This window comes from Trichomycterus rosablanca, chromosome 7 (genome assembly GCF_030014385.1).
Source record: "Trichomycterus rosablanca isolate fTriRos1 chromosome 7, fTriRos1.hap1, whole genome shotgun sequence".
Classification (NCBI taxonomy): Eukaryota; Metazoa; Chordata; class Actinopteri; order Siluriformes; family Trichomycteridae; genus Trichomycterus; species Trichomycterus rosablanca.
Window position 1 is genome coordinate 14,091,719 of NC_085994.1, and position 140,732 is coordinate 14,232,450.

General features: G+C 40.0%; 4 protein-coding genes and 1 long non-coding RNA gene across 7 annotated transcripts; 2 read left to right on the forward strand and 3 right to left on the reverse strand.

Moving 5' to 3' along the window:
- Positions 1 to 7,249: 7,249 nt before the first annotated feature.
- On the forward strand, positions 7,250 to 14,333 carry prdm2a (PR domain containing 2, with ZNF domain a). The gene is made up of 3 exons (XM_062998744.1): positions 7,250 to 7,322; positions 8,186 to 8,281; positions 9,631 to 14,333. Exons 1-3 carry the CDS (start codon positions 7,250 to 7,252, stop codon positions 14,208 to 14,210), a joined length of 4,749 nt encoding a protein of 1,582 aa, XP_062854814.1. The 3' UTR covers positions 14,211 to 14,333.
- Positions 14,334 to 23,862: 9,529 nt separating this feature from the next.
- Positions 23,863 to 30,865, reverse strand: LOC134318215 (uncharacterized). The gene is made up of 3 exons (XR_010013350.1): positions 30,727 to 30,865; positions 29,762 to 29,901; positions 23,863 to 23,979 (listed from the first exon to the last, which is right to left on the reverse strand). It is a non-coding gene; the product is annotated as an uncharacterized LOC134318215 (long non-coding RNA).
- rimkla (ribosomal modification protein rimK-like family member A) lies at positions 29,263 to 66,227 on the forward strand. Its single transcript, XM_062999037.1, has 6 exons — positions 29,263 to 29,947; positions 51,797 to 52,027; positions 57,991 to 58,077; positions 61,550 to 61,753; positions 62,585 to 63,089; positions 65,833 to 66,227. Exons 1-6 carry the CDS (start codon positions 29,785 to 29,787, stop codon positions 66,119 to 66,121), a joined length of 1,479 nt encoding a protein of 492 aa, XP_062855107.1. The 5' UTR covers positions 29,263 to 29,784; the 3' UTR covers positions 66,122 to 66,227.
- A 7,424-nt stretch (positions 66,228 to 73,651) lies between these two features.
- On the reverse strand, positions 73,652 to 85,010 carry zmynd12 (zinc finger, MYND-type containing 12). Of its 2 annotated transcripts, none has more exons than XM_062998426.1 (9): positions 84,910 to 85,010; positions 84,683 to 84,795; positions 81,749 to 81,890; positions 81,402 to 81,573; positions 80,407 to 80,576; positions 79,581 to 79,703; positions 79,394 to 79,475; positions 77,606 to 77,751; positions 73,652 to 73,989 (listed from the first exon to the last, which is right to left on the reverse strand). In XM_062998426.1, the coding sequence occupies exons 2-9, from the start codon at positions 84,793 to 84,795 to the stop codon at positions 73,849 to 73,851; spliced, it is 1,089 nt and encodes a 362-aa protein (XP_062854496.1). In that variant the 5' UTR covers positions 84,910 to 85,010; the 3' UTR covers positions 73,652 to 73,848. The 2 variants fall into 2 exon arrangements, with proteins under 2 accessions (XP_062854496.1, XP_062854495.1); XM_062998425.1 differs by having other exon boundaries at positions 79,394 to 79,505.
- A 3,541-nt stretch (positions 85,011 to 88,551) lies between these two features.
- slc16a1b (solute carrier family 16 member 1b) lies at positions 88,552 to 129,595 on the reverse strand. Of its 2 annotated transcripts, none has more exons than XM_062999038.1 (5): positions 129,463 to 129,595; positions 102,683 to 102,967; positions 95,124 to 95,267; positions 93,885 to 94,667; positions 88,552 to 91,287 (listed from the first exon to the last, which is right to left on the reverse strand). In XM_062999038.1, exons 2-5 carry the CDS (start codon positions 102,897 to 102,899, stop codon positions 91,007 to 91,009), a joined length of 1,425 nt encoding a protein of 474 aa, XP_062855108.1. In that variant the 5' UTR covers positions 102,900 to 102,967; positions 129,463 to 129,595; the 3' UTR covers positions 88,552 to 91,006. The 2 variants fall into 2 exon arrangements, with proteins under 2 accessions (XP_062855108.1, XP_062855109.1); XM_062999039.1 differs by lacking the exon at positions 129,463 to 129,595 and adding an exon at positions 121,492 to 121,549.
- Between the last annotated feature and the right edge of the window lie 11,137 nt (positions 129,596 to 140,732).

A 140,732-nucleotide genomic window follows, 5' to 3' on the forward strand; every position in this document is an offset into this window, starting at 1 on the left:
ATGAGGTACCTGCAGGTATCAACCTTACGACAGTCAGAGACTGAAATAATGAGAGATTTATTAGATAGCTAACAATTCAGATTTGTTCCAGATATCTGTTTTATTAGGTTTGTTTGTTCTTTGCTTCACACTCATGCTGAGTCTCATTAAAATGCTCTGTCTGCACTTGACAGCAGTGTCAAATCTGCCTTCAGTTAAGATTTATGTTTTTTTATTTTCATTTTTGCAATTGAGGTTTGGTTTGTAGGTGGGTTTCAGACCCTCCATGTCCCTAGTCAAAAATAGTTAATGAAGATGAATTAATAATGTTAGCAATTATTTTTTTACCCATGTGGATGCTTTTAGTGTGGAATGCCCTGCAATAAATTAGCACCTTGCCCAGGGTGAATTCCAGTCTACCCTGTAGTGATTCCGGGTAGGATTCAGACCTAACATGACACAGTGTCATTGATGCAAACCACCTGTGTGACTAATTCTGATATAAGCAAAAATAACTTCAGAGCCAATTGTTCCCCCTTTGTGGGGAAATGTGAAACCTACTAAAAATAAGTGAGAAAGTGAGGTGCTAGCATCTAAAAATGGTCAGCTTTATGTTAGACCAGGCTAGACTGGTTCAGTTTTTATCGGGTGGTTTAGACATTAAAAATGTAAGTATCTATGTGAGTGATTTTCAAACCAAGTCAATCAAGTACTTTTAGTATAAAGCCAATAGCCTAATAAATTTAATGCCTCAAATAAAGAAGCTAATGCCACCGTGTAAGGTTGACCAGATAGCCAAATGTGTTTCTTTATAGAGATTTTTTTGAAGTATTACCTTTAAAGACTGAATGCCTAGGCTGGTTATTTAAGCAAAATCCATTAATGGGTTGACAAAACCTTAGTCCCAACACTAAATTTATACATTTTACTAGTGAGCTAACAACACAAGTGCTTACTAACATCCCGTGTGACCAGTATTTTTTAATTCCTTGTTTTTACAGGAATACAGAAAGTTTGTTTTTAAACGTCTGAAAAACAGTGTTTAAAATAACTGTTTTTTCTGCTGTTTTTCAAATGGACCAATCAGATAAACCGTCGACTCAGGGGTGGAACAAATTTGGCTCTTTTTTCAGGGGCGGTAAACACCTTAGCATGCAGAGCAGTCTCTTAGTCTGTGTTTTTGTATGACTCCTTGCGTGGGTCTGTCTCTAGTTCTACCTATAATACACCAATAAACATATAACTTGGCCTTAAAGTGTCCAATAGCCAAGGGATTGTCAAACTTTTCCATGTCAAGGCTCACTTATTTGTTGATACTTTAAATAAAGGCCCACAAGCTAATTCTTGCTTGAATTTCTAAGTGAGATACATGGCCAGGAGCAATATAATAATGAACCGTGCATATAAAACACTTTATCAAAACAAATTAACTTTATTTTGCTATAAGTTAATATTATATGTTTAAACGTAAAATATGGTCACTGTCTTAGTAACCACCTGCTACACCCAATGTGAGTTTGGGGATTTCTCAGGGGTACTTGACTGCCTACTTGTGGTCTATGCCTCATGTCCCTGCACTCAATATTTACAAAGGGCTGGTCACTTAATTTTAGGCATGTAGTGTACTGTATTTTAGTCTTTATAAGAAAACTGTGTCCTATTTTTGATAATACAGACCCACAGACACAACTGTTCACACACATAAGCAAGGATACACAATTATCTCTCTTCCACAATTGAGTTTAAATCACATGAGCCAGCACATGCCAATGCTGAATGCTTGTCAACAATGATATTTAAGCACAATGACTTGTACCAGACTTTATCAGCCAGCATGGGTTCCAGATGGACATGGGCTTTATTTGTCAAGTCTAATTTATTTTTATAGAGCTTTTTACAAAAGACATATTTCATAATGCTGACCACACACAATACCTGGATTTACTTTAGTGCACAGTAGTAAATGAAATAAAAACTGGATAGATCTCTTGTACCTCTGTATTTAACCTGTCACTCGTAAACTCATCAGTGAGTGGTTATTAACGGTTTGCGTAACGGCACGGTGGCTCGGTGGGTAGCACTGTCGCAAGAAGGTCCTGGGTTCGATCCCAGGGTGGGGCAGTCCGGGTCCTTTCTGTATGGATTTTTCATGTTCTCCCCGTGTCTGCGTGGGTTTCCTCCGGGAGCTCCGGTTTCCTCCCACAGTCCAAAGACATGCGAGTGAGGTGAACTGGAGATACTAAATTGTCCATGACTTTGCTCGATATAACCTTGTGTGACCTGATGAATCTTGTGTAATGAGTAACTACCGTTCCTGTCATGAATGTAACCAAAAGTGTAAAACATGACGTTAAAACCCTAATAAACAAACAATTAAAGCTCTGTAATATTTCCTATTAAAGTTTATAATTTGTTTTGTAACCCTGTACAGGGACCACCTGGAATATCCTTTTTGCTTGGTGCTTTTGTATATGCATGATAACCTTAATAAACAAGTAGACCACTTAGTGAACAAGAAAGTTTTAATCAGTGGACAACAAAGCAGATAAAAAATGTAGGTATATAAATGAATGTACAAAATAAAAATGTGGACACTTAATCAAATGTAAATGTAAATGTAATCATGAGCTTGTTGGACATCTTATTCCAAAACCACAGCTGTTAATATGGAGCTGCTATAACTTCACTTTTTCTCTGAAAAAGAAACCTGCGAGATAAACAGCATGCTAAACTCCATACAGATTGCAGAAAACAAATGTCTTTATATTCAAAAGGTAGCACAGCAAAAACGATCCACATTGCCACGTTACAGATTCTTTAAACTACTAACCGACTGTGACATCAAGTGGTCATATGGAGAGTTGCAGGTAAGGTTTTAATTCCACATCAACATAGTAAACGTGAATAGAAGAATATACTGTACATAGAATGCCTTTATTTGTCATATTTACACATACAGATGTACAGTACAATGAAGCTTGTTTGAAAGCTGGGGTCAGCGCGCAGGGTCAGCCATTGCATGGGGCCCCTGGAGCAGAGAGGGTTAAAGGCCTTGTTCAAGGGCCCAACTCAAACCCTACCAATTAGGCTACCACTGGTTTATTTAAAATGTGATGTATGTGGGTAAACAAAATTTTAAAAAATCACATAAATAAAGAGTTGACATTGAAGTGATTAAACAACAAACAAAATTACACAAATAAGTTACATTGGCTGAAAAACCATATTCGGCCCCTTTTACAGTCCACCTTGTTGCTTTAACCTGGACAGAGTTGTGGCGGGTCTACCATGGGTCATACCATGGACAGGGCGCCCGTCCTTTTCAGAGCTTTAACCTCCATTGAGAAAAGGTGTTTTTTCTGTTCCAACCGTGCGGCACGGTGGCTAAGTGGGTAGCACTGTCGCCTTACAGCAAGAAGGTCCTGGGTTCGATCCCATGAACATGACTGTTGAACATGACTGTTGAACATGACTGTTCAATATAACCTTGTGTGAACTGAAGAACCTTGTGTAATGAGTAACTATCGTTCCTGTCATGAATGTAACCGAAGTGTAAAACATGACGTTAAAATTCTAATAAACAAACAAACAAACAAACTGTTCCAACCAGACTGATCCCCTTTAAACAAAGCGAGGTTAATGAGATATGACTTGTCGATGGTTACTGAATCCTGGAGGTTGCAGATGTGAAATTCTGGTTTCCCACTTTAAAAACATACCAAAGGTTTGAATAAATGAATTACCCCATACGCTTAACATTTACATTTTCAGCATTTAGCAGATGCTTTTATCAAAGCGACCTACAGTACTGTGACAGTATATTGTCTGAGCAATTAAGGGGTAAAGGGTCTTGCAACCTAGCAGGGGTGGTGCTTGAACCAGTGACCTTTTGATTACTAGTCCATACCTTAACCACTAGACTACAACTGCTTAATGTTTCCTGAGTGAGCTCTAGATACACAATGACCCTTTTGAGAATTAGGAAGTTGCTGAAGGGCCACTCATGTAGCGCAGCGGTAAAGTACGCTAGGCCACCAGACTTGGAGTTTTGAATACATTGTGTTAAATCTCAGCGCTGCCTTCCGACTGGATTAGGTGGCTGCATGAACAACGATTGGCTGTTGTTCAGGGTTAGGGGTAAAAAGTCAGATCATAGGTCCTCATAACTGGTGCAACTGCGACCCCTGCTGGCTGACTGATGGCGCCTGCACAGGGCTGAGGAATAATGCTGATGGGGGTGTGGCCCTCCGTACACAGTGCCCGTCGGTGTATGAACTCGACTCGTGCAGGTGAAAAATGCAGTCTGTACTGACTGTACGTGCCGGAGGGGGTGTATGTCAGTTGAGAGGCGTCCTCAGTCAGCGGTGAAGGGTCGAATCAGTATAGAGGACGCAATCAGGGTAATTGGACACGACTAGATTAGGGGAGAAAATTGAAGGGGAAAAAGATGGAAAAATGATTTTTATAAAAAATAATAAAGTTGCTGAAGATGAATAAATAAAAGAAAATGCCATTTTATTTAATAGTTGTAATTAGCACATTTCTTTATTTAGAATTACCCTTTATGAAAAATATATACTTAAAAAGGATTTGAATGCTTTGACAGTTCTTGGTATTTTAATGATTTTTCTGACTTGTTCTGTCTCCAAATCAATGAAGTCACCAAATATTGTGTTTTACTAGAGAAAAGGTTATGATGTGGCATATGGGGCATTGCTATAGAGTTTTGATGGAATATTTAACCTATTCAGTAAAAGTGCATTTGGGGTTCATGCACTGATTTTGTATTGTTTGATGTTGATGATGATAACGGTGGTGGATCGCAATCGATGCTCTAATTCATCCCAGATTTGATTTTATATGTTTAAGCTTTGCATTAAAAATAAGCGACTGCATTAAAAATAATAACATAATACAGTAATATCGTTGTATGAATCACTGAATGCAAGCTGGGTGCTCTGTGGTTTGAGCGCCCGCGCATGCGCCCTTTGCGCTGTGCGCTCTGCTGCAGTGTCTTTATGATAAGCGTTTAGCTTTTAGCCACCGGGCCGCGTCCTGCAGCACCGCTCTGCCCAAATCCTGCCCAAATCCTGCCCACATATGACTGACCTGCTTCCTGCCAACAAAGCCGCTAAATTGCACAGGTATGTACTTTTAAGTTTGGTGCAGTGCTGCTAGAATAATAAATAGGTCTAATAGGTGCAGAGCAATAGGCTGGTGGTGTAATGTTTATATAGCACTGAGAGCAAGAAAGCGCAGCAGTCACATAACGGCTTTCAAATCAGCCTGCGTTATTAATAGGATTTGATTTATAACGACAGCTGTAAATGTTTATGGTGAATGTTTGATGGTTGTGTAGTGCATAAAAAGAGTAAATCATTCTGTCTATGACTGACTGTGACCTTCCAGACTGCGGTTCTAGAGCCGCATTATTTAAGAAGGACTGACTGTAACTGCAACATGTGGGCTACACCTGCAGCTAGCTAATAAACACCAGCTGTTATTGTTAGTCGTCGATTTATACTTCTCAACGCAGTAAATTTTTTTTTTCTAATTATTATTATTAATTATAATAATCTGTTTAATAGCCGCAGCGACGCACTGTGTTGTTGTACTAGTCTATCACAAAATGCCAGCAATTTTTTACAAATTAATTCATTTAGTCATTTATTCATTTTACTAATTGCTTTATCCTGGGTAAGCATATCAGTTGGTCCAGTGCCACCTGTAAACAACGTCCTGGACATGGCACACTCCTCAGGTACAGTACTGAGGGTCGATCTGTGCTGCTTTGTGGCACTCACAACGTCATCTGTGCCATCATACCACTTTGTTGCCACTGTCCATTTTAAGAATTCCCAAGATCTTGCCACAAAAATCCCAACATTGTACTAAAAATACCAAGTGACTAATCAGAATCAGAATACTTTATTGATCCCAGAGGGAAATTGCAGTTCTTACAGTAGCACCCATTTATGTAGAAAGAATAAACACTCTACTAGCTTAAAACAAAGAAAAAAAGAAGAAAAATGTGCAAATAGAAGGTAAAAAGTTATTTTACACATAATTAAATAATTAAAATACTTACATTATTATTATTGCACATATGAATACTGAATATTGCACAGATGAACCATAGTGTCACACATTAAGGGAGGAATTATAGAGTTTGATGGCCACAGGTAGAAAAGACTTACTGTGGCGCTCTGTGGTGCATTTTGGTAGAATGAGTCTTAATAAAAATAATGACAAAATTGTGAAGATTTGAACATTGTGAACATATTTTCACAATTATTCACAAAAACAAAAATCCTGAGTTAAAAAAAAAAGCAGAATATTTATCAGTATCAATATTTTATTTTATTATTATTTTTTCTCCCAATTTAGCGCATCCAATTGTTCAATTTGCATCGTGCTTCCTCTCTGTCTATGCCGAACCCTGCCCTGACCGAGGAGATCGAAGCTAACCCATATCCCCTCCGGATGCATTTTTGCAACCCACACATTGATAAGTTGGCACCACCTAGCGTTGCATGTGGAGAGACACACCCTAAGGGCACTCTTCCTTATCTCTTGTGCAGGCGCCTCTAATCAGCCGGCAGAGGTCGTAATCGCATTCTGACAGAGAGAGACCCACATCTGGTTCTTTGTCCCACCCCCCAACTGAGCAACCGGCCAATCGTTGCCCATACCGAACCGGTGAAGCAGAGCTGGATTCGATACTACGTACTCAGAATCCAGCCCTGGTTGCAGTGTGTGTTTTTACCGCTGCGCCACCTGAGCGGCTATCAGTATCAATATTTACAAATTGCAATATTAAAAAATTATTAATGTCTTTCAAACCCAGAGAGTGTCCTGTCTAATCCAATTCGCTATCACTATCAGACTCTGAAAGTCCGGTAACAATATTAATTGTTTCTGACAATTTTATTCCTGCAATCTATCACAACAATTACCAAAAAACGGAAGTAAAATGCACGGATGACAACAGACGTGACGTCATGTTCTCACGTCCAAAAAAAATTTAAGTAAAGAAGTAAATGTACAGTAGCCATAGAAATGGCAAGTAAAACCAAAGATTTTTATTTAGTAGTAGTACGCGTTGTCATTCCTTATTTATGACTGTAGACCATAAAATTGCATGCAGATTTTAATTGCTTGAGTTCAAATAAAAAAATTCCCAAGGGAAGGCAACACTGACACTTATAATAATATGATAATAGCATAAATATGATTGGTTCAGTTTTCATTGGACGTGTCTGGGGGGTGAATGGTCAAATGGGTTCCTTACTGCTGCTGCTCCATATGTGATGCAGCCCTCTGTAATACCCTGTCTCTCACTGGTGAGAAGAAGCAGTTGGCGACTTTGCGCATGTCAGAAGGGGTGTGTGATAGTTTGCACCTCTGTTAGGGTGGGGGCTGCAGTGGTGGAGGAAGTTACAGTTGGGGGAACTGGTTTCGGCCAGGCTGGGAGGAAAATGTAAAAACGAGTTAGAATGATAAAAAAGAAATATTATTTATTTATTGAATTATTTATTTTTACTTATTGCTTGGGAGTTAGGAGGAAACCAGGGACAACATGAGAAACTCCTCATAGACAGTAATCACGGGTGAGGGTCAAACCCAGTTTCTTAGGATCTTTTAGCTTTCTGGCACCATTATATCAACTGTGCCAATTTACCACACTGATTAAAGCAGAAATGTATTTATTTAGTAATTATTTTCACCAGCTGCTTCATTTTGGGTACACAGGTGGCACATATATAAATTACGCTAGACTACTACTGGATCCAGAGTCTGGTCAGGTATCTACATGCAGACATGATTGTCTGTGTCTGGAAAGTGAGGGAGGTTTAGGTAAGGCCCTTTGATGGATTGGTGTCCTGTCCAGGGTGTGTTACTGCTTTGTGCCCGGTGATTCTGGTGAAGCTGGACATGACATGAATGAATTAATTGTCACTGCTTAAGGTTTGATGTGCTGTACATTCTGAGATGTTTTTCTGCTTATTACAGTTGTATGGAGTCATTATATAAGTTACCATAGCTCAAACCAGTCTTGTCATTCTCCGCTCACCTGTATTATCAAGAAAGGTTTTTGGTCTGTAAAACATTTTTTTGGAAATATTCCCAAGCTCATTATCTGTGTGGTAAACACTTTTTATTATATTTAAATTGAGACAATAATGCTAATTATTCTGTCTTTCAGGCAATAAGAAGTCTCAAATAGAGCAAGAGAGGTGGTGTGGTCCGGCCCAACAAGTGGTTAAGAGAAGCCAATGTGACACGTGTGATTCTGAAAATGGTAACTTCATTAACAAATCACTGTTAATAGTATACTACATAAAAACAAATATACTTAACCCTGTGTTTACACTACCAGGCGACAAGTCACAGATATTACTCATTGATTGTCTCTGTGTTCATAAAAGGAGCTGAAGGACAATGGCTTGAAAATGTATACAGTCAGTTGAATACTATTTAAACCTCTTTAAAAATCCCATTCTTAATCCATAGGGTTTAATAGGATGTTGGCCCAACCTTTGCAGCTGTAACAGCTTCAACTCTTCTAGGAAGGCTCTCCACAAGGTTTAGGAGTGTGTTTATGGGAATTTTTGACCATTCTTCCAGAAGCTTATTTGTGAGGTCAGACACTGATGTTGGATGAGAAGGCCTGGCTCATAGTCTCCGCTCTAATTCATCCCAAAGGTGTTCTATCGGGTTGAGGTCAGGACTCTGTGCAGGCCAGTCAAGTTCTTCCACACCAAACTCATCCATGTTTTTATGGACCTTGCTTTGTGCACTGGTGCACAGTCATGTTGGAACAGGAAGGGGCCATCCCCAAACTGTTCCCACAAAGTGTGGAGCATGAAATTGTCCAAAATCTCTTGGTATGGTAAAGCATTAAGACTGCCCAACTCCTGAAAAACAACCCCACACCATAACTTTACACTTGGCACAATGCAGTCAGACAAGTACCGCTCTCCTGGCAACCGCCAAACCCAGACTCGTCCATCGGATTGCCAGGCAGAGAAGCGCGATTCGTCACTCCAGAAAACACATCTCCACTGCTCTAGAGTCCAGTGGCGGCGTTCTTTACACCACTGCATCCGAAGCTTTGCATTGCGCTTGGTGATGATTCAATGATTTGGATGGGTGAGTGAATACTTTTGGCAATATAGTGTATGAGACAGTGCTTATTACTTTTCTTTGCTTTATGTGTGCTAAACATTGTCAAACTGGAGCTAGATTCAAAGGCAAACTGAAGCTATGAGGGAAAGACATCTGACTTGGGAACGAATCATAATGTGCTAAATCCAATGCTTTAGCACATCATACCTAATCTACATAAAATTTAGAACATCTTCATTAAAATGTCAAGCATCACTTGCTTTTGGTTGCTTTGCCATTGGTGCTTGCCTGTGCTTCCGTAATTGCGGTTCCATGCTGTTTTTCTACGTAGGTAACAGAACTATCACTATGTCGCTTGCTAGTGTAAAAGCAGAATAGATTCTGTATTTCTCAGCATGACCTTGGACTAATCGTTAATTTTCCCTGAATGTAAAAGTGTCTTATTTAATTTCATTGTTTAAAGTTATTGATTACTACATATTTTGAATAAGGTATAATTTGCAGTGTTGTCTGTTTAAATAGTGAAAACAGATGAGCTGCCTGTTTCTCCAAAGGAGAAGCAACAATCCGTAACACTGTGTCCTACTGAGAATCGTCAGCTGTGTCATACTGGGAAACACCTCCTTTACGTGTGTGAAGAAGTAGAAGTGGGTGAGAACGTGGGAGAGCCAGATAAAACAATGGAACACTGTGTGGAGGATCTGAACATCTCGCATGCAGAGACAACCAGACAGCCACCTATGGAAGACGTACCTTTACTAACCATGGATGTAATAAATCAACACCCATCCTGTCAAACAAATGAGACAGAGGACTTGGAAATTACCAAACCGGAACATGGCTCAGACTTCTCGTCTGAGACAGGTGCTAACCAGGCCCCAGATTGTGACCCGGAGAGTAACCCTGACACTGACCTCCAGGGATTATGCTCATTTTTCTGTCAGCACTGTCAAAGACGGTTTAGTACTCGGCAAGGCTTGGAATGCCACATACATACCCCAGCATCCTGCCACACACAGACATTTAAATGCCGCCACTGTCGAATGTGCTTTAGGACGCAGTTTGGCAGACGGCGACATGAAAGAAGGCACGATAGCGCAAATAGGACAGGTGTTCTCAAAATTCCCTCTGTGAAGAGAGTTGGAGAGAATACAGGGGTTGTCACTTCAGAAGAAAAAGACCAGAGTGCCCTGTCTTCACAACCAGTCGTACACCTTTCTGGGCCTAATTCAGTAAGAACTGGTGGCTCAGATGGAAGTGGGGACGCTAAGGGTGCTTTTGTCTGCAAGTACTGCAAAAAGGCTTATGGCACTCACACTAACCTGAGAAGGCATGAGCGCAGAATACATGAACGTCGACTCCTACCAAGAAGTGTCAATTCAAATGCTAAAAGTCCTCAGGAGCTTCAAAGTCAGCAGCCTGATGGTTTGGCAGAAGCTTCTTTAATTGCTAGTACTCACCCCAATGAGGAGACCAAACAAGAAGAGTACATGGTCGATATTTCCAGCAACATCTCTGAAAACCTCAGCTTTTACATTGACGGGAAAATCATCTCAACCAGTGCTGTTACAAACTGTGAAGTGATGGAGGTAAATTCTGCTTCTACTGTGCTTGACCTGGATGCCTTGATAATCAACCCATGCCACATGACCCTTGACCCCTCTGGCCAACCGTCTGTCAGAAGAAGGACATCTACCCCACCTTTATTGCCACAAATAAAAATTGAATTAGAGTCTGAATCTATCTTGACAACATCTTCCTCAAACACGGAAGGTACTTTAATTGGCACCGTTTTGCCCAGGCCGTTAGAGACTATTGTTTTCCAAAAAGACAAAATGATTTATCTGTCCCCGAAGCTGAAGCAGCTTTTACAGAACCAAGGCAACAATAAGTCAACATTTTCTTTGTTTACTGAAGGTCAAAAATTCTGTCCGTCATTAACTGTTTTACCTGCAACGACTAGCAGGTTTAGGAGAAGAACATCATCTCCTCCTTTGCCTTCACAGCAAAGCACTACGTCTGAGTTAAATACCACTATGGCTCAGGAGGAGCTTTCTCCAGTACTTAAGGTGCCAGAGATGGACATCCACTACACTTCTTCTGCTGTAATAAACCTTACTAAAAAAGATGAAATACAAGCAGAGATTCCACCAATAAATGACAATGCTGCCAGTCAGCATGTTCTGCCATTGGACTGCTCTGCATCTGGGACTGGTGGGAGGTCATGCAATCAGCAGCCACTAGACCTCTCCAACACTGTGGCAAAAAACGACCCCGAGGTCTTTGAAGAGTGTGCTCTGGATCTGAGCATGAACAGAAAGAGTTCTGAGTCTGACTCACCAGAATGCTCAGCCTTCCAGTTACAAGTCAGAAGAACGAAACCTAACTCAAGCATGTTGGAGAAGGTCCTACTAGACCAGTATGCTGTCGTAGATGTCCCTGCGATTGCGGATGCATTGATTACCAGTGATCATGTAGTAACAAATCCTGCAGTAATGACTGACCCAGTTAATACTAATCCCGAAAGAGTTATGTTTGAGCTGTCTCCGGCCTCGTCTGATGCACTGCACCTAACCCCTTCAGCACTTACTCCTGCTGTATTGCACACTGTACCTTTAACCCAGACATTTTCAGAACTAAACACATTTACTCAAGTACCCAATGAGGTTTTTGTTCCAGTTTCCACACCCATAACCAGCGAGCTGGTTCGCCCAAGTTCTGATGCTCAGTGTTCCATTCCTGTAGTTCCCCCAGCTCCTGTAGAAATGACTGTTGGAAATCCCTTAACAGCTTTTAATGTGTCTATTCCTGATTGGCTTAATTGCGCGTCTGGTGGTATGACTCATGCACTTTTGCCCACAGCCCTGCCTCTAGGTTTGCAAGGTCCTCAGATTTCTACAGATCCATCTGGGTGTGAACTAGCACAAAGAACTTTAGTGATGACATGTAATGATTCTGTCTTGTCACCTGAAGCACAGCTATTTTCTCCGTCTTTGTTGATCAACCAGGCAAACATCACCTCCTTAAGTATTCCTCCAAATGTATTTGTCATTGAGTATACAGTCGCACTGGAGTCCACTAATTCCAATCCTGTCTTGCAAACTAATGCCATCAACTGTCTCTTTGACAAAACTCCACCAGAACCCAATGACCCACCAGAGCTCCAATCTTCATCACAACCACTGACTGACAACACTGAGCCCTCGGTTCCAGAACTGACAGAGGCTTGCACTGATGAGCCTCAAGATTTGCAACTGGACTCACCCACTAATGTAGCCTCATTAGATAATCCAGAAGCTGAAGACCTATCATCGTTTGATTCTAATCCCCGAGAAACAATGGAGACTGAACCAGCACTTACAGATGGTTCAACATGCTCTTTTAGTCCTGAAGAGGCTTCAGAAATTTCTGTACAGCACCACTCTTTGAGTGAGGAACAAATAACCCTGCCTCGTCTGTGCAAGCGCTTCTTGTGCAATGCTTGTGATGAGTCTTTTCAGTCCATGAAGGGTCTGAGTCAGCACATCAGCGAACACTCAGACACTTGGCCATATAAGTGTGAGTTTTGTGTGCAGTTATTTGAAAGTGAAACTGGTTTACTGGAGCACCGATCCAGTTATCATGGCATTGGTAAAATATACGTTTGCAGAGTATGTTCTAAAGAGTTTGCCTTTCTTTGCAACCTCGAGCAGCATCATCGAGACCTCCATCCTGGTCAGGAGTGCTCCCACACTGAGGTAGAAAATGGTAAACTGAGACCTGAAAATCATAATAGTCCCTTAAAAGTGGATTCTGCAACCTCAGTGAGCCCTAAAAATGACAAAAATCAGTTCAAATCCTCTCCAAAAGCAGAGGAGGACACTAACAGTGAGAACACTACTGAAGAGATATACACCACTATCAAAATCATGGCGACTGAAGGCGTCAAACCCAAGGGTACAGATGTGCGCCTGGGTATTAACCAGCATTACCCGAGTTTTAAGCCACCTCCATTTCCTTACCACAACCGCAGTCCAGTCGGAATGACAAATACAACTGCGACTAACTTCAGCACTCATAACATCCCACAGACCTTTAGCACCACCATTCGCTGCACTAAGTGTGGCCAAGGCTTTGACAACATGCCTGAACTGCACACGCACATATTAGCCTGTGCTAATGCCAGTGACAAAAAGCGCTACACTCCAAAAAAGAACCCCATACCTCTTAAACAAATCGCAAAAGTGCAAAATGGAGTTCTGCTCCCTGCAAGAGGAGTCAATTTGCGACAAAATGCCTCTCAGAAACTTGGCCAGCTGAAAAAGTTTACCAGCAATGAATCAGACGCTAAGATGAAGCTGAACTCTCATAATAAGAAGAAATCTCTGTGGGTGCACCGAGGCAAGCCTGTGGGGAGGAAAGCTTCACAAGAAGGGCTGGAGGTTTTCAATTGCCCTCACTGTAGCAGGGAGTTCACCTACCCTGCCAGCCTGAAGAAACATATGGCTATCAGCTGCCCCTTAAGACCTGTCTGCAGGAAACTCAAAAAAAGAAAAGCAAGCATGGCACTAGCCCAGGAAAACAACGGGCGCTTTCGTCCACGTGTAGCGGAAGTCATCATGAAATCGCAAAGATTGAACCAAGGTCAGAAAACCATTGCAAAAATACAAACCAAAGAGTCTGGTTCAGCCAAATTCACCAGTCTACCAGTTAAAACTCACATTGGCAAGGGAAAAATTACAGTGCATAATTTTAGGCCTAAAAGATCTGACGTTCTGTCCGGCTCAGCAGTTCACTTGGGTAAGAAAAGTAAACTCATTCTAATGGAAGCCATTCAGTCACCACTGGCATCAAATAAGTATCCAACAACGATAAGAAAACTACAGCAACTGAGCAACAGGGTACAAGGAGTTGGGAGGGAAATAAAGCAGGATGAGGTGGAGATGAGAGAAAGAACTGCAGGTCCCGTTACTCGAAGTCTGCAGCAGGCTAATGGCACATTAAACAATACACCCAACAACACTAATAAAAGGACTAACCATGGAGGCATGACGGACAGGCAGAATGGCACTGCGAATCAACCAGGTGTGGACTTGAAGAAGTCAAAAGACAAATTGAATTAGCAGAATGATATTTATTACAAATTATGTTATTATTCTTGTGTTCTAACTTTTTTGTACATCTCCTGAAAGTAATACAATTGGTTTTGTATAAGACTGGAAGAAGATAATTGTGAATATGTGTTAAAAAAGGGGGAAAAAAGTCCTGAAAACAAGGACCCTTGTTTACATATCAAATTATGTAAGAGTTATAAGTCTTGTCTTATAACTGTACCTTTACTCACTAAAATGATAAGATATAATAAACATAGGCATCCATGGCATACACACACATTACTGGTAGTTATAATGTTAATAGTTGTTTATTTTTCATTTTTATCAATTATTTATCATAGTCAGGGTCACAGCAGGTCTGGTTTCACCAAGGAACCCAGGGTGCAAGGTAGGAATACCCTGGACAGAGAGCTCATGTCTGCTTCTTTCATGTGAAATTAGCCACCCTGTCAGTTTTACAGCATTATTGAATAGATTGACATGCTTGTAGGAAAAAAGAGGGTCTGGGTTTCAACCCCAGAAGCTAAACTGGTGCACCTGGAAGGAACCCATGCGGACACAGGGAAAACATGCAAGCTTCACACAGAAAGGACCCTGGCTGCCCAGCCAGGGAATTAAACCCAGGCCCTTCTTGCTGTAAGGTGCCACGTTCCGCCATACAAGAGGCTTATAAAACTAATAAAAGCAATGGATACAGTATGTTTTGTACATCCGTGGAATTAAGGGGTTTATTTTTTAACCCTTGTTGCATTAAAGATGACTTTGAAGAATTAAGCAATCGAGCTAGGAACCCAGATGCACTGTTCTTGTGTGAACACAATACTCCTATAATGATGTCCTCTCTTAAATGGGCCTATGTTCTATATTCTGGTGAAAAACCTGTGACAAAGTATTTGGGTCAGATGTAGAAATATCAGCCTTCCTGCCATGGATGCGTATGTCTACAAAACGTGCAATTTTCTAATGAAAGTCCTGTTTTGTTGCACCACTTGGGAGCCTATATATATATAAACATGATGAATACAAACACTGGATAGATATTTCATTCATTCACTGTCTGCTTTACCACTGTTTTATCCTGGTCAGGGTCGCGGTGGGTCTGATTTATTGGGCAAAGGCCTGGTCACTAGTCCATTACAGGGTAGGTAGATATTTGATAAGCTGAATCTCAGTAACTGCGAGAACAATAGCAGTTGATCAGTTCACCAGTCACAAGTTGCTACAGGGTTACAGGGAATCCTTTTCATTCAGACATTTTCTGGAAAATATACTTCTCATGCACTTTATAAATAACAGTTACATGTCGCACTACAATATTTTAGGCTGTTTAAGAAGGTATTGGTGATGTATTGCAGTTAATTATTGATTTTTTTGTTGTTGTTTAATTGCAATTTAAAGTAATTTCCTCATTTGCTCATGTTGTGTTTCAGCTGATTATCGTTTTGTTAGAACTAATCTTCGTGTTTATACATGTGGATGTGGTTTGCTGTATATGTGCAGTCTTGACATTCTTAACAGTCTCTGGTTAATGCATGACGCGGGTTTCTCAGAATTGAAGGTGTACGTAATACTGTATCAGCATGCCACTTCTACCTTCAAAATGTCTGTTTATTATTGCAACATCCCTTAAAATGTTTTTGTTGGTTCAAATAACGATTATATAACGATTTTATAATTATCTATCAAATTAATTTATAGAAATTCTGTTCTCATCAACTATATACAATGAAAATGACGGTTTTAATCGAGGTTTTTAACTGTTTTTGGATGTTAAATCAAAATGGATCTTACTGTAGTTTGCACAAAGCCATGTTTTTAGGCATACAAATAGACCTGATTTTCATAAACACGACTGTCAATATAATTTAAATATTTGTAGAAAATGCCTTAATGGTTTCTCTGTGAGAATATTTAGATGCTTTGCTGAGGTATTCTGCTTTTTTACTAAAAGACTAGTGTTGGGTTGCTGTGTAAAAACAGCATTGTTTCATACAAAAAAATGAACCTTTTCGGGAAAAAAAGATTAAATTATACACATTATACTCAGTATTTGTGTTTATTAATGGAATTTTATGGATACACTCTTAAAGAATAAAAGTAAACATTGTGTGGATTTTCCTTATTTAAAACCAATCATTTTACTGTGTAGTATAGTTTCCAAAAGCTACTGTAGAATAAAGGAACAGTATTAAGGGTTAACTGAAATTTACATAAAAATGTGAAAATCCGAGTACATCATTAGCTCACACACACACACACACACACACACACAACTAATTGTTAAACTGTGACTCATTATTTCATGTTTGTCCTCTAAAACTTGATTGACTTTAACCTGTATTGTTTTTGACATGTCTGGATTTTTATCATTCTACCATCCTGAAATTATGACCCTCTATTACTGTGAACAAAGATCCTAATTGATGTTTACTGTGTCATTGTAAAAACACATCTCTGTTCGAGACGTAACTTTTCAAACACTGTGTATGTTCAAATAAAGTCTTAATGATCACCTTTGCAGTACTGCTCGAATTCTTTAAATTAGAGATATATTCAAAAAATTGCATCACATTCCAAAACCATGGAAGCTGCCTCGCCTCACCCCTTTTTCCATTATATCATCCCTCACTTTTCTGGAATGGCTTATTTGTGGAAATGTTTGCCTATCCACAAAGTTGAATCAGTTCATCTAGACACAAGTTTGTTGTAGCGATACGTTTCGCTACAACAAACTTGTGTCCAGATGAACTGATTCAACTTTGTGGATTTGTGTACCTGGATTATTGAGCATGCAGCAAGAATAATGTTTGCCTGTTTAGTCAACTGAGCTGTGAGGTTAGGGACTAATGCTGGACGGGAAGGTCTGGCTCACAGTCCAATTCATGACAGCATGTTTAATGAGGGTGAGGCTATTTATTTATTTATTTATTATGATTTTAACGTCAATATATAACGTTTTACACACTTTGGTTACATTCATGACAGGGCAAGTAGTTACTGGTTCATTCATCAGTTCAAGTCTTTAATGTCAAACACAGTCATGGACAATTTTGTATATCCAATTCACCTCACTTGCATGTCTTTGGACTGTGGGAGGAAACCGGAGCCCCGGAGGAAACCCACGCAGACACGGGGAGAACATGCAAACACCACACAGAAAGGACCCCGACCGCTGCACCTGGGAACGGGCATAAGGTAAAGTTGTCTGTGCAGAGCACTGGAGTTTCCGAGTCGCGTCTCTCTGCAATGTCATTTTTGGCCGGCAGAGGGCGCGCAGGGACGCAGCGTTGTTCTGCTTCAGGTGGGAGTCTTGATATGATATACTGTATATGCAGTTTATTTAGTATGCGATTTTTCGTTGTTTTTTTTTATGCAAACGTTTTAATTTTATGTATACTATCCTGGTCGGGGGCGCGGTAGGTCCGTTTCCCCTGAAAAACCGGGCGCATGGATGGAATACACCCTGGACTGGGGCTTCGGCTATTTCTGTCCCTCACCTTAATTCACAACTAATCATCTATGTGTAGACGCTTGGTTAGCCAATAGCACGATTTATTTATTGTCTGTTTTACCACCTATTTATGCTGGTCAGGGTCGCGTTGGATTTAATTCATTGTGCGAAAGGCAGGATACACCCCGGACAGGTCACCAGTCCACCACAGGACAGACACACTCACGTTTAAGGCAATTTTAGGTAGCTCCAACTGGCCTGACTGTATTTCTATGACTGTGACGGCTACGTAGTGTAACCCGCCTTTATTTCCAGCAGGTGGCGGTATGCAGCTGTTATACACACACTTGTTATCTGATGAAAATAAGAAGCGGATTGGTGGCGCCACTGGAAGAGTAGGCTCTGTCCTCTGGTCGTTGTCTTGTTATGCATGCAGGTATGATTGTTGCTTAGCAACAGACTGGCGCTCTGTTCATGTTGTGTTCCTGCCTCGAGTCTAGTTTTTCTGGGTGGTTTCAAACTCACCGTGACCCTGCCCACAGGTTTACTAGTTTTACCAGTTTACTAATTAAAACAAGTTAACTCATTAAAAGTTAACTAATAAAAGTTACTAAGTTAATAAAAGTCAGTATACTGACACTGTACTGCTAAATGCTGAAAATGTAAATGTACCAAGTTAACTCATTAAAGCTAGGCTACCTAATTTTAACGACAATTAACCTGATATAGTTAAAAAGCCTGAGCTCTGAAAGGGAGAATTATGTTAGCTATGCACATCCTGTTCATAACTTCACTTAAAACATATACAGAACTAATGTAAATAAACTTTTCCATAGACAACATGGTCAAAAGTATGTGGACACTAGACAATTCCGAAACTGTGGTCATTAAAAGCGGCACGATTGCTCAGTGGGTAGCACTGTCACCTCACAGCAAGAAGAGGTTCGATCCCCAGGTGGGGCGGTCTGGGTCCTTTCTGTGTGGAGTTCTCCCCGTGTCTGCGTGGGTTTCCTCCGGGAGTTCTGGTTTCCTTCCACAGTCCAAAAACATGCAGTCAGGTTAATTGGAGACACTGAATTGCCCTATAGGTGAATGGGTGTGTGTGTGTGTGTGTGTGTGTGTTTGTGTCTGCCCTGCGATGGACTGGCCCTGTCCAGGGTGTTACTGTGTGCCTTGCACCCATTGAAAAGCTGGGATAGGCTCCAGCACCCCCCTCCTGTGATCCTGGTTGGATAAGCGGTTAAGAAAGTAAGTGAGTGTGTTTGACGTTAAACTTGTGAACTGATGAATCTTGTGTAATGAGTAACTACCGTTTCTGTCATGAATGTAACCAAAGTGTAAAACATGACGTTAAAATCCTAATAAACTGTGGTCATTAAAATAAAGTTTCTATCCCTTTAATTGCTACAACAGCTTCCACTCTTCCTGGAAGGCTTTACAGAGGATTTAATGGTGTGTGTAGAAAACAAAATTGTCAAACCATGTCTTTGTGGGCTTCACTTTGTGTGCATGGCACACTTATGCTTGAACAGGTCAGGGCTTTCCTCAAATTGTTGCCATTAAGTTGAAAGCAAATGTATTTAATATAATTAATTTTATACAAGGTGGTACGGTGATGCAGTGGGTAGCACTTTCACCTCGCAGCAAGAAGGGCCTGGGTTCAATCCCTGACCAGCCAGGGTCATTTCTGTGTGGAGTTTGCATCTTCACTCTGTGTCTGGGACTCTGGGTGTCATGTTGCTCTGCTCAGCAAGCCTTAAGGCTTTCTTATTGACTTGTCACTGCTGTGATTTTAGTGAGGAACAGCAAGATTGTAAAGGGGCACATGCCCCAGTAAATTGGATCCAATTATGCCCCAGGCCAAACATGACTCTGCCCCTCTGAGCCAAGCGAGGTCCATAAAAACATGGTTAAACAAGTTTGGTGTGGAGGAACATTACTCATGTCCTTAATCCGGGTAAACACCTTTTGGAATTATTTGAAATGTTAATTGTGAGTTAGGCCTTCCTGATCAACATCAGTGCCTGATCTGACATTAATTTATTTCAAAATGGAGAAAACTCGGAACATCTGTGGACCCATTCAGAATCTGCAAGCCTGTAAAAATTTGCCTTAAAGACAGTTCATCCAGAGAGTCACCAACGGAATTAAAAGGGAACTTCACAAGACTCAGCTAAGGTCACTGTTTGTGACTACAGAATAAGAAACAAACCAGGCAAATTTGAATTTATGAAAGGGCAGCGAGGAGAAAAACTTGGGATAATGTTTGCATATGTATGTTTGCATTTCAATGGCTGAAAAGAAACACTTAAGTGGTCTGGTCAAAGTTCTCACTTTAACCCAGAGATCCTGAGGCAAGACTGGAAATTAGCAGTTTATGCATGAAAACCAGGCAGCGAGTTTTATTTAAAGCAGTTTTGCAAAAAAAACTGTGGTCCCTCTACACCAAAGTCTAAGACTTTAATCAAATGATAGAAAGCATTTTGTTGCAGTCATTGCAGTTATTGTTAAATGTGGTGCAACCAGTACTTCCTTTCATTCAGAAATATGGGTGTTGAGTAACTTGTGAGCAACTAAAAATTGTGTTTTAGACAATGTATTTTATTTTCACTAAAGAAATATTTGGGTAATTTTATATTTGTCCAGGGCGCTTTGGTGGATTGGCACCTGTCCAGTGTATTCTTGCCTTATGCATCTAGGGTTTCCCAGCGGAACTAGACCAACTACGACCCGGATCAGGATAAAACAGTTGATGAAAATGAATGCATGAATTGTACGGTATTGTATTCCAGTGGAAACAAATGTTTTCAACCAATAAGTATTAACATGTTTTCTGACAGATGTAAGGAATCTCACTGTAAACGTAACTTAACTCAATGAACTAAAATTAAGTGTAAGTTCAAATGTGATAGTGCTATATACGTGTAATGGTATAACAGATAACTGGTACACAAATTCTGTACTTACACCGTTAACATAATATAGATAAAATATTATACATCATGATAAACATTTGTTTTTTTAACAATTTAGTCTATTTTATATATCGGGTAAAACTTCAAAATAGTCTTCAAAGTCTTCGAGTCTTCAAAATAAACTACTATTTTAATTAACTACTCAAAGCTAAGAGCTACTGGAAAACAGTTTGTAGTCCTTCCAACCAAAGAAGCCTAATTATTTCTTACAGTGCAGCTGCTGTTAAAAAAATTAATCGACTTTAAAAATGCACAGCTGTAAGATGATACCATGACATGGCAAATCATTATATTGGGATGTGTGTTTATCATATTATTAATGTTTTATACTGTTTACCTATTTAAATTAATTAAATTCAATTATTTAAAATGAAAGATGCCACATTAATAAAGTGCTGGAAATATGCCAAATAAAGTGCTGGAAATGCAAAGTCAAGTGGTTTTACACCAAAAATCTGGGTTCAATATTATGTTATGTTATGTCTAGTAATACAATACTTTTGCTTTAAGTCTAGTAATTTTGAATTTACCACATTAAACCGCATACCCTGCAGTAAACTGATGCTCTGTCCAGGATAACCATACACACCCAAAGCAATCACATATTGTTTTTTCAACTTAACATTTGTTAACCAAAGACAAAGATAAAACCTCAATTTAAGTGAGAGAGAACAGTGAAGGGAGTATAACAAAACTGAGACTTTGAACACCATAAAAGTCTTTCAACAGCAGATATTTTGCAACTAACATTTGGGGAGGGGGCTGTTTTGGACAATGCAATAAATACTCAAATATGTTATTTATTAATTAACTTGAACCTTTATTTTCAGATTTTTAGTGTTTTCAATGCAAACCTAACTACTTTTGTTAAAAAGCTGGTATAACTTGTATATATGCAGTTGTGCAAGTGGAATTTTTGCCCGTTCATGCTGTATACAAACTTCTGTAGTTGAACAGTCTGTGGTGACCATGGTCTGATTCTCTTCTTCATTACTGGTCAATATATTTTCAATCGGAGACAGATCTGGACTGCAGGCAGGCCAGTCAAGTGCACTCACTTTATGTCTACAAAGCCACACTGCAGAATGAGGCCTGGCACTGACCTGCTGAAAAGGACATGGAGTTTCTAGGAAAAGGAACCTCATGGCAGAAGATGTCTCTCCATAATACCAATATAAGCCAATATAAGCCTCCATATCAATAGTGCCTGCACATACATACAGAGGGCAGTTGTAGCCTAGCAGTTAAGGTACTGGACTAGTAATCAAAAGGTCGCTGGTTCAATCCCCACCACTGCCAGGTTGTCAAGGCCCTTTACCCTTAACTGCTTAGATAATATACTGGCACAGTACTGTAGTCACGTTGGGTGAAAGCTTCTGCTAAATGCTGAAAATGTAACTATATGCAGACCACCCATGCCAAATTAAGCACTGTAGTTGGTGAAATACCTAAACTCTTTGCAATCCTTCTCTGAGAAACATTGTCTTTGAACTGACTGACAATTCTCTAATTTTTTTCTCTGCAAAAACTCCTGCTCTAAAACATTTATTTTCTTATTTTTTTTAAGTGCATCTTTAACTGTGGTAGGAGTCTGTAAATTTTGTTTACTCATAGTAGCACTTAGTTAGAAGGACAATTTAGTTAGAAGGACAAATTACAGTGGTACCTTGTAACTCAACATCCTCTAAACGCAAAATTTCAACACACTTCGTTGAGAAATTTGTACCCTTAAACTCAACATTTCCCTTAAACTCAACGTGTTCAGTTTTTTTTTTTTTTTTTTTTTTTAAATTATTTTATTTCAAATTAACAATGAACAGTCGCTTTGTTCAGCCCCTGACTAGAGCAGTGTGGTAATGCGTCATCAAAGTGTGCATATGAGACGAAACTGCATTTGTGTGGAATAACTGTCAGATTCACTATGAAAGCTTCCACATGTATCTGTGTTTAGCTGGATTTTCCTCACTGTTTCACTTTTAAACTTGTGTTACAGCTCGGGGTTCTGAGAAATTGTAAGAATCAGCTTTGTATTTCAATGTTTTTTATATTATACTTGTGTTATGTTCAGTGTATAAGTGTCAAAAACAACCCCATTATTTTACATATTTTACATTGGCCTAAAATATATGCAAATCCATGGGACCATGAAATGCATTAACAGGTTTTCAATACATCCTTAGGGGGAAAAAACCCTTGAAACTCAAAGCCTTTTAAACTCAACGGCAGTCCCAGAACCAATTGACGTTGAGTTTCAAGGAACCACTGTAATTACAAATGTTAAATGGATTGTAATTAACCCATGAAGCAGCATAACATGTTTTTTGCATTAACAAAAAAAAATAAAATAAATAAATAAATAAATAAATTATATATATATATATATATATATATATATATATATATATATATATATATATTTATTTATTTATTTATTTTTTATTTATTTATTTATTTATTTATTTATTTATTATTTATTTATTTATTTATTTATTTTTTTATTTTTTTATTTATTTTTTTTTAAATAAAAGCATATGTTCTCAAATAGGTTTAAAAAAAGTATTATAGCCGCTCAGGTGGCGCAGCGGTAAAAACACACGCTGCAACCAGAGCTGGGATCTCTAATACATCGTATCGAATCTCAGCTCTGCCTGCCGGCTACATGAACAACGATTGGCCTGTTGTTCAGATGGGCGGGCCTAAGCCGGATGGGGTCTCTCTCTGTCAGACTGGTGCAATTACGACCTCTGCTGGCTGATTAGAGGCGCCTGCACAGAGAGGACAAAAGAGTGCTCTTAGGGTGTGTCTCTCCGTACACAACGCTAGGTGGCACAACACTCGTAAATGTGTGGGTGATAAGATGCATAAGGCTTGCTGCCCACGTGTTGGAGGGGGCGTAAGTTAGCTTCGATCTTCTCGGTATAGGCAGAGAGGAAGCGTGATGCAATTGGGCAACTGGATGCACTAAAGGGGGAGAAAAAGGGGAGAAAATGCAAAAAAAAAAAAAAAGTATTGATAATGATGTGACCACTGACTATTAGCTGGAATGAGCTGGTAAGTTAGTTGGTTGGTTGAAAGCTGTAGAACGAGAGTTTGATTGATGTGTTGAGTCGACAGGTGGGCTGAGTCAGCAACTGAACCTCAATGAAACGTTCACAAAACGTGTGTGTGAGAGAGAGTAAAGCACAAAAGCTTACAAAATTAATGAATGTTTAATTACTTGGGATTAAACCTATTGTTTTTTTATAATGACTCTATAAAACGAACCTTGGAGCAGAAGAATTTCAGCGGTTTGTTTACAGATTGTATTTCTTAGGTAATTCCAGTCCGTTGGTCTTGCTGTAACTGGGGTAACCTTTAAAGAAAAAAAACAGCTCATTCCGGCTAGCTATTGGTCAGTGGTGACATCATTATCAATAACCCCGCCCCTTTCACCCCCGCAGCACAAGCACACACAGACACGAGGTAAAAAAACAAAGCAAAGCCGGGGCTGGTTTTTTCATGGCGGCTTTCTTTTCTTGCCGCAAAATCTCCGGTCGATTCCCCAGCTATCTGCATGTCTGAAACCATACCTCATTCACTACATAGTGAACTAAGAAGTTACACTTTCGTTTTATAAATCAAACCTGGTATCAAACATACAACGCAGTTATAAGATGCCACAAAGCATTGCACTAGGTCAGAGCCATGGAGATGTGTAAGGAATGCTGACTTGTATACAGAGAGTATAGTGCAATTTTAGACGCACACACACACACACGTTTTTTGACATCACAAGAACTTTGTCCTGATCAAGTCGACGGTGGGTCCGTCGCCACATGGAAAGACGGTGCTAACACACCCTGGACAAGGCACACATCCACTGCAGTACATACACATTAATTTACACACCAACCTTCATTGTTTTATGGGGTGTGGGAGGACACCAGAATGTTCTGAGAAAAAGAGAAAGCAAGGAACAATCATGGGTCCTCAGGCTCTGTGTTGCTGCACCACCATGTCACAAATAATTACAATAATCTAGGGTAGATGGAATGCCTTTATTTGTCATATACACATGTACAGCACATTATCTTTTCCCTCACATTTCCCAGCTTGGACGCTGGGGTCAGAGTGCTGGGTGAGTCATTGAACAGTGCCCCCTGGAACAGAGAGGGTTAAGGGCCTTTTTTAAGGGCCCAACAGTGGCTGCATGGCACAGTCGTGATTTAACATTTAACTTTCAGATTGACAGCTCAAAGCTCTACCCACTAGGCTACCACTGTCATTGTACTAATGAAACATGTAAATGGTGAATTGCTTCCAGTTTGTTCTTGGAATAAATGTTTTTACTAACATGGGTGGCACCACTAGCAGAGTGGAGTTTTTTTTTTGTCTGTGTGGAACTGTCCATGGACAAGCAAGGGTTTTTCTTGTCCTTGGCTGCTGGCTGGATCTAGGTACATGTGACAATTTATTACTTTATCCGTATAATGGACATGTGAATTATGGACATTTAAATAAACAATAAATTCACCAATCACAGATAAATTACACTATGTTTATTACACTACGGCCAAGAGTATCCCATCCCAAATCCATGGGCATACATATTTTGGAGTGTGCGCCAATTTAATCAAAAACTTATTTAAGAGGTCAGGCATTAATGCTGGAGTAGAAGGTGTACCTACATGTGTTTAAAAGTATTTTTAAGGACCATGCTTTACATATGGAGCTTGCTTTGTGCACAGAGGCACAGTCATGTTGGATAAAAAAGGGCCTTCTTAAAAATAGTTGCCAGAAGCATCAAAGCATGTGGTTTCTCTGGAATCTAACTGTTTTTCTGGAATCTGGAATCTAAACTGTTCACCATTTGCAAACCCATTATTAACCCACAGCAATTGCAGCTTACATTATATATTTATGGTGTTAATTTTATATATATTGTAAGTATATTTTGCTATATTTATATGGTTCTGGTCTCATAGTGGCAGAACAGCAACATAAGTCCTGGAAACCTGGGTTTAATTCTGGCCTCCGGCCATTCTTTGTAAGGAATTGGGGATGTTTGTGTTTTCTACAGACATTCTGGCTCTCTCAAGGCTTGCAAACACATGCAAGGTCTGCTTGAAATTGTCGCTTGTTGTTAATGAGTAACCCTGGGTTTCCTAAAGACCTCTAGACCAGCCAGAACGAAACCATTACAAAAAATATTTATATATGGTAAACTGTATACATTTATGCACATTAAGGAAAAATGTAAAATATTAAAGACAAAATGGGCAAGCTGTAGCCTAGTGGTTGAGGTACTGGGCTAGTAGGTTGCTGCTGATGGGCCATTGAGCAAGGCCCTTAACCCTCAATTGCTCAGACTTTATACTGTACCTGTAATGTAAGTCGTTGTGGATAAAGGTAACTGCTAAATGCCAAAAATGTACATTTACATTTTCGGCATTTAGCAGACACTTTTATCCAAAGTGACTTACAGTACCGTACCGTTCGGTGACAGTAAATTGCCAAAGCAATTGAGGGTTAAGGGCCTGCTCAGGGGCCCAACAGTGGCAACCTGACAATGATGGAGCTATTAGCTTTTGATTACTAGTCCAGTACCTTAACTGCTAGGCTACAACTGCCCTTAATGTAAATGTAACAAAATAAAAAAATGGCATTAATATGTCATTTAGCCTGGATGTATTTTAACATTTTGTTTACTATTTGTATACTATGTATATATTTTTCTGTATAGAGACACATAACATATAATGTGTATATACAGTATGTGTAGGTATATACAGTGTATCACAAAAGTAAGTACACCCCTCACATTTCTGCAGATATTTAAGTATATCTTTTCATGGGACAACACTGACAAAATGACACTTTGACACAATGAAAAGTAGTCTGTGTGCAGCTTATATAACAGTGTAAATTTATTCTTCCCTCAAAATAACTCAATATACAGCCATTAATGTCTAAACCACCGGCAACAAAAGTGAGTACACCCCTAAGAGACTACACCCCTAAATGTCCAAATTGAGCACTGCTTGTCATTTTCCCTCCAAAATGTCATGTGACTCGTTAGTGTTACTAGGTCTCAGGTGTGCATAGGGAGCAGGTGTGTTCAATTTAGTAGTACAGCTCTCACACTCTCTTATACTGGTCACTGAAAGTTCCAACATGGCACCTCATGGCAAAGAACTCTCTGAGGATCTTAAAAGACGAATTGTTGCGCTACATGAAGATGGCCAAGGCTACAAGAAGATTGCCAACACCCTGAAACTGAGCTGCAGCACAGTGGCCAAGATCATCCAGCGTTTTAAAAGAGCAGGGTCCACTCAGAACAGACCTCGTGTTGGTCGTCCAAAGAAGCTGAGTGCACGTGCTCAGCGTCACATCCAACTGCTGTCTTTGAAAGATAGGCGCAGGAGTGCTGTCAGCATTGCTGCAGAGATTGAAAAGGTGGGGGGTCAGCCTGTCAGTGCTCAGACCATACGCCGCACACTACATCAAATTGGTCTGCATGGCTGTCACCCCAGAAGGAAGCCTCTTCTGAAGTCTCTACACAAGAAAGCCCGCAAACAGTTTGCTGAAGACATGTCAACAAAGGACATGGATTACTGGAACCATGTCCTATGGTCTGATGAGACCAAGATTAATTTGTTTGGTTCAGATGGTCTCAAGCATGTGTGGCGGCAATCAGGTGAGGAGTACAAAGATAAGTGTGTCATGCCTACAGTCAAGCATGGTGGTGGGAATGCCATGGTCTGGGGCTGCATGAGTGCAGCAGGTGTTGGGGAGTTACATTTCATTGAGGGACACATGAACTCCAATATGTACTGTGAAATACTGAAGCAGAGCATGATCCCCTCCCTCCGGAAACTGGGTCGCAGGGCAGTGTTCCAGCATGATAATGACCCCAAACACACCTCTAAGACGACCACTGCTTTATTGAAGAGGCTGAGGGTAAAGGTGATGGACTGGCCAAGCATGTCTCCAGACCTAAACCCAATAGAACATCTTTGGGGCATCCTCAAGCGGAAGGTGGAGGAGCGCAAAGTCTCGAATATCCGCCAGCTCCGTGATGTCGTCATGGAGGAGTGGAAAAGCATTCCAGTGGCAACCTGTGAAGCTCTGGTAAACTCCATGCCCAGGAGAGTTAAGGAAGTTCTGGGAAATAATGGTGGCCACACAAAATATTGACACTTCAGGAACTTTCACTAAGGGGTGTACTCACTTTTGTTGCCGGTGGTTTAGACATTAATGGCTGTATATTGAGTTATTTTGAGGGAAGAATAAATTTACACTGTTATATAAGCTGCACACAGACTACTTTTCATTGTGTCAAAGTGTCATTTTGTCAGTGTTGTCCCATGAAAAGATATACTTAAATATCTGCAGAAATGTGAGGGGTGTACTCACTTCTGTGATACACTGTATATGGCTATATTGGCCTCATTGTGCAATATTGTCACGTCACTTTACTATTTAATAATTTAATTACTATTCAGTCTTTACACTGAAACTATACCTCATGCATCATTACAGTTACCAGTTATCCATTTTATGTAAAATACAAGAAATACTCAGTTCTAGTTTTTCTGTTTGCTTTTGTTTTGTTTTGTACTGTTAATTATTTGTTGTAGATAGATAGATAGATAAGATAGATACTTTATTTATCCCGAAGGAAATTATTGGTCTCCAGTAGTTTAACAAGCAAAAGAAGAGAAACTAATACAAATACAAATAAAGTAAGTAAGTAAGTAAATAAGGTGCATTTATACAGCATATGGTATGCAACAGAAAAACAGTATGTGCAAATTGTGCATCTGGTACATGTAATAGAAGCAGTAGTGAATCTATTCTTATAAACAATATATACAGATAAGAATAAATTTAGAAATAAGGATATTGTTATAGTTATAAATATATACAATGTGAATATATATAATAGAATATGACTATAGACTGTATATCAGATATAGAATATATCAATTGTATTATGCTACTGGGGCTTTAATTTCCTTCGGGATCAATAAAGTATCTATCTATCTGTCTGTCTGTCTGTCTGTCTATCTCTCTCTCTCTATCTATCTAATTTGAGTGAAAAACGTTTGCCTTCGTTTTACTGTATTCAGATGCTAAATCATTTTTCCTTAACAAACTTCACACGAGGTGCTAGAAACAACAAAAGTACAACATTGCCCACCTACAGTCATTAAAAAATAATACATTTTTAATGCAAAAGGATTTTGTTAAAAACTACTTCCAAGAATCACTGCGGCACAGCAAAACTTTCCCCACTGCTGCATTGGCTTCAACGAGACAGCAGCAGCCACTGCGTCAGTACCCACCAAACCCGCCCCTGCCCAGTCTAAACCGGTTCTGGAGGCAAAGCGCGCGCTCCCAGCACGCCCCCTCGTGTCACGCGCCAAAACAAAAGCGCGCGACCGACGCCGATTCTGGCCTTCTGACTGGGTTAGTGAGACACTCGAGCCTCCGCGCAAGGCCGGCTCTGATTGGTGGGTGGGCACAAACGCTGACGACGACGTTGTTGTCATTGCGAGGTCTCGACGTTGATTGGTTGTTTTTTTAGCTTCATGAAGGCGAGTTGTAAACCAACGGGTGCATTAGGAAAATACATAGAAGGGTGGAAATAAAGCGTGGCTGATTAAGAAGAGCGTGTTTCTGTTTAGTTACTGCGGCTGAGACTCGAGAGCAGATTAGCATCCTTCTTTGTACCTCAGCTCTCCACCATTTTGTTGAGATTTTTAGTCTTAACGGTAGAAAGTGGTCTAGAGAGGACCGGATTTGAGCTGTGCGGCAACGAGGCTTTTGTTTGCTGCGAAACAGGGCAGCTTCGCGTCGCCCTTTTTAGAGCTATCTTCTGATAGTTCTAGGGCCGGGCAAACCCTCGTTTTTACAGGTTTTATCTTGGAATTTTAATTCAGCCGTGTTGTTTGTTTATCAGCGGGGTCCTGGATCGGGTAAAGCGGGAGCAACCGGCAGTCTGTAGAAAACCGGTCGGTTGATTCACCTCCTTAGCCGCATTTCTATTGTTTTGACTCCCGGCTTTAATCCCGACGTTTTACCCGAACCCGGATCCCGCGCTCTCTTCTAAATCTCCCACCAAACACACCGTAGTTAGTGTTAGCTTTTACCTGTTTTAACAATCATATTAGAAATGTGCTCCCGGGTGTGGTTCGTAACCGACCGGCGCATCAGCCAGGAGTATCCTCAAGTTCAGATCCTCCGGGCTCTGAAGGAGCGATGCGTCGAGGATGAGGTGGAATTCCGCTATCTGTTAATGGACGAGATCGTTATCACCATCACCGATGGACAACTGGGTAAGTAAAGCATCCTTCAAATCATTCGTTTCATCATCCATCTTTTAATGCTTTGTTTTGAGTTGGTTGCTTGTATGGCCTATTTTATCATTCATGTACTGTATGCATCGAGTGTTTTAAAATACACAATCGAGAAATGAATTAGGTGAGAATATAGCTCGTCAATTATTACATTCTTAGGTTATCCTCAAGTTCCACAATCTTTTTCATGCACTGATTAACAATCATTTACATTTTCGGCATTTACCACTAGGCTACGGCTTGCCCATTAACAATCACATCATGAATGAACAAACATGCTGGCATATGTTTATCATTACTGTCAACGTTTTTAATCTAAAGATACTTAATTGTGTTGCAAAATGTGCTTTATTTTTTGCGTGATATTGGTATTTAACTGCTTTGGCAATAATTTATTGCCTATTTGGATCATTTTACAGTGTCGTGACTGTTGTTATTTGACAGTATTGTACTTCAATGATCACTTATGGCGTTTTAATTATAAGACATATAGCAGTTACAGTTAAAACAGGGTGTTAAACAGTTCTTATTTACATAATTTGACGTGTATTGATTAACGCTGTGGTGGCGTGGTTGGGTACATATGCAGGACACATGTATTTTACATTTTAACAAATTGCGAGTTCAGAATAGGAAAAATAATAGGAAAAATAGCTCTTAATAATAATAATAATAATAATAATATCATTAGTAGTAGTAGTAGTAGTAATGCGCACTTTTTATCAATAACCTCAACACACTAACGTTAAATAGGCTACCTTTATGTTGAATGGAGATTCACTGGCGTTGTTTTGCCTCTTGTTAGCTTTATGCTAATCTGCGTTACACTGACCGCCTAACCCAGTTTTTCCGGTCAGAGTTCAGGATTAGCGCAGATACTGACCGTTTTCTTTTAAATATAGTCAAATACAGTTAATAAATGTTTGTTTTTTGGGTTAGGTAATGACCAAAGACCATTTACTGTATTAGTTTATCATGTGTGAACCTGTGTGTGTCACGAGCTGCGCTAGTATTCATGTAAGGATAATAATGCGGCGCGCGGGACCGGAGGTTGCAGTTCATTCAGTTTATACTGCACGAGAGCGCGCATTACCAAATTTACAAATAATTCTCAGAAAAATCTATGCAGTCATTTTCTTAATCGCATACAATGATTAGTTTGAAAGTGATGTTGATTTTTGGCGCCTTATTTGATAATTTGAAGTTTACAAATTAGGCTAATGTAGTTGGAATAGGGATGTAAATGACTTACCGGTTAACCTATAACCGTCAAATTAGTCATTGTTCGATTAATGCTGTCGATTAAAAATGTATTTCGAATTTCTTTCCAACAGCTGATGCTTGATTTCAATTGAGAACACAGCAACAGTATGTATAGTATATAAGACTGCTGGTTTGAAACACATTCTAACCCACCCTCAGTGTGCATGTGCCAGTTGTGAACACACTGCATTCAGAGTTTAATCAGAGTAATATCAATGCATTACGCATTATGCGTAATGCATTGATATAATTTTAATCTATAACTATGATGTGTAAACCCTTATACTACTATACTATTAAACTATTATGTGTAAAATCACAAACATTAAAGCCAGTTTGCATCAGAATGAAGTCAGACTGCATGTTAACCTTAGCACTTGTAAATCTGTGTAACTTTTGTGTTCGTGTTTTACAAAAATGATGTTGATGTCTTGCGTGATGCTCCATAAAGGTATATAACTGTGATGTCAGGAAGAGCTTTAACATATTGACTGCCTCTATTCAATTTATTAGCATGTTTAGATAGCACCTGTAACAAACCGTCATTCTGATTGCTAAACTGGTTCTACTCACTGTTTATGTTGATCTTACTGTTTTACAGTACTGCCATGTGTACTTTGTTGCTCAGTTTTTGTTTTATCAACAAAACACGTATGACTGATATGAAGCTTAGTGGTGTGTTTAATATTTTGATAGGACACTATATGCTTGTCAGTTATCTGTTAACTCTTGACTAATGACAGTCGGTTATTTGTTAACAGAAATTGCCAAATTTGCAGGCCTAATTTGGCATTTATCTGCCAACAAGGAATAGTGTTGTATGTTAAGATATTTATCTTATCTCATCAGGATGAAGCAGTAAATCAATATTTAAAAAAAATAAATTTTCTAAAAAAAGCTTTTTTTCCCCAATAAATAATAAACAAGGTGATTTCCAGCTTGCTAAGTAGTACTGTATAATGGACAACAGGGTTTCTCCACTAGTTGGCTTGGGACCACAAATAAGACACGAAGCACCATCTGGTGGTCTATGTCTCAATGGTGAAAAATCAAATGGTGAATTATCAACATTCTTTAACCTAAGAATGAGCACTCTGTATTGTCTTAAGGTTGTTTATACATTATCACAATTTTAATTGATAGTCTTTAACATCATTCATATTTTAAGTATTAGATCCACCAGCCTTTCCTGAATGTACCTTCACAGACCACAAGATGGTGATTTGTGTCTCATTTGTGGTCACTGGCGTTCTGGTTGAGAAACCCTATTTTACTTCAAATCACCCCACTAGGTAGAAATCACCCTGAAACACTGGACACAAGGTAGAAATACATTCTGCCACGTAGGTGGTATGGCAGAATATAGGTGTTATACTTGAAGACAATACCTTTATTCCATAATACATATCATGGTATTTGAATCTTTCCCTTTGCAACTTTGTCACTGTGACAACACAATAGCTGGGTTAAATATCTTAGTTGTCTTTCCCATTAAAGAACAAATAATATTATTAATGACGCAGCTACTAAAGTTCTGGAAATATGCCTGTGTGTTTTTATGTTTTAGCCCTACCAGGCAAGAAGTAATAAAATCAACCAATTTGTCTGTTAAAAAAGAGAATTTGAATGATCTTTAAAATTGTACATTGGTACACCTCTAATTTTCATTTCACCCATAGGTTTACTTGGTTAAGCTGCTCTCATCGAGATTAAAATCCAGCCTGTTAATCTTTTCACAGCTGAACTCCTGAGGCAGAATTAGACTGGGTGCCAACAATAAGGACTGATTTACATGCGTTTTAAAAGGTCTTTGACTTGGTTGTTTCTCGGGGGTTTGTTGGTGTGCTAGATGTCATAATGCAATCCTTTAACACACAGTGAATATACTGAGCTGTCCATGTGATGCAGTGAAATATTAGGAAGATTAACTGCAATGTTCACAGCTTACGTGGCAAAATTATTTAGCAAGGGATAAAAGTTTCTTGAACTAATATTTGATTTGAAAAAGGGCATATTTGTTTTGTCACCAGAGTGAGAATAATGGCTTGTAAAGCATGTGATTTGGCAGGGTGTAGAGCAAGTCTGTCCTGTCAGGAGCAGAAGAGGTGAAGATTTTGTCAGTACTTTAGATTGGATGGTAGGGTATGGGTCAAAGCAGGACTGGTTACTTTAGATTTTTACAATCTACAATGGCTTATAAAGATTCACATTTCTTATGGTTTATAACTCTGTTATTGGCCTGTAAATTCTGAAAATTGTAATTTATCTTTTGGTAAACCTAATTTTCTGTCACAAACATGCTAAGGTCTCATGAATGATTTTTACTGGTTGGAAACCTTTGACATTAAAGCTGGGTGATGTAGACAACAGCAATTTTAAATATGTATATAACCCTCTATACTAGGTCATAAAAAATAAGTGTAGACTTAATTAACATTTTTAATCTACTGTCTAATTTATTCAAGTTTGCCCGCCAGCAAGTTACTATAGTGTCTGTGTATTCATGTTGACCTGAATCAGAATGCTTTTATTTCCCACATACAGGATGTACACAGAATGCTTCTGTTGTCGTGCCACATATAAAACAGGTCAGTACAAACACATGACTGTAACATTGCTTAAAAAAAATACCACCAGGGCAGTATGGGATTATCTTCAATTATGTAATTCAAAACAAGAATAGGGGTTGATTGGTAGCACTATTAGAAATGATTTAATAATTTCTCTTGGGATAAATAAACCATCCATCCATCCATTCATCTAGTACATGAGCTAGCTAGCTTGGATATAATTCTCTTAACTGGCTGTGAATCACACTATATGTCAATCCAATATAGATGGTGCCAACTATAGCAATTGCAACCACATGTTGCTGTTGGTTATCTCAGCAATAATTTGTAGGTCAACTTAAAATTGTACATAAAGGCTATAAAGTGAAACTGTTGACTACTGCAAATGAATGTTATCTGTTGCTGACATTTACACCAGCCTTATGTTGTGTGCACTTCAGTAATCTGAACTATTAGATTACATTTGTTTGTAAAGTAGAATGTGTCACACACATGGTTGTACCAATAATATCTTTGGTGATTGTATCCCCTGGGCACTGTGTTTTACCTCCCTAGGGGAGTTATTGTTTTACAATATATCTGCCTAGACATGAATTAAGAGGTGTACAGCTGTTGGCAGCACAACTGGAGGAGCTGTGTATTGCCAGGTTTAAGTTAATCTTATTAACTTAGGTTTGTGATTAAGCTGGTGACAGCTGGCCAGTTCTGGGATTACAGCTTCCGATCACTAAGCATTTTGCTATTATGTCATAAGTACAATACACATTGACTAAAGTACAAGACATTTTGACTACAGGGTTGACTTCTAAGGCCTTAAAAATATTTAGAATTTCACTTAAAGATGTAAATCACATTCAAAATAACAACAACAAGATTTGAATTTAGGTGTGCTTGACTTCCCATGGCATACCATGCATGAAAATGCCCATCTTATTCAAATGTTTAGCAAGGAACACTGCAGTCCTTATCTGTTTTCACCTAGCACTCAAACCTGAATCTTGAACACATTACCCGCTGTGACCATAAAGCTTGTCTGGTCACTGGGAAGAGAATGTGCCGAAGCCGCGCGGACAAGGCAATCTCCATGCATTTGTGACTTGCGCCAATGGGAATTTCACACTCTGTGTCATGCTGATTCATTGAGTGTGTACCAGAACGACCAATAATATGTGTACTGCGATGTGGCAGCATTCACTTATCCAGCAGATGAGAAATGTAGCACCGTTTTGCTGTTACTGCTTGCATGTTTGAGCGACAATGACTAAGATCTCTGTGTTTCGGGAAACAAAATCAACAGGTCATCTGGAGCTTCATGGATTGGGTTTTTATTGCTGATTAGTTGCACATCAGCATAAGATTACCATGTACAATGCCGTACGTTGGCTTTAGTACCAGAAAACAAAGAAAACATGCACTCTGATCTAATGCCTCACCACCATCTGGCAGTTTGACTGGTAGAATTTTTCAGTCATAGATATTCAGATTCTTCTGTTTTAATGGATGGTGCCAACTGGAAGGCTACAGGCTAGCATTTGGAAAATTCTGTGCACTTTACGGCACCAGTTCTTCATGTTTTACCACTACAATTCTGCTAACTAAACAAGGTCTTAAAAATGTGATGTGGAGGAAGCTAAATGGCCTGAACAAAGCCTTAAACACCAGTGTCCAACTGAACAACGGTATAATTATGCCCATGTTCTTGGATTAAGCTTTTCAGCAAGCTCATATGGGCGTGCTTTTCATGTGCCCACATAGTTTCCAAACATAGTACAGTGTGTTCATTAAAAATTATTTCAAAGATTGCTGTAGCCAGATGTAATACAGAAAGCCGATTTATTTAAACCTGATTTGCAAACGTGAAACAGTTTGTAGTTGAATTTCCTATTAGCAAATGTGTTGAGGACATTCTGAATCCATTACTTTGAATGTGCAAATGTGAAAAAAATAAACAATTTGTAATGGAAAATCAATATTTGCAAATGCATTGATGGTGTTTTCACATTGGCAAATTGAAAGTTAAAATACAAAATATATTACTCTTGCGTAATGTGACTTGTGTTGTCACGTTTCCACAGTTCAAGTGGCACTACACGTTCTCCTGCCACATAGACTAGGATTTCTGTTTGCCCTTGGATTAACCGGCACCTCATGTGATGGCCGTTTTTTCATGTTGCTAGTTCATTTTACTATAGTGCCTCAGAGAACATTAGGAACACAAGCCTTGTGCCTGTGTTCCAATCTAGATTTAAAACTCACTTGTTTAACCCGTTCTGTTCGTCAGCTCTTCTCATTACATCTGACAGTCAGGATTTGTAGTACATGCTTTACTAAATGCAATCTAGTCTACTTATGTACATCACTTAGATTAGCACACTGGCTTTCATCCCCAATTTGATTCATTTTTATGAACTGTGATGGGGATAAAACCTGTGTGCTAACTAGGGCTGAAACGATTCCTCGAGTAAATCGATTACTAAAAATCATCGATTCAAATTTTTTGCATCGAGGAATCGTTTAATCCGCACAACCATATACAGCTCACGGTGTTTGACATGGACGACTTTCACTTTTGCGCAGCGTGTTTAACGCTGTGTGCAGGTGACGTGAAGAATCTGAGGGCTGCGTCCCAAATATCTTAAACATAAACAGAACTTAACAGGACTTAATCCGGGTTCTTTTTGCGGACAGTTTAATGAACACTACGTATTTGGACACGTCCGCCGCTCCTGCGAACCGAACGTATCAGTTTAGGACGCAGCCGAGATTTGATAGCGCGGACTGCAAAATATAGAGAAAAAATAGCGAACAGGAGGAGACTGGACAGAGAAAACCACAGAAAGTTTGAGATCATTTTAAGCTGATAAAACTAAAACTCAGTAGAACATCCACACCATCAGAGCGTCGTGTTTACTTTACTCATGTTTACTGACTTTACTTCGTTTCAACCACCACAGGCTTTTATGACGATTTAGGCAAACACACACATACATACACACACACACACACACACACACACACACACACACACACACACACACACACACACACACACAAGATCTACCTCATCTAGAGACACAATCCTGACAGAGTTTTATCCCCCTACAAACACCACAAAACCTCCCAACAAAATATTAAAGCTTTATGTTCTGCGTGAGCTGTAGCTGAAACTTTTAGTTTTGAAAGTGCTAACCAGCAGGATGAATTTATTAATGAATATACACTGGTCAGCCATAACATTAAAACACCTTGTTTCTACACTCACTGTTCATTTTATCAGCTCCACTTACCATATAGAAGCACTTTGCAGTTCTACAATTACTGATTTATAATATATAAATACACTGATCAGCCATAACATTAAAACCACATCCTGGTTTCTATACTCACTGTTCATTTTATCAGCTCCACTTACCATATAGAAGCACTTTGTAGTTCTACGATTACTGACTGTAGTCCATCTTTTTTTTTTTTTTTTACTGTTTTAACCTGCTTTCACCCTGTTCTTCAATTGTCAGGACCACGACAGAGTAGGTATTATTTAGGTGGTGGATCATTCTCAGCACTGCAGTGTCAATGACATGGTGGTGGTGTGTTATTGTGTGTTGTGCTGGTATGAGTGGATCAGACATAGCAGCGCTGCTGGAGTTTTTAAATACCGTGTCCACTCACTGTCCACTCTATTAGACACTCCTACCTGGTTGGTCCACCTTGTAGATATAAAGTCAGAGACGATCGCTCATCTATTGCTGCTGTTTGAGCTGGTCATCTTCTAGATCTTCATCAGTGGTCACAGGACACTGCCCACAGGGGGCTGTTGGCTGGTTATTTTTGGTTGGTGGACTATTCTCAGTCCAGCAGTGACACAGGTGTTTAAAAACTCCATCAGTGCTGCTTTGTCTTATCCACTCATACCAGCACAACACACACTAACACACCACCACCATGTCAGTGTCACTGCAGTGCCGAGAATGACCCACCACCCAAATAATACCTGCTCTGTGGTGGTCCTGACCATTGAAGAACAGCATGAAAGGGGGCTAACAAAGCATGCAGAGAAACAGATGGACTACAGTCAGTAATTGTAGAACTAAAAAGTGCTTCTATATGTTAAGTGAAGATGATAAAATGGACAGTGAGTGTAGAAACAAGGAGGTGGTTTTACTGTTATGGCTGATCAGTGTATATAGGATACCTAGTGCACTCTTGGTTTGTGGAAGGTATTACATTCGCATTATATGTAGTACACAGTAGATGGTAAATAAATAAATAAGTAAATTGGCATGTGGCCCACACCTTGCTGCACTAGACGGAAAGAGTGGAAATGACATAACTCTTCGTCATGGCTCCTGATCATGCTTGGTATGGCGGTTTAAGCTGCACTGTAGAAAGAAACGGTAGATTTAGCCACAAACCAACTGATTGTTATCAGTTTTTTGTTCATTGTTAGCCTTTTTTTTTTCAATTTGCTGTTGCAGCCAGTATCTGGTAAACAAACTTACTTATTATTTATCCATAGTACAGAAATATGAATGCACATTATTTACTGGCACAGGCCTTTGTGTGCATACTTGGCCTGTGGAGTGTGTTGGAGGAAATTCTCCCTGGATTTGTGCATAACCCTGGTCTGGCTACAATTCTATTTCATTTTAGTGTGTTTGTTCTTATGCAGGATTTAAAAAAAAAAAACACCTAAACACATACCATGAATAGAAACGAGTTCCTACAGTCTACCGTATAGCTACATAGGGTGCAGAAAATGATCAGCCGAGTAGAAGAGAAAGAAGAGAAGCTGCAGAGAGAAAATGAAAGAAAGCCAGAGGGGGTGGGGTGATGTGGCCACAGATGACTTTACCATATGAATGTCTGATTCTTTCTGAACCCCAGAGAACTTGTTAACCCTGGTTGTTGGGTTGAGCTTTCACTTATTCACACAACTCAACATTCATTCTTTGTGGCTTCTCTCGAGATGTTTGTGAGTACTACACGTGGTATTTTTGAGAGAGAAAAAAAATGATTCTGGACTTTTTTAATAAAGGCTTTGCTATGTACAGTATTACTGACTACATTTCCCAAACTCCCTTGCTCTGCTTTGTTAATCTTTCACAAAGTGGCAGCACTCATGGATGCTATACAGCGCATTATGTTTTTCTTAGTCATTTGCTAAACAAGGGAAGATCTTAGATATATGATTGTTTTGTTTGACCTTGAGCAATAAGGCTGGCTTTGGATATACAATCACTCAACTTATCAGTCGCTCCTTAAGTTTGTAAAAAGGTTAGAGCACGTGTAAAAACTGTTTAGCTGTCAGCTATAACCTGAACCACAAGAGAACACATTTCATCACGCATTTCATCACACTTATTTAATTTTTAAAGACTGTTAGGAGTGTGATATCAGCACCATGTTAGGAAAGCTTAAGTCTAGTAAGCTACTGATTAGCTCTAAAGCAGATTAACTTTGTGTAGCAAACTCTAATGCTTCAGGTCAAGTTCTCCAAGTTAAGTCTATGGTACTTTGGGCATGACTGGGCTGGCTAGGAAATAGGCTAATTGATGAGCTAGGGCAGCGTTTCCCAACCTTTTTTTTTGCACCACGGACAGGTCTCACATAAGATATAAGACCGGCGGGGAAGGGAGGATTTAATAATATTGCTCATGAACGATATAAAATGAGCTTTTTTCACTGCAACGAGACACAATAACACCCGAAATAGAAGCAGTGAAAACTGCTTTTCTAGCGAGCTCTAATTATTCATTCTTTCTGTGCGGCCCGGTAATAAATAGCCCACGGACCGGTACTGGTCCGCGACCTGGTGGTTGGGGACCACTGAGCTAGGGGGGCGAGTTAGTTGGTGGTTAGGCTATTGCGAGGGCATTCCAGTAAAACATATGGTGTCCAGTTTGGGTTGTTCTTGGATTTCTGTTTTTTCTTTGGTGTGCTTTCGAACCAAACATACTTTAGTGTCTAAACTACAATGCACATCGAAGTACGAAGGCATCTAAACAAAACATCCATAACTAAAGGTATTATTAACATGGGGTTAGTTTCCATTTGCTGGGACTTTTCTGGGAAGGCTTTTCACTGGATTTTGGAACATGACTGTGCAGATGTATTTGTATTCAGTCTCAAAGAGAAAGTTTGGTTAATAAGACTGCATTAATATAGGTTTTGTTGATCTCTGCCAGAGACAAAATGCTCATTAAAATCAAAGTTATTCTTTTGGGAGTGGGGGGTGAGGATGGCTAAAGCCCTGTGACGGATTAGTGCCCTGTCCAGGGTGTTTCTGCTTTGTGCCCAGTGTTTCCTGTTGAAACCAGACCAGTTGTGACACTATCATGAAGTGGTTGCCCCAAAATTTTGTCAATCAAGTGTTAGACAATCGGAGATGTAGATTTGTTTACTCTACTTAGTGAAGGAAATAAAGGAGAAGCTTAATACTACAGCTCTTATTCAAAACTGCCCAATTTTTTCCCTTTCTACATTATACTGGTACTAAAATATGTCATATTATGACATTAATATTTACTTGTGTGTCTTCAACCAGCTTTATGTTTAGTTGTCATATCTTATATGCATATACAGAAAAGCTGATAGGTAAATAATAGTCAAACCACAGCATCCTCTACTCAGACATGTAGTATGTAGCATACAGAAAACAAACTCGGACCACTTATTTCAGCAATGCACATTAGTTCTTTTCAGATGCAAGACAAGCATGTCTATACCAAGACCTCTTTGGTACTTTAGTTCTTTTCATCAGTGTTGAATGGGGTTAAGTTCTTATACACTAAACGTGGTAAATCATTTCTTTATGGACCTGGCTTTGTGCGTGCTGAAACAGGAAAGGGCCCAAACTGTTGCTACATAGTTGGAAGCAACAGTTTTCTGAAATATTATTGTATGCAGTAGCATTGCAATTTGGTCTAAAGGGACCCTGGCTACTACTCTTCCTTCACATTTACATTTACATTTTCAGCATTTAGCAGACGCTTTTATCCAAAGCGACTTACACAATGAGCAATTGAGGGTTAAGGGCCTTGCTCAGGGACCCAACAGTGGCAACTTGGTGGTAGCGGGGCTTGAACCGGGAACCTTCTGTTTACTAGTCCAGTACTTTAACCACTGAGCTACCACTGGCCTTCACCATGTGCTTCTATAGCAGACGGGCAGACCTGTGGCAGTGTTGTGTTAAGTTTGCTTAAGTTTATGTTAGTAAGAACTGCACCACATTTTCTGTCTGTAGGATTTCTCTGAGTACTTTTAGTTTTTTTCCCAGTTCTCAAAACATACAGAAGGTGGACCATCTGTGTAAGGTAGAGGTGTTTCCAGAAACTCACCATGAACCAACAGACACTTTAGTAGAATGAAGCCATCGGTAGAAATAAATCAGTATGTGAGTACACTGTGGTTTAGATTACATTGCATGGTTGCATTCTTCTGGAATCTGCCAAACACAGATGTGTTTGTCAGGCTATTATGTGGTAAAGCATGAGTTCCTACTCCCGAGAATGCGTTTTCAATCCTCCAGATAAACAGTGCTGTGCTTTTCATCCATACAGCAGATGCTATGCATTGTGTATGGTATTGTTGGGCTTACAGTGGGGTCAAAAAGTATTTAGTCAGCCACTGATTGTGCAAGTTCTCCTACTTAGAAAGATGAGGTACACTTCAACTATGAGAGACAAAATGAGAAAAAAAAAATCCAGGAAATCACATTGTAGGATTTTTAAAGAATTTATTTGTAAATTATGGTGGAAAATAAGTATTTGGTCAATAACAAACAAGCAAGATTTCTGGCTCTCACAGACCTGTAACTTCTTCTTTAAGAATGAAGAAGAGTGTCCCCCTGCTTAAGCCAGTACATGTCCAGGCCCGTCTGAAGTTTGCCAGAGAGCATATGGATGATCCAGAAGGGGATTGGGAGAATATCATGTGGTCAGATGAAACCAAAATGGAACTTTTTGGTAAAAACTCAACTCGTCGTGTTTGGAGGAAGAAGAAGAACCCAAGAACACCATACCTACTGTGAAGCATGGGGATGGAAACATCATGCTTTGGGGCTGTTTTTCTGCAAAGGGGACAGGACGACTGATCCGTGTTAAGGGAAGAATGAACGGGGCCATGTATCGTGAGATTTTAAGCCAAAACCTCCTTCCATCAGTGAGAGCATTGAAGATGGAACGTGGCTGGGTCTTCCAGCATGACAATGATCCCAAACACACCACTCGGGCAACGAAGGAGTGGCTCCGTAAAAAGCATTTCAAGGTCCTGGAGTGGCCTAGCCAGTCTTCAGACCTCAACCCCATAGAACATTTGTGGAGTCCGTGTTGCCCAGCGACAGCCCCAAAACATCACTGCTCTAGAGGAGATCTGCATGGAGGAATGGGCCAAAATACCAGCTACAGTGTGTGCAAACCAGGTGAAGACTTACAGGAAACGTTTGACCTCTGTCATTGCCAACAAAGGTTATGTTACAAAGTATTGAGTCAAACTTTTGTTATTGACCAAATACTTATTTTCCACCATAATTTACAAATAAATTCTTTAAAAATCCTACAATGTGATTTCCTGGATTTTTTTTTCTCATTTTGTCTCTCATAGTTGAAGTGTACCTATGATGAAAATTACAGACCTCTCTCATCTTTCTAAGTAGGAGAACCTGCACAATCAGTGGCTGACTAAATACTTTTTGACCCCACTGTATGTGTGACTGTTTGTCAGTAGAAATTTAATCCATTAAAATAGCCCTGGTTGTGATGTTGCTTTTAGGAACAGAAAATTTGCTCTAAAAGTTAAGGTGGATATTTTTTTTACCTCTTTCATTTTGTGAGCTGTATTTGTTCCTAAACATTTCCACTTTACAGAAACGGCACTTAGTGTTTTGCTTACCTGTTAGCAATAGATGTGGCTGACATAGTCAAAGCAACTAAGGTGTGTCTACATACTTTTGACCACGTAGCCCGTTTGCCTCAGTTGCTGGGGTGCAAGCGTCTTGGCTGTATTCATACGTAAGACATGGTATCGTTTGTGTATTTGCAAACCTTTCATGTAAAGCAGGCAACGTGGTACCACAGACAGGACTGGCTGCTCTGCTCCCTCTAAAATGGCGAAAGCCGAAAGGAGGGGGTGTAGAGATGCTCCTTCTGTCTCCCTTCAAAATCTACCTCCCATGGAGTCCTGCAGTTATTTTTGGCTTTTTAGCAGGTATGCTGAAGTGTATTATGAATGCAGTACAATACCTGGCATCATCTCTGGTCTAGATATGTAAGTAACGATCTGTGACTTGGCATAGCTAAGGAAGAATTGGTTATCGATCATTAAGCTTTCATTATACCGGTTTTATAATGACTCACTTGTTTTCTAATTTCCTAATTTATACCAACCCTGAAAAAAATATAGTTGAGAAATCATACACAGCACTCTGTATCTTTATAATAGTGTGTGTAATTAAGGCAACATGCTGGGAAATCGTTAAATAAGCAGAGATGGTAATTAAAGCATGAAAGACTGTAAGTGGATATGGGTTGGTGGGTCAGTGCTGAGAAAAAACACAAAGAGGCTTTGGTTGTACAGAAGCTGTCCGTGTAAGTTCTGCCAGCTTGTCTGGCATGTGGGTAGATCTAGTGTTTTAGTGTACGTGTCTCCATGCCAACTGTGTTTTCTAGATGGGCTGGAAATTTACATACATACAGGGGTTGGACAATGAAACTGAAACACCTGGTTTTAGACCACAATAATTTATTAGTATGGTGTAGGGCCTCCTTTTGCGGCCAATACAGCGTCAATTCGTCTTGGAAATGACATATACAAGTCCTGCACAGTGGTCAGAGGGATTTTAAGCCATTCTTCTTGCAGGATAGTGGCCAGGTCACTACGTGATGCTGGTGGAGGAAAACGTTTCCTGACTCGCTTCTCCAAAACACCCCAAAGTGGCTCAATAATATTTAGATCTGGTGACTGTGCAGGCAATGGGAGATGTTCAACTTCACTTTCATGTTCATCAAACCAATCTTTCACCAGTCTTGCTGTGTGTATTGGTGCCCAAACCATCACTGATCCACCCCCATGCTTCACTCTGGGCATGCAACAGTCTGGGTGGTACGCTTCTTTGGGGCTTCTCCACACCGTAACTCTCCCGGATGTGGGGAAAACAGTAAAGGTGGACTCATCAGAGAACAATACATGTTTCACATTGTCCACAGCCCAAGATTTGCGCTCCTTGCACCATTGAAACCGACGTTTGGCATTGGCACGAGTGACCAAAGGTTTGGCTATAGCAGCCCGGCCGTGTATATTGACCCTGTGGAGCTCCTGACGGACAGTTCTGGTGGAAACAGGAGAGTTGAGGTGCACATTTAATTCTGCCGTGATTTGGGCAGCCGTGGTTTTATGTTTTTTGGACACAATCCGGGTTAGCACCCGAACATCCCTTTCAGACAGCTTCCTCTTGCGTCCACAGTTAATCCTGTTGGATGTGGTTTGTCCTTCTTGGTGGTATGCTGACATTACCCTGGATACCGTGGCTCTTGATACATCACAAAGACTTGCTGTCTTGGTCACAGATGCGCCAGCAAGACGTGCACCAACAATTTGTCCTCTTTTGAACTCTGGTATGTCACCCATAATGTTGTGTGCATTGCAATATTTTGAGCAAAACTGTGCTCTTACCCTGCTAATTGAACCTTCACACTCTGCTCTTACTGGTGCAATGTGCAATTAATGAAGATTGGCCACCAGACTGGTCCAATTTAGCCATGAAACCTCCCACACTAAAATGACAGGTGTTTCAGTTTCATTGTCCAACCCCTGTATATAACATGTTATATAGATGCTGAAACAAGCAGATGAATTATCAATAAAAATATATACAGTACAGTTTATCAGTTTTTTTGTTTGTTTTTTTACATGCTTGCGATGGCTCCGGTTTCCCTGGAATCACTGGCCACAATGAACATAACCCAGACAGGATGTGGTCTCAGCCATCCTTCCTTTAATACCCAACACATTGTTCCTCTAGACATAGCCAGTCATGTCTGTATGTAGACGCCCAACTGGCCGATAGCACTGCTGGGGATTTAAACCCTGTCTCGCAGCAGTAGTGGGCTACCATAACTTACTGCTGTGCTACCCAATCAGCTACTAAGCAATTACAACAAGAAAATTCTAAGTTTTTTTTAAATGACCAGAGGTTTGGGTTTTCTCTGCCGTTGTAAATATAAGGTGGGCCAATTAATCTTTGCAAATTTCATTTTATAACCCACTAGGTAAAAGGTAAGCATTTTATTTGTAAGGAAAAAGCATTTTGGAAAGCCTAGAGTACATACCATGAGCAAATGCAGGCTACAGTTTGGTTTTATTTATAAATTTGTTAAATTGCAGTTTACCACACAGCCTAATCAGTTTTAGGAACGACCCAGGAGGTGTGAAGCAACATACATTCTTTACTTCATTCCAGTTCATTTAACATAAACAACTTCTCAATATTACACCCTGTGTCAATTGAATAAAGCGCTAAAGAGGTGCTTTGCGGTTTGTAAAAACAAAATGTTGTTTTACTTACTGGTTTATGTGGGTTGCAGTTTGTTTTGGTGCCTGGATCTTGTTTTACTGTGTGTGTAATTGTGCTATATAGTCTGACATCACTCGGGGGGGTGGGGGGTGGGGGATGATATATATATATATATATATATATATATATATATATATATATATATACAGTGTATCACAAAAGTGAGTACACCCCTCACATTTTTGCAGATATTTAAGTATATCTTTTCATGGGACAACACTGACAAAATGACACTTTGACACAATGAAAAGTAGTCTGTGTGCAGCTTATATAACAGTGTAAATTTATTCTTCCCTCAAAATAACTCAATACACAGCCATTAATGTCTAAACCACCGGCAACAAAAGTGAGTACACCCCTTAGTGAAAGTTCCTGAAGTGTCAATATTTTGTGTGGCCACCATTATTTCCCAGAACTGCCTTAACTCTCCTGGGCATGGAGTTTACCAGAGCTTCACAGGTTGCCACTGGAATGCTTTTCCACTCCTCCATGACGACATCACGGAGCCGGCGGATATTCGAGACTTTGCGCTCCTCCACCTTCCGCTTGAGGATGCCCCAAAGATGTTCTATTTGGTTTAGGTCTGGAAACATGCTTGGCCAGTCCATCACCTTTACCCTCAGCCTCTTCAATAAAGCAGTGGTCGTCTTAGAGGTGTGTTTGGGGTCATTATCATGCTGGAACACTGCCCTGCGACCCAGTTTCCGGAGGGAGGGGATCATGCTCTGCTTCAGTATTTCACAGTACATATTGGAGTTCATGTGTCCCTCAATGAAATGTAACTCCCCAACACCTGCTGCATTCATGCAGCCCCAGACCATGGCATTCCCACCACCATGCTTGACTGTAGGCATGACACACTTATCTTTGTACTCCTCACCTGATTGCCGCCACACATGCTTGAGACCATCTGAACCAAACAAATTAATCTTGGTCTCATCAGACCATAGGACATGGTTCCAGTAATCCATGTCCTTTGTTGACATGTCTTCAGCAAACTGTTTGCGAGCTTTCTTGTGTAGAGACTTCAGAAGAGGCTTCCTTCTGGGGTGACAGCCATGCAGACCAATTTGATGTAGTGTGCGGCGTATGGTCTGAGCACTGACAGGCTGACCCCCCACCTTTTCAATCTCTGCAGCAATGCTGACAGCACTCCTGCGCCTATCTTTCAAAGGCAGCAGTTGGATGTGACGCTGAGCACGTGCACTCAGCTTCTTTGGACGACCAACACGAGGTCTGTTCTGAGTGGACCCTGCTCTTTTAAAACGCTGGATGATCTTGGCCACTGTGCTGCAGCTCAGTTTCAGGGTGTTGGCAATCTTCTTGTAGCCTTGGCCATCTTCATGTAGCGCAACAATTCGTCTTTTAAGATCCTCAGAGAGTTCTTTGCCATGAGGTGCCATGTTGGAACTTTCAGTGACCAGTATGAGAGAGTGTGAGAGCTGTACTACTAAATTGAACACACCTGCTCCCTATGCACACCTGAGACCTAGTAACACTAACAAGTCACATGACATTTTGGAGGGAAAATGACAAGCAGTGCTCAATTTGGACATTTAGGGGTGTAGTCTCTTAGGGGTGTACTCACTTTTGTTGCCGATGGTTTAGACATTAATGGCTGTATTTTGAGTTATTTTGAGGGAAGAATAAATTTACACTGTTATATAAGCTGCACACAGACTACTTTTCATTGTGTCAAAGTGTCATTTTGTCAGTGTTGTCCCATGAAAAGATATACTTAAATATCTGCAGAAATGTGAGGGGTGTACTCACTTTTGTGATACACTGTATATATATATATATATACAGTGTATCACAAAAGTGAGTACACCCCTCACATTTCTGCAAATATTTCATTATATCTTTTCATGGGACAACACTATAGACATGAAACTTGGATATAACTTAGAGTAGTCAGTGTACAACTTGTATAGCAGTGTAGATTTACTGTCTTCTGAAAATAACTCAACACACAGCCATTAATGTCTAAATAGCTGGCAACATAAGTGAGTACACCCCACAGTGAACATGTCCAAATTGTGCCCAAAGTGTCAATATTTTGTGTGACCACCATTATTATCCAGCACTGCCTTAACCCTCCTGGGCATGGAATTCACCAGAGCTGCACAGGTTGCTACTGGAATCCTCTTCCACTCCTCCATGATGACATCACGGAGCTGGTGGATGTTAGACACCTTGAACTCCTCCACCTTCCACTTGAGGATGCGCCACAGGTGCTCAATTGGGTTTAGTCCATCACCTTTACCTTCAGCTTCCTCAGCAAGGCAGTTGTCATCTTGGAGGTTGTGTTTGGGGTCGTTATCCTGTTGGAAAACTGCCATGAGGCCCAGTTTTCGAAGGGAGGGGATCATGCTCTGTTTCAGAATGTCACAGTACATGTTGGAATTCATGTTTCCCTCAATGAACTGCAGCTCCCCAGTGCCAGCAACACTCATGCAGCCCAAGACCATGATGCTACCACCACCATGCTTGACTGTAGGCAAGATACAGTTGTCTTGGTACTTCTCACCAGGGCGCCGCCACACATGCTGGACACCATCTGAGCCAAACAAGTTTATCTTGGTCTCGTCAGACCACAGGGCATTCCAGTAATCCATGTTCTTGGACTGCTTGTCTTCAGCAAATTGTTTGCGGGCTTTCTTGTGCGTCAGCTTCCTTCTGGGATGACGACCATGCAGACCGAGTTGATGCAGTGTGCGGCGTATGGTCTGAGCACTGACAGGCTGACCTCCCACGTCTTCAACCTCTGCAGCAATGCTGGCAGCACTCATGTGTCTATTTTTTAAAGCCAACCTCTGGATATGACGCCGAACACGTGGACTCAACTTCTTTGGTCGACCCTGGCGAAGCCTGTTCCGAGTGGAACCTGTCCTGGAAAACCGCTGTATGACCTTGGCCACCATGCTGTAGCTCAGTTTCAGGGTGTTAGCAATCTTCTTATAGCCCAGGCCATCTTTGTGGAGAGCAACAATTCTATTTCTCACATCCTCAGAGAGTTCTTTGCCATGAGGTGCCATGTTGAATATCCAGTGGCCAGTATGAGAGAATTGTACCCAAAACACCAAATTTAACAGCCCTGCTCCCCATTTACACCTGGGACCTTGACACATGACACCAGGGAGGGACAACGACACATTTGGGCACAATTTGGACATGTTCACTGTGGGGTGTACTCACTTATGTTGCCAGCTATTTAGACATTAATGGCTGTGTGTTGAGTTATTTTCAGAAGACAGTAAATCTACACTGCTATACAAGTTGTACACTGACTACTCTAAGTTATATCCAAGTTTCATGTCTATAGTGTTGTCCCATGAAAAGATATAATGAAATATTTGCAGAAATGTGAGGGGTGTACTCACTTTTGTGATACACTGTATATATATATATATATATATATACTGTATATACTGATCAGCCATAACATTAAAACCACCTCCTTGTTTCTACACTCACTGTCCATGTTATCAGCTCCACTTACCATATAGAAGCACTTTGGAGTTCTTCAATTACTGACTGTAGTCCATCTGTTTTTCTGCATACCCTTTTAGCCTGCTTTCACCCTTTTCTTCAATGGTCAGGACCACTACAGAGCAGGTATTATTTAGGTGGTGGATCATTCTCAGCACTGCAGTGACGCTGACATGGTGGTGGTGGTGGTGTGTTAGTGTGTGTTGTGCTGGTATGAGTGGATCAGACACAGCAGCGCTGCTGGAGTTTTTAAATACTGTGTCCTCACTGTCCACTCTATTAGACACTCCTACCTAGTTGGTCCACCTTGTAGATGTAAAGTCAGAGACCATCGATCATCTATTGCTGCTGTTCGAGTTGGTCATCTTCTAGACCTTCATCAGTGGTCACAGGATGCTGCCCATGGGGTGCTGTTGGCTGGATATATTTGGTTGGTGGACTATTCTCAGTCCAGCAGTGACAGTGAGGTGTTTTAAAAACTCCATTAGTGCTGCTGTTTGATCCACTCACACCAGCACAACACACTCTAACACACCACCACCATGTCAGTGTCACTGCAGTGCTAAGAATGACCCACCACCCAAATAATACCTGCTCTGTAGTGGTCCTGGGAGAGTCCTGACCATTTGAAGAACAGCATGAAAGGGGGCTAACAAAGCATGCAGATAAACAGATGGACTACAGTCAGTAAAGTCACTGCATGGTACCACAGACTCACCCACTCACATTCTCTCTCACACACACCCAACCACAAGTAGACACAAATGAAATTCCACTCTAGTTACCTAGCTATCTATGGTTGTAGAGCCTCGGGGTGGTTGTAAAAGTTTTCTTGAGTGTACTGACCTGCTCGATCAGTTGGCAAGAAGAGAAACAGGAGAACGGATCATCAACCTCAAACTTCCAACAAGACACCATGCCTCTAGTGAAACAAAATATATTTAACAAATGGCAGACAGAATGGAACACATTAACACAGAACAAACTTTATGAAATATGCCCTGAAATCCGCCAGAAATCATACCCAGATAAACGTAAAGATGTCGCATTGGACACACCAGCCTTACAGACTCCCACTTAATAAAAGGGGAGGATGCCCCGCAATGTGAATCCTGCCAATTACGCATCACAATTAAACACATATTGACCGAGTGCCCTAAATATCAAAGGGAAAGACAAAAATGATCCATAACCGGAACAATAAAAGACATTTTTAACCTTTGGAAAAACAGAAAGACTTTTAAAATTCATTACAATTACTAAATTAGGAATGTACATATAATATCAGAGACAACGTAACAGATACAAAACACCCACATAAACCTTTCCTGCCGTGAATATACAGTGTATCACGAAAGTGAGTACACCCCTCACATTTCTGCAGATATTTAAGTATATCTTTTCATGGGACAACACTGACAAAATAACACTGACACAATGAAAAGTAGTCTGTGTGCAGCTTATATAACAGTGTAAATTTATTCTTCCCTCAAAATAACTCAATATACAGCCATTAATGTCTAAACCACCGGCAACAAAAGTGAGTACACCCCTTAGTGAAAGTTCCTGAAGTGTCAATATTTTGTGTGGCCACCATTATTTCCCAGAACTGCCTTAACTCTCCTGGGCATGGAGTTTACCAGAGCTTCACAGGTTGCCACTGGAATGCTTTTCCACTCCTCCATACCGACATCACGGAGCTGGCGGATATTCGAGACTTTGCGCTCCTCCACCTTCCGCTTGAGGATGCCCCAAAGATGTTCTATTGGGTTTAGGTCTGGAGACGTGCTTGGCCAGTCCATCACCTTTACCCTCAGCCTCTTCAATAAAGCAGTGGTCGTCTTAGAGGTGTGTTTGGGGTCATTATCATGCTGGAACACTGCCCTGCGACCCAGTTTCCGGAGGGAGGGGATCATGCTCTGCTTCAGTATTTCACAGTACATATTGGAGTTCATGTGTCCCTCAATGAAATGTAACTCCCCAACACCTGCTGCACTCATGCAGCCCCAGACCATGGCATTCCCACCACCATGCTTGACTGTAGGCATGACACACTTATCTTTGTACTCCTCACCTGATTGCCGCCACACATGCTGAACCAAACAAATTAATCTTGGTCTCATCAGTGTTGACATGTCTTCAGCAAACTGTTTGCGGGCTTTCTTGTGTAGAGACTTCAGAAGAGGCTTCCTTCTGGGGTGACAGCCATGCAGACCAATTTGATGTAGTGTGCGGCGTATGGTCTGAGCACTGACAGGCTGACCCCCCCACCTTTTCAATCTCTGCAGCAATGCTGACAGCACTCCTGCGCCTATCTTTCAAAGACAGCAGTTGGATGTGACGCTGAGCACGTGTACTCCGCTTCTTTGGACGACCAACGCGAGGTCTTTTCTGAGTGGATGATCTTGGCCACTGTGCTGCAGCTCAGTTTCAGGGTGTTGGCCATCTTCATGTAGCGCAACAATTCGTCTTTTGAGATCCTCAGAGAGTTCTTTGCCATGAGGTGCCATGTTGGAACTTTCAGTGACCAGTATGAGAGAGTGTGAGAGCTGTACTACTAAATTGAACACACCTGCTCCCTATGCACACCTGAGACCTAGTAACACTAACGAGTCACATGACATTTTGGAGGGAAAATGACAAGCAGTGCTCAATTTGGACATTTAGGGGTGTAGTCTCTTAGGGGTGTACTCACTTTTGTTGCCGGTGGTTTAGACATTAATGGCTGTATATTGAGTTATTTTGAGGGAAGAATACATTTACACTGTTATATAAGCTGCACACAGACTACTTTTCATTGTGTCAGTGTTGTCCCATGAAAAGATATACTTAAATATCTGCAGAAATGTGAGGGGTGTACTCACGAGTAAACACGGCGTTAAAAAGAAAATAAAAGAAAAAAGAAATACTGACCTGCTCTTCTGTTTTTCATAGGTCTGCGCGTGGGACAAGAGATGGTCACGTCGTACCCGCAGGTGACTGTGGTGCGTGTTCCAACTCCATGGGTACAATCTGATAGTGACATAACCGTTCTGAGGCACCTGGAGAAGATGGGCTGTCGTCTGGTGAACCGACCTCAAGCGATTCTCAACTGTGTTAACAAGTTTTGGACCTTCCAGGAGCTCGCTGGACACGGAGTCCCCCTGCCAGATACATATTCCTATGGTAAGTCCATGCTGTATTTATAACTGAGCATAATGTTATGTAGTGGATGCATTTAACTCAGGCAAACTTACAAAATCAATCACCAAAGATGATGGTCAGTAGTTTTAACTAAGCTATCGAGTCATTAAGTCACTGGCTAAGCTGCTTCACATAATTCTAAGATCACCATGTGCAATGTCAAGCGTTAAGTCAATAGGTGTTAAGCACGCCAATATTGCAAAATAAAACGCAGTCACCCCTCTAACAATATATATTGTGCAATAATAATGCACAGCATTCTGTACCTTTGATACTTTTCACTTGAAGTGATATTTAAATGCGTCACAAAGGCTTTTACCAGAACCCCTTGGTGTTAACTGTTTCCCTTAACTATTTTCCCTTGATTTCTGCACACCACAGAGCAGCTCAGCAAATTCTCCCACATTTTAACAGCTCCCTCCCTTCTTCCTGATGTGGAAAGAGAACTGAAAAACAAAGATTCCATTGCTGCTAGTTCAGCAAAACTCTATTTGAGGAAAATAAAAGTCCATTGTGAAATGACTCGAGTATGAAAGTCTTGTTTAATTTGAGGTCTGATTCTGTTTAGAAACTCGATAAGATTTGACTAATTTTTAAATTAATTATTTTAAAGTGAATTGCCAATACATTTTGAACACGGAGTAATCTGTCTGTCTATCTATCTGTCTGTCTGTCTGTCTATTTGTCTGTCTATCCATCTATCTGTCTGTCTATCCATCTATCCGTCTGTCTATCCGTCTATCTATCTGTCTCCCTCTCTTTCTCTCTCTGTACTTATATATCCCTAATTTAAATATATAGGCTCGTACATTAAGCATTAATATGAACCCTTCACAACATTAGGTGCACAGCTGGGTGCCATCTACCGGGCATAATTGGCAGTGCCTGCAGCAGACACCAAGTGGCTACCGTGTCTGCTGGGTGGGATGACCATGTGGGTGGGGTTTTTTAACGCTGTGCAAGGAATCAGGGTAGCAGATAGAGGCACCTGTGCGGAGTGCATGAGCAAGAAGAAGGGGTCCGCTAGAACTGCGCACGTGTCTGAGGAGCAGCAATATAACCTCCTCGCATGCAATCGGGGATCCCCAGCAGCGGAAGACAGATTTAGTGTAGTCAATCAGGTAGAAAATGGGAGAAAATGCATCGATAAATAGAAGAAAAAAAGCGTTTTAAAAAGGCCACTGAACTTCCTCCTTACCAAACATGCCAATCATTGTCTTTACGGACCTTGCTTTGTTTAAAGGGGGCAGTAACATTTGAAGAGTAAGGACCTAACCTAAGCTGTTGCCCCCAAATTGAAGAGGTATGCTTGATGTAAATACATCTGTTAACCATGGGTGAAGCCAAAACCCCTACACTCATCATAGTAGGGGAGCTCACATACATTTGGTCTTTCAGTGTATTTAGTTGCCTTTTCACCAACATGTGAAACCTGCCAAACACAACTATAAAACACATTTTGATAGAATGCCCTAAATACACAAAGGAAAGACAACAAGTGCACATGCACATCTATAATACCCAGTCCCTGCCATTAAATGACACACGTGTTTACCATGGCATAAAAATAAATAGCCGCCTCAAAAAAAAATCAGTCTAATTAGACTATTTTTACCAGCATGTGGTGTAATGCCGACACTTCTGGTGGGGGACAGTATTTTTGTTCTAAACCATTTCAAAGCGAAAAGCAAAAAGAACTGGATGCAATGAACAGTGGAGTCAGCCTTTTTGTGTACCTTGTTTTGTTGTGGATTTGATTTTTAATCTACACTTAATCACCCATAGAAATGAAGTGGAAAAAAAAGTAATGGGATAAACTGCCCACAATCAGGTGTGCAAAGCTTGTAAATATGTATCCATGAAGACTTGCTGCTGTATTTTATTGAATAAAGGGTCTGAATAAGTTTGTGAATAAGATATTTCTGATTGAGGAACTCAAAATTGTGTTTCACTTCATTAATGGTGGTTAAGTTAAAACAATTATATCCATTCAAAATTAAGTCCACAACACAGTGTTGGTCATAGGGTCAGAATACTTTCTGAATCCACTAGTGTGTCAAGCAGAAAAGGAAGCAGAAAGGAAATGTGTGATTTACTATTGAAAAGGCAGTTTTTGTCCTTTTTAAAAACACTTGAGGTCTAATAGGTTTATTTATTTAGTCCTCTGGCTTTGCGCAGGCTTTTCCTCTGTTCAAAAGTGTGGAACATGACTTCCCCTTAACATATTGCAACATCAGTGTTATGTAGACCAAGTCCTAGCAAACATAAATGCCACGTTTTAAACGTTATTTTTCTTTTCTTCAATGTATTATTTGTGAAGAGTTATAATAAATAAACAAGGTACAGGATGTAAGAACAGCACATCTGGGCTGAAACCTTATCAGCATTTCTAAGAAGCAGAAAATAATCTTGCTTGGCGTAGTCTCAACTTCTACACACGCACTCATCCTCACTCACATCCACACATGCGCTGATCCACATAAGGCGTTTATATAACCGAGCAGTGTTGGGAGGGAGGGACGGAGATCTCATGACCATCTGAATGAATACAGTGACACAGGAAGAGGCAGCTGCATTGCTGCCATGGCTTCGTCTGACATTTGCCGTTTTGCTTCCTCCTCCTGCGCTTGTGCGTCTCTCAGGCCGAGGATGTTTGGGAAGGGGGCGGGGGGAGCTGCGGCAGCTTAACGCAGGAATCAATCCCTGCACCAAAACAGGAATCGGCAGACCCTGCAGTCCCTTCAGCATATGCAATGCGTTGCTGCGTGAGATGCATGTCAAGTCAGCGCAGCCTGCAGTACCTTATAGGCAAACTGAGTTAGGCTGAGATGAGCAGACAGAAGAACAGTTAGAGTTCGATTTCTCTCTGCTCCTATTCCTCTCTTCTCTGTGGCTTTCGAAGATCACTCGCTTTTTCCTCCAGCTTTTTTTCCATTCCATCGTCCAGCGCACATCTGTCTCCAACGCCTTCGTAACAGTGCCACATCATACACTGCTTCAGCAGCCAAAGCCTTTGCTCTCAGACCAAATGGTATTAATTAGGATGAAGTATGAGCGTTCCAGACTGTTAGGATACAGCAGCTTGTTTTGTGGTTTTATTAAGAAGCACTTCATACAATTCTGTATGTTCTCCTTACAGTACAAGTCTATTTAAATATTAATGATGTATGTCACTGATCTCTGCTCGCCACCCTTCTCTGGGTATTTCTGTAAAGTCCGAGCTCGAGTAAACAGTATCGTACCATATCAGACGTGTTTGGGGAAGTAAGCACTTTCATATGCTGTAAGCACTTTCATTTCTTTGCATATTTACTGCGAAGCTCACTATGACATCAAAATAAACTAAAGAAGTGAGTGGGTCAGTTTTCAAGATCAACATTAGCTGACCTTGCAGCTGGCTAGCAAGTTTCCTAAGTTTCAAAATAAACATCCAGGGTTTTTTTTTTACATTCAAATCATGATGTGCCTTCCAAATGTCAAAAGTCCTTTCCAAAAATGGTTTAGAAAGCAACTTACTGAATCTGTTTGTTGTGTGGAGAGCACAACTTCCATACAAATGTATATTTACCAGTAATATCTGTAACCATTGTGTTCTGTAGACACTGACTTTACTGCCTTGTTCTTTGGTGTTCTAGAGCTCCTAGTGTTGTGTGGGTAAAATAACATTACATCGAGTTATTGAGTATTGTGTACTCTACACCAGACAGAAACCAGCTATTGGCTTTAATCATGTATTCTAGCTGGGGTCTCTGAGACCCCAAACAGAAATGTATAAATTAAAGGCTGTTCTGAGCACTGTTTCATATGAATGTAAAAGCATTGTTTATTTACATTTGTCATAAAATTAGGAAAATTCATGAGGTATCAAGCTAAAAGACTAATGGTGTTTAGTGAGCTGTTAAAGAGGCTCAGGGGTCTGGGGGACCCCAAACAGAACATCTCTTCACATGTTTGCATTAGGGTGGCACGATGGCTAAATGGGTAGCACTGTCGCCTCACAGCAAGAAGGTCCTGGGTTTGATCCCCAGGTGGGGAGGTCCAGGTCATTTCTGTGTGGTTTGCATGTTCTCCCTGTGTCTGCGTGAGTTTCCTCTGGGAGCTCTGGTTTCCTCCCACAGTCCAAAGACATACAAAATTGTCCAAGACTGTGTTTGATATAACCTTGTGAACTGTACCTTGTACCGTTTCCTGTCATGAATGTAACCAAAAGTGTAAAACATGACGTTAAAATCCTAATAAACAAACAAACAAACAAACATGTTTGCATTAAAATATACAATTAATAGCAATTACTAAATGTATTAATATGTCTGATATTTTACAGTTTATCTGCAGTTTGTCTTTAAAATGAAAGAATAAAAAAATAAAGGTTTATTCTGCCAGAGCATGCATGCAAAGCTTATCGCTACTGGTGTTAATGCCAGGAGCAATCCATTTCCCACTGTTCCACACTGCTAGCTCTCCAGCATGCTTTTATCTGCTTGCGTTCATCTACTTTGGAACAGTAGGAAACCCACTCAGATGTAACCTGACATTTGATGTTCTTGGCTCTCAGCTTTATAATAGATATGCAGCACAGAAGTTTGTGTGGTCGTTGTTCTATTTGGTGTGCAGTTGTTTGTTAATTGATCAGTAACTGTAAATATAACCCACTGATGTAGGTTAGGGTATTGTCATTAATTCTAAAGAAGTAGCAGTGAGTTTAGATGTTCATTGTATCTCCTTTACTACAGTCTTGCTTGCTAAGCACCGAAATAGCTTGCTGCCTACATTCACTAATTCAGCTTGGTGGCGTTACATTGTGATTCTGCAAGCTTTATTTCTTTATGCATTTTGCCCCCAATAAGCCAAAAATACATTATGGAAAATTTACAAACCAAGTTATCTACACTAGATCTAGAATAGGCCATTCCAGATTGACACACCAATACTTAATACTAGGAGAAGACACTGCACTTTGCGAAGAATGTCAGACATCCATCACCATAAAACATTTTCTGAACAAATGCCCAAAGTAACAGAGAAAGACCGAGACTACATATGCCCAATACATTAAAAGAAAGTCTCGCGCAAGATAATACGAAATAATCATGAAATTCCTTAATAATATTAGATTGAAAACATATATATATAATACATAGCATAAAACACTGATACTGTGAATATTATAAATGTGATAACATGGCGTTAAAAAACATTTTGGCCCAATTGTAACCGACACAGGAGTCGTCGTTTGAGTAATGCAGACGGTTTAAATGTAATTTAAATATTTAAACTCATTTCCAACTGCTGATGCTTTATGCCAATTTAATCCAATTCAGAGTGCACTTACAGTGTGTACATAGTAAGAACACCCATTTGAAATCCCCCCCTGCCCCTTAAAGTATATATGACTTATTGATATAAAACTGTGATGTTTTAGATTATAATGGGATACTAGCTTGTCGCTTATCGGTTTAGTGAAATTGGCAAAATTTGCATTCTGTTTTGCATAACACTGAGCAAGGCTGCTAAAAGGAAAAAAACCTTTCAGTAAGATACTTTGTAAAGATCAAGATGTTACAAAGCTGCAAATGTATTGGAAAATTCTGCTCCAGATAATTGAGACACAAATTATATAGATAAAGTTGACTGATCTACACACATGGGTTTAAAAAAAAACAACCAAGCCAAAGGACACAGATTTGGTGTCCCTAGATTTAAGAGAGGAGGTCTCTGTGACTTCGAGCACGTCCTCTCTTACGTATGGGTGTGAAGGCATGGCAGCACTAAGGCGATAATAAAAAGATCATCAGTCTTGTGATGCAGTGATCCACAGCCAGCATTCTGACTAACATTCTCCCATCCAATATGTCCAGTAATCTCTGATATACACCACTGTGGAAATTTAAATCTGATCATCGCATAGTTGCTAGCTGCTAATGTATGCGTGTAATCCTTTTCAGGTGGCCACGATAACTTCTGTAAGATGATTGACGAGGCAGAGCCACTGGGTTACCCTGTTGTGGTGAAAAATGCTCGTGGGCATAGAGGTAAGTGTCTGGACTGCAGGCTCAGAAAGCCGCACTCCTTTTGGGAGTGGCCGAGTTTTTAGCATTCCACACACGAGCGAGCGGGACACAGTCGAGCACGGCGGGAGAAAGCTAAAACAAAGAGCCATGACAGGAAAAAATGCAGGATAAAACATCAGTGTCTAGTTGTACATGCGAAACTGAGCTATATCGATTTTTTTACTTGCTTACAAGGACTGAACGGATGATGACGGTTCTCTTTGTGAAATGCAGGCTATGCATTTATAATCTGAACAGAGCCAGTTTAGTGTTAAAGACTTTGCTCTTTCATAAACTGAAGGACAGAATGTGTAATTCAACATTTGCTTATGTACTGGGCAGACATGTAAAGAAATTTCACAGGTTTAAATTGAATATTGATGTGATTATCAAAGCAGTTCTTTCTAAACGAATTGGTCCAATCTGGAAGCATTGATGTGTAACCAATTGAATTAATTAAAAAAATCTGATTACACAAAAGTGCATGTGATGTTCCACATCAGCATTAGAGTTTACTTACTTATATAAAACGCAGTGTTTCATGGTTTTACAGGTTGCTGTTGGGTTTGAGTTAGTAGAATCTGTACAATGTTAAATTATATGTTATTGGTCCAGTAAATTCAACACAAGTGCTAATTTTTATGTTTGGCACTTTACTTGCTGTTAAGCAACTACATCTGGGTGGCACGTGGCTCAGTGGGTAGCACTGTCCCCTCACAGCAAGAAGGTCCTGGGCTTGATCCCCAGGTGGGGAGGTCTGGGTCCTTTCTGTGTGGAGTTTGCATGTTCTCCCCGTGTCTGTGTGGGTTTCCTCCAGGTGCTCTGGTTTCCTCCCACAGTCCAAAGACATGCAAGTGAGGTGAATTGGAGATACAAAATTGTCCATGACTGTGTTTGACATTAAACTTGTGAACTGATGAATCTTGTATAACAAGTAACTATCGTTTCTGTCATGAATGTGACCAAAGAGTGTAAAACATGATGTTAAAATCCTAATAAATAAATAAATAAGCAACTACATTTACGTCCACACACAGAGATTACATTGCTAGTTGGAAATCAGACCAAATTCTAAATAGAATTCTATCAAGTTTTGTCAAGCTAGCCCACCACTAATGCAATCTCAAGCGCTGGAGTTCAAATCGCAGCTTTGCTACACATAATTGGCTTGGTTTAAGGGTGGGCGTCGCCAAAGGGATTCTGTGCATGATAGATCCCTTTGTGAACCCACATCAGGCAGGTGAATATAAATGGTTGGCTACTGCACACGTAGAAGGAAGCGTGTATTAGGTACGAACCTCCTCGGTCAGGGTTGGTGTCAAGGCATAGAGCAGATACAGCTGAGGAATTGGATACAAATTAATTGGGACATGAGGAAAATTTTGAAATCCGATCTTTAAGGAATAAAAGCAGTGAAAGAAACGCCTGCAAAAAAAAAAAAACGTCAAAAATGGGGGCAGAAAAGGGCAAAAATTATGGTTGTTAATCATATTTAAGCATTGTAATTGGGATGGAGATTATAATTCTGCTATATCCGAGTTATAAATGGCCTTTTTGTGCTTTGTGTTTATTACCTGTCACCGGTCATTGGTTCAAACAGGTCTTGTCAGGTTCTATTTTTCTGCATTTCTGTATTTTATATTAGTACTAAAGCAACTGAAACTATTACTGATCTCGTACTTATGCACTAAATACATTTTTATTTTTTATCAAAAAGTAATGCTTTCTTCTACATATAAGAATTGCATCTTTAAGGGTTTTTAAACAGCTTTACTTGGTAATAGTTTCAGAAGACTTTTTAATGCTCTTAAAAGATTGACATGTACTAAGCGCTTGTTAGCTGCTTTTCCTTTTTCTAGTCAGACAGCATTTTACAGCTGGCAGTTCTTGAAGAGAAAAAAAGTGAGCCCATTAAACCGAAGCTAAAATCCAGAGCAGTATAAGGACTCTAGCTTCAGGACAATGACCTTCTGAACACTAAGGTAGCTTTGCATGATGAGCATTCTGCGCTTCATTCACCGCAAGGCTGGGTGCATGTTGCTGCCTACTGCAGCGTTCACGCCTTTCACATGATATGCAGCTAAACCGCTTTCTGCTGGCTGTGCCGATGAGTGGCAAGCTTCAAAACAACACACAATGTTGACATTTTAATCACATGCAGTTTTGTATGAAATGTATTTGTTTCAAACCAGAATGCTCTGCAGTAGTGTCATTTGGAGATGTGAGAAGATTAAAAACCCAGTAAAATTATTCTAATACAATGGGCTCATGAAACTTTATATATATTTGAGGTCATTGAATCATATTGAAGAGCGACTCCAGGGTGAGAGAACTTGCATTTAAAATTCAAACCCGGTCTCCACATTTAACAGCTTGCTAGTCATCATGCTGTATTTTTTCCACAATGCTGTGGTTCTAGTTTAAAGTGGAACCCAACAGTTTAGGTTTTTGTGAAACAGTGAGATCAGGTTCTCTCCACCATTCCTGTGCACACCTGTCTACATTTATATAAACAATATGTCATGTCGGCGGCAACAGTGCATCCAAGTGCCAGTGCATTAGCAGTAAATAAACTTAAAAAGAGCCTCACAGTAAAGATAAACCGGAGCAGCGCGCGTGTGTGTGTTTGTGCCTTTAGAAGAGACGCAGTTACAGAGTTACAGAGACGCAGAGTTCACAGTATCGCTATAAGTGATTCATTGATTCATGAGTTGATTCGTTTTTATGTGAAGCGTAAGTTTCTCTTCTCAGTTATCTCTCCGTGTTTACTGTTATTAATTAAATGTCGTGGTTTTAAATAAACACCAGCTACTACAGAACATTTTGTGTGACTCTCTTACATTAAAAAGCTTCATTAAACTGCTATTACCACAGATCTGTAACCGAGTCAGACTCGTTCCGTCTAAGGAGCTAAAAGTTTTCTAAAAGTTCAGCAGATGATCCTGAACTAACGAATTTGGTAATGAATAAACTTTTGCCTCGGATTGGCTCTGTAACGTCTTCTGTTCTCATCTACATCACAAGTAAGAACCGCTTACGATTTACCAAAGTGAACCAGGAGTTTATATAACGTGCTGATAGAATCGACTCAGATGTGACCGGGTTGAATTATCTTTTTAAAGTAAATATTACAATCAGCAAAATTACATCGTAAGAGCTTTCACGATGGTTTCTGTACGATGGTTGATGAATGGTGATGTGATGGTTGGTGCTTCGTAGCTCAAAGTCTGGATCAATCCACTGAGCTGTTAACTTAACATGGTCTTTATATATCACACGATCGGATCGGCTACTTTTAGGAAATATCGCCGATCGTAGCCGATCGATCGTCCCATCTCTTGTTATAATAGTCATTGTGTTGGATTGAACAGAGCCTGTTATAATCTTTAACCATGACTGAGAGTAGACCGAGATCTGTGGCTGAGTTTGTTTGTTTGTGTGTTGACCTGTGTAGGTAAGGCTGTGTTTCTAGCACGGGATAAGCACCACCTGTCTGACCTGTGCCACCTGATCCGGCACGAGGCTCCGTACCTGTTCCAGGAGTACGTGAAAGAGAGTCACGGGCGAGACGTGCGTGTGGTGCTGGTGGGCGGCAGAGTGATCGGATCCATGCTGCGCTGCTCTACAGACGGACGCATGCAAAGCAACTGCTCCCTAGGTTTGTGTGCTATAGACCTTCATTCCTTTCTTCTTAAGAGCAAGTATGTTCAGCCTAGTCTTGAGCTCAGAGAAAAGTAAAGTATGCTGTGTTCACATATCACAGCTACATGATCATAAATACTTTTTTGTCTGTGCAGTATACAAAATAATTACATGACCTGTAATATGGGCTCATTCCTTTGAAATAATGACACGGTAGCCTAGTAAACAGCTTATTTTTGCCATATGAATTTTCATAACAAAGGCACCCAGGCAGCGCAGCAGGATATTCCGCTAGCGCACCAGCGCCAAGATTCTGAACTCCTCAGTTCAAAACTCTGCGTTACCACAGGTCGGCTGAGTGCCATCTAGCGGGCATAATTGGCAGTGCCTGCAGCAGACACGTTTCTGCTAGGGCGGGATGACCGGACTATGTGGGTGGGGTCTTCAAACGCTGTGTAGGGACACTAATTAGCAGATAGACAGGCGTCTGTGCAGAATGCATGGGCGTTACGTGCAAGGGTTCCTGTAGGGGCTGCGTGCGGGTCGTCGGAGGCGTGAGCAGCGATATATCCACCTCGACTGCAATCAGGGATCCACCAGCAGTGGAAGACAAATTGGCTGTTGCACTCGATCGAACTACTCTGTTCTAACTGAGGTGTATACTTGAGCTTGTTCTGTTCCGATTGAGCTATTAGTCGAATTATGTATACATGACTATTGATAAGGAAGAAAAGGCGTCAAGAAGTACAGAGCAAAAGATGGGCTACACTTAATAATTAAGAGATTACTGCAGTTTTGCGTGTGATCGATAGATGTGGGACTTAATAGCAACGTGCTTTCCTTTTAGGTGGTGTGGGTGTGATGTGCCCTCTGAACGAGCAGGGCAAGCAGCTTGCCGTGCAGGTGTCCAACATTTTAGGCATGGACGTGTGTGGCATCGACCTCCTGCAGCTGAACAACGGTTCTTTCTTGGTGTGCGAGGCCAACGCCAACGTGGGCTTTATCGCCTTTGACCAGGCATGCGGGCTAGACGTGGCAGGGATCATAGCGGACTACGCACTTTCGCTCCTGCCCAACCGGCTTAGCCGCAAGATGTCTCTGCTCTCCGTGGTGTCCAGCGCCAGCGAGACCAGCAGCGAGCCCGAAGTGTGCCTCCCTCCGGAGGTATGCCTACCTCCAGGAGTGTGCCGGCCCGTCCCAGCATGTGCCATCCCCGATGCCGTCAGCACCATGAGCACCAGCTCGACGTCCAGCGAGAGTGAGACGGAGCTGGTCGAAATCGCCCAGAGCGTGCCGGATCCTGCCTACAATATCAACTCCCTCCTCACAAAGGACATCAAACTGTTGACTGAGTGAGCCAAATGGAAACAGCAAGCACATATATATGCACACACACTCATACATACACACACAGTACATGTACACATTAGCATACAGTGGTCCAGTGTGCACACGTTTCATACTAACCCACCCAGAAAACCCATGCTGATCTGAGGCTGCCTCCCTGATGTTGCTGTTCCACAGACTGTGGCTGTGAAAATGTACAGTGTAGCAGTGCCCTCGCCTGAAGTGCGCACTTGGCCTGGCCAGAGTGTACACTTCAGCAAGATTGCCGTTAGCTTAGGGTGCAGTGTACTAGAGAGGGGTTTTAGAAATGCATCCAAATAGACTGAATCAGTTTGGTACACACACACACACACACGAATATGAATGAAATGTCCCATCCGCATTGCTATACATGCAGTTCAGTGTTTTATGTTGGGTTCGCATGACGAACATATGCCCAAATACCTGTTTAGTGCTATAACTGAGCATTCCTTGTACACTTGATTTGAATCACAGCACCCGACAACACAAACATCAGCATGAGCAGATACTGACGGACTGGAAAAGCTGTACATATTTTCCTTTGACTTCAGTGGGATAGCCCACATGTGTACAGAGCAACAATGAGTTTACCGTGTTTTTAGCTTCAGTCATGTTTAAATAAACTTCTTATCACAAACGCGTGTCACTCTGCCGTATCAGCCGAGATTTTTCAGGTCCTGAGCTCGTCTTACAGCAGCTACATTTATCGTTCGGGTTGCCATCAAGTCTGGTTTATGCTTTCATCTGAAAAGGTTTCGAAGGGCCTGAAAGGTGCTCCATATGTTTTAGGTAAAGCACAATTTGGGAAAAGTCGCTCCCTAAAACGGTTCCGTCTGACCTAGCCATCCATCTCTATCATAACTTGCAAGTGAAGTATGAATAAGTGTGGTGGGAATATTTACTCTGCTGCTGTGCTTGTAATGTGATGATATACAGTACACCACCAGTAGTCATGGAGAATTTGATATACGGTTTATTAAGTATTATGACTGGGGTAGCCTAGTTGTTAGAGCTTTGGGCTATCAATCGCAGCTCTGTAGCCACTGTTGGGCCCTTGAGCAAGGCCCTTAGCCCTCTCTGCTCCAGGGGCGCCATATATTGGCTGACCCTGCTCTCTGACCCCAGCTTCCAAACAAGCTGGGATCTGCAGAGAAAGAATTTCATTGTACTGTACACGTGTGTATTTATATATGACAAATAAACCCATTGTTCTTCTTTTTCTATGAAGTTTGGGATGCAGCCTTCAGTTTGATATGAAACAGTCATGGGGTGAAGTGAACTCATTAATAAATGTTTTAAATAAAGTAGCATTTTTTAAAATCTCTGGCAAAGGGCACTTTTTTCCATTCCGGTTTAAACTAATGGGTTGCTTTAAATATATTTTGTTAGGCTTTCTTAGCCAACGCTTTGGAGACGATGATTCTATCACACAGAAAACGGTTGTTAAATCTTGGAGGACAAAAAAGGTTCCACTGCCATTTCTAACATAACATAAACCCTCCCAGTAACGATGCGTGAGCTGCAGTTGGTAAAGATGCGAGTGGCTGCTGGGCAGGAAAACGGCTTACGTTCCTAAATTGGTAACTGCCAGGTGTGTTTGGGTGGGTCAAGTGGGGGTCTGGGGGGTTATTGGGTTTTGACAGTTTGAGAAAGCAGTGATTGAAAGAGCACCATAAGTGTTTTCTTCTGCATAGAAACCATTCATAGGGCGGCACGGTGGCCAAGTGGATAGCACTGTCGCCTTACAGCAAGAAGGTCCTGGGTTCGATCCCCAGGTAGGGCGGTCCGGGTCCTTTCTGTGTGGAGTTTGCATGTTCTCCCCGTGTCCACGTGGGTTTCCTTCCACAGTTCAAAGACATGCAAGTGAGGTAAATCTGAGATACTAAATTGTCCATGACTGTGTTCAATATAACCTTGTGAACTGATGAACCTTGTGAAATGAGTAACTATAAGGTGGCTTAATGTGCCAAAACTGCTACCCAAAAAACAAGTCCCGAACCCCCCCATCCTCACAATCACACACGCCCAAACTTTATTTTAACTACGTTACTTTAGAAATAAATAATCAAATATTAATCAGTATTATTTTTGCACCATTATTAACACATTGATGTTGTGTACAGCTGTTACAATTACTTGTATTAACATTTAATGAACTGTTTCTTGGTAGCTATTTCGACACTAAGCTGCATTTGAACTTCCCATGTTCTCCTCGTGTCTGTGTGGGTTTCCTCCAACAGTCCAAAGACATCCAATGAGGTGAATTGAAGATACAAAATAGTCTGTGACTATTTGACATTAAACTTGTGAACAGATGAATATTGTGTAACCAGTAATTACATAATTGAGTAAGTAAATATTTGAACTTCCTGTTCGAATACATTTGGTAACTACCTCCCCCCTTTGTTTGCTGTCTAAAACCATTTTGTCTTCTGATATCCTGTTTACCAGGAGTGTTGGATTTCTTTTGGGTGCCTCTGATACAATTCAGATGAAGCATAAACCGTCTTTTAGCTGCTAGATTGTGAAATCGGCTACAATAAGAAGTCGGAGCTACTGGGATACACAAATGTTTGTGACGTTCATGACATTTTTAGTTCTTTTTTACGAAGCGAACTCAACTCATAGGTTTTACAAAAGACAGACATTGTACTTCATTCTGTGATTTCCAGTTGATTATAGAAAATGTTTACATGGCTTCATTTGAGGTGGTACCGTGTCTTTCAGAGCATCTTCATCTCGAGACAGTATGAGTATAGAACAGCAGGAGGCTGCAGCACCCCGTTTCAGGCAGGAGTGTTTGAACCGCACCGATGCAGTCAGGGAGTGGCAAAACTGCAGAGTCATGTCTAATCGTACCACAGATTCTCTCCCAAGTATTTATTCACTCATTCAGTTTAATGCCTGCATGGACCTGCATGTGCAGTATGCAGCAGCAAGCCCCAATTTACCTGACCTGGCTGACTTTTCGCATCTGAGCGATAGAACAAGTATACGTGTGAATGAATGCTTGTAGGCTTTGCATACCACAACAAATGATTATCTTGCCAACACTAAATTTCAACAAGCTACCTGTTTAAAATGTGTTTGTACTATAAACAATAAACGACTATCAACCTGAACTGACTGACAATATTTTATACAGCCATAACTTTAAAACCACCTCCTTGTTTCTACACTCACTGTCCATTTTATCAGCTCCACTTACCATATGGAAGCACTTTGTAGTTCTACAATTACTGACTGTAGTCTATCTTTTTCTCTGCATGCTTTGTTAGCCCCCTTTCATGCTGTTCTTCAATGGTCAGGACCACCACAGAGCAGGTATTATTTAGGTGGTGGGTGATTCTCAGCACTGCAGTAACTGACATGGTGGTGGTGTGTTAGTGTGTGTTGTGCTGGTATGAGTGGAGTTTTTAAACACCTCACTTTCACTGCTGGACTGAGAATAGTCCACCAACCAAAAATATCCAGCCAACAGCGCCCCGTGTGCCCACTGATGAAGGTCTAGAAGATGACCAACTCGAGCAGCAGCATTAGATGAGCGATCATCTCCGACTTTACATCTACAAGGTGGACCAACTAGGTAGGAGTGTCTAATAGAGTGGACAGTGAGTGGACACGGTATGTAAAAACTCCAGCAGCACTGCTGTGTCTTATTGATTCATACCAGCATAACACACACTAACACACCACCATGTCAGTGTCAATGCAGTGCTGAGAATGATCCACCACCTAAATAATACCTACTCTGTGGGGGTCCTGACCATTAAAGAACAGAGTCAAAGCAGGCTAAAAAAGTATGTACGGAAACAGAAGTGCTTCTATATGGTAAGTGGAGCTGATAAAATGCACAGTGTGTGTAGAAACAAGAAGGTGGTCATAATGTTATGCCTGATCTGTGTATGAATGTTTCTTTTTTTTTTTTTTTTCGTAATTTCATTTCTGGATCTTTTTTTAACAACAGCATCTGGTCTGAGTTGCTGAGGGCCAGAACCAGGGTACAATCAATAGACTTGTAGGGGGTGTTGAGTAACCCAGCTTGTACACCAGAGCTCACAGATGTCTGGCATTGGTTTGTGTCACTTTGATGAATTGCGAAGACTGGAATACAATCCCTCCCACCCAGAGCGAGCAAAGCATAACGGTAATGGTCATTTTCTATCGGGCTTTGTTTGAAATGACAAAGCGTGCATAATATTGATCGTAAACCCACCTAGTAACATGCAGTTCTTTAATCTGATACACTAACACAGAAAGACAAGTTTATTGAAGGGTATTTAATGTACTTTTTAATAACTGGGTGGCAGTGTAGACCACAAAATAAACTTGGTCCTTGTAAATTGTGGGTGCATTCATATTGAAGCAGTGCTAGCCTAATGGGTAGAGCCTTGGGCTATTGATCAAAAGGTGGGTTCATATCCAGGCTCTGCCTTGTTACCCACAGATGGGTACTTAAGCAAGGCTTTTTATACTTTCTGTTTCAGGGGTGTGTACAATGGTTGACCCTGCGCTCTGACCCCAGCTTCCAAGCGATTGGATGAAAAGAATACAGTACAATAAAAAGAATTAATTGTACTGCATATGTAAATACAACAAATGAAGGCAGTCTATCCTTTGTTTACTCTAGGCTCCTCATAAATGTGTCAAGAAAAAGGATTAGAGAATCATCATGTGTGAATTATGCCGTCCCATTACTGCTGCCATTCATGGTTCGAATCCTTAGCAGTGCTGTTGGGCATCTACATACAGACACCACTAGTTATGTTTTGGGGTGATGATGGATGTTCCTGCTTGACTGCTCCCATCAGGGGTCACCACAGCAGATCATTTGATATTTGTTTTTGCACCAGATACCCTTCCTGAGGTACGGGGGGTCACTAACGAGAAAATGTGTGTACAGTTTTGCTAAATTGTGGGTACACTTTACAAATTTGTGGGTACAGTGTATACACTAAGTACGGATTACTAAACCGTGGGTACAGATTTTGCTCTTCATGTATTTTTTTTTCCGTTAGTGACCCCTAAGGGGGCTCCATACTGACGCAACCCTGCTACTTATCCGGGCTTGGGACTGGCACTAAGGGTGCACTGATATGTTTCCCTTCAATGGTTAGGTTCACGTACTGCCTTACACCTTCTATATTTGTGAGCCCATCTCGGGATTCAAACCCCCTGAAGTCAGGCATGACTTATTAAAATGCCACATGAGCTTTACAGGATAAAACATTGGTAAAACTTGGAAATGGAAGACTAAATATATTTGCTAATTGAGACAATTTATGTATATAATAAATAACAAATCAGAGGTTGTTGGTTTTTCTAAACTACACTGATACCCTTTAAGTAAAACCAAAAAATGAGTATAATGGAGTATGTAAAATATACACTGAACAGCCATAACATTAAAACCACCTCCTTGTTTCTACACACACTGTCCATTTTATCAGCTCCACTTACCATATAGGAGCACTTTGTAGTTCTACAATTACTGACTGTAGTCCATCTGTTTCTCTACATACCTTTTTAGCCTGCTTTCACCCTGTTCTTCAATGGTCAGGACCCCCACAGGACCACTACAGAGCAGGTATTATTTAGGTAGTGGAGTTGTCTGAGTTGGTCATCTTTGAGACCTTCATCAGTGGTCACAGGACGCTGCCTACGGAGCACTGTTGGCTGGATATATTTTTGATTGGTGGACTATTCTCAGTCCAGCAGTGACAGTGAGGTGTTTAAAAACTCCATCAGCATTGCTGTGTCTTATCCACTCATACCAGCACCATGTCAGTGTGCAAAGTGCTTCTATATGGTAAGTGGAGCTGATAACATGGACAGTGTGTGTAGAAACAAGGAGGTGGTTTAAATGTTATGGTTGATCAGTGTATGCTGGGACAGTTTTCCACTTTAAACAGTGTTGTACTTCTGGCCATGTTTGGGCACTGTTAGGATCGAAGGGTTAGTTTCAAGTTTGCTTATTTTTCAAGATTTTCTTTCTATGTTTCGTGTTCATGAATACTCTCTGAATTCAGATCGAATTTGGATGCAGTTTACATCAAGTCTTTCATAGAGTCTTAAGTGGGTTACGTGGTTACATTTTACCTGCTAGCTTGGTTTTGTCTATTTTCTCTTGATTTACAAAGCCTGGAGGAGCCAGAGACACGTTTAACACAAACACAAATGTAATTATTAACCCTGTGGACAGCGTATAAGTAGAGCTTTGCATATTAAAAAACGAGTTTTTAGTTGTGAATTCATGGACCAAACTCGATCCGATCTAACTCTGATTAAGGTTTTCCATTATGTTTACATTAAACTTGATTTAGATGAAGTTGACATTTTGAGGTTTACATTTCTCTATCCTGATCCACTAAATGAGTTAAACGAGGTAGAATTATTGTAGCAGAATTGAGACTGATTTAACTCAGGGAAGCAGCCTGGATCAAAAAAATAAACCTCCCTTCATTACACACATTATAGACTGAACTGTCAAGACTGGAAATCAACCAGCAACAACAAAGATGATTGTACCATGAAGGTATTCATGCACTTTTTCTTGCTTGTTATACTGTATATTGTTCAGTGTTTTTCGTTTTGTTTTTCTTTTAATGATAAGTCTAGTTTGTGCTCTAATCTTGTTCACTGAAAAATCAGAGACTGAACGTGAGCTTTAGTAAAATGTTTTAACTAACATGAGCCTAAAATCTAGCGCACACACACACACACACACACCAAGCCATCTTTATTCACCATGTTGTGATTTGCCGTACCGTGTAATGTGCTCCATCATCCTTCAGAAGAGTGAACGGTTACTAAGCAACCAGACACCCTTGCTGTCTCTCTTTGCTGCAAGAGCCAATAAGAGAAACATCACAGCAAATTTAGCCTTTTGCTGTGTTCCAAAACCTGTCTGACTTCAAACGGCACCGCTGATTAAAGCGAGATACAAAATTAAACAGCATTATGTAAAGTATTATATAAGGATGAACAGTATAAACGGACAGCAATTTGGTTTAAATCATTTTGCCAGATGGATGATTCTGCTCACTAGACCTGTCATGACTAAGCCATTTTGGTTAATGATTGGTAATATTAAGGTGTCCCAGAGTCTGTAAAATTCATCACTGCTTTGGGTTTTTCCCCCTTGCGCGATTGAATTCATTAAAAAAAAAACATTGGGGGGAGGGGCAGTAATTTCAAACTCTATATTGATTGGTGATTTATGTCATTGTAAGTGCCTACTGATCATTTTGAGAGGTACAACATGCTAACAAATGGAGCAAATCTCCAGATTATAAAAGGGAAATGTGAAAAACAGCAACATTATATAAATACTAAAGAAACTAGAAGTAATAAAAGTGTAACATTGGTGTTGTGTTACAATATTCAAATAATAATAATAAAGACACTTATAAATGTCCAAACTGTGCCAAATGCATTAAAGACCTGATTTTTTTCCTCTGTACATCCAGTCAAGAATTGCTTTTATGTAATTCGTTTGTTTGTTTATTAGGATTTTAACGTCATGTTTTACACACTTTGGTTACATTCATTCCTTACACAAGATTAATCATTTCACAAGTTTAATGTCAAACACAGACACGGACAATTTTGTATCTCCAATTCACCTCACTTGCATGTCTTTGGACTGTGGGAGGAAACCAGAGCTCCCGGAGGAAACCTACACAGACACGGGGAGAACATGCAAACTCCACCCCGAAAGGACCCGGACTGCCCCACCTGGAGATTGAAACCAGGACCTTCTTGCTGTGAGGTGACAGTGCTACCCACTGAGCCACGATGCCACCCGCTTTTATATAAAGTGACAATGCTATTGGCATTTAGCAGACAGCAGAATTTATCCAAATTTATTTATAATATTACGTATAATTATTAGTAATTGTGGATTAAATGCCTTGATTAGGGGCCAACAGTGGTAACTGGGCTGCGGTAGGGCTTAAATCAGCAACCTTAGTCCAGTACCTTAACCAGTAAGCTACCAATGGCCATGATAAGCAGTCTAGTCTTAGAGGGACAGCTGTCTTTTGGAATGGGTTTTAAAAGACAAAGTGTTATTAGGGCAGCACCAAACTCATGAAATTTTGAAAACAATCTGCATCTCCTAACAGTATAAACAAATTCACAAAAGCAGTTCTATCTGAACACACAGTAATCACGCTGTACTAAATACTTAATTGTCCAGATGTGCACTACATGTGTAGTTCCACACTATGTACACAAGATGCAGTTTGGGATTCAATCCAAGGGTATTTGGGAAGTTACTTGTGTGTGTTGTGTAAACATCATTTATTCTTCGGAATCATGGATGTTTGCATGGATTACTAAAATCAGCAGATAAGAGATAGTAGGTAAGTGTGTAATCATGTCTCAAAGGTGAAAATAATAAAGTGCAAAAATAAAAATCTAAATCTTTTCTAAAGGTAAATCTGTTCAGTTAAAGCAGAATGAAAATTGGCAGGAAATTACACTTAGTAACGATGCATTGAAGCTCAGCGCTGAAAAAATAAGAATAAAACTGGATAAAATAGATAGATAGATAGATAGATAGATAGATAGATAGATAGATAGATAGATAGATAGATAGATAGATAGATAGATAGATAGATCTTGTTACATTCCTTGTTACAGCAGAGCTAGATGACTCTGTTGCTGAAAATGGTAACTCCTCTGGTGTTAAACAGGTGTGCTTTTGCTATGACATTACATGGAGTGGAGTAGTGGTAGTGATAGGGCAGTGGTAGCTCAAGTAGTGGTGGTGGTGGTAGGTCGGTTAACATACCAGACTAGTAATCAGAAGGTCATTAGTTCAAGCCCCACATCTGCCTGGTTGCCACTGTTGGCCTCTTTAGCAAGGTCCTTAACCCTCAATTGCTTGGATTATATATGGTCACAATTGTAAGTCACTTTGGACAAAAGCATCTGCTAAATGCTGTAAATGTAAACATATAGTAAAACTGAAACTTAGGTGTAGACCCACATTGGTGCCCTGCAGCATTTTGTCTTGCTGCTTATTTTCCCCTTTATGTTACAGCCTGACAAAGACTGGATCATTATAAAATGGAGAGCTCGTCCAGACTAGTCTGCACAATCTGTCATGGTTTCTAATCTACCATCTGCCATTCATTACCATTAAAGCCATTAAATAAATGTTATTGACATAATTTTACTTCATTATTTGAAATAGTCTTATTAATGTAAAGTTACACAATACAAATTGTTCTTTTTTGTAATTCTACAATTACTGACTGTAGTCCATCTGTTTCTCTACATGCCTTGTTAGCCCCCTTTCATGCTGTTCTTCAATGGTCAGGACTCTCCCAGGAGGTGGATCATTCTTAGCACTGCAGTGACACTGACATGGTGGTGGTGTGTTAGTGTGTGTTGTGCTGGTGTGAGTGAATAATACACAGCAGTGCTGACGGAGTTTTTAAACACCTCACTGTCACTAATGGACTGAGTATTGTCCACTAACCAAAAATATCCAGCCAACAGCGCCCCATGGGCAGCGTTCTGTGACCATTGATGAAGGTCTAAAAGATGAACAACTCAAACAGCAGCAATAGATGAGCGATCGTCTCTGACTTTACATCTACAGGGTGGACCAACTAGGTAGGAGTGTCTAATAGAGTGGACAGTGAGTGGACACGGTATTTAAAAACTCCAGCAGCGCTGCTGTGTCTGATCCACTCATACCAGCACAACACACACTAACACACCACCACCATGTCAGTGTCACTGCAGTGCTAAGAATGATCCACCACCTAAATAATACCTACTCTGTGGTGGTCCTGTGGGGGTCCTGACCATTGAAGAACAGGGTGAAAGCAGGTTAAAAAAGTATGTAGAGAAACAGATGGACTACAGTCAGTAATTGTAGAACAACAAAGTGTCTCTATGTGATAACTGGAGCTGATAAAATGGACAGTGAGTGTAGAAAGGAGGTGGTTTTAATGTTATGGCTGATCGGTGTAAATGGCTATGTCATGACTGGGGAGGGAGGTGTTTGGGGAAAACCGGACCCACGGTGACCCCTACCAGGATAAAGTGGTGGTAAAACATGAAAACAAATTGAATAAATAAGAAATATATTGCATTATATGTGGATGCCCGTACACCTCTGTCTTCACACTCTATCATGGTTTTGCTGGGGTCCTATACTTAAAAAAAAAAAACAATATTACATAACAACTTTTTACCTGAAGGCATACCAAAATTGAAGTCCTTTGTTGCTAGGGTTTTTTTTTTTGATTAATTACAAAATGTATGCAATGTCATTATTTATTTAATTAAAAAAAAGTCTATTGTACGCACATTATCAGATGATCCCACTACCTCGTATTTGTTGTTACACTTATAAGGATAATATAATTTATCCTTTGACATTGTAGATTTATTTATTTATATATATATATATATATATATATATATATATATATACATATATATATATATAAAAAAAAATATATATATATATATATATTCATAAAATTGTTTTTTAAAGGAAAATAACTTCAAAATAAAATCAGGGTTTAATATGCACACTTTTATTTGGCTTGAACTATTATTGTATTTTTAAGGAGTGTTTACAGAAAAGAACGCTGCACAGAGCGCACTCTTTACATACCGTCATTTGCGTTAAGATTAGGGGTTGAGTGTTATATCAGTGTTTGTGCTGAGTGTACAGGTTATTATTAATTGTGTGTTGGTGTGTACGTGTTGCATGTATTAGTTATTACTGATTGACGGTGTTTGTTCAGAGGTGAGATGTGTTTCTGCTTGTTGTATAAGATGCTGGATGGACTCAGACAGATTGCTCTGTTCACACTGCTTGCTAAACTCAGCAGCCTTCCTGCCAAACTCCAGAGCCTACAAATACACATCATTAAAAATGATTAATCATTAAATATTTATTTATACAACATTATTAACAGAGGCTAGCCCAAGTACTCTGGGTAGAAGGTTAAAATTCACTCTAATCAATGATTAATTAAGAAAATATTGAATTCTGTATTGATTAACAATGATTAAATATTTTATATCACACATTGCTAACAGTTTAGCAGCTAGTAGTCTGGCTAACTCATCACTAATTAGCTAATTTGAAGTTATCAGTGGTTGCAACAAGTGGAATTTTAGTTCACGTCATTATATTGTCAGTAACAAAGATCAAACAAGACACTGGCAGCTAGCATTCGCTCCTAATATTCATTCAATCCCCTATTGCTCCTGTATCTGGGCAAGTTGTCTTGATTTTGGTACTGTAAGGATTTGCTTCTTTTCAGGTCACACTAATGATAGCTTTCTTATAAATGGGATGGTACCTTTATAAGTCTGTCTTTTGTACCCTTTAGTACTCACATAACTGGCAAGCAGCTAGAAGGTTGGCTATGTAACTGCTAATAAACTACTCAGCAAACAAGTCTGGACTAGACCTGTACAAGTCCAATGTTTGTTGGACTGAGGGGTTCATGAGCCGTCATTGTTAGCACACTTAACAAACAACCCTGAGTACTAACTGTGGTTTGACTTTGGGCTGCTTTGTAATATCATAGTCATGATTACAAACAAGTAGGATTTCAGTATTAGTTTGAACTATTTTATTTTCAGGGTTTTATTTAATGAAAGTCTATGGATCTGTAATCCTGTAATCATCTGAACATTGATGTCAAACTTAAAGAGAAACATTACGCTTACCAAATTAATCTTGGTAAGAACAAGGACTCAAGCTAGAACAGTGTTTCCTCTAGTGGACATAAGGCTGGCCAATAAATATAAAATAGTATAGGAGTTACAAACCAGGTCAATGAGATTCACATCTATTTTTTTTTTTTGACTAATATAATTAAAATCCACCAACTATAAGAATAAAAATTAATTAAATCATGTTTTTGAGGCCAGTTGGATTTTCACTAGACTTTATTATAACCAGCAACACATCTGTCTTGACTTCAGCCATTATAGCTAATCCCGGTGCTAGTCTAGACAAGTTACGTTTAAGAAAAGGAGATTAACCTAAACACCAACCGTGCCACATGAGCTGAACTTTCGAACTGCGGTGTAGTTTGGGAATATTTATCTACTACCGGCTTTTGTAAGACACGCTTATTGAAGAAGCTCCCTGGATTTTCCTAAGGGCGGATTATGATGGGGCTGAAAAGATTTACCTTTACCATTGAGCATAGTTCAGACTTGGCTCCTCAATCAAGTCTGCATGGCAGCCTCTAGGCCTACAGCTATGTAAAGTGCTGTGAAAAAGTATTTGCCCCTCATACATTTTCTTTGTGTTTCATTTTCAATGCGGTATATACAGGGGTTGGACAAAATAACTGAAACACCTGGTTTTAGACCACAATTATTTATTAGTATGGTGTAGGGCCTCCTTTTGTGGCCAATACAGCGTCAATTCGTCTTGGAAATGACATATACAAGTCCTGCACAGTGGTCAGAGGGATTTTAAGCCATTCTTCTTGCAGGATAGTGGCCAGGTCGCTTCTCCAAAACACCCCAAAGTGGCTCAGTAATATTTAGATCTGGTGACTGTGCAGGCCATGGGAGATGTTCAACTTCACTTTCATGTTCATCAAACCAATCTTTCACCAGTCTTGCTGTGTGTATTGGTGCATTGTCATCCTGATACACGGCACCGCCATTGGATGCACATGGTCCTCCAGAATGGTTTGGTAGTCCTTGGCAGTGACGCGCCCATCTAGCACAAGTATTGGGCCAAGGGAATGCCATGATATGGCAGCCCAAACCATCACTGATCCACCCCCATGCTTCACTCTGGGCATGCAACAGTCTGGGTGGTACGCTTCTTTGGGGCTTCTCCACACCGTAACTCTCCCGGATGTGGGGAAAACAGTAAAGGTGGACTCATCAGAGAACAATACATGTTTCACATTGTCCACAGCCCAAGATTTGCGCTCCTTGCACCATTGAAACCGACGTTTGGCATTGGCACGAGTGACCAAAGGTTTGGCTATAGCAGCCCGGCCGTGTATATCGACCCTGTGGAGCTCCCGACGGACAGTTCTGGTGGAAACAGGAGAGTTGAGGTGCACAATTAATTCTGCCGTGATTTGGGCAGCCGTGGTTTTATGTTTTTTGGATACAATCCGGGTTAGCACCCGAACATCCCTTTCAGACAGCTTCCTCTTGCGTCCACAGTTAATCCTGTTGGATGTGGTTTGTCCTTCTTGGTGGTATGCTGACATTACCCTGGATACCGTGGCTCTTGATACATCACAAAGACTTGCTGTCTTGGTCACAGATGCGCCAGCAAGACGTGCACCAACAATTTGTCCTCTTTTGAACTCTGGTATGTCACCCATAATGTTGTGTGCATTGCAATATTTTGAGCAAAACTGTGCTCTTACCCTGCTAATTGAACCTTCACACTTTGCTCTTACTGGTGCAATGTGCAATTAATGAAGATTGGCCACCAGACTGGTCCAATTTAGCCATGAAACCTCCCACACTAAAATGACAGGTGTTTCAGTTATTTTGTCCAACCCCTGCATATACAACCTATTGCTGGAGGAAATACTGTACATTCAGGGTGGAGAGGCACGGTCATGAGTGTTAAAGAGCAAAAAAAATGTAGGTTGGGCTGAATATCGGTGTGGTTGACAATATTTCATAATTAAATAATTAATAAACAAAAAACATTTAAATGCATTTTATGCAGAAATGCAGCCTATTTCTTTGGGTCCAGGGTCATATATAATGAACAACAGTGGTCATATGAGTCCATGTTTAAGCACATCCTGGGAAAATGAACGTCAAGTTCTCCCAGACTGTTATCACCAAAAAGTGCAAAAGCCAACATCTGGTTGAGTCACATATAGTGAGGCGTGACTCTACGTATGTGATACTGCTTTTTATGAGACCCCATCTCTGGAAGGTGAAAAGAAGCGGTTACCGACTGTGCATTTAATACATCCATTTTTCAAACAGATGAATGGATTTGAAAATGCATTTGGAAAGAGGCACATGATAGTCTGCAGCTCACCCTGATTAAGAAGAAAGTCTTCTGGGACTTAGTGGAACTGGGAGGATGGGGACAAAATGTGGTAAAGTCTATAGATTGTCTATAGATTTACCTCTGTGTTATTTGTGAATAAAGCTCTCAGATGTAAAATTTTAATAACAGATGTGTTATGATATATGTGTTATGATACAGTATGTCATTTATATAATGTGTCATGAACTGAAATTGATTTTTTACTTTACTTTTTAAATGTATTTTAAATATGCAACTCGTTTTAATGTAACATAGTATATTACTGAGTATTTTCAGGTCAGTGTACTTAATATTCAGTCACGAATACAAATTCAAAGTATTTGCCCAACGCTGATTGAATCAGGCAGTATGTCAGCACTTCTTTCTCCTAAATAAATTATTCAGGTTTTGTCTTAAATCCTTCACCCCCTTTTAAAAAGTGTGTGGGGACAGAAAGGTCTGTCATGTTTTCGTCAGTACCCTTATGTGGTTGTTGCAGAGGAAGCAGATCATGGCGAGAGAATGTGACAGCATGGCACTGTAAGCAGGATGAGGATTTAATTTCTGTGGCTGATTTTCCAGCAGTGCACTCAACATCTGATTCGCCTCTGCACACTGCACGTCATCTAAAGGCATACAAACACATAACATCACTTCACATGAGGAGAAGTAAACCTGCGACAGAACTGCAGGAGGATGGTCATATCAGACACATACAGTCTGAGGTCTGAGGTCAGTAGGCAAGCAAATAGAACATGTCTCAGGTCAGTGGTGCGGCTGAGATGTTTCCTGCTCTTGTATTCTGGGGTTAGTGTGTTGATCCAGGATCAGCAGATGGATAATCAGCGGCTCAGCGTGGCTGTAGGAGTGTCTGACCTGAGCGTGCTCAGTACACACACTGACCTGAGAACAACCAGGCTGAGGAAGGCACAGTACTGCACTATGCAGCTGATGAGGTAAGCAGGCTTACAGACAGACAGAATTGGGACACAGAAACATACGTATTCTGCATTAAGTCTGGGTCGGTTTGACTTACCCATCAGGGTGAGACAACTGTGCTGGTTTGCTTTGGGATAAAACACCAGAATGTGTAAATATACACTGTGAGTCTCTGTAGCTTTGCCCATAACTTTGGTAAATGTTGATTAGTTGTCAATTTTTTTATTATTGTATTCAGAATTACATTTGCAACCAAGTGATTATTATATTGCCCACCACACCTCAAGTGTGTAGCACAAATAGTGATATTTTCATTAAAGATACATGACAGCTTTAACTGGGAACAGAAAAATGTTAATTTCTGACCAAATCCAACAATGATTATCTGTTTTTGCAATTACAAACAACGGTCGTATGAAAGAAATAAACAAAAATGATCAGCATTTTTGACTCATAGTGTAGTAGTATGTGACATACTGTGCTGGATGATAGGTACATGTGGGTAACATTTGTGTGTGTGTGTGTGTGTGGGGGGGTAACATTTGTGTGTGTGTGTGGGGTGGGGGTGGGGGTGGGGTAACATTTGTGTGTGTGGGGGGGGAGTGGGGGGGGGTAACATTTGTGTGTGGGGGGGGGGGGGGGGGAGTGGGGGGGGGGGGGGGTAACATTTCCATCAACCCACTTTAATTATGGAATACTGACTTTTGTCAAAACTATCTACTTTTTTTTTACATTTGCCCCCAATGTTCCTCCCAATCTAGTCGTGTCCAATTACCCTGATAATGCTTTCCCCTCAACTGACCTCCACTCCTGACTGAGGAGAGCTGTAACTGACACACACACCCCTCCGACACGAGTGCAGTAGCCGACTGCATCTTTTCACCTGCACAAGCCGAGTTCCTATGTGGATCAGCGTTGTGTACGGAGAGTCGCACCCCAATCACATTATCCCCCGTCTCTGTGCAGGCACCATCAATCAATCAGCAGAGGTTGTAATTGCATTAATTATGGGGAATCCCCTCCGGAACCCTCCCTGCGAATTAGCCAATCGTTGTGCGTGTAGACGCCCAGCCTGCCGGTAGCAGAGCTAAGATTCAAACTAACGAGTCTGAGATGTCAGCTCTGGTGTGTTAGCATGTTTTACTGCTGCGCCACTTGATCTATCTACAGTGGTACCTTGTAACTCGGTTGCCCGGTGGTTTATATTTCGCTGTAAATATTCTTCTTTTAATACACATATATTCTTGCTTGCAATGAAAGAATCAGAAAGTCAGAAAACAGTGACCATGAGCTGTTGAGTAGTTAAAGACATTAGATCATCCTTCTCACCAATACACTGCTCAGCCTGGTTTTCTTTCAGACAGTAACATTCCATCAGCTTAGACAAGTGAGCATGCCAGGTACTGATAACCTGCATGCCAAGCACAAATATGCATACATGCTAGATAAAGAAGCAAAATTAATGAAGAATTTTCATCTGTAGTGATCTGTAGTGAGCAAAATGACTCTTCTATACCTCTGAGTAGAGAGACCTGGCAATGTCCAGTTTCTCCTGCTTCATGAACACATTTGCCATCAAGAAATAGCCTCGAGCTGTCACAACACTTTTTAAACCCAATTCCTGGCTTGCATAGTATACCTGCAGGAAACACATGAGCACATACAGCACTACTTAAAACAAACGCTCCATTTACATAACACTTTTACAACATCAGCCAATACAACCACCTGCCGAATGTGCTGTTAAAATAGCTCTGACCCACCGAGACATGGACTACACCAGTAGGTATTTCAATTTTTGTATGTATTTGTCAGACCAGTTGTCCTTTTCCCATTGCTCCAGTGTTTTTTTTCAAATGCTTGTATGCCCATTGTAGGTATATCCAACAGTGGACAGTTAGCATTGGCACTTTGACTGGTCTGTGACTACACAATATGGTTTAATGCACTGTGTTTTGACACATTTACCACATTACCAGGGTTACTATCAGCCCAACATTTAATCCCTACTCATGATATTGTTATTATACTATATGTAATCCTAACCTAAATAAGGTGTAAATAAGTAAAGAAACATGTGTTCACCTGATCAACACTTTCTTGGACGTCCCATTCCAAAACCGTGGCCATTAATATGCAGTCTAGTCACCCCTGCCCACTATAACAGCCTCCTCTTATATGAGAATATAATGTATTATATGATATTGTTATTAAAATAGTCATTACCATGCACATTTTGCAGGGCGGTTTTAATGCTTTGGCTCATCGGTTTACTAATATAAATCGACATGCTTTGCATGCATTTTATACTACAAAGCTCACACGTATGAGTGGAGACTAACATCGTTTGCAAAGTGCAGCAAAGCAGAGGAATAGTTTCTTTTAGCGGTGTGCAGGAGACCCAGGGTCCTGTGTAGCTGATGAAGAATTACACGACTGCAGTTCGGTGCCCTCATCACTGTCCACTCTGCATTTGCAAGACAACTTTCAGCCTCGGAGAGAGAACCTAAACCTGAGAATAAACACAGAAAATCAGACCTGTTGGATGGAGACGAAGCAGGAATGAGAAGTGGGGACCTGTTGTACTAGAGAGTAAAAACTCAAATAATATCTAGTTTGGAACACACATAGAACTTTATGGGTATACGTATATTTACATTTACATTTTCAGCATTTAGCAGACGCCTTTATCCAAAGCGACTTACTTTACAGTTACAGTACACAGTCTGAGCAATGGAGGGTTAAGGGCCTTGCTCAAGGGCCCAACAGCAGCAACCTGGCAGTGGTGGGGCTTGAACCAGCAACCCTCTGATGACCTTCTGATTACTAGTCAAGTACCTTAGCCACCAGGCTATGGCTTGCCCAAGTATATATAAGCATTTTATAAGTTAGTCAAGAGACACCAATAATGCAGTGTGGCTCAGCAATTATGGAACTAGAAGATTGATCAGAAGGCTAGGCAACACCACTCAGGTTTAAGCAACACCACTGAGAACGTGCTACTCTTGGGCCCTTAGTCATGGCTCTTAACTTTTAGTTGTCTGCACTATATCAGTTTTAATTTGCCTAAAATGTAAATTCAGTAGATAAGCAATAAAAGTTTATTATATTTACACTTGTGAACAGTTAATCTAGAATTCAGAAAGGCAAAAAAATCACTGATTGATAGAACAATTTACCAGGTGAAATATGATGTAGCAGCTGTAAATTGCGCTAACCCAATACTGCTGAGACTGCTGAGAAGAATAAGAATTATTGGGAGGTGGTCCTGATGTTTTCGCTGATTGATTTATACTTCTGTGTAGGATCAAAATGAGAATTGTGTAAGTCGGCTTACCCATGTTAGCTTCAGCAAGTAACAGATAGGCTGGCACCAGCTTAACAGCATCAGAGCCATTAAGTTCTTTGGCACAGCATAGGGAGAGCTGAGCTGCTGGTAACGCCTCCTCATACTTTTCCCCCAACACCCGGCCCTTAGCTTCAGTATGAGACAGGTTCATCAGGTGCTCCTGATGCCAATCAAACACAAAATGAAAGCTCCAATTAGAACACAGCTCCTTGTGTTATTTAGCAGTGGATCAATACGGCAGATGGCCAGGCCATGTGCTCATACAAATGGTAATCTCTGTTCAGCAGACAGAGGGCCAGTACATAAGTGAATGAATAAATGGAGTAAACACGTACCAGTCTTTTTTGAGTCTGTTTACGATGGCAGTCTCTGTCAGCTTGCAGAAAGTGAAATGGTGCCGGGGTTCGTATGGGAATCAGCAGCTGGCACACTTTCTTATGGATACTGTTCCAGTCTGCCTGCTGGTGAGCCACATTACTGCAGAGACACAAAAAAGAGCAGTGTTATAAATTTGCTTCTTAATGTGTCCAATATTACAGCCTTTGCATTAATGATAAGACTATATGCAGTATGCAAATTAACTAATTGCTAAATGTTTAACACAAGTCTAGCATTATTAGTGATGCCATTTAAGCTTATATTGACCTGCAAAGTGTCTCATGAGCTGCTAAAGCTCAGCAATAATAAGACCTTTTGTATATGATTTAGTAACCTTTCAGGTAAAATGCAGATCAATATTAAGAAGTAAGACATTCATGTACTTATTTCAATTCTGGGTTCTGTAAGGAGCCCAGCTGGTAACATACCCTATAAATAAAAGTAATGCATGGCCATGCTGTAATTAATGCAGACTGGTTTTACTCCAGACTGGCTAAACTCTCTTAACCTTTTAGTGTTGTAAACAGGGTTCTTTCGCATTGTACCTACAAAGCTGTGTACTTATCATGTTTTGTCTGTACATTCGTCTGACTTTGCCAGAAATGTAATGTTTATTTTAAAATGCATGCAATGTTCACTGTGACCTTAAGCATGCTGGAGTAAGGTCACAGTTTTCCATAAAAAGCTTTGTAAATCACTGGTTTCCATATTGTCAACAACTATTATGGAGTCTTGAATAATTATGTTTAGACCAATTAAATTAATTAAAAAATGCTGCAAACTGTATTTCCTCTTTGCTATCCACCATACTATAAAAAATCCCTTTTGTTTATTTTACAGTTAATTAATTAATAATTAATAATTAATTAAAGGGATTGACATGGGCAGTTAAACATTCAGCAGTTAAACATTTTCTAGACATAAGGGAAAAGTAACAAATGTAAGCTATTCATTATTCCTGATTATGTTGGGTCTGATGAGAACGCTATAGGATGAGAACGCCACTCACTTACTTGTAGTTTGGAGCATTAAACAGTAGATAATTCACCTTCTGCATGTTTTGAATGTCAAAATTCACACAAACCCTGGAAGAATATACCAGACTTTCACCTTTGGGTAATTCATTTATTCACCTTTGGGTAGTTTTCAGTTGTTTAAAACAGCAAAACTGAATAAATGAATGACATGTAAAATCAGTTAGAATAGATGGATGGTAGACAGACTAGATGGACATTTTTTTCTAAGTGTATCTATCTTCAAAAACAAATGAAGTGAAAAGCACTAGAAATGGACTATAAATAATTAAAACCAGACTGCACAGCTACATTACACAGCAGTAGCATAGGCAATTAAGAGTACATCCATTTTGGATACAAGTTCAGCTATTTTAATGGATACTCCAGTGAACGGATATGATGTGCTAGAAAAGAAGCTTTGCATTGATACTGTTCATACAGCAAGGAAGGATCCCATCCAGTACTTAATGGTGTATTTTTTTTGTTTTTTATAAAGTGACCAGTAAGAGTAGGTGTTGGATTACATTGCATACATACAGTACATTGCATTCCATAAATACATTACCAAATATGTTTTACTTAAGTTGTCTTTGTATATTATTGTTTTGTTGACACAAATATGACACAAAGGCTCTTAAAAAGAGGGTAAATACATTTCTAACATAACTGTATGTGGTAAAATCTGTGGTTTTACTAAACCCCTTACCCATGTATTGTTAATTGCTCAGTGTCAATAATTTAGCAGTGATTCTCAAGCGCCATCCTGGGTCATACCAAAGAAAAATACCACCTAAATGTCATCATACAGGAACAAATTTCAACAATTATATAGCCATTTTGCCACCAGTAACAATGCTGTTCATGCTAAAATTAACAGAAAGATGTCACATAGTTAGCCAACACTCATGTCCGATCCATAAGACTGGTGAAAATTGATAGGACTTCTTAGATTGGATATTGATAATGATAATGGTAATGGACTGGTAATGATAATGGATACTGTAAACCCTGTCTGCATAGCCTTTTTTTTTTTTTTTACTTTAAACACCAAACAAGTACTGATTTAATACAATAGACATAGCTTACATAAACCTTCCTCGTGTTTTTGAAGGGAAAAAGGAGGGTTTTCAGGGTTTTCAGCTTGAAGCACCACAACCTGGTCAACACATTAACACACTTTCTCTTTAAGCTACACATCTCACTATGTATTTAGCTATGTGCAGAAATACCAAGTGTTTAATGCCAGTAAGCTTTTATTATTATTTTTACTCGTTTAAATCCCAGCAACAGCTTTCTGTCTGTCTAAAAATATACCCTTGGCTGGGTAAACCAAAATAAACAGCAGGGTATTTTTATGAAGATGTGCTGCCACCTGCTGTCCTTTACTTCAAACTACAAGTGAAAAACGTTTAAAATGTAAGGTAGGTTTAAAATGTAGCTAGGTAGAGTAGCACTACAGTGAAAAAAAGATCATGTATGTGGTCCTGGGTATGATTCTCACATCTGTAAGTGAAGTTTTACATGTTATATCAAATACTGCGTTGGTTTTCTCCATGTATTTGGTTACCCACATGCAGACGTTGGACTGGACTGTGGCGTGTGTTATTCCTAACACTTAATCTCAGCTTCAAAAAAAAAAAGCCACATAAATGAGTGATTGTAATGGGCCACAGTGAATCCTGCACCACAAGCAAATAATCAGCTTAATCCAGTGACTATAACCTGAACAGGGCAACAATCAATCACAATCTAAGGTGAGCCTCAAACCAAGCTCTGGTCACATGTTACTTTGAGGTGCCCACTCCATTTGCTCTTCAATGCTATAGTAATAGACCTATGAGTTTAAAACAGTTAATTATAAAGAAAATAACTCACCAATAGAAAGTAACATGGCACTGTGTGCACTGCAGGTAAGCTGTTTTTTGACAAATCTCACACCACTTATTTTCTCCTTTGGGGTTTGCCAGAGGGTTGATAGCAGTCCACATCTTAAATAAACACAAGAGGACAAAAACACAATAAATCAGTTGCACACAGTTACTTTATTGTTTTGTTTTAGTTAAATTCACACAATGTAAGTGGAATAATAAATTAAATCTTACAGTGTTGAGAATGGGAATGATGTTGTAATCAGTTTTCCAGTAGGTAATCAGTCAGACTGGAGTAATGTTTAGTGTAACAAACCTTATTGTTTTGATTCTTCTCAGTATCCAAGGTTACTATAAACATAGGGTAGAGAGAGAGAATCCATAGGCTTCCTCATCATTTTACATACACATACACATAATCAGAGTATAAAGTAAAAAGCAGAGATTATATTTATTCATTCATTGTCTGTTTTACCACCACTTTATCCTATTCAGGGTCGAGGTGGGTCTGATTCACCAAGCAAGAGGTAGGAAACACCCTGAACAGGTCGCCAGTATACATCACAGGGCAATTTTAGTATTTGGACTGTGGGGGGTAACTGGAGCTCCCAGAGAAAACCCACAAATACACGGGAAGAACATGCAAATTCCACACAGAAAGGACCCAGACCACTCCATCCCAGAATTGAACCCAGGGTGTTCTTGCTGTGAGGCAACAGTGCTACACACCAAGCCACTGTGCTGTGTGAGTAGCACAAAGCATATGTTTAGTATATGTATAGTATAGTATATGTAGTATATATTATTATTATATTATATATTAAGTATGATTAAATATAGTATATGTAGTATACATTATTATTGTTATTTCTGTTATTGGTAGCAATAATAGTTTCGTTGTTATTATTATTTGATGTTTTTTATTCAAATATTTGGCAATACAAGTGTGAATATTTGTCATGCCAATAAAGCAACACTGAATCTAATTGAGAGAGATAGTTAAATAAACCTTTATATTGTTTTATAATCATATAACTGTCTAAATTAAATTAAGTAAAACAAACTACACATTTACACGCTAGATAAAAGAAAAGTCTGTTATTAAGAACAGAATGGTTGATTATTGTTTGTAGATGTTAATCTGCACACTTTGAGTTATAATGTGGTTGAAGTGAATAAAGGCTGTAGGTGCTGTCGTCCGCCTGAGGTTGCCAGATCCCAAATATCAGCTATCAGTGGTTTACTATTGGGCGGGTTTGATTTCCAGGTGGAGCAGTCTGGATCCTTTCAGTGTGAAGTTTGTATGTTCTCCCTGTGTCCGCGTGGGTTTCCTCCAGGAGCTCTGGTTTACTCACAGAGTCCAAAGACATGCAGTCAGGCTAACTGGAGCTACGAAAATCGCCCAAGGTATAAGTGTGTGAGAATGGGTGAGTGTTTGTCATGTGATGGACTGGCAACCTGTCTGGTGTGTTTCCTACCTTCAGCCCAGTGAATCAGACACAACAACGTGACTCTGAATAGGATAAAGCGCAATGAATGAATGAATGAATGAATGAATGACTGAATGAATGAATGAATGACTGGTGCATTATATTTTAGAGTCTGACTAAAATACACGCTAAACCACAAACGAGGAATGATTTTCAATTCATCCATTATTAAGCATTAGACTGTTTGTTAAGCCGAGAGAACATTGTTACTTAACAACCAGGGCAACCGTGTTGTTCTCAGTTTCAGTCTCAGTCACGCTGAGTGGTCGGAACCACGTCAGAATTTTGCAAGGTTGCCAGGTCCAACAGAAATATTAAGCCTAAAGTCTATACATTAGAAGCTGTCCCGAATTTGAGATTTCAACCGTTCACAGTTGGGCGGGTTCGATTTCCAGGCGGAGCAAATCTGGATCCTTTCTGTGTGAAGTTTGCATGTTCTCCCTGTGTTCGCGTGGGTTTCCTCACTCAGTCCAAAGACATGCAGTCAGGCTAACTGGAGCTACAAAAATCTCCCAAAGTACTGTATGTGTGTGTAAATGGGTGCGTGCGTGTTTGCCATGTGACGGACTGGCAACCTGTCTGGTTTGTTTCCTACCTTCAGCCCAGTGAATCAGACACACCAGCGTGACTGAATAGGATAAAGCGGTGGTAAAACACAATGAATGAATGAATGAATGAATGAAATACACGCTAAACCACAAATGAGTAATGATTTTCAATTCGTCCATTATTTAGCATTAGACTATTTGCTAAACCAGGGCAAAGGAATAAAACAGCACAATATTTGTGTTGTCAGGCTGAGCGGTCGGAATTACGTCAGAATTTTGCAGGGTTGCCAGGTTCAACAAAAATATCCAGCCCAAAGTCTGTCCTTCAGAAGCTGAAACTAGCTTAAAATCTGAGGTGCCACAGACGTTTGAAGAAAACAGGCTATAAACAACAAAAGAACTACCAGTGTACTACTTTCAAATCTTCTTTTAATCTTACTTTGTTTTAATTTTATATTCTAATTTATACTTTTCGTGAAGCATATTGTTTACAATGGTTTTATTATCATACTGTATTATTAATAATGATTATCTTTTATATTTTCAGATCACAGTAAAGAACAATTAATAGTCTCACAATAAACACTAAATGGACTAAAATTAACTTGTAATATGGCTGAAGAGATCTCCTGTGGTTGTGAATGGCCCACTATCAAACCTATTGGAGGTGTTTAGCTCATCTGCTCTTATCAAGTTCTCTTCAGGATCAGATTGCTGACGGCTGGGCAGTTTGTATTTAGCTTGACACCAGCCTCATGCCATTTCACACATTTTTCACTTTACCCCACTGATGATTGCTGTCCATTTTCCTCCTATAGTAATTCTTGCTTCCTCTGATTCTCACTTTCAGCTCCTTCAGAAGACTCCTCACCAACCTTAAAGGACCACTTTTTCACATTTAGCAAGATCCTTAAGTCACCAGTGACAATGTCTTAGATGGTACAGATGTCCTCACCATGAACACCCTAGATAGTTTTTTCAAAGCAGCTCTTCAGGACACTAATAGCCTCAAAAACTTCCTGTCTGTTGTGGTTACCACAGGTGTGTATTTGTATCTTGCAGTGGTCATGAGTGCCCAGGAAGCAATCTTACAAGATCCACTATTATGCTGAATTGTATTTATGCCTTGTTTAAACTTTTAGACTGTTTCCATTGTAAATAAATGAAGAAATTAAGCAATGAGCATTTATGTACTGTTCATCGATATTTCAGATAATCATTACCTAAATGCTTACAATTTTATCTAGCAGCTGCTGATTACCTTGCCATTGAACTGATAAACATGTTTGCTAATGTAACATAGGAACATACTGAAACTTGACTTAGCCTTGTTAACCAAGCTAATGATTTATAGCGAACATACACATCTAACATGCTCCGTCCCATATTGTAGGCATTAACATAAGGGTAAATTTAAGTATATACACATTAAATATGGTTTCTGTACAGTATGTTTAAATATAGAGCAAACTGGGTTTACAAATCACTTGTATACTGTATCATTTTTTATTTATTTGAGGTTTGTAAAATACTATATTTAATTATTTATTAGAATTTAAAGCCACGTTTTACACACTGGTTAAATTCATGACAGTTCAGATAGTTACTGGTTACACACAAGATTCATCAGCTAAAATCTCATTATTGTGGCAGACGTATTTGATACTATTTTAAGCCTAAAAATAGATCAACTAGTTAATGGCAAATCAATCACAGAATAACTTGCATCTTTCACTTGCAACACAATTTCATTCTTTCATTTTATTTCTAATTGAAAATAATATATTAAATGTTAATTCCAGTTATCAGATGAGTAAATGATCAAAAATGGATTTCAATTCACATGTTTATGGATTTATTAAAAACAGTTTATTGATTTGCTACTTCAGGTCAAACATACAAAACTCAGTCAGATAACATTAAATTCTAATATAAAAATTAGACTCACACGCTTCCTTAAAACAAAACAATAAAGCCTAAAATTAAGATTAACAAGTGTCTATGAAGCTTCTTAATACAAAGTCTTTACTAAGTTCGACACCCAGTCTGTGCTGGATGGCTTTCCATGTATCTAAAATAACACACACTCATTCATATTATCTGTAGCCAAAGCATGAATTTATAGGCCGTCTGTATACACACCGCAATGCTGAACACTATGCACCATCATTCATTTCATTTCATTTTCAGCATTTAGCAGACGCTTTTATCCAAAGCGACTTACATTACTGTGACAGTATATTGTCCAAGCAACTGAGGGTTAAGGGCCTTGCTCAAGTCCAGTACCTTAACCACTAGGCTACAACACCACATTTGTTTTGTGCTTCCATTCAGGTTTGGAATGAATATTGGAAGTACAATATATTTGATTCTCAATACAACTCGATATGAACGTAAAAGCCAGCTAAAAGCAGAACATTTCAATTTCATCTCAGTATATACAGTGTAGCCACAACATGGTTACACACTTAAGCCTGTAAAATAACTCAGATTTACATACCACAAATAACAGGGTGATCATGTTCCATCTGAAAGTCAGTGTGCACAAACACAGTAAATCATACTGGCATTTAGGAGTGCAATGGAATTGAAGTTAGTTTGCAATAGGTGAATATTTTCACCAGTAAATGTAATATTCTGTTTATGTACATATGCCTAGTGTGCATATGTTTGAAGCCTATACTGGATGTGAAATTAGAACACTATAAAATGTATAAAAAGGAAACATCTAAACCCGACACAACGTCCCGTCTTTCATACAGAACCAGCAAATACTTTTCATATATTATAAATGAATGATAAATGTTCCAACTTTAAAAGCTAGTTATTTTGCTCAGTTCTCAAACGTTACTAGGACCAGGAATAGCTCTCATTCTAGACTAACTATTCAGCTGTAAATCACAGTTTGTATTTCAATTTAGTCCAAAACTATAAAACAAGGTCACTGTATTATCTGTATATGTTCGATGAACCAAATTTTTACTATTTCCAATTTTAGAAATCCTCAGCCACTTGGCTAGTTTCCTTAACACTAAAGTCTAGTATTGGAATGATTTGAAAAAGTGCAGTGGGAAACTACTATGGAGATTTTGGGACTAACCCTGATCCAAGAAATTGACACAAAAGGTTCATCTGAGATCAAAATCAAAATGTCACATACACTGATGGCCAAAATTATTTGGGCATGTGACAAGCGCTTTTTGGAAATCCCATTCCAAAATGGATTGGTATTAAAATAGTGACCTCTGTGTGTGATTCAGCCATAACAGCTACACTTCTAAAAAGGTTTCGCACAAGACTTAGAAGTATGTCTGTGGGAATTTGTGCCCATTAGGTCAAAAGAGCATTTGTATGTAGACACTAATATTAGCCAGAAAAGCCTCAACTGATGTTCCAGTTTGTTCCAAAGCTGTTCAGTGAGACTGAGGTCAGGTTTCCTAATGCTTCCCTTTGCTATTTGCAATTACTGTAGCTAAAGCACATGAAATCAGTAACTCGAAGAGGGGTACCAAACCTTTGCCCATATAGTGTATTTTGCAGTATACGCTGCCATATGAACAGGCACGGGCTAACGCAAAGCTAAATAAATAAAATAAATTGCTGTGAAGGTGTGAAATTACCTTCTGGCAGGCATGTACTGGAGTTAAAGTTCTATTTGGCAGTGTATCAGATTCCTAATAATGCTTTAAAATATTTGTTGTGAAGAAATGAAACACCAGCAGAGAAAAAACTCAACTATTTAACTCTGACTACAGATCTTCAGCCATGTTTCTGCACTTAATCAGAATGGAAATACACTGGACCACTTGGCTCAATAAATTACCGTTCTTGGTCTCGCACACATGCTCGGACATATGAGAAAACTAGTCCTCGTTTGATACTTTCTGTACATGCTGTTCATCTCAAAGCTGCAATTATTCAAGTCCAGATGCACCATGGCTTATTTGTATGTAGATTTGGAATTAAATGGAGGAATAGCAGCTGTGGTGGAGTGCTTGCATAAACCTTTTGGCAGCATGTGAAGAACGTTGGTCTCATCATTCATACGTCTATCATGACATCTCAGTTGTAATCCAGCTTCAGAGTCAAGAACTGAATGTAGCACGAAGCGGTGATGTTAAAGGTGTGAGCAGTAAGTATGGATTTGCATCGAGAGAGTATTACTATTGCTGGCTGAACTTAAACCTTCCTTGCTTTCTTTCATTGCTTATTCAGATTTATTGTGGATGGTTATGAATAAAAGAACTATTGCCAGGTAGATGTGAGTGTGTGTTTATGGTGCACTCATGCACGTTACACAGTGTCTTCATCCATTTTGGCAACTGATCCGTGTGTGAGAGGAGTGGACACGTCATTCTCAGCTTCCTTCTCTTTCTCCTTCATGGCGTTGTCTATGTTGGTCTCTTCATCGTTGGCTTCAAGCCCGGCTTTTCTCTCCTCCGCTTTCTTTTCTCGATCAAGCAAGCGGTAGTTGATGCCCATTCCAACGAACAGAAACACGCTCGCAATGATCAGGATGATGCCACACCCGATGTAGGTGTATTTGTAATCGTGGTAGATGTCATTCAGTCTGCCTACAAAACAAATTACAGTAGACACAAATATTTAGTGTTTATATTAAAACCTTTTTTGAGCAATTTCTTAGTAGGTAATTTAGTTAAACAGAAAGGTAGAAAAAAAAAAAAATACTATTATTTGATATACAGTATACAGCATCATGACTTCTTTATGCCCATCTAAAGAACGTTAAAGACTTGCCATCAAGTTTGTTTGTTTATGAAGATTTTAACGCCATGTTTTACACTTTGGTTACATTCATGACAGGAACGGTAGTTACTCATCACACAAGGTTCATCAGTTCACAAGGTTATACCGAACACAGTTATGGACGATTTAGTGTCTCCAATTCACCTCACTTGTATGTCTTTGGACTGTGGGAGGAAACCGGAGCACCCGGAGGAAACCCACGCGGACATGGGGAGAACATGCAAACTCCACACAGAAAGGACCCGGACCACCCCACCTGGGAATCAAACCCAGGACCTTCTTGCTGTGAGGTGACGGTGCTACCCACTTACTTGAATGTAGAATTTCTATTTGTATGTAATTCCAATGTCCGCAAACCCCCCCCACCCCCGCCCCAGACACATTATCTGTCAATTTAGTAACTTCCAAATCCCGATTGTGAATCCACTGCTGCTTGCACAACACCCGATTTAATCAAGGCAAGTCGGATCACCACACACTCCATCCGACACGTGTCCAATGTGCAGCCGCATCTCCTCACCTGCCAGTGTTGTGTTCCCACACAGATCTGTATAGCATATGTTTGTTTATTAAAGGTGAGCTCTGGGTCAAACTCAAATCATGAATTTACTTAGTGAACCAAGCTTTTTGCATCAGTTTAATGCATAATATAGCCATGTTCCACGAGAATTCTTTAGGTGCAAAAGTTTAACATTTACCCATTAAAAAGAGCCAGGGGAATCATGTAACGGTACATAGTAGTTTGGTCATAAATGGCAATCCTGATTTAAGAAACAGTCCCTCATTACCTGATAGAGAAGCTGAGGGAATATTTTTTAATAAGATTTTTTAAAATGCATTTTCAACCCATTTTCCTCCCAATTTAGCGCACTCAATTTTGTCTTCCGCTGCTACCAGAGATACCAAATTGCATCCGAGGAGAACACGTCGCTGTACACACATGCACAGCCCTCCCTTGCTTTCTGCACAGACGTCTCTTCTGCCAATCAGGGTCCTTACACAGCGTATGAAGACCCACCCACCCAAACACATAGTCAGTCCTTGACCCTGCAGATACAGTGGCCAATTAGTATCTGCTGTAGGCACTGCCAATTATGCCCGCTAGATGGTGCCCAGCCGACCGAAGGCAACACAGAGGAGTTCAGAAACTCAGTGCTAGTGTGCAAGTGGAATATCCCGCTGTGCCACCTGGGCGCTTTAATACGATAATTTTATAGTTGTATAGTTGAACATACTTTATTATTCTGTATCACGTGGTTTTCTACTATAACAAATATTTTTTAGGAATTGCAATGTGGTAGGACTGGTTTTATATTTCTAAGGAACTACTTATTATTAGGGCTGTCGTTAAAAATTGTAATCGCGATTAAAAAAATTAATCAAGATTAAAATTTTTAATCTAACTTTTTATTTGGCTGTTTGTGCCACATACATGTGTGTCTCTGTGGTAATTAACTGTATTTCAGATGAATTAGGATGTAAAGCGCATGAACTGTCCGATGATGAACCACTTTTAGCGGTTTTCACTTTTTTTACGTGTTGATGAAAAGATGAATGAAATCACGCAAGCGTAACGAGTATCTCCATTGGCTGCTAGAGCTGTCCATCAAAACCGCGTAGCTCCGCCTCCTCCCCCTCCGGTAAGAAGTGAAACTCTGCGTGATGTTTCATCTCTACAGTTTATTCAGCTTATTCTTTCACATGGTTATAAACAATTTATATTTGTGATGTTTGTAGTTTTCTAAAAACACATTCGTATCTGATATTTATATGGACTAAGCGTTTACATGGACTGTTTTAATTAACACTTTTTTTTTATATAGCTACAGTCAATTACTTATAGATAATGTCTGTTAACTTGACTGTTTCAGGTATTTATAGGTGTTTTAATGGTAATGTAGAACAGTATTTCCCAGTATTCTTTCTGCACAAACACAGTATTAAAGGGTTTTCTTAATAGATCTATGAAATATTCATATGTGTTTTGATGCTTTATTGATGCCTTATATTCGATCAAAACATTATGGTTGGTGCACCTGTTTTCAGTGTCAGGGTTATGAACAGGAAAAGATCCTCACTTTTGTCAGATAATGTGCTTTCTAAAATGAATTTAGATTTAATAATTTTATCATATTTTATGAATGTTTTATTGGTAAACACGTTCTTGCAATAACAATGTGCATAACTGTTCAAATTTTGCTTAATTATTAGTTTGCGATTAATTGAGATGAATACATATATATTAGGGTTGTCACACGATTAAAAATTTTAATCGAGATTAATCGCGATTAAAAATTTTAATCGTGTGACAGCCCTACTTATTACGTGTTAAAGAACGTGTCATGAATGAGTCATTTGTTTACTTTGGAATTATTTAAAAATAGAATAAATAATGCACACACACCTAGTATGGGTGGTCCAAACAGAACTGGCAGACACTCGACGATGGTCACGAGGCCCACAGCACTTGAGAATCTCTGTGCCCCCACCAGATCCATGAGAGTCTCGAAGAGCACAGAGCTGAGCCAGCCAAACGCCACTCCAAAAAATATAGCATATATGCAGAAGCCCAAATAGTCTGTTGATAGTGGTGCCAACAGATGGCACACACCATTATACAGCACCGCCACTGCAAAAAAATACTGAATGCGTGGTCGCACCCAGCGCGTGTTGGCCAACAGGCCCATGGAAGGTCGTGCCACCATGTCTGTGAAGGCCAGGATGGAGAGCAGGAAAGCTGCTTTGTCCTTGGAGATGCCTTTGCTCTTGGCGTAATTGCTGAGGAAGACGAGCGGCGCAAACAGGCCAAAGAACATGACCACGTTGCCAAGTAGATAAAGCAGGAAGCCTCTGTGTTTAAAAAGGGTCAGGTCGATGAAGCTGTTTATGGTTTGCATCACTGTCTTCTTTTCTCCGTCCCCCTTCACGTCGGCTTTGGGCTGCGGTGTTGGTCCGATGGGCCGCATTAATGAGCCTGCCACGCAGCAATTGAGCAGAGTGCCACCTAGAATCAGAAAGCTGCCCCTCCAACCAAAAATATCATAGAGCCAGCTGTTCAGAGGTGCCAGTGTGGACAGGAACACAGGGCTGCCTGCCATGGCGATTCCATTAGCTATAGGACGCCGCTTATAGAAATATTTACCAATCATCGTCAGTGCTGGATTCAGATTAAACGCCAAACCCAGACCTGTAAAAGTAAAGAAAAAAGACTAAAGTATGCATCACATGTCTATCATGATTTTATTGACTCACTATTTTATTCACTATTTCAAATAAAGCATAATAAGCAAGATATACTGCACTACAATTAATCGTTAAAAGCATTTTTTTGGTTTGTTTTAACATCTTTATACTTTTTTTTTTATCCACCACTTAATTTCGGTCTGGGTCACAAAGCAGGACTACAATACAGAGCACCATTTATTTAGCCATTATTCTGTATACACAATTTTATAAGCTACACAGTCCCATTTTTTGAGTGTTGCTGCCAATAAATTCAAAATTTTATTTACAACATCAAAATTATTGCTGGGTCTTTCTCATATCATATCACCCTAAATCCTAGATGAAATAAAATGTTTTTGTAATACACAGGCTAATCAGGACATCACTTTGTACGTGAGGCATCAGCATTATTACTCACCTCCTATTACTCCGACACAAAAGTACAATCCCTCCACTGTGTTACAGAAGGATGCACAGACAAGACCTGTGCCTGCCAGACAGCCTCCAGCGATCATGACTGGTCGGCTGCCAAACTTGTTTACCAGGATACTGCTGACTGGTCCTGTTTAGGAAGTGAAAATGGTCAAACGTTAAACACACTTTCTGGTCACTGAACTTGAGTTCTATGCTGTGGGAAACATGGGAGAAGTTTAGAAACAAAGCAGTACTTCAGATTTTCGTTTTTTCCCCTCTCCTTTTGGCTGATCCCAAATTTCGGCTGATACCACCGCCTCCCCAGACACAGCCGATTATGTTTTTGTAGATGCCCGACCGACCAACAGCACTGCTGAGATTAAAACCTTAAATCTAAGTGGTAGTGGGATAGCGCACATAGATTTTAGTCTGAGATTACTTCACCAATTCAGTTAAATGTTCATTTGTGTCATTTGAATAATTTGCTCTTTTAGAAAACATTTTATGCAAAAACCTTTGACATGCCACTGTGCATTTTATGTTTTACTATAGCTACACGATCTATAACCTGCACATTAGAAATGTCATGCTGGAGAGTTGTATTAGACTAATAGAAATAAATGTTAATATAAAATAGGTAATTAGTACTTGGTTTCCCTACATAGACCACAAACTAAGTAAATAAATCTTATCAGCAGAGGTTTGTTTGTTTATTAGGATTTTAACGACATGTTTTACGCTTTGGTTACATTCATGACAGGAACGGTAGTTACTCATTACACAAGGTTCATCAGTTCACAAGTTTATATCGAACACAGTCATGGACGATTTAGTGTCTCCAATTAACCTCACTTGCACGTCTTTGGATTGTGGGAGGAAACCGAAGCACCCGGAGGAAACCCACGCGGACACGAGGCGAACATGCAAACTCCACACTGAAAGGACCTGGACCGCCCCACCTGGGGATCGAACCCAGGACCTTCTCGCTGTGAGGCGACAGTGCTACCCACTTAGCCACTGTGCCGCCCTATCAGCAGAGTTTTGAGTTTAAAATACCATTTATTTGTTAAAAAAAATAATAATAATAATGATAATAATAATAATAAATATAACACACACACACAATTCGCAAGAAAAAAAGAGAAATTAAATTCAACATGCCTTGTTGCAAAAGGAAGTAAAACACCAAGTTATTCCAAGCCTGAAAGGTATACTAACTTTAATAAAACTATGCTGCTATAATAGCAAAGCACCAATCACACAGTCCTGGAATGCATTAACTCATTTATATCCAGGTACACCACCCACACTCACACATACACAAGCAAAAAGGCTAGTATTTGGTTCCAGTTATTTTAAATTGTTTGTTAAGCTTTATTTAATAAAGTTTTCACATTTGGGTTGAAAATTAATTGCATTTATTGGCAAGCCTGACAAATATCGAAAAGCAAAATCTGTGCATCACGACCTTGTGTTAATGGGTGCACACATGCACCTCCATTTGGTTTTAAATTGCATACAGCTTGGACAAACACAGCTTATCAGAGAGCAGCTTTCTGTAATTATGGTTTGAAAACATACTAGAAGTTAAGGATGTCCAGGAACCGAAGAGAATTCTTTTTTATTTGTCTACACTAGATGGCAGTGTAATGCAGTCTCCCACCATGAATGTGTCACATCTCAGTTGCATAGCTTTGCAAGTGTACGTGTTACTTCCTGTTGCTTCCTGTGCAAGGCCTCTTTTTTTTTTTATTTAAATGCCCTCCCACACACACACAAAATGAAATCTACAGTAGTTCCTGATTTCTGCCAAGTTTATAGTAATTCTGAGAGGGTTAACAGTGTTCTGGAAAGAGGGGGTGTTATCTTACATAACCGGTCTCAAATCAGAGAACCAGGACAATCTCCAACAATGAACTGGTGAGCTTTCAACACAGCCATTTACAAACAAGGACAGTCTGAAACATTGCAGTACGCTAATGGGTTCAGACAGGCTTTATGTGCTACCAAGTTTCCATTCCAAACCAGGATGAATGAAGCACAGATCAGTGCACGCACACACACACACACCATCTCCAAACACTAACAGCATTCTGCTACTGGAGATGTGTGCGGCATTTCACTTGTGAAGCATCTCTCCTGACACGACCTTCAAGCAATTACAAACTGAACCGACACTCAGTTCAGCGGGCATTTACATTTCATCTTCACATCCCACTCTGCAACGTGCCCGAGCGTCTTCATTACAGACGGCATGTTCTCATCCTGCTCAATCTGTCACACTGACTCAAATCAAACCATCCATTTGACAGAATCATCAAATTACATTGAGCAGGACACTTGCAGACTGATTGGAAATTCGCTCGAGGTCGAGTCCCCACTCGGCTCTCGGTGTTCAATATGTTTAGAACTTAGGGTATACACAAGACAAAAGCTAAGGCTGTAAAATAATGAATAATCATTAAAATCATACAACTGGGCCTATCCACAATCATGTTGATTTAAATGTAAAATGGAATCTGTGGGTTCACCCAAAACTTGTGTTTCTTCTTGCTTCCCATACGAATAGGTCTGTAAACGCCTCTCAGCAGACGATACTTAACTCACAGATAAATAGTTTTAAGTCATTATTTAACTAAAATGTTTTTGATATTTAATACACTTTAGTTCAGAATGTTTTGGAACAGCTGAGATTTTTAAACCTTGTTTGGACATGAATGGCTCTAACAAAATTACCTTTTATAAAATAGAAGCAGAACCACAACTAAGTTATTTGCTACTAACAATACTCCCACACAAATACATATGACCCAGTTGTAAAGCACGCTAGCCCACTAATGCCAAAAAGTGGTGCTGTCAGCAGGTAGAATGTCTACTCAGACATGTGTTTTTGGGTTTTATCGCCATTATAAGCTCTATATTTAGAGCCATCTCTATGGCGTGCCATTTGTATCTTTTTCAGAATACTTTAACTACATGAAAGATGTTTAAACAGGTTTAGGTTATAATAGATGTTTTAGTTTTATGCTTTTAAGAAATTTTAAAATCTTAGAAGGAGCTGTTTTTCTAAAAATTTCTTTTATATCTGATCCAGTTAGGTATAGATTTCTGTCCTGGGTAAAAAACTCGCATTCACATAGAATATGTTTAATTGTTAATGTAATTGAGCAATGAGGGCACTTTGGGGCCCTACTCAGACATAATTGGACATGTCTGATGGGGGATGGCTAAACAGTCTAGCCATTGGGAGGTGCACTTGTCTATGCATTCGTAGTGCTGGTCCCAAGCCCAGACAAAAATAAGCAGATTGTTTGGCATAAAACCGCCAAATCAGGTACATGGACCAGAATGTGGGAACCTGTGAATATGGGAGCATCCAAAAAACATATATATAAAAAAAGTGTAAGCTGAACCCAGTAAGCTGAGCCAAACATGTCATGTGACTTAAGGTGGTGAAAATGGTGGAGCACCTTTTTATCTAATTATAGGGGATGGATTAAGTGACAAGACTTTGCTTCTAAGTTGCTGAAAATATCTATATGCAGTCACAAAAACACTACACTGCTTTACAGTAATCATTACCGAATTTCAAATCCCCCGTGTGCAACAATCATTTAAACACAATTTGCATGACAAATGTAATAAAAAAAAAAATGAAGCCATGATTGCACCAAGCACTCATTGTTCAAATCTTTGCTGTGAATAATGTGTGGGCAAGTGAAACAAAGGGTATTTTTTGTGTTTGATTGATTCCTGACGTCAGATGCTGTGGCTATTATCATAGCTGAATGATAGGCACTGTCTAAAAAAAAAAAGTCAAAGTGGGGGTGGATTTGTTTCTTTATTTGTGTGAACAAAGGTTATGTGCAGAAGCTTGCATCAGCCAAGCAGTGCAACACAGCACATGTAACAAACACTCAAATACGAGTAGTAAACATTAGGCATGGGAAGCTTCTTTTCAAACATTTATTTTAGTTAAAGTATTGTAGTAAAACTATAAACCCTCTATTAGAATAATGGTGTAGAGATATTTTCTTGATTAAGGGCCTGGGCCCCATGATAAATTAATTCAGCTCTCATTAACATTCATTAACATTGACGTGATCAGACAGTCTTCACATATATGAATATTATTTTTATTATTACATAAATGAATAACATTATTATTTTTACTATTACAATTATTATCATTAAAGGTGAACCGGGAAACTTTGTTAGTTTGTATCAAACAAGTAGCCCTTTTTATTACTCAGTACCCTTGAAGTAGCTCTCAGTTTCGAAAAGGTTGGTGACCCCTGATCTAGAGCTTAAACACAATTTGGTTGTATAACAAGGCACCAAATCAAAGCCCACCTTAAAATGGCCTTAATAGCCTAATTGCAACATTTTGTCAAAAAGTGTGGACCAAAATTCCCCACACAGTGATGTAAAAGACTAGTATTTTGTTTGGTGTTCCTTATCAAGTATTACTATATCCTTTTCAGGGTGTTGTGCACATTACAAAAGATGTACGTACTGCACATTTTTAAATTGATACAGAAATAGGTTTGGAAACTACATAGTTGCATAAGCCTATTTTAAACTATTTATTCCAGTAAGAGTGACAAGCAATTGAGCCCTCAGCAAATGTGAGCAATCCTGTATGAATAGTAACCATCCTGTGTTGCGCTGCCTCATGGGCGCAAGCTCCTGCACGTACGCATGAGCGACTTGCCCAAACCGGTTACAACAGTCCTGAGAGAGTGGCTGGTGCAATAATGCATTTATCGGGTTTATGATTAAATTTGTCACGTAAATTGCTTTCATAAATCCAGATTATTGAATTAATGCTGAATGTATTTAGTTATGTGGTCACCCAGCACCATCCTGTGCCAGCACATATACATGTCTGCAGAGACTCAAAAGAACAAAGCCTTTGTTAAGCTGGAAAGTTACCCACGTACTATGTAAATAATATTATTAAGAAACAGGAAACTGCTTCACTCACTCCACACATAATTATTACTGTTTTTATTATTATTGGTTAACATAAACTGTTAATGCCAAGCTCAGTTGTTAGTATTGCAATGTTGAGCTTTAAAAGAGCTGTAACAGTTGCACAAAACAATACACTGGCTTATTAATGTCTTTGTTTTGCATCTGGTATTTAAATCTCTTTAGAACATGGCATGATGTTTTTTCTCCGATCCCCCTCCCCCAATTTTCTCCCTTAATTTAGTCGTATCCAATCTAGTCGTCTACTGATACGACCCTCCACTGCTGACTGAGGAGCTTCGCAACTGACACACGCCCCCTCCGACACGTGCGCAGTACCGACTGCCTCTTTTCACCTGCACGAGAGGAGTTCATATGCGGATCAGCCTTGTGAATGGAGAGCCACACCCTGATCAACGCATTATTTTCCAACTCCGCGCCATCACTCAGCCAGCAGAGGTCATAATTGCACCAGTTATGAGGAACTCTGGTCCGGCTCATCCCACCCTGAACAACAGCCAATCGTTGTTCATGCAGCCGCCCAGCCCAGCCAGATGGCAGAGCTGAGATTCGATACGATGTATTCGAAATCCCAGCTCTGTGTGCTAGCGTATTTAACCGCTGTGCCACCTGAGCGGCATATATGCTGCTTTTTAAGACATTATAACCTGCTTCACATTGCCAGATCGTTTCCATTTAAGTGACTTTGTTGAGATTCGTCAGGTCTGGCAGTAATCATGCCTGGGTGAGGCTAATGAAACTGAACTTTCTCTTTCACAGAGCCAGGTAGGGCTGAACAGCATTTGATAAATGATCATTTAGTTTGTGCTTACTAAGGCTATGTTAGTTTTACTAAGCAAGTTCAGTTGTATGCAAGTTCAGTTTGTTTGTAGTTTTCCTGTCGTTGTATCTGTGGCATGGGTCTCTTAGTTGGGACACTACAGTGCTAGGATAGATGCTTTTCAAGCACATCTCTAAAACTATCAGCAAACACACACAGGCAACAACGTTTTATAAGGCCCTATCTAATTTACGGCCGTGTAATATGCAATTTGCTGGGAAATTTTAGTTTAACATTTTTCATTCGCGTAGCCTTATGTTTACTGGTTAATTTGCACTGAGGTGGTCCTAGCAATCCTACGGCAATTCAGTTAGGAATCGTTTAGTCAAGATGTCACAGATGTCAAATTGTAACGCAGCTAAAAACACTACTCAGGTAACTGAGTTTGAAAAACACCCAACCAATTCTGTGGACACAGAGGGCCGTGTCAAAACCCAGACGAGAATTTTCATCCGAGACAGAACATAAAGCCTCTCACAGTCACTGAATGTTCTAGGTTTACATTCAACTATTAAGGTAGGCTGTGCTGTCTATTGTAGCTTTCATTTATTCGATCATTCAATTTGTGTGTGTTATTTAATGACTGCCATGAAATGTGGTACTTGGGACAGTGGTAGCCTAGTGGGTAGAGCTTTAGGATATGAATTGAAGGGTTGAGAGTTTGAATCCCAGCTCTGCCATGCAGCCACTTTTGGGCCCTTGAGCAAGGCCCTAAACCCTATCAGCTCTAGGGGCACTATAAAATCTGGGGTATGCGGAAAAATAATTTCATTGTACTGTACACATGTATACACTGATCAGCCATAACATTAAAACCACCTCCTTGTTTCTACACTCACTGTCCATTGTATCAGCTCCACTTACCATATAGAAGCACTTTGTAGTTCTACAATTACTAACTGTAGTCTATTTGTTTCTCTGCATGCTGTCAGGACTCTCCCAGGACCACTACAGAGTAGGTATTATTTGGGTGGTGGGTCATTCCCAGCACTGCAGTGACACTGACATGCTGGACTGAGAATAGTCCACCAGCCAAAAATATATCCAGCCAACAGTGCCCCATAGGCAGTGCCCTGTGACCACTGATGAAAGTCTAGCAGATGACCAACTCAAACAGCAGCAATAGGTGAGCGATCATCTCTGACTTTACATCTACAAGGTGGACCAACCAGGTAGGAGTGTCTAATAGAGTGGACAGTGAGTGGACACAGTATTTTAAGTGTCTGATCCACTCATACCAGCACAACACACACTAACACACCACCACCATGTCAGTGTCACTGCAGTGCTGAGAATCGTCCACCACCTAAATAATACCTGCTCTGTAAAGGTCATGTGGAGGTCCTGACCATTGAAGAACAGGGTGAAAGCAGGCTAAAAAGGTATGTAGAGAAACAGATGGACTACAGTCAGTAATTGTAGAACTACAAAGTGCTTTTATATGGTAAGTGGAGATGATAAAATGGACAGTGAGTGTAGAAACAAGGAGGTGGTTTTAATGTTATGGCTAATCAGTGTATATGACAAATAAAGGCATTGTTTTTTTTAATCTGTGATCTGTGAAATTAAGCACATTTCCTTGAATTTAGTAGGGCTCTAGTTATAAGTAGCACATTAGAAAACAGCAGCAGGTCAGAGAATGAACATAAACACAGCTGTGTGCGCTTATTTAACTGCCCCGAAGTGAAACAACAGGACAGCCAGATAAAAAGCAGCTTAGGAAAGTCAGCAAAATGAAAACAACCAACCTCCAGCGTACATGACAGCCAGCATAATAGAGGAGATCCAGGAAACCTGGCTGCTGGTGGCATTAAAGATCACCTCGATGTCTTTGAAGAAGACCGTGATGGATTTGGGAAAGGCGTAGGAGAAGCCGATGCTGATGAAGGCGCCGACCACTACGGCCCAACCCCAGCCGCCTTCTGGGGGGGTGTAGCCCACTGGGCCACCCGTTGCTGGAGGCATGACTACTCGTTTAAAAGGATCAGGGGCTGGAAGAGCAGGGTAAAATTAGGACTGTCTACACCATCAACCTGTAACAAAGAGAAGACAAAGTCAGAGAATTAAACATAATGTAATGATTGTATGGAATGAAATGGCTGGTCAAGAAAAGAGCAGGAAAAAGGTTCAATCCTTTATCCATTTAACATACACTGACAAGTCATAACATTATGACCACTGACAGGTGACGTGAATAACACTGATTATCTCTATCATGGCACCTGTTAGTGGGTGGGATATATTAGGCAGCAAGTGAACATTTTGTCCTCAAAGTTGATGTGTCAGAAGTAGGAAAAATGGACAAGCATAAGAATTTGCGCGAGTTTGACAAGGGCCAAATTGTGATGGCTAGACGACTGGGTCAGAGCATCTCCAAAACTGCAGCTCTTGTGGGGTGGCCAGTATCTATCAAAAGTGGTCAAAGGAAGGCACAGTGGTAAATCAGCGACAGGGTCATGGGCGGCCAAGGCTCATTGATGCACGTGGGGAGCGAAGGCTGGCCCGTGTGTTCCGATTCAACAGATGAGCTACTGTAGCTCAAATTGTTGAAGAAGTTAATGCTGGTTCTGATAGAAATGTGTTAGAATACACAATACATCACAGTTTGTTGTGTATGGGCAAAAAGGGGGACCAACAATATTAGGAAGGTGGTCATAAGGTTATGCCTTATCTGTGTATTTTCGACACACTTAAGACACATGATTCTTTGACGAAAGTGGTCATTGGATTTTGTCTGTGTTAAATTACTTATATTATACTTATATTTCTTTTCATTGGTTGCTGTTTAACAAAGCAGCAGTTTGGACCAATTAAAACTGGACTAAACATATTTCAGTAGGAGAACATGAAAACAGGACTATTTACATGCAAAATTAGTCTTTGTGACTATATTTATTTTTGTTTATTAGGATTTAACGTCATGATTTACGCTTTGGTTACATTCATGACAGGAACGTAGTTACTCATTACACAAGATCTATCATTACACAAGGATATATCGAAGTGTCATGGACAATTTAGTGTCTCCAATTTACCTCTCTTGCATGTCTTTGGACTGTGGGAGGAAACGTGGAGAACATGCAAACCACACAGAAAGGACCTGGACCGCCCCACCTGGGGATCGAACCCAGGACCTTCTTGCTGTGAGGAGACAGTGCTACCCACCGAGCCACCGTGCCGCCCTTGTGACTATATAACTGCTAATTACAAAAAGGCAGCTAGGCTAAGTGTGTATTAAAAAGGGCAGTTGTAACCTAGTGGTTAAGGTACTGGACTAGTAATCCAAAGGTTCAAGCCCCACCACTGCCAGGTTGCCGTTGGGCCCTTGAGCAAGGCCCTTAACTCTCAATTGCTTAGACAGTATACTGTCACAGGGCTGTAAGTCGCTTTGGATAAAAGCGTCTGCTAAATGCCAAAAATGCCGAAAATGTAAAAAATTAATAAATAAATGCCTTGTCAATTAAAAAAAAAAAGCAGTCTGGTCGATTAGTGTGTTTAGTTAAATTGGTTTTCTATTTTAAACAGACATATTTAAATGTCTTCAGTACAAGGTTTTACTTGATCCAGTGTGCTGGCATGAGCTCAACATGTCATCAGAGCCACAGAGAAGATAAACATCATAAATTAACGTCATGTTTATGTAGCTATCAGCATGCGCCAGTCCTCATAAGTTTTTCTGCATGGTTCTAAATACAAACTGCAAATCATCAAAAAGACAACCTGCTTCAGAACCTGTTTGTTGTGGTCTCTGTGACTAAGCAGCACAAGTTATAAAAAAATAGGGATGCAAATTGATAAAATTATTTGTAGAAAAAGTTTTTCAGTAGTTAACCAGAGTTGCGGTTACTTTTACTACAATAAAACAGACCTGCCAGGCTGTGACCTAAATAAAGTGGTTGAATCAAATGAACCATCATCCAAAAGCTTATTTATTTAGTTAGATGTTTTGTGTCATGCTTACACAGTGGTTATATTTTTAGCAGTAAGGGTAAGTAATTCTCATCAGTCCTTGTCAAATAATGCATTCTTTACTTTTTTATCTCAAGAAATTCAGGATTGTTTTCATTTTGTCTTGATTTAAAGATTTGCTATAGATTGTCGTTCCTGTGAGTATTTAGGACATTCAGTCAGTATGTGTGATAGAAATAGGTATTCAGCAGGTATCACAGAGTAGGGGATATTCCCCCCTTACAAGAAATGACTGGGTTAAATGTGTGTCCAATGCAACCATCTGATTAATACGTTTCTCTGGTTGTGTTACTTGGGGGAAGATGTCAGGACATTTCATGAAGTTTACTTTCACTTTGTGTGTTGAATTCTATTTGCCACATATTTTTAAATTAGTGGTTTGGCATCTGATGGGGAAAGTTTAGTGTTATTTGTTCTCCTGCTGTGCTTCTTGCTAAACGTCCTGCCTTTTCATTCAAAAGCTTAAAACACACATTACTTTTGCACCTCTTATCACGACTTGTGTTACTGCTGATAAAACAGAGGCGGTTGGTGTTCACTTACATTACAACAACTTATCAACATGTACCTTATAGTTTAGATCAGGCAAGTAGAATGTCCTCAACATTTAAAGGCACACACAACACGGCATGGCTAAAGTCTCGGTGCACAATATACATTTTGGAATCTCTGTTTACCCACTGTCCACAAGCAATCCTGGCCAAACTCTTTGTTTTGTAGATTTTTAAGTAAAAGCTGTGAAGTTAATACAATATTATTGGCTGATGTTTGGTTATTGGAAAAATCTTTAAAGGTAATGCTGCATTTAACCTTACACCTGGATGACATCAAAAGGAAAACCAAATCGACTACGTTCTTTGATATACGAGCTTAATTTTAATTGCAAAGACACGTCCTGGGATAAAATGTGGAACAGACCACCGATTACTAATGTACAAACCTATATATGCTATATACCAGACTAAAAACAGCTTTTACCCCAGTGCTGTTTCACTAATGAACCAAGAGCTTTTATTCACTACTTCATAGTCGCTACACATACTGTACATATACAACTGTACAGATCAGCAGTGTCACAAGATTTACACATCACATAGGCCTATGCTATGTACAATAAATTCCACTGCCTTTGTTTATATTCTATATGATCTATGTTATTTCAATAATAACTGTGACTGTACACACACACACCTAGTGCAATATATAACCATTCACTGTGCAATACATAACTGTTAAATAACTGTTCTGTGTAATTAGATTTTTAATTAAAAGCTTTCTTTAAAGGCAAAAATGAAAATATGGCATTTTCTGCACATTTTAATACAATTATATTTGCTGATTTTTGGCTATTGGAAACATCTTTAAAGGTAATGCTGCATTTAACCTTGGTTTCACTCTGCTGTGTCAAATTTAGGAAATACACCTTACACCTGGATGACATCAAATAGAAAACCAAATGGACTAAGCTCAATTTTAATTGCAAAGACATGTTCTGGGATTAAATGTGGAACAGACCACAGATTACTAATGTGCAAGCTTTAAGTGAAGCTTACTGACAGAAAATCAGAGGCGCTTTGGATGGAACTCGGAGGTTATTAAAGAAAACCAACTGGAAAAAATGAAAAGAAGCAAGAAATCAAATTGGATGGCTGATAACAGTGGAGGCTGCGGAAATCAAGAAGGATGAAGATCTTTAAAGGGAACTGAACCGTGAATTACAGGGTGCTGCATACAAGGACATACTACAAACTAGGGCTGCACGATATTTCGTTTCAGCATCGTCATCGCAATGTGTGCATGCGCAATAGTCACATCGCAGGACGTGCGATGTCACTTAATGCAAAATTTATCAAATACGTCATGCTACAACTTGACACAAAACGAGAATTCACACCGTTCTCATTTTCCATGACATATCTACCAGTGTGTTCGAAAACCTAGGGAGCCGCCTTGCTGTCTTACTACCTACATAGGCAGCTGCCTCAGTAGAGAGGATTCTAATAAGTCATTAACTTTATAAGGCAGGTTATTCGAACACGCTACTTAGCGATTCCATCGGGTTTCTCGTTTAGCATTTAGCCATTAAAACCAATGGAATGAGGTGGAACAGCGCTAACATGTCAATATAACATCTCGATTTTTCTGTGAGAGAAGAGATGCCGCAATGAATTCTGGGATTGCCTTCATCACTAAGGACGAAATAACATTTCAAAATAACAAAATAACATTGAAATATTAAGATGCCTCAGTAGTGAGCTTAGTAAGGCATCTCGGATTTCGAACAGGTGTATAGCTGCTCTTTTGTTTGTATATTTTTTTTTAAAATAATCTTGAAGAGGTTTTGATTGTGAAATAAAATATTAAATGACCCATTTTGTCAATCCTGTTTATTCCCTCATGTGATATTGAAGCTTTCTTAGTTTAATGCTCAGTTTCAACCGAGTACAAAGATGTAGCTTGTCATAATCTCTTGTATTCCTTGTAGGCACCACCCTTTTTCACAGATGAGCCCCTTATTTAGAGTAAGATACATGCATTATTAATATTATTAATAATGTGCTGAAAATTCCTGCATATATACTGCATATATACTGTATATCGCAGGCAAAAAAAAAAAATCGCAATGTCAGTTTTTTCCAATATCGTGCAGCCCTACTACAAACATTTGAAGACAGAAACAAACATTAAAAAAAGGTTTTCCAGAAGATATTGCGAGATCAGGAATTAATTTCAAACTTGAGCTTGTAGTATAAGGGGTGTTCTCGTTACTAAACATAAGATGCACTCTGAATAAAAAAAAAAAGGAGTTGTTTAAATTCAATTGATCAAATCACCTCCTTATGTCTTATGAAAGGGAGTTTTTTTTTTTACCTTCTGTGTTTTAGGGGTGAAAGTGTTTGCTGATCTTGCAGCAAATGTAATATTAGGCAACAATTTTAAACCCATCAAAATACTAAACTTCTCTAGCACATGAAATTCAGTTTGTAACTGTTTAAAGGTATTTGAAAGCCTTAGAAGGCAGTGATCTGAGAAAGAAATGGATGTTATGCTGTAAACACAAGTGTAGTTGGATCATTAGTCAAATTTTTTCCACTGTTTAACCGATCTTCTGCACATCCAAAGTAATACTTCAGCCACTGCTGACAGCTCATTAACTCCAGCTTTCCTCATGCGCAGCAAACCGAGCCCTAGTGAACTGCTATTATAAATTCTACAAAGTGATTTCAATTAAATTGTAGGAAATTGTATTTCAATTAAATTGTAAATTGTAAATTGCAAGGTCATGAATTGCTATCATGACCTTGTTAACAAGGTACAACCACGTTAGCTCATACCGCATTCGCCGTGCAGACTTCATTAGCCACACATGCTTACACATATACAAACCCAAAGCGACTCTCCCACCATAAACCACACTAACAGCTTTCCAGACTGATTTAAGCACAGCACAGTTCATCTGGAAGTGAATCCCAGTCATCAGTAGTCCATGTGTAACTGGAGAAATGCCAAAGTTGTTTTAAAGGTTTGGACACCTATAAATAAATCAACAGCTTGTTCATTTCAGTAGGAGCAAGTTTGGACAAGGAAAAAAAACTGTTCATTACAATTTCTCTTTATTGGTAGAATTTCCAATGTTAAATTGAGCAAATAAACATTAACAGTGCACTAAAATGTGCAGAGATCTGACCCACCCCAGCCACAACATCTTTAACTTCTGCCATTCGGCAAGCATTACAAAGCTTTATTCGATCGGACAACCACAGCTTTTACCCCAGTGCTGTTTTCACTACTGTACACAGAGCATTCATTCACTACTAAATCTGTACAACTGTATATGTGTAGCAACTGAGGTAGTCACCAAATTGACACATCACATACACCTATGCTATGTACAATAAATTCCACTGCCTTTGCTTATATATTATACAGATATATTATTTATTTATTAGGATTTTAACATGTTTTACACACTTTGGTTACATTCATGACAGGACAGGTAGTTACACAAGGTTCATCAGTTTACAAGTTCATGGACAATTTTGTATCTCCAATTCACCTGACTGCATGTCTTTGGACTGTAGGAGCAAACTGGAGCTCCTGGAGGAAACCCACACGGACATAGGGAGAACATGAAAACTCCACACAGGAAGGACATGGGCCGCTCCACCTGGGAATCAAACCCAGGACCTTTTTGCTGTGAGGCTACAGTGCTACCCACTGAGACCCCAGACCTTCATAAGTGCAATAATGTTTAACTGTCACACATGAATGTTTAATAACTGTTCTGTGCAATCTCTCTACAATGCTCCTGACACCAGACACTCTTCTAAGACACTATTTTTTTATTTATTTTGCTAGATTTTGTAGCTTAAGTGTGGTATGTTTCATATAATTACCTTGATTAAACATAAGTGCTTAAGTGTAGTTTTACCTTTTATGCAATTTACTTTAATTAGGCATCTTCAGGCTTGCTTTAAACATCTCATTGTACTTGTACAGTGACAGATATCTTATTTTATCTCTTATTGTGTCAAAAATCAACAAAACTTGACCAAACTTCTTGCTGTTGACTTAACCTGAGTTTGTCATTCTTCCCTTTCAAACCCACAAATGACAATCATAGACCCAGAAAATAGTTTGAGTGATAAATTCATGTTGCCCTTTGAAATATTTCAAAAGGGATAAGGTTCACCAATACCTTAGCTCCCAGAAAGCACCTCTTCTCTGCAGAAGTATGTGTAAGCATCCTGCTCCATCTGTACTTCATTGCCATAAACATTACAATCCTGCCCTGCCCTCCCACTCACTATTCAATCCCTCTGAAGGGCTTTTCACATTTAAACACTGCTTCTCTTTGTTTCTGTAGTTGTTACATGTTTGAGATACACTGCAATAACTAGGGATGCATCGATACCATTTTTTCCCAACCGAGTACGAGTACAAGTACATGTATTTTTGTACTTGCCGATGCAGATACCGATACCAATACCTATTTAGAATACTGTTTTTTTTAAAAAACAAAAACACACGTGAGAAGTGATGAGAAGTTTAATGATACCACGTCCAAAAATGCAAGTCAACAAGTAGCGAGTGATCAAAGTGTTTGTGCGCTGACGTGATGAAATCAAGGAGGAAAAATAAATGAATCTGAGTGGATTTGGCAACACGAATAGCATGGATTGTTCTGTAGTGAGTTGGAGGTTAATAAATATTTTTGCAATGTTGGTGTTTTGTTGTTGTTTTGTAGAGAACGATCAGGTCAGAAATACTGTAAAACGTGCGTGTGTGTGTGCCGGTGTATTCTGATATAAACTATATTATCCCCCTGTCCCACCTGTTTACACTCCTCTCCTGCGTTTCCCCTCACACCGTATCCTGCGTTCTCATTGGCTGTTAGACATGTCACTCATTCCCAGTCGCACATCTGAGATCAGATATCTGACATGCTAGAAAACTCGAGCGTTCGGCGAGCCGGTCGGATCGAGTTGTTGGATAGTTCACACTTAGCGATCGAGAGCCGAGTTTTGATCGCCGAGCGAACGCAGAGTTGCTCCCGAGCCGGCAAATCTAGCGCCGACCAGTCGCCGAGCGAAAATCAGGGCAAAAATCGTGTAGTGTGCACTAGGCACACGGTATCGGATGTTTAGTATTGGAGCCTCGTTTGCGAGTACGAGTACAAGTTAATGAGCGCGGTATCGGGCGAATACCCGATACCAGTATCGGTACTCATGCATCTCTAGCCATAACCAAGTGTCCCATTTAAAAAATCTGTAAATTATTTCAGTTTTTGTAACTAATACACTTGCACCCACCGTATGGCCTGTTTGATGTAATTTTTTAAAGCAACGTGTCGCCTTAAAGACTTCTAAAGTAGTGATCGTCAGATTGCTAATATATGCTGTTAAATGAAAACCAGCCTAAGAAAAACAATACCTGTGGAAATCTGTCTGCAATTGTGATAATCATTTTTAAAATTATGCTAGTAATTAGGGGCTTACATTATTTTCCATCATCTTCCACATGTACTTTTACAGAGAATGACACTACATAGTGCTTTAAAGTGTCAAATAAGATTTCCTCAGTGCTTGCAAGCTGTCCTTGTCCTAAAGCAGACAACTCCAAACAATCATGCTTGTTTCTAAACTAATTCTAAATATGTGCCCAGTGTGGCATCTTGTGTATATAATGTCTGTTCGGCCTGCTTTCCAGGCAGCAACTTTGATTGAGCATGGATCTTTACTGGTATGAAAAACACACTTAGGACCTGGAATTACTTACAACCTGGCAGAGCACGTGTTTATTTAGTTTAATAAAGACGTTTGCTTTGCGTCTTGGCATCATTGGTAGTTTTCACATACACAATAAAGGCTTGGACGTAATCGGGTGTGTAATCCTGGTTAGTAGCTTTATTGTGAAATGACTGTTCTGGGGCAATCCTTTCCCAATCTTCTAACACTTTCATTTTAATAAGATTATAGTTAGTCAGGGCTGCTTAAACTACATATCATTTGAAATCAAGCCCCTGTGTAGTAGATGTAATATCTGCAAATAAATAAGTGTTTCACAATGTTTAAAATGCACATAAATAAAAGAATCACACCCTGACAAGCTATACAAACAAGACTAAAGTGTGCACACATATTAATTCAAAGTTTTAGATGTGTCAGTCATAACAGAATATTCTGTCTATGGTATTAAGAGAAAAACCAGAACACTCTTAGTTAAAACTCTTAATCCTATAATTAGAAGAAACAAAGTCTGAAGGATAGATGAGCACTTTCTACAATAGTTGTGGGTGGCACGGTGGCTCGATGGGTAGCACGGTCACATCACAGCAAGAAGGTCCTGGGTTCGAATGCTAGGTGGAGTGGTCTGGATCATCTTTGTGTAGAGTTTGCATGTTCTCTCAGTTTCCTCCAAAAGTTCTGGTTTCCTTATTCAATCCAAAGACATGCAAGTTATGTGAACTGGAGATATAAAATTGCCTGTGACCGCATTTGACATTGAACTTGAGCTGATTAATCTTGTGCAACCACTAACTTCCTGTCCTGTCATGAATGTAACCAAAGTGTGTAAAACATGACGCTAAAATCCTAATAAAACATACACACAATTATTGGAATCAAAATGTAAATTTATTTATGTAAAATAAGCATCTATATGACCAATCGTATTCAAACAGCATCTGATGTTTTGTAAGTCCAAACTCACACTAAATTCGACCCTAAATTTTGACCCTGACCAAGAAAAAGCAGTTTATGAAAACGTGTTTAATTTCATTCACCAACACAGGTCTACTTTTTGGTGACACTGGTAAAACAAGTGCACTCTTAAGCACAGATTTGTTTCAGAATCTAAAAAGAGCAGTCTGATAATAGCTGACATCAGTCACAGCACATGCAGCACTATTTATAGGAAACCTTTGTGTCTGTGTGAGCATGTAGCTATTCAGATAAAGAGAACCTGAAAACACGAGCATCATAGCTAAGCCATGTGACATTCTCTTGCAGTGGAACATAGAAGCACAAAGCACTCTCATGCCATGCCAGAGCCAATTTAACTTGTCAGTGTGTGAGTGTGTGGTTGTGGTGACCCATTTTCACCACAGTAACACACTGCAGGCTGCAGGTAATCACACACTGAATGCTGACTCTAGATGAGCTCTGGACATTCATATCATGTGTCTGTTCATGCTCATCTCCATAGCCATGTTGTTTGTTGCAGATCATGCCTACAAAAACTGATCAGCAAAATCACCCTTAGTCCCTAAATGCTCCCAGAAACTGAAAACTGTTGAGGTCCAATGACACTGCCCTGCAAAAATGCTCATTCAGCTTTTCCATGGTTTCAGGTTACACTTATCCTGTTAAGCTGTTAACTAGATGAGCAAAATTCGAAGCAACTTTGGTCTGAAAATGTGCTGCAAGTTGCAGTAATCCTTGGAAGCCACAGATAGATCAGAGGAATACACCATGAAACTGTAAAATGTGATTCCCAAAGATATGGCAATGTGAATAACAATGGGTAGCACTGTCAAACCTGAAAAATTAAGTAAATGAATGAATGAAAAACTAACTGTTTACAATGTAGGCATTTTTAAAAAATGTATTTAAAAATTAGATTTATTTATTAGGACTTTAACGTCATGTCTTACACACTTTGGTTACAGTCATGACACGGTAAGTTACTGGTTACACAAGATTGATCAGTTCACGAGTTTAATGTCAAACAGTCCTTTACAAATTAGTATCTCCAATTCATCTCACTTGCATGTCATTGGACTGTGGGAGGAAACCAGAGCTCCCGGAGGAAACCCACACAGACACTGGGAGAACATGCAAACTCCACACAGAAAGGACCTGGACCACCCCACCTGGGGATCAAACCCAGGACCTTGTTGCTGTGAGGCGACAGTGCTACCCACTGATTATATTCAACATCATTCCCTGAAAAAATAATTAGAATCAGGTTTACTCATTTTAGCAGATATAAATGCTCATTTAAACATCTGTGATCCAACACAAAATTGCACCTCCAAGCATTTCCACTGTGTTTTTAAAGGCTAGTTGTGTGTGGGGCTCAATGGTCCACACTGCCTTTTAAAACACCAATGCCCAACCAGAATATGTGCACGTCCAGCCAATCATTTTATTACAACCAGCAACTCTTCACACATATCGACGTAGTTTTCCTTATAAAACAGTAGCCACCTAAATGCTAAACATTAGATGCAAAGTTACAGCCTTTAAATCAATCAGCGTTCATCAATCACCCAGTGTTGCTTACATTGATTAAATAAACATTCCACTACATACTAGTATTGCAACACTGTATGCATGTTAACTGATTACCTGTTCTGGTGTAAACCTTGCATGATTTAAGACAGAACCTAGACAAATATTAAGTGATATGTGGATGCACAATGTAAACACTACACTGTACCTCAAACTCAAAACTACTTGCAAAAAATTAACTGTACCTTTTCTACAAAGTTAAAGATTCATGTAGCTACAAGTATAGATTAACAATTTAACATATTGTTTAAAATGTTGACATACACTGAACATTTAAACCACCTCGTTTCTACACACTGTCCATTTTATCAGCTCCACTTACCATATGGAAGCATCTGTAGATAGACTACAGTCAGTAGAAACTGTAGAACTTTAATTTCTCTACATATATTTTTAGCCTGCTTTCACCCTGTTCCTCAATGGTCAGGACCACCACAGAGCAGGTATTATTTAGGTGGTGGATCATTCTAATCACTGCAGTGACAATGACAAGGTGGTGGTGTGTTAGTGTGTGTTGTGCTGGAACTCCTACCTAGTTGGTCCACCCTGTAGACAAAGTCAGAGACGATCGCTCATCTGTTGCTGCTGTTTCTAGACCTTCATCAGTGGTCACAGGATGCTGCTTACGGGGTGCTGTTGGCTAGAAATATTTTTGGTTGGTGGACTATTCTCAATCCAGCAGTGACAGTGAGGTTTTTAAAAACATCCAGCAGCACTGCTGTGTCTTATTCACTCATACCAGCACAACACACACTACCACACACCAGTGTCACAGCAGTGCTGAGAATGATCCACCACCTAAATAATACCTGCTCTGTAGTGGTCCTGTGGGGGTTCTGACCATTGAAGAACAGGGTGAAAGGGGGCTAACAAAGCATGCAGAGAAACAGATGGACTACAGTCAGTAATTGTAGAACTACAAAGTGCTTCTATATGGTAAGTGGAGCTGATAAAACGGATAGTGAATGTAGAAACAAGGAGGTGGTTTTAATGTTATGGCTGATCAGTGTATATACACACTGTTACATGTTTGAATTTACTTCTACATCTAACTTATTTAATGCATCAATACATATACAGAAGCATATTTAGTCACTTGCTGATAAAACACAGTAATGCTTAATTTAAAAAGCCCAGTTAAATTGTCCATTTCACTTAATGTGGTCACCCTAGAGGTTTTTTTTTTTAACAAACAGTATTTTAGTATCTAAGGAAAATTACAAAGTTATTTATAAGACACTAGGAGCAAATTACATACATAATTAATTACAAATTAATTATCATCTCCAAATTGAATAGGAATTACGGTAAATCAACCCAGGCATAATCACATCACAATATGTAACACAATACATAAATAAAATACAATACAAAAAAGTCCTCACAGGTCCTACAATTTCAACTTGAATTGCTGGCTTCAAAAGTCCAAAACGATAACCAAACATCCTACAGGATTCCAGACAGGTCCCACAAATCTTCACTGCTATTGTTTGAAATTTTTCCGGTGAGTTTATTGGCACACTGCACAAAAACTGTGTAAGGCTAAGCAGTCAGGTTCAAGGGTAATTTAAGGTTAGATCACAGATAAGACCAGATGCTCTGAATAGAAACAATAAGCTCTCCCCAGCCAAAAATGGAATGGCACCCAGGACGACTATTCCAGCCTGACCTCACATACCAAACACAATACAGTTCTACACGATACAAGAATAGGAAAAAACCTCTCTGACCCTGACCTTACAACCCACTGCTGTTCTCACGTTATCTTCACACATTCACTTCGGTGGCCTCTTTCCATTCACGTAATGCAGCACACAATTATTAACCATTGACTAAGCTCTGTAAATATAGTACCAATATAGTGTTCTAATACAGAGGCCAAAAGCCAGGAGAACTAAAAAGCTACACTATATTGCCAAAAGTATGTGGACATACACCTCAATGATTGGGAAATTTGCCCATGGTTTTGACATGGGATATCTAACAAGCTTATGGTCTTGTGTTTACATACATATTGTGTATCCTTTTAAACTGAGACTGACCCCTGGCAGTAACACAATGTTCAGCTGGCATTAGCTACAGGTAGAGATGTACCGATCAGGGTTTTTGGCACCGATTTCGATCTCCGATCTCCTTTCAGGGCGATCGACCGATAGCCGATTTCGATCGGGGGGGGGGGCAACATGCCCACACACATACACGCAGGTTTAATGTTATCCAGTTCAGTCTGAAAAAAAACTTAAAAAGAGCCTCACAGTGAAGATAAACCGGAGACAAACGCAGCAGCGCGTGTGTGTGTGTTTGTGCCTTTAAGAGAGACGCTTTGTTCACAGTGTCGCTAAGTGATTCATGAGTCGATTCGTTTTCAGTCGAAGCGTAAGTTTTTCTTCTCAGTTATCTCTCCGTGTTTACTTTTATTAATTAAATGTCATGGTTTTAAATAAACACCAGATACTTCAGAACAGTTTGTGTGACTCTTTTACATTAAAAAGCTTCATTAAACTGCTATTACCACAGATCTGTAACCGAGTCAGACTCGTTCCGTCTAAAAGTTTTCTGATAATCCTAAAAGTTCAGCAGATGATCCTGAACTAACGAATTTGGTAATGAATAAACTTTTGCCTCTGATTGGCTCTGTAACGTTTTCAGTTCTACATCACAAGTAAGAACCGCTTACGATTTACCAAAGTGAACCAGGAGTTTATATAACGTGCTGATAGAATCGACTCAGATGTGACCGGGCTGAATTATCTTTTTAAAGTAAATATTTCAATCAGCAAAATTACATCGTATGTATGATGCACAACATTAATGATGTTATTTTAGGTCATGAAGAGCTTTCACTGTGGTTTCTGTACGATTGTTGATTAATTTTGATGTGATGGTTGGTGCTTCGTAGCTCAAAGTCTGGATCAATCCACTGAGCTGTTAACTTAACGTGATCTTTATATATCACACAATCGAATCGGCTACATTTGGGAAATATCGACCGATTGTCGATAGCATATTTTGATAAAAAAATCGGCCGATACCGATTCATAGCCGATCGATCGTCCCATCTCTAGCTACAGGGTTACAGTATTCCGCCCTGGTAGGCATTTCACATAGCATGCCCAACAACCTACTTCACACCACTATTCCTTCATTCATTCATTCACAAAAAAAAGATAAATTTAAAATCTGAGCAGGCAGGCATGCTGGTTTGTTTGGCTACATTCAAAAATGCCTACTATATGTGATGGAAATGTTTTTTCTACCATCTCTACCACAGTAAAGCTAGATAATTCAGTATATTCTGTAATTCATTAAACTGCTGGATGTCAATTCAATTTGGCGCTTGGATGGTGCAGCAGTCTATTACGCTAAGCCGCCACGACTGAGATTAGAACACAGTCCTAACCCCGCTAGTGGCCAGTCAAGTGTCTACACAGAAATGATTGGCTGTGTCTGGGGAAAACTGGCATCCTGTCTAGGGTATTCCTGGCCTGCGCTCAATGTTTTCCGATGGAACCAAACACGCATTCTTTTTTTAATAGCTTGTTTAGTTATCCACTGTAATAAACTGTTTCAATATAGAAAGTGATGCCAACAACACAAAAAGCTGTGGCAGATTTACGTTTACCACTGGGTCACATCAGTTTTTAATAGAAAATTTGAAGATACTAGTGAGTGCAGTTTTGCAAAGTGGATTTTTTGCCAATTGCTGTACACAAGACTTGAGCAGCTCAACGGTCTGTGAACGCTGTTGTATGATTTTTCTTTTCATGATGTGCCATACATTTCTTATAGCAGACAAATCTGGACCGCAGGCAGGCCAGTCAAGTAAGCCATGCAGAAGAGACCTGGTATTGTCTGTCGAGTTTCTGGAAAAATGCGTTATCCTGATGGCAGGATATGTCTCTCCAAAATAGACCTTTGCATCAATGGTACCTTCAGATATATGCAGATCACCCAAGCCCTGGGCACCGATGCACTCCTGTGCCACCACAGATGTTGGTTTTTGCACTTTGCGTTGATAACAGCCTGGTTGGTCTTTTTTTGTCTTCAGCACACAGATCCAACATCCACTTTCTTCAAAAAATAAGCTGATATGTGGACTTGTCTGACCACAAAACACATTTCCACTGTCTTACGATCTGTCTCAGAGGACTTCAGACCAAAAGAGCTGGCCAGCGTTTTTTAATATATGGCTTCCTTTTTGTATAATACAGTTTCAGACTGCATTTCGTGATGCAGCGGTTGACTGTGTTGAGTGATAAGGATTTTCCAAAGTACTCCCTAATCCATGTGGCTATGTCCATCAGAGTAGCATGACAGTTTCACAACACTACTGCCTGATGGCTTGTCATGCACATTCAGCAGTGGAATGCACAAGTATTATGGGTCCATTGTTAATGGCTTACAAAAATCTCGCATGTAGCTTCAAGACTTCAGGTTACTGTTGTCACCAAGCTAATAAAAAGTATGAGAACCAATAGTAATGAATTTCACAAGGCTTTAAATTTGACTAGCATGTTAATCTAACTTCCACCTTAAATGAGTGGGAAACGGCTTTAAAAAAACTAGCAGTCTCAAGTGACCAGTAGCTGCCTAATCAGTCAACACAATAAGAAATGAAAACAAGAGTGCAGTAAAATTCGTTAATTTTTTACAGTAGCAGAGCACGCAAAACATTCCAGAATGAGCTTCAACCGGAATTACATGGCGATTCAATAGATGGAGGGAAAAACACACCAAGTAATAAAGTCTGACTGAGAGGCGAGATATTTTTCTATTGAGGATAAAAAACAAATGGTGGAAACTGAAAATGAGAAACTTGAGTTGTGGGCAGTGGTTGCTCAGTGGTTAACATTGATTTAACATTGCTGCATCAAGCACCACCACTTCCAAGGTGCCAATGTTGGGATTCCTTAAATGCTTGCATGGTAAATCAGTTTGGATTAATGTGTTTGCTTCATACCATAAAAGTTGTTGTAGCCTAGCAGTTTAGGTACTGGACTAGTAATCAGAAGATGGCTGGTTCAAGCCCCACCACTGCCAGGTTGCTGCTGTTGGGCCCTAGAGACCCTTAACCTTCAATTGCTTAGATTTTATACTGTCACAATACTGTAGGTCGCTTTGGATAAAAGCATCTGCTAAATGCTGAAAATGTAATACCATACTTTTTTTTTTTACACTTACATTTACAACATCTTTACTGTAGTATTTAACTATACTACCTTGTGTGGAAGTAAACAATTTGGGACGTATCCCTATTTCATTAAGAGTAAGAATGTGAACTGTTTGCGCTGGCTTAAATGCCATCTACCTTATTAAATTGTATATACACCGATCAGCCATAACATTAAAACCACCTCTTTGTTTCTACACTCACTGTCCATTTTATCAGCTCCACTTACCATATAGAAGCACTTTGTAGTTCTACAATTACTGACTGTAGTCCATTTGTTTCTCTACATATCTTTTTAACCTGCTTTCATGCTGTTCTTCAACTGTCAGGACCCCCACAGGACCACTACAGAGCAGGTATTATTTGGGTGGTGGATCATTCTCAGCACTGCAGTGACACTGACGTGGTGGTGTGTTAGTGTGTGTTTAAAAACATAATCAGCACTCATACCAGCACAACACACACTCAATGCTGGACAAAGAATAGTCCACCAACCAAAAATATCCAGCCAACAGCACCCCATAGGCAGCGTCCTGTGACCACTGATGAAGGTCTCGAAGATGACCAACTCAAACAGCAGTGATAGATAAGCGATCATCTTTGACTTTACATCTACAAGGTGGACCAACCAGGTAGGAGTGTCTAATAGAGTGGATAGTGAGTGGACACGGTATTTAAAAACTCCAGCAGCGCTGCTGTGTCTAATCCACTCACACCAGCACAACACACACTAACACACCACCACCATGTCAGTGTCACTGCAGTGCCGAGTGCTGATCCACCACCTAAATAATACCTGCTCTGTGGTGGTCCTGTGGGGGTCCTGGCCATCGAAGAACAGGGTGAAAGCAGGCTAAAAAGGTATGTAGAGAAATAGATGGACTACAGTCAGTAATTGTAGAACTACAAAGTGCTCCTTTGTGGTAAGTGGAGCTGATAAAATGAACAGTGAGTGTAGAAACAAGGAGGTGGTTTTAATGTTGTGGCAGATCGGTGTATCTACATTACAGTAGTTCTACATCATAATAAATGGTAAGAATAAGACTAAAACTGCATCATTAAACGTGCACTACAATTCTAAATAGTAATCTGCTATTTACATGAAATAATAAACTGTAAGGCACACAATTAGAATTCACCAAGGTCAGAAGCAAAGATTTTTTTCATTTACAGCATTTTGCATTCATTCAAAGCAACTTACATCTAGGTCTGGCGCAGGGGCGGCTCGTTCATTAGGGCGATCGGGCGGTGCACCACCAAAGGGCGAAAGGGAAGAAATTTTTCTATCACATTCAACCAGTGTTAAACTAGCTGTGACTGTTCTGGAGTCCGGTCTTGCCTCGGAATATCGTAGTCCAATCAGCGTCGAGCTGTGTTCCGTACAGTACCGCCCCTTTTGGGGCGATCAGGCTCTGATTCAGAATCGCCCCGGATCGCTCTCATAGACTCTCATGTTAAAGCTCTTTTTTTCGTATTGCAGGAGCTGTAATGCATTTTGAACGACTTCCGGGGGGGGGGGGCACGCACTTGCACGTGCCTGCGTCACACGTAATCGTTCCTTATTTGGAAACTAAACGTGGTGTTCCGCATTTTTATCAATGGGAGAGAAATGCTGCAGATTAGACTGAGACGGGGCGATATGTATGAAACAGAAGGAAACTGCTGCTACCGTGGGAATTAAAAGGGGTTCAGTTATTACTGTAAGTAGTGTTCACTTTTAGTCCTAGTAACGCCGTGTGTAGGGCGAAAGTAAAGTAACACAAGCAGGTCCGGCACTTCTCTCACTGCCCCCTAAGCAACGCAGTCCAGAACCGGGGCTGCATGTCAGTGTGAAGATGGATTATATAAAAATATTGTTTACACTATTGAGAAAAATTGTTACATGATGTTCTTTATGTTGTTTTGCCTAAAATATGGTTCTGATTTATTATTATAAAGAATGAAAATAATAAATGTTAAACAGCATAAATAAAACGGTGTATGACCCGTTATATTGTTTATAGGTGCAACCCTAACCGCCTACCTCCCCGCTCAGGTAAACACACGCCATCCCACCCCCAACCTTGTGCCCTCTGCCAACCCACCAGCTCAGGCAACCCTAGTTGGATCTGCTGCACCTAAAATAAAATGCTGATGAAGACTGAATTAAATTGTTAGTGTGAAGCTTTACTTAATTTTATGATTAATGGTAAAGCTGGTCTCTCTCCATGTTCAAAGTCATTTGTGAGGGCAAACTAACAGATGACTTAAGATGTTCATTATTTAAGCTTTAATTTACCCATTGAACGGGTCACCTTGGCCATCATCGCAACAATTGCCCCCCCTGTGAGATTTGGCAGGAGCCGCCACTGGTCTGGGGGTATATTGCAAATATCGATATTTGAATCGAAAATGACCATATTCGTTATATCGAGTATGCCTCGGATAAGCAGGTTCCCATTCGAGTACGTTTGAAACAGCACAAAAGAACTGTGCTGCACGCTCGCTCTCTCTCGCGCGCGCGCACACACACACACACACACACACACACACACACACACACACACACACACACACACACACAGACACACACAGACACACCCACAGAACCACACCATGTTCATCACGCGCACACGGGTCCTACCTCACTCGTGCATGGCGTCTCTCACTGCCAGTCTTTTCCTTTACTCGTGGCTCAACATTTTCACCGTGCTGCCGCCATGTTTCCCTGAAGAACCGACCGCAATGTTTACACATAAATAACTCATAACAGAGGTCAGTCAGCAGTGGAGGCTTTTAAACGAAGGAGTTGAAAAAAATGACCGCGCATGGCTCGGTTGTGTGAAAACGGGTGGGTTTCCTCATGCATGGTGTGCAACATGGTAAAGTTTTGTGCAAATTATGCGGTAAAAAAAACATAGCAACTAAAGGTAGCAACATAACGAATTGATTGCATCATCCCAAACGTCATTCACTGCATTTTGCTGAGTCAGTGAAATACCGTGAGGAGGAACAGACGGGTACAAGGTCTCCGCCTGTCCCTCCATCTTTTCTTATATTACACACTGGTTTTGTTATCTTTATTTATGTACAAATTGTTTATGTTGAAAGCAACCGACCTTACTTAAGTTACAAGCTGTATGCTGGGTGTGCAATTGTTTATTTACATTTTCTGCATTTAGCAGACGCTCTTATCCAGAGCGATTTACAGAAGTGCTTCCATAGTAAACATTACCTTACTCTAGTTTAAGTAAACAACAGTCCAAGAACACAAATCTGCTAAAACCCTGATAGAACCAAGTAGTTTTTTTTTTAAAGAAATGATCAGAGTGTTAGTAAGTACTAGTCAGCTTAAGTGCTTAGTGAAAAGGTGGGTTTTTAATTGTTTTTTGAAGACAGCGAGAGACTCAGATGTTCGGACAGAGAGAGGAAGCTCCACTTGGGTGCCAGCAGAGCCGTAGATAGAGAGAGTTGCGACACTCCTTGATCTCGCCGCCACGCGGTCACGTGGTTCATGTAACCCTCAATAGTTCCAAACAAACCCGGCGCGGTCATGTTCTCAAATGGGACAGGCAGCAGTAAATTAAATATTAAACGGCAAATAATAAACATTTGTACAATTTCTGGGTATTTTCAACTGCGTTTACATTTACTGCATCTGCTTTAATGTCAATTTGGTATATAAAGTGGAAGATTGATGTTTATAATGACTTGTTAATAGGTCGTTCTTGTTAACACAGTACATTATATTAGCATACATTACATAATGCGATATCATTAAGTAGTAGAGACAATATACAGTATAGACATTAAAGTTTTTTATGTTTTGTTTTTTGCATAAACTAATCTCCCTTCACTTTCCTGAGGATTCATAATAATAATCATTTTGGCTAAACACTAAGTCATGTGCTGGATTCATAAGGTTTACCTGCACTGAATGAACAGATTCATAAACACACCACCGTACCTTTAACATTATAGTGCAGGTACATGAAAAAGCATTCATTCATCTCTTATTTCATGAGTGATTAATAATTGATTCCTACATGTAATACATTAATGAATTCATTATGAATATGCACTAGTTCATTTTGTCTAATGTAAGTGGTGGACAAGGTACACAAACCATGCAGTTGAGTTAAAGTAGAGATATCCAAGGTAACATATTACTCCAGTAAAAGTAGTAGTAAAAGTAAAAATACTCTTTACCTCCACTAAAGCACTAAACTAAATTTACCTTCAAATGTACTTAAGTATGAAAGTAAAAGTATAATGATTTATTGTGGTTCTAATGTTTTATGATCATTTCTGTAACAAGACTCTTGATTAATCAACTCATTTTAGGTGAAAAGACTCGTGTGTCATTAATTAAGCTTAACTGACTAAGCTAAATTGGGTTATACCTATTAATTAAGATAAACATGTAACATTGAGTGCTGAGCAAATGCTAAACAATAACAGTATTAAGTATATTAATGACATTAAATTCATAATTTTTTTAAAACAAAGCAACATACAGCTAAAAATACTGTATAATTCAATTCAATTTATTTATAAAGCACATTTAAAAGCCGAAACTAACCGAAGTGCTGTACAGCAGGATACAACAATAAAAGAAAATACATGAATTGACATCCAGCACAGTGTGTATATATGTACAGTGTATCACAAAAGTGAGTACACCCCTCACATTTCTGCAAATATTTCATTATATCTTTTCATGGGACAACACTATAGAAATAAAACTTGGATATAACTTAGAGTAGTCAGTGTACAGCTTGTATAGCAGTGTAGATTTACTGTCTTCTGAAAATAACAACACACAGCCATTAATGTCTAAATGGCTGGCAACATAAGTGAGTACACCCCACAGTGAACATGTCCAAATTGTGCCCAAAGTGTCAATATTTTGTGTGACCACCATTATTATCCAGCACTGCCTTAACCCTCCTGGGCATGGAATTAACCAGAGCTGCACAGGTTGCTACTGGAATTCTCTTCCACTCCTCCATGATGACATCACGGAGCTGGTGGATGTTAGACACCTTGAACTCCTCCACCTTCCACTTGAGGATGCGCCACAGGTGCTCAATTGGGTTTAGTCCATCACCTTTACCTTCAGCTTCCTCAGCAAGGCAGTTGTCATCTTGGAGGTTGTGTTTGGGGTCGTTATCCTGTTGGAAAACTGCCATGAGGCCCAGTTTTCGAAGGGAGGGGATCATGCTCTGTTTCAGAATGTCACAGTACATGTTGGAATTCATGTTTCCCTCAATGAACCGCAGCTCCCCAGTGCCAGCAACACTCATGCAGCCCAAGACCATGATGCTACCACCACCATGCTTGACTGTAGGCAAGATACAGTTGTCTTGGTACTTCTCACCAGGGCGCCGCCACACATGCTGGACACCATCTGAGCCAAACAAGTTTATCTTGGTGTCGTCAGACCACAGGGCATTCCAGTAATCCATGTTCTTGGACTGCTTGTCTTCAGCAAACTGTTTGCGGGCTTTCTTGTGAGTCAGCTTCCTTCTGGGATGACGACCATGCAGACCGAGTTGATGCAGTGTGCGACGTATGGTCTGAGCACTGACAGGCTGACCTCCCACGTCTTCAACCTCTGCAGCAATGCTGGCAGCACTCATGTGTCTATTTTTTAAAGCCAACCTCTGGATATGACGCCGAACACGTGGACTCAACTTCTTTGGTCGACCCTGGCGAAGCCTGTTCCGAGTGGAACCTGTCCTGGAAAACCGCTGTATGACCTTGGCCACCATGCTGTAGCTCAGTTTCAGGGTGTTAGCAATCTTCTTATAGCCCAGGCCATCTTTGTGGAGAGCAACAATTCTATTTCTCACATCCTCAGAGAGTTTTTTGCCATGAGGTGCCATGTTGAATATCCAGTGGCCAGTATGAGAGAATTGTACCCAAAACACCAAATTTAACAGCCCTGCTCCCCATTTACACCTGGGACCTTGACACATGACACCAGGGAGGGACAACGACACATTTGGGCACAATTTGGACATGTTCACTGTGGGGTGTACTCACTTATGTTGCCAGCTATTTAGACATTAATGGCTGTGTGTTGAGTTATTTTCAGAAGACAGTAAATCTACACTGCTATACAAGCTGTACACTGACTACTCTAAGTTATATCCAAGTTTCATGTCTATAGTGTTGTCCCATGAAAAGATATAATGAAATATTTGCAGAAATGTGAGGGGTGTACTCACTTTTGTGATACACTGTATATATATACACATTGTTAGATTAATAAATATAGAATATACAAAAAAATAAATAAAACAGTGGGAGTAAAAGAAACACCTGATATATATAACTTATTGATATAACTTAGATATACAGTTTGATAAGTACATTTAAAATACAGCATGCTCTTTTTGGTGTAACAAATAAATACTGATACTTTACCATTGTTAAGGTTTTCATCATATTATATATCGCCACTTCTGAAGCATATCGACAACTGGGTTTTGCCTGTGTAAGTCCTACTTACAACTAACTGAATACAATGCAAGCAATTAAGGGTTAAGGGCCTTGCTCAGGGGGCCAACAGGGACAATTACGCACCTGTTGGACTTAAAACAGTGACCTTTTAATAACTATTCCAGTAGCGTAACTAGAGATGGGACGATCGATCGGCTATGAATCGGTATCGGCCGATTTTTAATCAAAATATGCTATCGGCGATATTTCCTAAAAGTAGCCGATCCGATCGTGTGATATATAAAGATTATGTTAAGTTAACAGCTCAGTGGATTGATCCAGACTTTGAGCTACGACACGCCAACCATCACATCACCATTCATCAACAATCGTACAGAAACCACAGTGAAAGCTCTTCATGACCTAAAATAACATCATTAACGTTGTGCATCATACATACGATGTAATTTTGCTGATTGTAATATTTACTTTAAAAAGATAATTCAACCCGGTCACATCTGAGTCGATTCTATCAGCACGTTATATAAACTCCTGGTTCACTTTGGTAAATCGTAAGCGGTTCTTACTTGTGATTTAGATGAGAACAGAAAACGTTACAGAGCCAATCAGAGGCAAAAGTTTATTCATTACCAAATTCGTTAGTTCAGGATCATCTGCTGAACTTTTAGCTCCTTAGACGGAACGAGTCTGACTCGGTTACAGATCTGTGGTAATAGCAGGTTAATTAAGCTTTTTAATGAAGCTTTTTAATGTAAGAGAGTCACACAAAATGTTCTGTAGTAGTTGGTGTTTATTTAAAACCACGACATTTAATTAATAACAGTAAACACGGAGAGATAACTGAGAAGAGAAACTTACGCTTCGCGAAAAATGACTCGTGAATCAATGAATCACTTATAGCGATACAGTGAACAAAGCGTCTCTTCTAAGGGCACACACACACACACACAAACACACACACGCGCGCGCGCGCGCTGCTCCGGTTTATCTTCACTGTGAGGCTCTTTTTAAGTTTATTTATTTTATTTACTGAATAACTACTAACCTACACCCCCCCCCCCCGATCGCAATCGGCTATCGGCAGATGTCCCTGAAAGGAGATCGGAATCGGTGCCAAAAACCCTGATCGTCCCATCTCTAAGCGTAACCATTAACACAGCCAAGTTAGACAATCTGAAAATGTATTATAATACATAAAATATGTTTAGACATTTTAATTATATAAAATTCATGTCATTTGATGTAAATAAAATTGCTGATTAATACCTAAATGTCAGCCATAAGGAAACCTTAAGATGTGTAAAGTAGTGCTAATAAACTTTTGTGCATGAGAACCAAACGTCAATCATTGTCACAGGTCTTTAAAGTTGAATAGAACGTTATCTAACTTCCACCTCACTAAATGACTGGGAAACAGCTTTAAGAAACTATTAGTCTCAAGTGACCAGTAGCTGCCTAATCAATCAACACAATGAGGGAATGAAAAGGAGAGTGCAGTAAAACTCATTCAACTTTGAGCTGCAACTGAAATAATATGGTGATTCAATGGATGGAGGGGGTAAAAAACCCATGTAATAAAGTCTGAATCTAAGAGGCAAGCTATTTCTTTTATTGAGGACGACAAACAAATAGTGGAAATTGAGGGAAAAAAGTGAGAAACTTGATTTGCGGGCAGTGGTAGCTCTGTGGTTAGAGTTATGGACCAGTAATCTAAAGGCTGCTGTGTCAAGCACCACCACATTTTGGGAATACTCAAGTGCTTGCAAATATATTCAGTTAAAATCAGATTGGATAAAAGTATTTGCTTTATGCCATTAAAACCACATATATACTGTAGTATATAGGTACACTACCTTGCATGGAAGTAAACAATTTGGGACGTCGCCCTAATTCATTAGTTGTAAGCATTGGCACTGTTTGTGATGGCTTTAATGCACTATTGAAGTTTTCAACAGTGCGCTCAGTCATCTTTTTTTTGCCTTAGCATAACGCAAGAATGGCCTGTGTATTATTTTCCACTGCACTTTACCCTACAAAACAACCCTTTACTGGATCCAACTACAGAATTATCTGTGGCATAGCTAATGTGCTTTTGTCAGTTTTCAATAGGATAATGTACCAGTGAAAAGTCTTTGCTAAAGGCAGCATAGCAGTTGTGGCCTTTAATATTCAATGGCTTGTTTAGGTGTTTTGTCACAGCATGCCTTTGGTGACCTATTGATGTTTTATATTTCTATACGTTTCTATATGTTTTATATATTTATACTTTCTGTTTTTTTGGGGTGTGTAACACTAAACTACTTCCGAACTATTTCACGTAAATTAAGTCTATTGCAGTTGGGTTTTAAATATGCCAATTTGTGGCAAATTTGTGATGTTCTCTTTTGACTAATCAATGGTCTGCACCACTTCTCCACGCATAGGGGCCCTCTTTGAGACCATTGGTCCCTGGCCAAAAAGAGTAACCATATTTAGCACAGGAACTTTAGTTTTGCCCCACTTTTAAACTCAGAAATGTACTGTACCTAACTGTACAAGGGCACTCATGAAAGTAGGAGTTCATTAAAGGTGAAGTCGTCATTGCATTCTCCACCAGAAGCTGACAGCGAACCATGCCATTGTTACTTGCAAGTTTGGGCATTCCACAGTGGTACGCTAGCGTGTTAGACAGCTGAACCATACTTCAGTAGCCCTACTTAAGAAGTGTGTATTGTGTCTTTTTAGTGGCGACTCTGTTTGACCAAACAAGCATGTGCATAGTTTCTTACTGTGTCCATTCATCCCACTTTGGTACACTTGGTCACTGGTCAAGAAGGGTAACCAAGGCTTGCACAGGTACTTGGGTACAGTACAGGTGACACATCATTAGAAACAGCCATAAATAAGGGATCATGGATTTGAAACCATACTGTACCGTAGGGTACTGGTACTGTCCAGTGAAAAAAGGCATATGGGTCACTTGGAAATAACAACTAACTGTGGGATCACGTATTTAAAATGCTCATTACCTTGGGTACCCAAAGTAGAAGAGACATAAGTGTGTAAAGGTGTTTGATGCCCTGTGATAGAATGCTACTAGTCCAGATGTATTCATGTCCACATGTTTTTGTTATGCCACAAACTTGGAGCAAACACATCCTGATAGTGTTACAACTCAGTATTAAAGTAAAGAACAGAAACTGCAATACTGTTTACATTGATGTATAAAATATCTACTACAATGGTCGTGTTAATTCAATAGACAAAAACAATTCAAATGTCACTTTACATCAGTTAAAACCAATGCAATCTTGCTAAGGTTTAATGTAGTAAGCCACATTTGTGCCTGTGACAATTTTTCAGTTTCACGTTGGAAATAGAGGGCATCTTCAAAGCACTGCTAGACAAAAGGAGACACGGGCTGCGTCCTAAACGCCAACTAACAGACTACATAGTGTGCACACTACAGCGCTTTGCAAACTTAACTTGACTACACAGGTGATACTGGTGAATCTGATTCAAACCCCTAATGATATGCTAATTAAGATTTAAAATAATGACAAAACATGCTAATGTACCACTTAGAGACACTATTGTAAAAGACGGTAGTAATTGAGGACGAAGCCCCATAAGCGACGGCGAAGCGCGCGGACTGTTCGCTAAACGCGTGTTTTATTACTACACAGAACCTATATGAGCAATTGTATAGCGACTATATAGGCACACTATCTAGTATGCAATGTGCGATTTGGAACACAAGTTTAAGTTACAACAGCAGGTCTGTTAAATTCCCTTGAATGTCTGTTTAATGTTTTGGCGCTCAGTGACGGTAGAAGGTTTGTCACGTAGCTACACTGCCAACAAACGCTGCTAATCCCAATTAATGGCTTATTAGGTCTAATTATGCCACACATTGAGGCATTAAGACAAGGGTTTATTCTACCGTTGTGTAGTTAATGTAATGCACATGTTCAGGTTAGGTTTTAATTCTAAATAAAACAGCTAATAAAAAGTATAAACATTTTCTTTGACTCTTGTCGTATCGTCATAAAGCATGTGATGCTGAGAAAACAATCCGACACGCTAGCAAGCAAGGTCTCCAGAAAAGCACATTAAATACAATTTACGTTTTCCACAAAGCCCTCGAGTCATTCAAAAATGAACCTACCGCCTTCTCTCAGCTCACAGACTGCTGTAGCGATTCATGAGCGCTCCTACTGCTGCTGTTGGCAACACACACACTGACTGGATGTGTTCGTAGGAATTCTTATGGCCTCAACTTCTTCTACGCACGGCGCATGCGCAGTAGTCGCGCCACGCCGCACGAGCGTCCGATTACAAGTTTTTTGAGTAAAGTTCAGGTTCAGGCTTTGTCAGACAGCTTCAAGGACAAACGACGCTTAGTTCATGAAGCATTTCTCAATTCCAGTCTGAGATCACTGCACATTTTACTCATCAGAGTCTTGCTAAGCATCAGTTGATTCAAGCATGTTGTTAGAGGGATAACAATGTATTACACACGAGATCAGGAAGACCACATTTACATTTACATTTTCAGCATTTAGCAGACGCTTTTATCCAAAGCGACTTACAGTACTGTGACAGTATACAATCTAAGCAATCGAGGGTTAAGGGCCTTGCTCAAGGGCCCAACAGTGGCAACCTGGCAGTGGTGGGGCTTGAACCGGCAACCTTCTGATTACTGGTCCAGTACCTTAACCACTAGGCTACAACTGCCCACAGAATTGAGAAATGCATGAACGGTTTGAAGTTCCTTGACACTGACATTCAATGACATTTCCTGGCATCTGTATTTGTCCTTTCACTGACTTTTCACTCCAGTTAAAACCACCTCCATGTTTCTACATTCACTGTCCATTTTATCAGCTCCACTTACCATATAGAAGCACTTTGTAGTTCTACAATTACTGACTGTAGTCCATTTGTTTCTCTACATACTTTTTTAGCCTGCGTTCACCCTGTTCTTCAATGGTCAGGACCCCCACAGGACCACCACAAAGTAGGTATAATTTAGGTGGTGGATCATTCTCAGCACTGCAGTGACAATGACATGGTGGTGTGTTAATGTGTGTTGTGCTGGTATGAGTGGATCAGACAGCAGTGCTGCTGGAGTTTTAAACTTAATGTCTACTCTATTAGACACTCCTACCTAGTTGGTCCACCTTGTAGATGTAAAGTCAGAGACGGTCGCTCATCTATTGCTGCTGTTTGAGTTGGTCATCTTCGAGACCTTCATCAGTGGTCACAGGACGCTGCCCACGGGACTATTCTCAGTCCAGCAGTGACAGTGAGATGTTTAAAAACTCCAGCAGCGCTGCTGTGTCTTATCCACTCATACCAGCACAACACACACTAACACACCACCACCATGTCAGTGTCACTGCAGTGCTGAGAATGATCCACCACCTAAATAATACCTGCTCTGTAGTGGTCTTGTGGAGGTCCTGACCATTGAAGAACAGCATGAAAGGGGGCTAACAAAGCATGCAGAGAAACAGATGGACTACAGTCAGTAATTATAGAACTACAAAGTGCTGATAAAGTGGAGCTGATAAAATGAACAGTGTGTGTAGAAACAAGGAGGTGGTTTTAACTCTAGCTTGACTGAAAATCTGAGATTCTGAGGACAAACCCCTCCTTCTACACAACCATTAGAGCGCTATCAGTCCTCTTTTGTCATGCAAATGCTTGCAGATAACACACTATTCAACCCACCCCCAACGTTTATCCCAGCAAACCTGTGAGTTACCTTTTCCTAAGTAATTCCACTATAGGCAGGAAAGTCTCAATATGGCTAGATTACATGTGCCACAAAGGTGGTGGGAAACTAAGCCTTGTTATGGTCTGACCAAACTCTGAACTTTGAATTTGTGAACTTGAACTTGTGATGTACAGGAGAAAAATGTACACAGGACAAAACGTAAAGGGTTCTGAACATGTTTATTTAGCACAGGATGCGTTAGAGTTGATTTTTTTGAAAACCCTGTTAATTTTTCCCATTGGAAATCGCGCTTAGACCCAGGTCTACAAATATGGGCATAACGAGGACTACAGAATGACACACGACTTCAGTGCTCTATTGATCTAAGAAAGCAATAAACTAAAAAAGCAAATAACTTATGAGTTTAATGCAAATAACTAATAAAGTATAAAATTTCCTGTCACACTTGTTAGAGATCTCGGACTAACTACAGAATTTCTTTATTAATTTCTATATGAAATTGAGAAACCAAGGACACTAATTAGTGCATTTTTTCTAAGTAGAATTTTTCTCTGTTCTTGCTTGATACCAAGTTTTAGCAGCTTAACAGTCACACACAGCACACACCCTATATTTCTGCACTCTATTGTCTCTAAAGTCCCAATATGCGCCCCTGCATCAATGGTAAACCAGACCAGTTGGCATTATCACCTTTTTGCACTCATGCATTTTATTCACAGATTTAAATATTACAAATCTTTAATGAGTTTAGTCCAAACATTTATTTTTTTAACAATATTAGGCCTGCTGCATATGTATTACACAGAAGTGCCATACCTGTTTACACATGTTTGTATGCCACCTAATATAAGCTCAAAACAGCTCTGATTTGCGAATACATCAGCATTACAAGACATCTGATATATCAGTCTGTTATCTGTTAGCAGGACATTACCAGCAGGAACTTCTACCTCTGTATGTTGTGAAATCAATTGCCGTATGGTGCATTCCAGTACCATGTATTAAACAGAAAAGCAATGCACACATTGTTTGAGCCATAAAGGTGTGCGTATAAATAAATATCTACGCTGCACATGATGTCCCTGGTATCCCCTTGGCCATATACAGTGGGGTCAAAAAGTATTTAGTCAGCCACTGATTGTGCAAGTTCTCCTACTTAGAAAGATGAGAGAGGTCTGTAATTTTCATCATAGGTACACTTCAACTATGAGAGACAAAATGAGAAAAAAAAAATCCAGGAAATCACATTGTAGGAATTTTTAAAGAATTTATTTGTAAATTATGGTGGAAAATAAGTATTTGGTCACCCACAAACAAGCAAGATCTCTGGCTCTCACAGACCTGTAACTCAGGCCTGTCTGTAAAATTAGGGCAGAGGGGGATGATGTGTGTGAGGTGTAACTCAGGCCTGTCTGTAAAATTAGGGCAGAGAAAAAAAGCATAACTGTAGTCATTCTAGTGTTGTTATGGCTGATTGGTGTATACCAGACATTTTCAGTAACTGAAGTTTTGTCTTTCACATAAACACAGATATTTGTCCCAGTATTTGTTGTGTAGACAGGCTGTGGGTCATTACCATGATAATGGGTACTAAGTGGCTCACAACAGGGGAGCGGGGGATCGAGAGGCTAGAGTCCCTTGCGCAAAAAAGCGTAACTGTAGTCATTCTAGTGTTGTTATGGCTGATTGGTGTATACCAGACATTTTCAGTAACTGAAGTTTTGTCTTTCACATAAACACAGATATTTGTCCCAGTATTTGTTGTAGAGTTGCTTTAATTTGGCCATGTTTAAGTGCTTTAAGTGTTTAAGTTATGAGGGATTCTGGTCAATGTATGTGAGAAGTTTTACAATGTTCTCTGTGTGTCCACATGGGTTTTCTTTCATTTACATTTACATTATTTAGTGGATGATCTTATCCAGTGCAATTTACAGAAGTGCCTCCTTGTTAAGACAGAACTGTCTTTGTTTCGGCGGCTTTCCAACAGCCCCGGAAATACATTTATTTTGGATTCTTATTTTTATACTTCTTATTCTTCCTTGGCCTTTGTCCCGTTCAGTTGCGGGGTCGGCTCTCGGCGGATCATGATCCGCATTGATTTGGCACAATTTTTACGCCGGATGCCCTTCCTGACACAACCCTCCCTATTTTATCTGGGCTTGGGACCGGCACTACAATGCACTGCACTGGTTTGTGCATTTTAGTGGCTAGGTGCATATAGGACAATTCAGTGTCTCCAGTTAGCCTAGCTGCATGTTTTTGGACTGTGGGAAGAAAACCGGAGCACCCGGAGGAAACCCACGCAGACACGGGGAGAACATGCAAACTCCACACAGAAAGGACCCGGACCGCCCCACCTAGGGATCGAACCCAGAAGCTTCTTACTGTGAGGCGACAGTGCTACCCACTTAGCCATGCACCGTGCCGCTCGGATTCTTATTTTTATACTCTCTGTCATTATAGAAATAATTAATATCAGACTTTCTTTCGTAAGTTCTGTTGTGTTCTTTAATGACTCCCCGCCCCCGTCTCAAAAAAGTGTTTGGCCCTCCTGACCCTATATTTAAATGATATAGTTTTAAATAAACTATCATCCACAAAATTGAATCAGTTCATCTGGACACAAGTTTGTTGTAAAGATACGTTTCAGACTGAAGAAGTCACTTTGATGAGTGACGAAACGTATCTCTACAACAAACTTGTGTCCAGATGAACTGATTCAACTTTGTGGATTTGTGTTCCTGGATTATTGAGCATGAATCAAGAGAAATAAACTATCATGTAAGTTAGATGTTACAGTGTAATTCCAAGATCAATATCTAATATCAGCTTGTCTATTCATGCTTGTAGAGGAGTCTGTTGGTATAACAAAGAGTGAAAGGGAAGGAGCATCACAGACAGAGAGTGATTCTACTGAGGAAAATAATGGAGGTGCAGTCAGCAATTAAGGTTGTCCCAGTGAGGAAATGAACATAAGTGAAGGGAATACAGGAGATTATTTGACAGAGGATCCATGACTATGAACAGAGAATCTCTTTCATGCGCAAAGTCATGCGCAGGTTTGCAAACTAGCAGGTAGACTAGGAAAAATAACACACCTATTAACATGGATCTGAAAGATAGCGAAGGCAAATCATTTCCACCTTATCTTTAACATGCAAAATCAGGTAATAAGCGTGAACAAAGATAAAGGGACAGGCTCAGTTATAGTTTAGTATAGTACATTATAGTATGTGGGTGTAGTAGGTAGTACAAGAGGGGTCACAATAGTTTGCCCAGTGCCCAAAATTCGGTGCTATGCCCCTGTCTAAGAACACAAATCTGCTAAATTCCTGTTAGAACAACCTTACAGGTAAAACAACATTTTTCAGTACTTCAGTACTTAGTGAAGAGGTGGGTAGTTTTTTGCAGATGGTGAAAGACTCTGCATCAGTGTCAGATTTCTTCCACCTCCCCAAACATCCAGAGAATAGATTGGCTTCTCTAAAATTGCCCCTAGGTGTGAGAAGTGAGTGTATATGAAAGTATGTGTTACCCTGTAGTGTATTGGCACACACCAAATCCAGACCAGGATCAAGCTGTTAGTAAAAGTAAGTGAATAAATGAATAGATAGATGAAAGAAAAAGGTCATTTTTGTTAAAATACTAAAACCATTAGTTATAGTACATTAAAAATATTTTCCTTCTTGAACTTTCTATCTGATTTATTACACACAGTGCAACAGATTGACACTTTTGCATAACCTTTGTACTTCAGTAGTGAAACAAATAAAATAAGGAATGACAAAATCACTAGTGTGAGGTTTTTTCATGTGTAGCCTTTTCTGCCTTGGTCAATATCAAGTGCGAGTTTTTTGGTAACACTGTATCATGTTTATTTAATTCTGTTTGTTTTACATTGCTATAATGTACTACACTTTACACTTTTCTGAAGGGCCTTACACACTATAACGGTTTTAACTATGGCCTTTTAAGTCACTTTTAAACATCATTGAACATTTATGGAAAGTTCCGGAGCCTTGACTTTGAAGGCACAGTGGCTCAGTAGTGCTGTGGCCTCACAGCAAGAAAGTCCTGGGTTCAATTTTCATGTGGAGCAGTCTGGGTCCTTCTGTATGGAGTTTGCAAGTCTTCCTGTGTCTGTGTGGGTTTCCTCTGGGAGCTCCTTTTTCATTCCACGAAATCATGTGTAATCTGTAACTAGCTGTCCTGTCATGCATGTAACCAAAGTGTAAAACTTAATGTTAAAATCCTAATAAACAAACAACGACTGAAATGTCTACTTTTAAACATTTTGCTCAATGATGTAGATCAATAAAACTCTACTGTAAACTGTAATAAAGTAGCTGATTATCTTTAGTTGTCTATACATGAGGACTAATATACTGTATATAGTTTCTATGTAAGAGAAATAAAGCACCTAAACAAAACAGCTCATTTCTTAAGCAACATGCACATCACACACTGTTCTCTCATACTTTTTTAATAAACAGAAACTCTTAAATAAATGGACGGTTAAAGCCATTGTCTTTGGTTAACTTATATTTATTCACTAAACAGCCATTAGTATATTAGTACACTTGTCCATATGCTAAACTTATTTGTGCGGAACCATGGCTATTAACAATTAGAGGTTCCGACAGTGACTTAAAACTTAACTGTGAAGTACTATGATCCAAAAGGTGCTATCAAAGATGTCAGATAGGACATGAAATTACTGATAACACTGCCGCTGTGCAGTAAGATTTTGATATTCAGCACATTTGCTGCCACATTGTTAGTTTTGGTGCTGTTTGTTTCAATTCCTGTGAAAGTGAGAGCATTGCTTCACATTTTTATACCTTTTTACCTGCTCAAAACATCTTACTGTGCAACTGCAATAATCTGTCTGGAACCCATAATCAGCAATGAAACTAAATTGAAAATTTAAGCAATTTGTTTTAAGTATGGCATCATACATTCATACATAAATATTATATCCTAAACCTCTGAATACAATATAAATGCTAATAAGAAACTTCTTTACAAACCTGACAGTGAATTTAATATACATAATTCCAGTTTTTGTTTATCTCCACGATGCATACTTGACTTAATTGTGGTCGATAAATGTTAAAGAACGATTTTTTCTCTGTAAACACTTTAGTAGATACCAGAATCACTTCATTGTGTGTTTGATTATGTTTAGTGCCAGCAAAAAGTATTTGTCAGACTTGATAGTTTCAGATCCTCAAGAATGAAACAAAATGAGACACTGGAAGGTTTTAAACATAAACAGTCCCCACAAAGGTCCTGCCTAAGCATTTCAATGTCAATTACAGATTTGAAGGATGACCTAAAACAGCAGAAGCAACAGTTACACAGTGAAGATTAAGCAATCAACTGCACAGCAGTCATAAGACATATAAGATAGGACAAGACTTTATTGATCCCCTCAGGGAAAGTAACTTGTTACAGGACTCTCCCAGGACCACTACAGAGTAGGTATTATTTGGGTGGTGGATCATTCTCAGCACTGCAGTGACAATGACATGGTGGTGGTGTGTTAGTGTGTGTTGTGCTGGTATGAGTGGACACAGCAATGCTGATGGAGTTTTTAAACACCTCACTGTCACTGCTGGACTGAGAATAGTCCACCAACCAAAAATATCCAGCCAACAGCACCCTGTGGGCAGTGTCCTGTGACCACTGATGTAGGTCTAGAAGATGACCAACTCAAACAGCAGCAACAGATGAACGATCGTCTGACTTTACATCTGCAAGGTGGACCAACTAGGTAGGAGTCTAGTGAGTGGACACGGTATTAAAAAAACTCCATCAGCGCTGCTGTGTCTGATCCACTCATACCAGCACAACACACACTAACACACCACCACCATGTCATTGTCACTGCAGTGCTGAAAATGATCCACCACCTAAATAATACCTGCTCTGTGGTGGTCCTGTGAGGTCCTGACCATTGAAGAACAGAGTGAAAGCAGGCTAAAAAGATATGTAGAGAAACAAATGGACTACCGTCAGTAATTGTAGAACTACAAAGTGCTTCTATATGGTAAGTGGAGCTGATAAAATGGACAGTGAGTGCAGAAACAAGTCAAAGAGGTGGATTTTAATGTTATGGCTGATCGGTGTATGTTTCTGCACCTTGTTTTGCACTTAAATTGGTGGTTCCGCATTATGGAATGTTATAGGTTGTTGTTGTAGACACTGATAGCTGCTGGAATAAAGGACTTGCAGTAGCGCTGCTTCTTACACAGAGGGTGGAGAAGTCTGGTGCTGAAGGAGCCGGTTAGAGCCCCTACACACCGGTGTAGAAATAATCTCCAATCCTACACAGCATAAACAACTCCTCTGTTTAATAAATCACAGAGATGCGCTCTTTGGCAAAAAGTGAAAAAGGTTGTGTTAGTGATCGCAAGAACACTACGCCCTCAGTGAAATGTGGTACCAGGACATTTCAGCAGGGAATCTTCTTCTTATTAGCCAAAAAACTGACAGCTGAATGTTTCACGTAAACAACCATCCCAAACACTAAGCTACAATAAATCTATATTATTTATTTTATAAAGATAGTAGATGTGCTTGCATGGTCTAGCCAATATTCTGACTTGAAATAACCCGTGTCAGAGAAAGTTTTATTTAAATCAATTGTAACACCATTTAGTCATCCACTTTTTAGATTAAAATATACATAATATAAATTATTTTATCTTATTTTGCATATCACTCATCTTCTAAGGTGATATGTGTGCTGTTAGGTTTACACCATGCATGCACAGTTTGGCCATCTTGGGGGGGGGGATCAAGCAAGCCTTGGCGTTACAGAATAAAATCTAAAAACTACACTACATTGCCAAAAGTATTCACTCACCCATCCAAATAATTGAATTCAGGTGTTCCAATCACTTCCATGGCCACAGGTGTATAAAACCAAGCACCTAGGCATGCAGACTGCTTCTACAAACATTTGTGAAAGAATGGGTCACTCCCAGGAGCTCAGTGAATTCCAGCGTGGTACCATGATAGGATGCCACCTGTGCAACAAGTCCAGTTGTGAAATTTCCTCACTACTAAATATTCCACAGTCGACTGTCAGTGGTACAAAGTGGAAGCGATTGGGAACGACAGCAACTCAGCCACAAAGTGGTAGCCACGTAAAATGACAGAGCGGGGTCAGCGGATGCTAAGGCGCGTAGTGCGCAGAGGTCCCCAACTTTCTGCAGAGTCAATCGCTACAGACCTCCAAACTTCATGTGGCCTTCAGATTAGCTCAAGAACAATACATAGAGCTTCATAGAATGGGTTTCCATGGCCAAGCAGCTGCATCCAAGCCTTACATCACCAAGCGCAATGCAAAGCGTCACTGCCACTGGACTCTAGAGCAGTGGAGACGTGTTCTCTGGAGTGACGAATCACGCTTCTCCGTCTGGCGATCTGATGGATGAGTCTGGGTTTGGCGGTTGCCAGGAGAACGGTACTTGTCTGACTGCATTGTGCCAAGTGTAAAGTTTGGTGGAGGGGGGATTATGGTGTGGGGTTGTTTTTTTCAGGAGTTGGGCTCGGCCCCTTAGTTCTAGTGAAAGGAACTCTTTTTTTTCTCCCCCTTTAGCGCATCCAATTGTTCAATTTGCATCGTGCTTCCTCTCTGTCTTTGCCGAACCCTGCCCTGACCGAGGAGATTGAAGCTAACCCATATCCCCTCCAAAACATGAGCAGTAGCCAAATGCATTTTTGCCACACACACATTGATGAGTTTGGCGCCACCTAGCGTTGCATGCGGAGAGACACACCCTAAGGGCACTCTTCCTCATCTCTTGTGCAGGCGCCTCTAATCAGCCGGCAGAGGTCGTAATCGCATTCTGACAGACAGAGACCCACATCCGGTTCTTTGTCCCACCCCCCAACTGAGCAACCGGCCAATCGTTGCCCATACAGCCACTCAGCTTCGAACAGGTGAAGCAGAGCTGGATTCGATACTACGTACTCAGAATGCTTCAGCATACCAAGAGATTTTGGACAATTTCATGCTCCCAACTTTGTGGGAACAGTTTTGGGAATGGCCCCAGTGCACAAAGCAAGGTCCATAAAGACATGGATTATCGCGTTTTGTGTGGAAGAACTTGACTGTCCTGCACAGAGTCCTAAGCACAAGGCAAGAATTCAACTTTAGACATGGTGCAAAACATCAAAGGGCAACACGTTCCCACACTCACTTAGACACTAGCGCACTCACTGGACCAGTTTAGAGTCATCCATGCACATTATGTTTTTGGAACGTAGGAGGACTCTGGAGTACCTGGAGAACATAGCAAAACTCCCCACATGAGGAGTGGGTGCAAGTGGATGCAAGGTTTTATCCCATTTCTTTAGGACACATGTTGTTTGCCAATTTTCCTAATATTGTGTTGGTCCCCCTTTTGCTGCCAGAACAGCCCTGACTCGTCGAGGCATGGACTCCACTAGATCCCTGAAGGTGTGCTGTAGTATCTGGCACCAAGATGTTAGCAGCCGAACCTTTAACTCCTGTAAGTTGCGAGGTGGGGCCTCCATGGATCGGGCTTGTTTGTCCATCACATCCCACAGATGCTCAATTGGATTGAGATCTGGGGAATTTGGAGGCCAAGTCAACACCTCAATTCCTGAACCATTTTTGCTTTGTGGCAGGGTGCATTATCCTGCTGAAAGAGGCCACAGCCATCAGGGAATACTGTTTCCATGAAAGAGTATACATTGTCTGCAACAATGCTTAGGTAGGTGGTATGTGTCAAAGTAACATCCACATGGATGGCAGGACCCAGCAGAACATTACCCAAAGCATCACACAATGTCAACACACACTCACTCTCATACACACACATAAACACAAACCCAGGTACTCAGTAAATATATCACTTGCATCTTAGTGCAAAATGACATTATTGCACATTATTTTTAATAGCATGGCTGCTATACGAACCCTACACTGTTACTTATATATGAAAATATGTTGCGTATTCTTTTATTCTCACTTGACATTTACTCAGCAGTGTGTACTGGCAAACAAAACTTGTGTTTTGGTCCCGACCCTCTAACATTTGTAGGTTAGAAAATGTGCCCTGTTTTTATTGTAGGTCCTTGTATTTTATGCAATGTTTATTTTATCTGCACCGTTCATATTGTGTTGTTTGCACTTGTATCAGTGGCGTAATTAGAAGCTCATGGGCCCCAGTGCAAAAAAAAAAATTGGTCCCCTCAACAAATTTCATAGGCCTAGTAACGTTAAGCAGGTTACAAAGATTCCCAAAATCCCTTGCTGTATTCTGATATTTCATTGTCTTTTAGTTATTTTAATATTTTACTTAACGAAAATATTGTCGTGTTTTTACTTTCGTTATCACCGCACTTTACCGCTAGCATTAGCAACTTGCTACTGTAGAGGGTCGGCTCGCCCGGCGGGAATGCTACGGGTTTTTTGCTGCGTGCGGTGGTGGAGGTGTAGGAATACAGGCACACGACAAGGTAGAGCTCACTTTAACTGTTTAGTCAGGACTTCAATGAGCGATACAACACTTTAGACTGCCTAGCTCCAGCACCTGAACTACCTATTGGGTTCAATGCTGGGGCCATATGGCGAGTCTACATATATACAAAATATACAAAAGTATACAAAACAAACTAACTAGCAGAACGTCCGAACGCACATGTATAAACCGGGT

Bases quoted from the DNA above. Each gene is read 5' to 3' on its own strand.
- prdm2a (XM_062998744.1), top strand. From the start codon at position 7,250: ATGGTCAAATGGGTTCCTTACTGCTGCTGCTCCATATGTGATGCAGCC. The intron at 7,323-8,185 runs GTGAGAAGAAGC...TCTGTCTTTCAG, and splicing joins TAATACCCTGTCTCTCACTG to GCAATAAGAAGTCTCAAATA. The intron at 8,282-9,630 runs GTAACTTCATTA...CTGTTTAAATAG, and splicing joins CACGTGTGATTCTGAAAATG to TGAAAACAGATGAGCTGCCT.
- rimkla (XM_062999037.1), top strand. From the start codon at position 29,785: ATGTGCTCCCGGGTGTGGTTCGTAACCGACCGGCGCATCAGCCAGGAG. The intron at 29,948-51,796 runs GTAAGTAAAGCA...TGTTTTTCATAG, and splicing joins CATCACCGATGGACAACTGG to GTCTGCGCGTGGGACAAGAG. The intron at 61,754-62,584 runs GTTTGTGTGCTA...CTTTCCTTTTAG, and splicing joins GCAAAGCAACTGCTCCCTAG to GTGGTGTGGGTGTGATGTGC.
- zmynd12 (XM_062998425.1), bottom strand. From the start codon at position 84,795: ATGTGGACTGCTATCAACCCTCTGGCAAACCCCAAAGGAGAAAATAAG. The intron at 81,891-84,682 runs GTGAGTTATTTT...GTGTCTCTGCAG, and splicing joins TGCCATGTTACTTTCTATTG to TAATGTGGCTCACCAGCAGG. The intron at 79,704-80,406 runs GTTAGTCTCCAC...TGTTTCCTGCAG, and splicing joins TGCTGCACTTTGCAAACGAT to GTATACTATGCAAGCCAGGA.
- slc16a1b (XM_062999038.1), bottom strand. From the start codon at position 102,899: ATGCCTCCAGCAACGGGTGGCCCAGTGGGCTACACCCCCCCAGAAGGC. The intron at 95,268-102,682 runs GTTGGTTGTTTT...CTTCCTAAACAG, and splicing joins GGCTGTCATGTACGCTGGAG to GACCAGTCAGCAGTATCCTG. The intron at 91,288-93,884 runs GTGTGTGTGCAT...TTTGTTTTGTAG, and splicing joins GTTTGGACCACCCATACTAG to GCAGACTGAATGACATCTAC.